Source organism: Dipteris shenzhenensis, chromosome 6 (genome assembly GCF_047967505.1).
Source record: "Dipteris shenzhenensis isolate YYH24624 ecotype China chromosome 6, Dip_SZ_1.0, whole genome shotgun sequence".
NCBI classification, from domain to species: Eukaryota; Viridiplantae; Streptophyta; class Polypodiopsida; order Gleicheniales; family Dipteridaceae; genus Dipteris; species Dipteris shenzhenensis.
In genome coordinates, this window is record NC_141601.1 from 7819202 (window position 1) to 7963380 (window position 144179).

A 144179-nucleotide genomic window follows, 5' to 3' on the forward strand; every position below is an offset into this window, starting at 1 on the left:
CCATCAAATGGCATTACCAACCAGTAGAGTGGCATATTGTTAATCAAATCGGTTAACACCATTGCCTCCATAAACACTACTAACTCTCTTAGATAAACATTCAAACTACACACACCCCAAGATAGCCATGTCCTTCTTTAGTAAGGGCCCTGTGTTTGAAGATGATTACAATACCTATTGGCTTCCCCTGCACCCTATTATCAAGATTATGTGTTCCGACATGTTTAGGGGTTGCGTAAGTCCAAAGATATGCTCATTCCTTAGCCAACCCTATCGGGCAAACAAGTTGCCTTAATACTTCGTATAGGCAAGAGTCAACATATTGTGAAGCACCTATTGCATCATAGGAATATCATAGCAGTACTGTGAGGAAACACTTTATTGGCATCGTGGTTGTATCATGTATTGTGAACTCTTTTTGTTAACTTATAGCCCCATTCATCCTACTCAGTCATGTAGAGGCCCTCTATCGTGTTATAGCTACTTAGTCAGGTAGAGGCCCTCTATCGTGTTAGAAATGTTCATCTTCGATTGTTTTGCTTGGGAAAGGTGAAAGGGGGTAAAATTAGGATGGGTGAAGGGGGATAAAACTAGGGCCTGTTTGCCTCAAAAAGGACAAAGGGGATAAAAGTAGGGATCGAATGCCGCCAATAGGGATAAACGTAGGGGCCAACATTGATGGCTTCAAGGTCCAACAATGCTAGACAGTCACCTCATTTGGCCCGTTGGATGAGAAAGTCCATCCAATGGCCACAAATGGGCGTAACGATGTCCGAAGATACCTGCCATGCCATGTGGGATATGCAAGGGTAGATGCGATGGCATGCGACGGGCGATAATTTGCAAGCATAGGATTATATCTGACCGTGTCAATTAGGGCCTATTTTGGACCGTTGATTGCATTGTGGCTACATCAATAGGCGATCATGCCATCATTGCCATGTGTTAAATATACAAGGCCCAGCCCTGGGGCACCAACTCAATATGTAATATGTTACTACCCTTGTCTAAAATCCAGGGTATGGTGGGACAAGGTCCATATATAGTATGCATGGATTTCCTTAAAAGATTTCAAATATGCAAGGGAAAAATATGAAAATTTCATGTCCCCCCTCCCACAAAATATAAGGTATATACCTTCAAAAATATGCAAGATTTTTAGATTTGTATATATTTTTCATAATATGTGAGGCCTAAGGGGGGGGTCTTTTGGATGGGGGGGTAAAACAAAAAATACACTAAAATATGAAAACCCATCTCCTTTAAAATTAATGTAACTTTTTCAAGTGTTACCCAAATTTGAAGCTCTTTTAGTGTAGAACACAACCATGTTAATTTGAGTAATTTCTACTCATGGCATATTATTAAATTCATCTCATACTCAAGATTTTGATAGGTCTTCTTGCTAAAGGGGGTTGGCGTCCTAGGGGCCCGCGACCACCCCACAGTCTGCCATAGCCACCATTAGATCTAGTTTTGATCTAATGTCCCCATGTGCCATGTATTTTTAACCATCGGATTTTCCAAGATCGATCCATTTTAGACCCTTGATGATCTCCTTTAATCTAATGGCCCCGATTGCTTGCTGAGATTTCAAATTTTCCTTTATGATGGTGAAAGGGGGAAAATATATGACAATCCTTTTGTCCACTAATGAGGAGGAAGATTTCCTATCAGGAAGTGGTGGGAGAGAACAGGTGCATCACGACAAGAGGTGAGAACACAAGAAGAAGCCAAAAGTGTGTTCCATTGATTGTGAGAGAGAAGCCTCTCATTTATAGAGTGGTAGAGAGGGTGTCCTAGATCATAGGCACCTCTCCTACATCAAAGGCAATCAGCCTTACATCATAGGGACTTCCTAAATCATTGGCAGCTCCTAGAGAGGGCACTTTCTACTGCATTATCACATGTGTCATGGTCCTAGATAGCACTAATTGTTCTTCACTACACACACACACAAACATGTGACTGCTACTAGATGCACACATGCACCTTAGAGCAAGCCCTTGATCACAAATATCCCAACATTACCCTCGGATACATCTAGTCACATAGTTTCACAAGCCATCTTATGGTGGTCAAGGATAAATCTATGGCTAGGATCTCATGCTAGCAAGGGTGACCAAGGGTCAAAGTTTACAAAAAATGGGATAGATCACCCTCAAATGGTTATCTCCCTTGCATGGACAAGGATTAATCTTAGGCCTTTATGGGGACCTAGTTTCTCACGTTTGGAGGCAAACACATATCACATCGCTTACATCATATGGTGACGAAAGGTTATTTACAAAGACTTTAAGAACTAAAACCACATAACATTTCCTTTGGAGTACTACTCCAAGCAGAGAACCTCAAATTTACTATATGACCAAGTGATGACAAAAGTTCAAAGATGTTGGACTTTAGAAGGTCCAATCTTTATCTTCCTCTACCACAAAATTTGTTTCTTCATTTTCTAATGCTACCACAAAATTGTTACTTCATTGGTTGATGGAGTTCTTTCTTCAACCATATTTGCCTTGACTTTCTTCTTCTCATTGCAAAACTTCTCAGAGTGATTGTTTTTGCCACAATAAGTGCAAGGATTGATCCTATAGCAATCCTTGTCAAGATGATTGGTCTTCCCACAATGCTTGCATGCTTTGTACTTGCCCTTTGATGAGAACTTTACTATAAGTGCTTGAGTTTGATCTTCTACCTTCCTTGAATTCTTATTTCTCTCTTCTTCTAGTAGAGCACTGATGATTCTCTCTAGTGTGGGTTGGGGGAGATTCTTCAAAGTAGTCATAACATAGTTAAAATCCTGAGCCATACTCTTCAAGAGTAGAGCCATTACATCTTCTTCAGAGATTGGAGAGTTGACTTAGGCCAATTGTGTCATAAGACTCCTCATAGTGTTTATATGAGCTACCAACAGAGTCTCCAACAAATGGTTATCTCTCTTGCATGTACAAGGATTAATCTTAGGACTTTGTGTAGACCTAGTTTCTCATATCTGCAAGAGGTACAATGGAGTCAAACACATATCACATGGCCTACATCATATGGTGACTAGAGGTGATTTACAAAGACTATAAGAACCAAAAACACATAACATCCTTTTTGGAGTACTACTCCAGGCAGAGAACCTCAAAATTGACTGCATGACCAAGTGATGACAAAAGTTCAAAGATGTTGGACTTTAGAAGGTCCAACTTTTATCTTCCTCTACCACAAAATTTGTTTCTTCATTTGCTGATGTTACCACAAAATTTTTTACTTCATCGATTGAGTTCTTTCTTCAACCATATCTGCCTTCACTTTTTTCTTCTCATTGCAAAACTTCTCAAAGTGACTGTTTTTGCCACAATAAGTGCAAGGATTGATCCTATAATAGCAATCTTTGTCAAGATGATTGGTCTTTCGACAATGCTTTCATGCTTTGTACTTTCCCTTTGATGAGAACATCACTGTAAGTGCGTGAGTTTGATATTCTACCTTCCTTGAATTCTTCTTTCTCTCTTCTTCTTGTAGAGCACTAATGATGCTCTCTAGTGTTGGTTGGGGGAGATTCTTCAAAGTAGTCTCACAACATTGTTAAAATCCTAAGCCATACTCTTTAAGAGCAGAGCCATTGCATCATCTTCAGCGACTGGAGAGTTGAGTTAGGCCAATTGTGTCATAAGACGACTCATAGTGTTTACATGAGCTGCAACAGAGGTTCAAAGATCTTCAAAGCCAATTTAGAGTTTTGAGAGCTAGCACCAAATAGTACATCCAAGGTATGCCAAGCCTCAGAAGGAGATTTCAAATCTAAAATATGATGCACATAATCATCTCCCAAACCTAATGCAATAATTGTATAGTCTTTCCCTAACCTTTTAGCATTTGCTGGTGTTTTTGAAGTAGAGTCACTTGCCTTCCCCTTTCCTTTGGTTGTAGTGGATTCACGCTCTTGTGGACGACTAATTCCCTGGCTTGACTAAATCCCACAAATTCTCCTTAATAAGAATAAATTTAATTTCATTTGCCAAGTATGGAAGCCTTGGCCATTGAATTTGTCTATCTTTAAGGTAGCCATGAGAAGGTCTTACCTATATGATTAGGTAATATCTGCTCTCTTACAAATGGCTATAAATCTCAACCATACAAGTGCATATTGCAAGCAATGAAATCATAGAATCCTAGTCTTTTTGAATCAAAATAATAATATGTCTTTTTCTTCACAAGCTTTGTCACTTTTCTATTGACATATCTAAGTGCTTCTTTCTTCTTCTACCCTTTTGCTTTCACATATGTAGCATTAGAAGAGCAACAAGAGCTAGGCATTGTGAACAATCATTACAACTAAAAATTTACGGTCAATAAATCATCTAAATTAACACTCTTCTAAGCTTGCATCATGCATCTAATGACCAACACTGCCCAAAACTGTAGTATAAAAATAGAGAAACATTGAGGCCTCAATTCAAATACTCTGAAGCATATCTGAGAGGGATTTCATTGCTCATTCAAACATCTTATACCAACTCATGTCCACCCAGGAGGATTGACGAAATTATGCACGAAGTTGCCTGGTGAGAGTTGTGCCTATCCCAAGTCATCTTTTGATTTGGACACAAGATAGGTTTTGATGTCACCCAAAAGTAGCTAGGAGCATTGCTTGAAATTTGGAGTCTGCAGGTTGAATTTGTCAAAAGGTCATTGGACACAGAAAGCATCAGCACGGGCTATGCCAGGACAATTTATAGAAAAGCTTGGACCTACAGGGTCATCTGTAGAAGAGGATTCTATGGCTAGAAGGATTGTGAAAATGGAGCACTAAGGGCGGAGAATAAGCCTAAGCAAAAAAATTGGGCAAAGTGGAGAAAAATGAGAGAGAAGGTGGAGAGTGAAGAAGAAGATGATGAGGTGGTAGCTAGGAGGCTAGAGAGTTCACTAGAGCCTAGAGCTCTCATACCACATGTTGGGAAGTGGTGGGAGAGAAGAGATGCATCATGACAAGAGGTGAGAACACAAGAAGAAGCCAAAATTGTGTTCCATTGATTGTGAGAGAGAAGCCTCTCATTTATAGAGTGGGAGAGAGGGTGTCCTAGATCATAGGCACCTCTCTTAAATCAAAGGCAATCATCCCTACATCATAGGGACTTCCTAAATCATTGGAACCTTCTAGAGAGGGTGCCTTCTACTACATCATCACCTATTTCATGGTCCTAGATAGCACTAGTGTGCTTCACTACACACACACACACACACACACACACATGTGACCACTACTAGATGCACACATGCGCCTTAGAGCAAGCCCTTGATCACAAATATCCCAAGATTTCCTCCATACCTTAAATGATTGAGCCTCCTCTTTGATAGTTGCTAAGTTTTTAATTAAATCTTGAAATAGGTCATTAATGAAATAAGTGTTAGTCATCAATAAAAGTGACAAAATAATGACACTTGTGCTACACTTGTGCTCCTCGCAAACTCTTTGTAGGTTAGCAACCACCCCAAAGAGCTCATCGTAGCTTCCTCAATTCAGGTATTTGTGTATCTAGATCCATCTTAATATGAAATTGAAAGAAGGAGAAATCATAAACCATAGAGAATGTGGAGGACAATGAAGCACAAAAGTATTGAAGTGGAAGTAGCAATTACGAAAAGAAGACAAGAGAAAGTGCTTTCTCGATGAGAGAAGGAGATATGAAATGCTTTTACAAAGACAAATAGGCAAGAACAAGAATGGAAAAAGTGTTTTAGTAGGGATGAGGCAAGAGTGTTGAACTAAATTGCAGTTGAAAGCACTTTGAAGTAAAGTTTGAGGAGAAATCTACCATTATTGGGTCATCATCATGGCACACAGAATACAATTATAAATTTGAGGTGAGACATGTAATGTATTTTTCTTCCCAAGCATCATTGCATGGTCATGTATGCCCTTTAATTTTGGTAAGCTTTTAGGGACCTCCCCAAATGTTTTTATTGAAAAGCTCACCAAAAATTTGGGGAGAACCCTAAAAGCTCACCGTAGAAAGCTCACAAAAAAATATTCCTCTAATGAGAATAGGGAGTTAGAGGCCTATGCCATCATAATGCCTATTCCATCATACATGGATACATGCTATTTGGGTGTACGATATCTATACCCAAGACATTTCGACATGTATTCATGAGTAAGTTACATGCATGTCCATATTCTAGACATATAGGCATTAGATGAACCATCAATAATATTGAGAAGTACTTCCAATGGCCCAAACATCACATGTTTAAGTTCAATCTTTGTTCAACGATGTGATGTATGTCAGTGGATTAAATCTGACACAAGCGACTATTGGTGTTTGCACCCTTTACCTATTACCTTTGAAAGGTGGGAACATATTAGAATGGATATATATCAAGATTTCCCAAGGTTGGTCAATTTTGAGCAGATTTTGATCATTATATATAGGCTTAATAAGCAAGACCATTTTATCCCTTGTAAAAAGGAGTTGTTTGCTCCTGAACCAACAAGGTTATTCATTAGGGAAATCTTTAGGTTACATGGGTTGAAAATTTTTATTATCTCCGATAATGATGGCCGTTTCATTAAAACTTTGGAAACCTTGGGACCAAATTAAAATTCACTACAGTCTTCCATCCTCAAGGAGATGGTCAAGGTGAAAATGCTAATCAAACCATAATCCAACCGTAATTACTTCAAGCTTACATCCATGACCAACCGATGACCCATATTAGAGTTTTCTTATAAGAATAATATACATGATTCCACCAACAAAATGCCATTTGAAATCATGTATGGCCAATCTTTACACACTCCAATAACACAACTGGGGGAGTGAATTTTTGTAGCTGACCAGTTTGCTGAGGATATGCCAAAAGATATTGAGGATGTAAAAAAGCATATCAAGAAGGCCCACATTTAATAATCCAAGGTATATGCTTCCAAAAAGAAAGGGCCATTCAAAATCATGTATGGAAAATATTTACTTACTCCAATAATACAATCGTTGGAGTGAATTTTTGCAGTTGACCACTTTTCTAACGATATGTCACATGTTATTGAGCAGGTAAGAGAACATATCAAGAAGGCCCATGCTCAACAATCCAGGAAACAAGTTTATAATGACAAGGATGATTGGGTCTTATGAAAGATTGATAAAATAAAAATCAAGTCATTGAAAGGAAGTACGAGACATGTAGCAGCGAAATTTGATGGTCCATTATAGATTTCAACAGCTTTGTATCCACCCTGGCATATGAGTTGAGACTACCAGGTCACTTGTCTTTGGTCCATTTTAGATTAAAATAGATTTGTATCCACCCTGGCATATGAGTTGAGACTACTAGGTCACTTGTCACTTGATGAGTGTCTTTCATGATGCAAACAATTTGAAGAGATGCTACGGTGATATTTCTACAATTTTGGGCATTTAGCATCAAGAGGAATCGAGATGGAATGAATCATAACTTGATGGGATTAAGTTCTTACCCTAGAATGGATTATGCACCTTGTGTCTAGGTCCTAGGGATTATAGGAAAGGGAAGGATGCATTAGAGGCACAAAATGGTAGGTGCATGAGTCATAGGTTAAGGGTAGTTCTAAATGGGAAGATGGACCTTGAGTGATATCAAGGGGCATTAATTAAGGAATATCCTCCTTCATTGTGATCACACATATCATTATCTCTTCCACCTTGCATGCATGTGTAACCTCTTTCTCACCCTACATATACATCAAACAAGAACAAGTACTCTCACAAGGATGCTCTTTCACAATTAGAAGGACCAATTAGCATCAAATTTATGCATGCATTGCATACATTTGCATATTCAAATTTATGTTCATCATATTGGAGTACTGGGAGAGGTATTGAGGTGCCCTTCTTTTTGTACATGACACACATGGTCATCATCTTTAGTTGGAGATAGCTGCCTTGACTCCTTTGAGAGAGTGGGATTTGATCCAGTAGCAATGACCCTGAGAGGTCATCTCCAATTTTGGCATGATTATGGACCAGCCTTCAGCCCCAGAAGATTACATACTTCTTATGGATGGTGGCCCATGGAGGATTGCCCATTAGCTGATGATTGGAACTATGCATTGATGGGAGTTTGGGACAGCCCACAGTCAGGGCAACAGAGGCTACAAACAATTTGCAAAACAAGTGTTGTTCAGGTCGGCAAAGAGGCTGTATATAGTCAGCACCAGATCAACAATTCAACACCTCTAGGTCGGCAACAGGTACAGACCAATCAGATTACAAACTGGTCGACCCTTTCTAGGCCTATATAAAGGCCTCCCTTGGAGACATTTGAATTAGTCATAGGAGCATTCTCTGGACCCTCCAATCTGTAGACCAACATCCTACTGGACATCATTGTGGAGAGCATAAGTGCAACAATGAAGCTATTGATCTACATCGACGGCCCCACATACACAGAGTGTCCTTGTAGGAGCAGAAGTCTAGACATCTATTATTCACCTAGGTACATATCTACTCACACTAGAAGAACAGAAGGGGTGCGGCAAAGGGAGCTGCGTCTACAATACACCATTGCTCAACCTCGAGCAACTACTAAATCATTTCATAGAGGCACATGGCAGAGACTATCTTCCTTTAAAAGGTGCAACAAAACGAGGCCTTGTTTTACCTCATAGATTGTTTCTAGAGGTATTGGTACATATGTTCGCATGTATTTTGTAGGTGAGATTTACCTATACCTTTTCTACTTTGGCTATACATTTGAGCTTTCTTTCAACCCTCTTTACATTAAGTAAGCACATGTATTTGAGTTGTGTTCCACCTTAAGCATCTTGTGATCTCGAGGCAAATCTTTTGCTGCATAGGAGAGTTGGCCTCAAGCAAGCAACCTCCCTCTACTTTTCCAAAGGATGGAGGGATGTGTTGTACCTATCCAAGTCCCGAAAAGCTAACTATGGTAGATAGAGATTGTTCTAGAGTACAAAGTATGCTCCCAAATGGTAATGATACGTGCACACTAAACACCAAACAAATGAATATCTTCACACTTCTTTTATACATACATACATACATACATACATTATATATATATATATATGTATTTACGTATATGTATGCATGTACGTACAAGTATTGTAAACCACATTCATCAAGCTAAAGAGTTGTTTACTAAATGCACCTAGGGGGCCTACCCAAAATTGCAAAAGAGCCTGTCCTGGTCACACTTCCTATCTCCCACGAGCAAATTGGTTGGAAGGCATGTTCTGCAACTGTCAAAAAGTTAAGTACAGCAGATGGAGGTTTGTCCTAAAGTACAAGTGTGCAAGTAGTGAGATTTTATCGATGCATGTCAAGCCTTAAAACTATACCTCTATCTCCATCAAATGTATAGCTGACAACAAGTGATAAAACCTTTTTGTTCAACAAACGAGAGGATAGAGAAACAAGGCAAAATTAAAATTACATCCAAGAGGCAATTCCATGATTTTAGGACTCCTAGTAATTCATGCTTATGACACATCATATATGATCCAATTTCAATCCATAAATTGGAAAGAAAAACTCTCTCCCTTCAACCACAAATACTGAACCCGTAGTTTGCAGTACGTTAACTTGTACATGTGTATTATATATACACATTTGGAAGACTAGAATATATCCAATCGTACTCTATGATTTCCAGAGATGTAGTAGCTACTATGTTTTGGTGTGTACTTTGTCTCATGGGCCCGTGAGGCCTTCCAAAGACGTTAATAGATCTCTCTCTCTTTCTCTCTCTCCCCGCCTCCCCCCACACACACGCACATGCATGTACATGCACAAAATGTTTCTTATAAAAACTTTGTTACAAGAAATAACGTGAAACAGTTCTGAATTTAAAAAATCTGAGACTTCCCAAAGAAACGACTTTAGGAGAGTTGAAACAATGAGAACTTGATGCAGTCTGGCCATGCCAAATGTGTACTTTCAGAAAAATAATTGGAGATATGCTACTACAGAACTGAAGCACCTGCTCTAACAGAGCGGCTTGCAGAAAAACAAAACCTGTCCATAGCCAGTTTTACAGAAATTATTGACTAGTGAAACAAGGGGTAAAAAAGAATTGGGAGATAAGCATTTAGAAAGGAAAGTTAAAAGTTAGGGGGAATTAAGAAAAGCAGCCAGTACTACAGAAACTCGTGACTGGTAGAACAAAGAACGTACTTGATAAAGGACATAACGAATTCACATTCATAATTGAGGCACTGCCTACACAGTACATTATAAGTCGACCTCGATTAAGAATTCACAATTTGCATCTCCAATTGACTTGCATACCAATAGAAGGAAATCCCTCGGAAAAAATGCATCCATTGTGGGAGAGTGTATACATATTCATAAACATCTGTATTCACATTTTACAGTTTCGGTATTGCAAGCTCAAAAAAAAAGTTAAATTTATGTCATTGCTAACCTCTCCTGTATTCACAGATACCACTTGCTATCCATATTCCCAGAACTCAATGAGCTGGAAAAATGCCCCTGTGCCTATTCAAAACAATGAGGTTTTCAAATATTCCAAAAATCAAGATGATTGTACATTATTCTCTAACTGCAAGGACATGAAACACTAATGCTAGTGCAAGAAAAAGTGGCAAGCATTCACAAGTGCCAAGGTTGCCTGCCTCAAAGATATTCAAGAATCCACTCCACCGTAATCCTTCCACCAAATCCTACAACCCCCCCCCACTTGCCACAAAAAGTGCCACAGTTGTTGAACGCCTGAACCTTGGAAACCTGCAGTCCATAATTCCCCAGCAATTTTCCATCACAGCCTAGCATTCACAAACGGAAGTTCTCTGTGTCCTTCCAGTCGAGAGGTCTATTGTATCAGGAAGATAACTGCAGCATCAAACAAAAAAACAGAGAGAAATTTTTTACTCTCTCACAGATCCCATAATTCATGATTTGCCTAGATCCCCAAAAGCGAGAATGGAATTAAGGGTATAGTACTTCATAGCTTACATTTCTTCGTCTGTCTCATTTTTTAAAGCATTCTTGGCGATACACTGAAATGCCGAATCTACATTAAGGTCTTCTTTAGCTGAGGTTTCAAAATAAGGGATGTTGCCTTTACTTGCACACCAGGCTTTGGCCTTCTTTTCTGACACCTGAAAACAAGGAAGCATTCAAACATATGACATGTTGTAAAATCTGACTTGTATTAAACCACAATTGACAACAAAAGAGAAGAAGAGCGTAAGTATGCCTACCACCCGGCTGTTTCCACCGTCAATGTCCACTTTGTTTCCAAGTAATATGAAAGGAAAGTTCTCTGGATCCGATGGATTTGCCTGCGAAGTTAACATTTCAAGAAAATCCGGAAAGCATTCACTACCGAGACACACCGCTACAATCTCAATATTGATTACCTGAATAAGAAATTCATCCCTCCAATTGTCCAAATTGTCAAAAGACTTCATGACATTGACATCATAGACCAGAACACAACAATCTGCGCCCCGGTAGAAAGCAACGCCAAGGCTCTGAAACCGCTCCTGCCCAGCTGTATCCCAAATCTGCGAGCCTGAAAGCGTCAGCATGTACGGTGTAGGTTTTCAAAAGTCAAAATCTGCCAGGAAAAATTGTACCTGCATAGTTACGAGTCTGTCTTCCACTTGAACTTCTTTAGTCAGGAAATCCGCTCCGATGGTTGCCTTGTATTGGTTGCTGAATTTCTTATTCACGTATCTAACGTAATAAGATCAAGGAAACAGAATCGGGTGCTAAGCAATGAGAGAAGCAAGGCGAGCACAGAATGCATCGCAGGGGAGCGAGGATACTGATTCATCAAAGAAGTTTTCCCAACTCTGCGAGGCAAACGAGTCAAAGAATGAAGGATCGAAGAGAAGGAGAAAGAAAAATGAGATGAGAAGGAGGAGGGAAAGGGGGGGAGCACAAACCCGCTGTCGCCAAGGATGATAACCTTCAATAAAGTTCGTTTGCGAGTAGCCATGGAAGAGCTCGGATCGATTTGAGCTATGAATTGAATTGCGATTGATGGATGGAGAGGCAAGACAGATCGAAATTGAAAGAAGAACACAGTTCCTTTGGATTTTGATTTCTTTTATTACGATGCAGCAGACAGAACGATATGAGCTGGCATTCAATCCCCCCTCTAGCCCCATTCCCATTAACACTTACACCATTTCTTGAGCCCTTTTAGCTGTAATTTACCCTTAATAGGGTGCACCTCTGGCTCATAGGAATTAGAGAAATATCCTCTCTGCTACCCGTGCCGACACGTATTCTTCTCGGCAACCTCACATCAAATTCTCTCCTTTGGAAACAAATTTCACCCAGCCCTCCTAGTTGCTATTGGTTGATTCTTTGAGAAAGATGCTGATGAATTTTGAGCACCAATGCTAAAGTGGATGAGGAGAAATCAATGAAAAACTAGTAGGGCTTACTTAACCTCTCTTGGGTGACAATGCGACATTTTGCATCTGTCCTTGGCTAGTGGCCTTGGGCTGGTATACAAGCTAGGACAGTTAGGTCAGGTAGTTAGTCTAGCCTAACCTAATCATGACTTAGCCTAACCCTAGTTAGGTTGACCTAATCTAACCCCAACTTATTAACTTGACCCAATGTTAACGAGACCTAACCAACCATCTAATCTAACCTAGCCAAAACAAACTAGCCCGGTTAATTAAGCTAGGAACTAATAATTATTTTGTGTGCAAAGGTTCTGTAGGGAAGAAAGGGCGGCAAAATAGGCACAGGCGGAGAATAGCCCCCAGGAATAGGTGACATTGAGAGGTCTGCCGAGAGCATCATGTGAGGGGGAACCAACCCATAAAACATGTGCTAGCTGTTGGTCGACGGTGATGAACGACAAGGCTGATTGACTAGCTACGAGCGACGCTTGAGCAATGAGCCTGAGGCATGAGGGCTAGAGTAACGAGTGACGAGGCCACCGAAGTGACGAGCGATGGAGCTAAGTGACGAGCGATGGAGCTAAGCGACGGGCAAGCAATTGAAGCTGAGCAATAGGGCAACCCAAGCGTGGAGCTGAGCAATGGGCAGATGAGCAGAGGCGGGCGCAATGGAGCTGAGCGACGGGCAGATGAGCAGTGAGACGGGCGATGCAGCTGAGCAAACGGACAGATGAGCAGTAACGAGCGGATGAGCAGTGATGGGGGGGGATGGAGAGAGAGAGAGAGAGAGAGAGAGAGAGAACACCTTGGAGATGGACGACAAGAGGATACGATGGAAGGCACAAAAATCACCGAAGTGTACAGAGAAGGAATGAAATGGATGGAATCGTGGAGTATAATAGCTACCAATATACCAAAGGATGGAATCATGGAGTATAATAGCTACCAATATACTAAAGGATGCATGTAAAATTCAGGGGATAGTGACACAAAAGAGTGATGGCTAGAATGTGGCTAACTTGTGGGTGGTGGAGTGGTAGTAGATCCGAGGAGTAGGCTGACTAGGCAAAGCATGGCACATTGACCCAAATACAGTTTTTTCAGGCTTGGAAGGAGAACTATGGTGCGTTTGGGTCTAGGAGGGCTGGCCTCTTCATGACTTGCTGTGGGACTTAGGGGAGTGGTTCTAGCCGACGCAGGTAGGAGAGTTAGACAGAGTGGAGGAGGTGCCTTCTTCTCTTCACGACTCGCATCAGTCATCATCAGATCCAGTTAGAGGCCACAGCTTGGACCCCATTAAGGGAGTGACACTGGGTAGAGCAGATGCTGCCAAGGAGGTCATCTCACAATTCTGGCCTCGTCCAACCTGAGACCATGGAAGATCTCCTACTTTTCTTGGTTGATGGCTCATGGAGGATTGGCCACAAGCCCCTGGCTAGAACAGATGGGAGTCGATGGCAGATGCCTTTCTTGTGCAGAGGGTGTGTTAGAGACAATCTCCCATTGCCTATGGGGCTACGTAGCTGCTCAGAGGATCTGGCTTGTGTCTTTTCAAATAGTGACCAATACATAGCGGATGTAGAGGGACTTGGGGGATGGTAGCATGGCTCACAGAGGGTGGGCATGCTTTTTCCATCGACCCAGTGGGGCCAGCTTATAGGATCCATGGTTAGGAGATCTCTCCGACCTGGACATTTGGTTGCTCATTGTAGTCAGGCGATGGGGGGACAGATGATGACTCCGGCGACCACCTTAGTGGCCATCTGGTAGGATATCATCATCATGTTGCACGCTACTTGGGAGTGTGGCACTCTAGGTCCAAGAGGGACTGCAAAAGACAGGATTGCTTTTGCGAGGCTTGGCCGATGAGGATTTTGTACACTTTCTCTGCGGGTGATATCCACTAGATGTATAGACCATCTTCATGTCTGTTAGCCCCCATCCATGAGGCAACCTAGGCACAGAGCCGATGCCCTAAGAACAGGCTATTTTTTCTGTCCTAACAACCGTTTCATTGTATTCGCTGTCTCCGGCACCTTTATGGAGGCTAGAAGCACGAGGTTTTTTCAAGCATTAATAGAAGTTTCTTTTCTCTGGGAAAAAAAAAGCACTTTTCCTTTTGCATCCCCAATACTGCTGATAAAGAAGAAAGACTGTTCATACCGCATGTGCATTGATTATAGACACTTGAATAAGGCCACTATCAAGAAGAGGTTTATGATCCCTAAGATAGATGACATGTTGGATGAACTCAAGAATGCTCAATTTTTCGCTAAGATTGATTTGAGGTCAGGCTACCATCATATCAGAACAAAACAAGGAGATGAGCATAAGACAACCTTTCACACAAAGAAAGGTTTCTATTAGTTCAACATGATGCCTTTTGGATTGACCAATGCATCGGCTACTTTCCAAGCCCTCATGAACAAGATTTTGCAGCCTCTTCTTTACAAATGTGTGATGGTATTTTTTGATGACATCCTCTTTTACAGTAAGAATAAGCAGGAACACATCAGACATGTTAAGCAGGTGCTAGAAATTTTGAGGTTGCATCCAGCTTATTGCACTTTGATTATAGCAAATAAAAAAAAGCGAGCAAGAAAAAGAGAGCGAGCCTAAAAAAACAATCAAAACAAAAAAATAATATAGATTGACCAATCCCCTATTTAGTAGAAAAATTGTCTAAGTTCTTCAAAAGTCCATGAGAGAGTTGGACCTATGTCATTGCCAAGGCATCATTAGTAAAGACACACCCTATCTTCGCTCACTTTTCCTCATTCAAATTTTGGTAATCCTCCATGATCAAGTTCTCTCTCTCCACCAACATAAGTGAGATCACCAATGAAATCTTATACACAAGTCAAAAGTTTCCTATGACTCCTTGAATGGAATAGTCCATATTACATGCATGTGCAAATGTTTGGTTTTTGAAACTCCATTCACTCTTTGAATAAAACCCATGTTTTTTAGTTTGCAAAAAATCCCTCCCTAATGAATACCTCTTACATCCCACTAATCCAACAAAATATAAAGAGTAAGTAAATCCCTTCCTTAAAATGAATTAAATTTCAAAACAAATTAATCTTTGCTTATAGAAATCAATAATAGAAGCCAAAATAGACAACATATTGACATGGTACAGATTAGGCAAACTTTCCTCTAGATCCGATGCAACAAATCGGCTAAATGTTTATTAAATTCATATTTTGATGCATGAAATTTTACTTATTGGTGCAGAAGGTCATGATAATAATATAAATCATGCCTTGCCATTCGTTTTGATATGTAACATGACCACATTTGGATTTGTAAGTCAAAAGATACAGGATGTCAAAAGTCTCATCTTTTGGGCCAGAAGAGGGAGCACATTAATGCGCTCCCTCTTTTGGCCCAAAAGATGAGAATTTAGGATGTTGAAATTCTCATCTTTTGGGCCAAAATAGGGAGCAACGTTGAGTCATAAAAAAAGACAACAAAATCATGCAAACAAGTCAACTCCATTTTGGGAAAAAAAACCCCAAAAATGTGCATTTTTTCAAAATTAGAGGGACAAAATATACACCATGTCGAATATTTTTAAAAACTAGTACTTTTATGAAAAAAGAATGCATAAAATATTACTTACATTTTATGCCAGAACCCAAAAATATCTAGTATTATCAATTGAAAAAAGTGTTCTCTTCTTTAATTTGAAAAACACAACAAATTACAAAGGAGAAGAAACTGCTTCATTCAAATAAGAGAGTCGTTCGAGCCTTTGCTTTAAAATACCAATTGTTTTTTGTGCAAGTGACCATATATTTTTAACTCAAATCCATATACAAGGATTTCTACATCCTACAAATCAAGCATATCCACACATCAATGAATTCCATTTCTTTTTCTTTTGTCCCAATTCTTATGAAACAAAGTAAAAGCATAATCTATGTTGTTTTATTCTTCTTTTCTTATCCTTGCTACTTATTGGTGTTTATGTGTGTGTGTGTGTGTGTATGTGTAGTAAAGCACACTTAATGCTATGGACCATGACATAGCCAATGATGTAATGCAAGGCCCTGTCTTAAGGAGGTGACTATGATATAGGAGTAATCTCCTTTGATGTAGGAGAGGTGACTTTGATTTAGGCTGACCTCCCACGCACTCTACAATAAATGGGACACACATTTTAGTCTTCTCTTGTGTTCTCAACTCTTATCATGATGCATCTCTTCTCTCCCACCACTCCCCAATAGATCACCTATATCATCATTATCTATTGTACGTATACCTAATACTTGATCCTCTAATTCAACTTCTTCGATAATATTGGGTGATACATGATCCCCATCTTCTTCCCCAATGTCATGATCTCTACCTTCCTCCATTACGATGTCGTTATATGCACTTCCTTCTTAGCCCATAACATGATCTTCAGATTCTTTCCTAGATGCATCAAGATCAACTGGATCCATTGGTGGCATCTTCGTATCCACATCCCTATCTTCAAAAGTATGTTTATTTCAAAGAGATACTTGGACAACATACCACCATCTTGGATCAAAATGATCCGGATGGAAGACCACCTATGAAAGATGCAAATTAAATGCCATCAATTGTATCAATTTATGCTTAATTATATACGAACATGTACCAATTCTTTAAAAACCAAGGCATTATCTTAGTTAATTTGTTACTATGTACTTGCTCACAATGATGGGGAAGAACAAAAGTATCACTTTCATCGGTCCAGAGTTTGGTGGAGTCTATGGCAAAGAAATCACTTCTGTCTTTCATGACTGTAGCATTGGTACCATCTAGATACTTCTAAACCATTTTACATCAAGAATGAAAATACTAAATTGTCTAAACTTAACTTCATAGATTTCATAGATGGTCCCACAATAATCTAATTTTGAGGAGAGAAGATTGGTATCAAAAGCACTTGCTCAGCTATCTTGTATGACGTTGGCCATGACTCCACAATCATATGTGGCTCCCTTTGAATCGATGCATTCCACATGAAAATGCCACCCATGTGACCATAATGCAGTGTACTTTTTGTATTACAAAAGAACATCGTTGAAACGATGAGGATGCATTTTATAGTGATTGTAAACATGAATAAATTATAGTCAGTCAAAAGGTAAGAAATTTACATGTACCGTAAATTCTTGCACAAACTCTCGCTCTCGCTCATTTACTATCTCTCGATTATCTTTGGCTTACGAGCAGCCTTTTGTAGCCAATCATGTGACATGTCTTTTGGGAGAAGAGCAAGATCCCATGGATATGATTGCATTCAGCTATGTAAAACTCTAAATCTCATCCTTGCATTTACTCTTTCTGCTTTGGGCTAATCATATCTCTTATTCCACTTTTGCATCTCCTTGCTATTAAGGATACAAAAATTGTTGAATTTCTCCCTTTCTTCTTCACTCATCTTTCTTTCAATCCCTTTTCCTTGGGGGACCTCGGCAATAATATGATCATTAGCATAGTTATGCCAAATGTGTGTCATATGGGGATCCATGGCTGCAAGAAACTCCATGATATATACTATTGACTTTTGCACAAGCCAACCTTTTTCCATGCTTGCTTTGGGTCTTGCCCTTTTCCTTATAAATCCCTTCAAAGTTTTCATAAACCATTCAAGGAAAAACATCCAATGACACTGAACGGTTCCTGTAATGGTGACATCATCAATTATGTTACAAGCAAGTGCACCTGAGTCATCATAATGCTTGAGGGAAATTTCTTCTCAAGAAAGCACACAGCTTTGATGGAGTCCACCCTAGCCTTCTTTATGCTCAATACAGAGATAATAAGCATACCTCACAATGCCACTGATCTTGTAGATGGCTTTTCTAACATCTTTTGATAAGTATCCTTTCACTATAATTAGGAGGATAAACTATTCAAGCAACAAAGGAATTATAACAATGCATCACAATCATAGTTATACTAAGCATGAGGAAAATCATAGCTCTAGTAAGCATTCAAGCATTTAGAATACCTATAAGAACTTGTGCCAATAATGGGACTTTAGGCCATTAAGCTTATTGTCCTTTATAATCTCTCCTTTCAAGAAACGCATGTGTCCAGTTGGTGTCAAAAAGAGTCAATGTCTACCTTGACCATTGCCTCCTCCCCCTTGGAAAGGATACATGGTGCTTTTGGTTGGGAGAACCACTTTGGACCACACACTCGGTGCCATGGCTTGCGATCCTTCTCTCGCTCCTCTTGTGTCTTTGTCACCAACCAAGTGTGCCCAAATAGAAGCCCCCACATTCTTGAAGATATGCATGGGATCCAAGAGATGATTGATTTACAACTGGCCCCAATATGGAAGCTGGTGAAATATCGATAGTCTCTTCATACCTCCAGGAGGCTCCTCTCTATTCTCCCTCCAAGAGGTAATTGCCTTCAAATAGGGTGGTGGTGGATTAGGCTGACCATGCGTAGGATGGTTAAGCGGAAGGTATCAAGCATGATGTTCACAAACAATTTTCCTCATATGTTTGGAGTGTTGTGCAAGGTCTTTCTAACCACCGCCACCACAAATAAGACAAGCATAGTACCCACTTATAGCAAGTTATACATGCATGCATAAAAAGGTAATAATAACGCATGCATAGTTCACATCACTAGGCATAAAAGTATCATTAGGCATGCCCAAATGTGCAAGTACATACCTGATTGCTCCCCATATCTTGGAAATTCATGCATGGTCCACATCAAAATTCCCGTTATGAAAATGTCATCGGTATGTCTCAAAAGTCTAGAAATATCAAACATGTATACCTCTCCATAAGGTCTAGAGCTCCTCTATCAAAGTTGCCATGTACACATCCATATTCTTAGCCTTATACTTACCTGGCACAAGTAGGGCATGTCTCTTCTTTATTGTTAGCCATGGTGGGATATTGTAATTCACCAAGACTATGGGCCATGTTGACCAAGACATCATCCATCGAGCATAACCCAAAAGGCATTAGGAAAAAAGGGAGCTCATTTTGGGGCCCTGTAAGAAATTCACTATTTTGTCTTTTATATTTTCTCTAAAATGTGGAGAAAGTAATAAAATAGGGATATATGTTAGTTCAGGACTACAAGTGTGTCAGTCCAAGGAGGAGTAAAGAAGTCCTTTTAAATAAGTGAGAAGATGCTGTATTAAACTCTCCATATAGATTTTGCATCTCTTTCGACAGTGTTTCGGCCGTCTTTCATAAAGAACCCATCACTAATATGTTTTTTCAAATATTTGAATGGTTACTGCGAAAGATTATTGATGAGTTTTATAAAAAGCACACAAGAGGAAGAACCAAACCTCACGAGATGGTTGCATGCAACCATACTACTGAAGAAAACCTCAAAAGAAGTGACTACACCATTTGCACATTGATTTGGAAGAACAATATGCACCACTACAGAAAACAAGAAAGGTTCTACTTGTAAATGCGATGCAAAAGGAAAACATGAGAAGAGCAGGCTCCCAGCATATCGACTTATGGTTCGATGGACAAATTTAGCCAAATGCCCATTGAGAAATTTGAGCCTTCCATTTTCTAATCTGACAATGCTATTGAGGTTTGTGGGTGATGGGAACAATGGATCATAAGGATTCATTTTGACTCAACATTGAACTGCAGAAATGTACAAGAGAATGGCAAAGGTGCAATAAATGTCGATAAATTCATACTTGAAAGTGCAAATGCAGAGGGAAATCAAAGAGAATTCAAAGACAAAGAATGAGCTATGAAGAGAACGGTTCTTGGAGACAGACAATGAAGCAAGAGAATTCGAAACATTGCGGAGTTAAAAGCTGGCATTGGAGGATGTAAGCACAAAGTATAGAAAGCAAGGTAAGAGCACATCTTGTTTGGCCATTGTATTTGTATGTGTGTCTTTCTTGCAAGCAAATTTGTGATATTGCAAAGTGTACTTGTTGCAGAGAAATTTTGAGACCTAAAAAAGAAAACGTTGATCCCAATTTAATTCCCGTCAAAGAAATGAAGGGTTTAGTCTCCACTGTTGTTGCAAAGAACGTGATCGAGGAAAAAAAGTTTAAGAAGGTAAAACGTGAAGTTCTTGAAGACTTTGTATCAGAAAGTAGAGCTGATTATGCAATGTTCACAGTTGTACACTGCATCCATTATGTAGGATCATTGAGAAACTAGTTTTCCTATATATTTGATTTGCATGGAAACTTCACCCCAAGAGCAAAAGAAAAGAGACACTACAATCATTAGAATCAGTGCTATCATAAATTGGTCACCATGGAGGAGATGTACATATTACAAAGGATCTTAAAAAATCTACAAATGGAAAAGATGTCCTTATCAAGTCATCTATTGGCGGAGTAAAGGCTAGAAGATTTTTGTCTCATCTAGAGAAAACAAAAATAAATGGCAGTAAAACAACATACGTATCGAGGATAAAGTTAACTTGTGGAGAAAAGTACACAATGCTGTCAAAGATCATCAAGCAGATAGATTGGCAAGAGATGTCAAGGAAGAAGTGTAGAAATGCTTAGATAAGCTTTTTTCTTTTTGTGACCAAGCTACCTGGAGCAAGAATGATCAACAAGAATTTGAAGAAGCGATAAAGAGTTTTGGAAAGGCAATGAAAGAGGCTTGGACAACATGTAACATCACTCACTACATGGTAAGAACAATATCTTGTTTTTGTGCATGTATTTTTTTAAAGCAAACAATATTATTTTTATGTATTTCTAATGCCCACTTGCCTATGTATCAAAACATCATATAATCTACAATCACCTTCCTTTCTTTGTAAAGAAAATATGGATGCCTTGCAATTGGGTCCACACAGGGATTGGAGAAATCACACTACATGGCATGGAATGCATTCTTTAGACATACACAACATTTTGGAGGAAAATAGAAAGCCAATAGTTTAAAAGAAGTCTTTCAGTGGTTCTATCGAGGAATACTACGAAGGCTTCAAGCCAAGAAGAAAGTCAATACATCACAGGTTAAGCTAGCTTTCAGATTGGCTCAAAAGGAAAAAAGGAGGCAGACTTTGGAGAACTCAAGTGCAGCACAAAGACATGCTCAGTGGAGGCACTCAAAGATATTTGTAAACCACAAATGGGTAGATAGAAGCTAAGTGCTAAATCATTTAATGTAACAAGAAAAAATTTGCTACTTGGATCTTTCATTCATAAGAAGATAGCACTTATTGTGTCATTGTATGCAATCATTGAAATATTTGAAATGTAATACATATATTTCTATTTCAAAATGTAGAGACTTTTTGTCACCAATATACATAAACATAATTAAGACATTCTAAAGTGACAGTGTTCTCACAATTCAACTCTACTTCCATCTTGTAAAATACAATGCCATATAGGCTATGTTTCCAATGGTTTACCAACTTTGCTTGGACTCCTTCTTGTGACTTTGATTGGAGACCTTTTTTCCTTGAGCTGAGGAGCAACCGAACTCTTCTCATCTTGTGCAAGAGTTGTTGTTATCACAGTTTGCTCTTCGTCTGTTTTGTCGGGAAGGGCCATTAAAGAAGGCTCTCAATTCCATATGAGCTTATGCTTTCCATAACCCTCCAAGGCAAGGGGATTCTTTACAACACAAGATAGTGCCCAAGCAGTATATGTCAAAAAGTAACCAGCTCTTGAGCCTTGCTTTCTAGCATAACACCCAAAAATAATTAAATCATACTGCTTCTCTATCAGAATGATCTTATCTATTTGCCAGGATATAGGATGACCACCCAAAACTTTCGACACACTTGAAAAAATAAGTAATATTAGCTCCATTGCTACTAAGCAATTTGTGAAAAAACAATATCTTTGCAGCCAGTAGACATGTCTTTAATATAATGCAAAAGGCTTCTACTTCCAACTGCCCTCAGGAGGAATGTGTCATCTTCAATGAACAATTGCCATATGCAAAACACACTCAGATTAGAAACAAACCATTACATTGCATATCTAAACTCCAAATTCAAGAAAGATAGGTGCTTTACCTCAATATTCTCATCTTTCTCGAGCACATCATCGTTAAACAAGGAGATACGCATCTCCTCCTTCCCCTCAGAGCTCTGACTGATATCCAAGCTTGCTATGAGGTTCATTTGTGCTTGTGTTTCCTGGAAGATTGTCTCATCCACATCTTCAGACATTTTGGCTTGCTCAAAACAGATGGACAATTCTTTTGAAGGATTGAACTTGTCCTCCATCTCTAACAAAGGATTGTCATCAATCTTTACTTCCTTGTCGACCCTGCAAGACTGAGCATTAAGGGCAATTGCATAATCCTCTCTCAAATTAAAGAGGCACTGTATGTCATACAATAGGATATGCTCTTTTCCCTCAACGTTGAAAGAGGTAAGAATGGGCACAGTGATGTCGGAGCTTTTAACCTCAATGTCATCCACTAGGACAGCATCTCTTAGTGTCTCATTTTTTAGAGCCACTAGATCCAATGCTACAATTGCAAGCTCCTCCTCTTTTGGTCGATCTTCTCTTTCACATATGGTATATCCAAATTTTCTTTTATTTCCTCTTCCTCATCACTATCCGTTGTGTCCTCAACTGGCCCATCAGCATAGTGTATGTACATGGAAAATGCAAGTGACTTCAAGTATCCTACAATTGCCCTTGTGTACGGTGTAGATTCCCTTGATGCAGTCTTCAAAAGTATCAAATAGCTTGTACATTTGATACCTGATCATGTCATTTCCAGCAATGTCCTCGATATGTACAAAGGTTTTATTATTGACAACTTGAGATCTTTCAACTATCAACTTGTTGCAAGACTCATACACCTCTCCAAGAAAATCCTTGTGCTTCAACCCATCAAGCTAACACCCATCAAGCTCATATTATCTACATACTAATAAGGTTAGTCTTTTTGGTAAAATGGTCTTTCTCTATGCATTTTAGATATAATTGCACAACAATTCAAGTATATTGCTCCAAATCGCATTTTCAAGCAAATCATGGCAAACATAGCATGTTTTAATCATAAACGCGTTATGGGGCCTTTTTTAGCTAAGAGAGTCTCAATTCGTATTTTTTGGAAAACAATCCTATCCTCTATGGAACAAGGATGAGGATCTAAGGAAAAGTGAGGTTTAGACAAACACAGATCAAGAAAACACTCCTGCCCATAAATATAGCAGATTCCAAAGTGGGATATATGAATACCTAGATTTTTCTTGCCATGGCTAGCCTTGGGGACTTTTCTATGGCTCTTGCACAGGTGCAGAAAGGCGGGGATGATGGCAGTGATGATGTTGTCCAGATGCAGATAAGGATGTGGTGTTGGAGAAAAGGAAAGAATATCAAAACTGTTTGAGGAATGGAGAGAAGTGAAGATAAGAGGAGATGGCACAATTATCTATGCAAGTCACATCAGTCCTGTCAGCCAGCTCTAAGTTTAGCTTGCTCATCAAGTTTTGTGATTTAAAATTGGATAGAGGAGAATCCATCTCTTCACATCTAAATTCAATGAAGAGCATATTGACACAGTTATTTGGCATCAAGTACGTGCGAAAAATGGTCTTCTAGGTACACGTCCATTTAAGTGCTAATCATTGCTTGCACATATTTCAAGACCAAGCCACCACTAAGTAGAGTTAACTTTCGCTTTTCATCTCTATCTCTAGTTTCAGTTGCCTCCTTACTATCTTGTGCTATCCAACCTCACTAGCTCCATCACACATACCCACTGCAGCTCTAGCTCCCCATCCTGAACCATCACCTGGACCTATATATCATCAGGAGACACAAGCCAAGGTAAGCAATCTGTCACCCATCAATCTCATATTACCTTCATAACAATAAGGGGTCATTGTGTCCTGCCTGTTGTTAAGATGAAATGGCCTTTCTCTAGCTTTTTCTCAAAGACACTATATGACTTATTTCTGTCAAGTACATCTCATCTGCATTCTAGAGTATGCTACATTAAATTTAGGAGGATGCTACATCAAAGTTATTTGTTAGAGTATGCTACATAGAAATTTTTTCTAAAACGCAATTTCATCAGTTTCTTCATATCTTTGCTCCAAATCATGTTTTCCAGCAAATGTTTGCCTAGATTATTTCTTTGTTATGTTTGGATTTATCTTAGCAGAAGAAAACGTCTGCATTATAGAGTATGTTACATCAAAATTAGGAGTATGTTGCTGGAGTATGTTGCTGAAGTATGCCGCTAGAGTATGCTACCGATAGATTTGCTCTAAAATGCGATTTCATTAGTTTCCTTAAATCTTTGCTCCAAATTGCTTTTTCAAGCAAATGTTTGGGTGGCTTATTTCTTAGTTATGTTTGGATTTATATTTAGGAGAAGACAACAAAGAGTATGGCAAGAACAAAAGCAACAACCAAGAAGAAAGGTAAGGGACCTGAGATTGTGGGGGATGACACAGCTCCATCAACCTCAAAATCCTCAAAGAAGGGGAAGTCTATGCATATGCTAGGAAGGAACACGAAGAAAAGAGTTAGCCAAGGTAGACCTATCTTGATGGAGATCAAGAAGTCCCAGAAATCCATTGGGTATGCAGTACCCATGGCACCATTCCAGAGGCTTGTGAGGGCAATATGCATCAATTGGAATGTGGACTTTAGATGGCGAAGGATTGCACTTCTTGCTCTTCAAGAAGTTGCTAAAGAGTGGCTCATAAAGTTTTTCGAAGACACAATGCTGGTAGCAACACATGCACACAAGGTGACTATAATGAAAAAAGATATCCAAATACTTGTAAGGGTCACGTATAGATATGACAAGATCGTTAATGTAGAGGATTGGGATGGTCTTAAAATGAGAGATATCCTGTTGATACCTCCAGTCAAGAAACCTAAAGCAGATGCAATAAAGATAATAGAGGTCACTTACCAACATGAGACCAGAGGCACAAGCTTGCATATGAAGAGTCCCTCAGGGAGCAAGTTAAAGAAATAGTGTATGTCTTGGAATCCCATACATTACTGAGGCAGTTGCAAATTCAATAGAAGCTATTGCAACTTGGACCAAGGATCAGAATATCTATAAAGATTGTGAATGATGATATGAGCTGGGATTTGGCATAGGATTGCATAAGTGCTTTAGCACAGAAAGAAAACCATGTCACTTGCACAATCATTCTTGCAGCTCTATAGTAAGTGTATCTTTCAAGGCCAATTGTGTTTATGTCTTTGTAGCAGGCACTTTTTCATAGGCTAAGTGAAGTGGTTTTTTGTAGTATTTTGAAGAGTTAATCCACCAGAACCTTCAGCACACTATATATATAGTCGATCCAGCTATTTCATTCAAGTTGAAGGATAACAAGACATCAACAAAAAGCATTTCCAAGTGGTTCCATTTTTGAAATCTCGATGTGGTTGATGTGCTTCTCCTCCCATATTGTTCAAAGTACGTTCCATGACCTTTTCCACTAATACCCTCTATTGACAAAATCTTGATATGTTCAAATTGTATTGACACCCTCTTGGTCTAATCCCCTCATGTTTGTTGTTTTTTGTGCAGCAATCACTGGAGTTTGGTGCATATGGACATACAACAAAAGTTATGCTATACCTTTAACTCTTTAAAAGTCACCCACCAAGATTTTGAATGTTAAGTCAGTCTTCCACATACTTTTGCTGCAAAACATGTTTTCTATGTTATCTCTTGGAAAAGTCAACCATATCGCTTTCACATGTAGAAGTATGAATATTATATTTTGTTGCCCAATTTAATTTAACACTATGCATTCCCTCAATCTTCATTCTGATTGTAGTTGTCTCAAAAGACTAATAGATACACTAGACCTCCGTAATCCAAATTTAAAGATGTTAAATTCATCTCAACCAATGTCATTGCAGTAGGTACAGTAATCATAGAAACTTATCTGTATCTCTCTCTTATTTTAGCACTCATCGTAGTCCAATATACATCTTAGCATTCTATTTTGATAAAACAAACACCACAACAGGAGGATCCTTTCTCTTGTGGATGGAGGACTCTAATAAATGCAAAATATATGATGGACACATACTTTTCAAAGACATAGCCTGAATTTGTAAGCACCTTTATTGCATACTATTTAAGAAGTTCTAAATTCAATGCATTGGTACAAAAAAGATTGAAAAAATACTTTGTTTATTATTGCAGATAAAAGAGGATAGTTTTGGCTCTGAATATGTAAATAGCTTCAGAGCAAAGACAATTTTAAAGCTGTTAGAGGTCTCTTCCCCTTCTCTAGCACTAGACTAGATATTCCACACAGTAGAGGCCTCAAAAGGCCTTGAAGATATTTGGGTTGAAAAGAGGTTGAGGAGGCCAACAAAAATGTCCCTATCGCTAGCAATCTAGAAGATATTCTAGAGGGTGTTGGTGTTGATGACCTGCTGGAACAATTCTCAAAGGATGGGGAAGGAGAAGCCGCAATTGATCCTCTCCAAGCAGAGCTACCAAAAAAGCCCAAGCCCATGCATGAGGAGGCAGGGACATCAAAGTAGCATGAGCTCGAGCCCATGCATGAGGAGGCAGAGACATCAAAGTAACACGAGCTTGAGTCGATGCACGAGGAGGAAGTACGATTGCAACACGCCGATCTCAAGCCCACGGAGGAGTCAAATCATCAAGAGGATGTATATCAGCAGCCAGCCGCCTGACTAGCATGTGGAAGAAGCTAAAGACAATCTTCTCAGAAGGAGTCTCCACTGCACAAAAGTCAAGAGAAAGATTCTGAGCAATAGTAGTAAAACACATGATACTTGTTCTCATTTTGTATTAATACATCACATCTTAACTTTTTCTTTTTTGGATTGCAAGTAATACCCGAAGTCAATAGCTTTAAATTATCTCAATTATTCTATTTACAATGTCCTTGCATTGAATTTTGCTTTCACTCCTTTGCAATATCTACAAAAATATTTTTTTAGCAATATCATAACTTTAGAAGTGATAGATGAATGTATCATGCAAATGTAAAGACAAAAGATTTAGGAGGAACATAGGGTGGAAACCAACTTACTTCATGTTCAAAATGAATGAAAATTCTTTGCAGATATTGTTCTCAGCCTCCATAATAATGTCATTGCGTAACTAAGAGAGAGTGCAGCATTGTCCCAGTGAGATGGATGTTAGAAGGATGTCATTCTCAATAACATCTATTTCAATTATTGGACTTGAAGAACAATCGTCTTGGTTCATTGCCACAAGTTTTGTTCCTATCATCCTATTGCATTTATAGTAAAAAGAAAAAATAAAGTTTTGCGAGGCAATCATGTACTTAATGTTGATGGAGTTATGAGCAACCTCACAATACACATTGTTGGCCACCATTCTATCCCAACCATTATCCAAAAATTGTGGAATTGGAATTTCACCATATCCTTTTTCTTTGAAATTCAACATTGACTTACAAACTTTAACTGGATAATCCTGAAAAAGTTCTACAAAAACTATAAGTGGCATGCAAAACATTGATTTTAACTATCCTGGTAACAATATTTGGTTTCAGGGAATGTTGTACTTCTGAAAATAGTTTGGCTCTGTATGATTCTATGATGCTTCCATCACGGACTAACCAATCACTATACTCCATGCCGGGAGATCTTGCTTTTTTAATAAACCGTGTGAGTGAGAATTGTCCATCAATTGATAAAAGTGAATTAAAAAATATACCCGATTCAGCTAGCTTCGTTGATTGTATACCTTTGTACTAAAGCTCCCCAATAGCACCATGTAAAGCATCAAAGAATCCCAATATGCACTTCATTGGTTGCCACTCTTTGTATGATGAGGGGTATATATTTGAACTAAAACAAAGATACTATCTATCATAGAAAGCAAAAGTTCTTTTGTTTCAACTATTTCATTATACAAATATGCTTACAATTGGGTCTATGGTGTGGAAGACAAGAAGGATAATCTCACAATACAAGTTCTTGATGCATGTAGATGTGTTGTATCCGAACCTCTCTAATGCATTTTGTGCCTTCTTTTTTTACTCTGAAATCTTTCACTTTGCCCTTCAAAGAAGCCAAAAAAGTGAGTTGATTGTTGCTTTCTTTGCCTGTTGGGTTGCATTGGCACCCAGGCTCTTTTCGCCACCACTGCTATCCTTTTCTAGCTACCATCCATGGTCACAGTATTGGAAACTTCTAGACATGAGATCAATGAGGCCAGTCTTTGTGGGTGGAAAATAGATACTTTGTACATCCACATCTTTGCCAAGTAGAGCGACAGACCGTTTCCTAGTGGCACGACCATAGTTTTTGGTTGCCATATGAAATTGAGAGTGCTCTCAATGGAAGCAAGAACGGAAGAAGGAGAGAGAGAGATAGAGAGCCACACAAGTTTGGTGGGTGCAGAACCACCCTAATCTTCTTTTTCATTCATTTATATATGTGTTTGAGTATTGTACATAACCAGAGTAAAGGCACAGTGACCTTTAACCCCCACAACCTCCCACTTAAAGGAAAATGTGCCTTTAAGGGAGAACAACCAGTGAGCATACTATCCAATGCCCATCAATACACGACAATACTCAAACCGCTGACTAGGTAGACTCTTCGTCAGCATATCTGTAGGGTTATCATCTGTATGAACCTTGACAAGCTCTATGCGCTTGTCCTCAAGTACCTCCCTGATGAAATGGTACCTGACCTCAATGTGTTTGGTCTTTGCATGAAAGACCGGATTCCGTGCTAGCTGAATAGCACTCATGGAATCACTATGCAATGTCGGTACACCTGTATGAGTCCCCAAATCTCCCACTAGCCGATCAAGCCATATAACCGCCTTGCAACCCTCTGTGGCTGCAACAAACATACTCAGCCTCTGTGGTAGACAAAGCCACGCACTTCTGTGCACGAGACATCCATGACACTACACCACCTGCAAAGGTGAACACATAACCAGAAGTGGATCTCCTACTATCCACATGCCCTGCATAGTCTGAATCTGTGTACCCAAGTACACGCATGTCTCCTTTACCAAAGCAGATGCACATCTCCTTGGTACCCTTCATGTACCTCATGATGCACTTAACTGCCTCCCAATGCCTCTTTCCTGGATTAGCCATATACCGGCTAACAACTCCCACTGCAAATGCAATGTCTGGTCTAGTAGCTATCATAGCATACATAAGACTCCCAACCGCTGATGCATAAGGAACCTTGGCCATCATGGCCCTCTCCTCATCTGATTTGGGACTATCTGTATGACTCAGTTTCACATATGGAGGCAATGGAGTACTCACTGCCTTCCCCCCCTCCATATTGAAACGCTGTAATACTTTTGTAACATACTCTTAATCCCACGAGTATCATAGAAATGTTGAAAGTCATGAGAGAGATACTCTCCACCATTGTCAGTCCGTAGGCATTTAAGCATTCTACCTGACTGATTCTCAACCAAGGCCAGCCATTTCTGAAATACCTGGAACACATCACTCTTCCGAGCTATAGCATAAGCCCACACTTTCCTAGTTGCATCATCAATGAATGTCACATAGTATTCAGCCCCGCCTAATGACCGTGTAGGCATGGGACCACATACGTCTGAATGCACCAAATCAAGCATTTCAAACTCTTTCTTTCCCCTTCTTTTATGGGCTGATTTAGTCTGCTTCCCATAGAGACAATGCTCACAAAATTCAAAATCAGAGAAACTCAAATGCGGTACATAACCCAAACGGCATAAGAGTTTCATTCCATTCTGGCTCATGTGCCCCAACCTGCAATGCCACAAAGAAGTGCTTGGCTGCTCGGTTATTGCAACAACATGATCAAATACCCCTGATACATGAAGGGATACAAAGTCCCACACTTGGCACCCCTGGCCAAAAGCATAGAGCCCTTCTGAATTTTCCAACTTTGAAAGCCAAAAGTGGTGTGAAAACCAGCATCATCTAGCTGACCCACTGAAATAAGACTCTTGGTCAGCTTAGGCACATGTCTCACATGTTTCAAAACAAATGCAGACCCATTTGCAAAAGAAAACTTTATGTCACCTGCTCCCACTATGTCACATGCATAGTCATTTCCAAGATGCACACAACCTGTCTTTCCACTGTCATAAGTGGAGAACTATTCCCTATGGGGAGTAACATGGAATGAAGCACCAGAATCCAAAATCCAATCCTGGGAATATGCATCATCTGAAGTGGTAAGAAACTCTGTAGATAAAGTAGACATGAAGAGAACATCATTGTTACTATCATGTGTGACTGCATTGATCTCCTCGATCTTCACTTTTTCTTTGTCCTTCCTTGGACTTTCTTCCTTTTGATTTGCACCCCAATTTGCATTCTTTTTCTTATCCTTTTGCTCTCTTTTCAGCTTGTAGCAATCCTTTTTCATATGGCCCTTCTTGCCACAGTGGTAACACTCAATGTTCCGTGCCCTGGATTTGCTACGAGACTTCCCTCTTTCTTGGGACTTCCCCCTGAACTGTGATCTGCCCCTTTGCACATTTAAGGCTGCATCCTGCTTGTTGCCATCCATAGACTTCCGTCTAATCTCCTCGGCCAACAAGCTACCCACAACATCATCAAATTTCAGTTTTCCACCAGGTGCAGAGTTATTGACAGCTGTACGAAAGGTATCCCATGAGGATGGCAATGAACATGAGAGAAATATTGCCTTAGTCTCTGCATCAAAATTCATTTTCTGAGCCGGAAGCTGGCTGAAAATAATATTGAATTCATTCAAGTGAGAAGCAATGGAGACCCCTTCCTTCATCTACAGCTCAAACAACCTCTTCATGAGGTAAACTTTATTAGAGGCAGTTTCCTTCTCATAAGTGGCACACAGTTTCTTCCACAAATCTTCCGTAGTCTGCTCATTTACTACTGTGAAATAAACTGACTCTGCAAGATGAAGTCTAATAGTAGACTTTACTAATGCATCCAACTCATTCCAATCATCCTCAGACATATCCGCAGGCTTAGCTTCAATCCCTACCAAGGGTTTAATCTGCTTCTTTTGAATAAGCACATCCCTTATCTGTTCTTTCCACAAAGAAAAGTTTGTCCCATCAAACTTTTTAATGCTGAAAAACTCCTTTTCAGGCATGGAAGAGGATGCCATGATGCAAATAAAGCAAAATCCCAAATGCTAGTGCCTGCAAGAGAGAATCACACCAAATACCAAGTGCACCCAAATGTGTATGCCACAATAGAGTGAAATATCACCAAAACTCAAAGCTCAAAGCATCAAAAGATGCATCTGACTCATGTGCATATACTATGCATCCATATGAGTGCCAAATGACTCAAGCATAAACACCATCCACTGGCATATGCATCAATTATATCTCATCCAAGAGAGCATAGCACTATCAGTGCATCACCAACAATGTGTCAAAGCTGTCCCTCAACATAAAATAGCATCCATGTGCAAAGCGTCCATAAAAATAGCATCCCACAAGGCAATTTGGGCCTATCAGCGCATCCAATAAGGACCGCAATGCATCCAAATGGCCTATAAATCATCCACTGCAACCCAATGCACACCACGAATGAGCGCACACTGCTCAAACTACAACCAGAGTGATCTGCATAAGGTATGCTCAAGAAATCATAGTCCCACGGTAATGAGCGCTACTGAAAATAGAACCTGAGATGCCTCAAAACATGGGCGCCATTGCATAATCGGAATCAGCAAGAAAATCTGCAAATATCTCTCTTCTGCCGGAACTCCAAAATCCCAACCGATGAGTGAGAAATGGGAGTCAACACTTATTCACTGCCATGTGGCATAAATCTAAGGTTTCAAAACCTTAGTATGAAAAAATGCATAACAGAGAGACGGAATCGAATACACAGAGATTTATAACTCTGAAAATCCTCCACCGAATCATGCAAGAACTGATAGGTAGGGGTTTTTGGGCGTCCGAAACGCAATGAGACAGACGGTTTTGGAAACTGTGGTCTCAATCACTGGGTCCAACACACGGACTGAAAAACGTTTTTGGAAATAGAGCTATCTGTAAACTCCACCGGAGTGCGAATGATGAGCAACATAGAAGTTTTAGGACCTCTTGAGTCCACCGGGACTGACAGATCTGCAAATGGTTGCTCCAAACTTGAGTTCCAACACCTGGGCAAAAAACGCAGGAACTGACACAGTGAGTCAGAAATCCAATGAAATGATCCCAGATTCAAGAATGAAGGTGTTTCCAAGCTCCTGAAGTAATGTGGACACCAAAAGCAAGCAATAGTTGCCTCTACAAGTCAATACGGAGTCTTTGTCATCGAACGGAACAAGAAAAAGCTCAAAAAACGACTTTTTCTTTGAAAGCTCTTAACAGGCTCTCAAAACCACTTCACAAAGCCAAAGTGACTTTTCCAAAGTTTCCTCCAAGGTCTCTGCACACTCGGATGCAAGTAAAGTCACCCACAAAGCTTCCCACAAAGCTTCTCCTTCCTCCCACAGAGCTACTGAGCTTCAAGCATTCATGCACGCTTAGCTAGATCACTCGGGCTCTGATACCAGTTGAGAGTGCTCTCAACGGAAGCAAGAACGGAAGAAGGAGAGAGAGAGATAGAGAGCCACACAAGTTTGGTGGGTGCAGAACCACCCTAATCTTCTTTTTCATTCATTTATATATGTGTTTGAGTATTGTACATAACCGGGGTAAAGGCACAGTGACCTTTAACCCCCACAGAAATCCTCACTCTAATACCATGGATTTTTTATGTAATCATTGCCACATTCTAGAGGGATTATTGCACTTGTTTCCTCCTTGGATTTCTTAGTTTAAGTCAAAGAAACACATAGCAAAATAGTCATACATTATACTTTATCACTCTGAAGTATTTTTCCCAAAGTAATCGACGTTTAAAAAAAATTTTGAACGAAACTGAGAACAAGCGAATGAAAGGTGAAAGGAGCTTATTGTCTTGAAAGTTTAAGAGCATCACAACAATAGTAATGCAAGGACGATGCTTGTCAAAGAGAGAATGGAATGGCTTATGAAGCGAAAGTAGAGGAATGCTTGTTGAAGAGAGAATGGCACCTGAAAACAAGAGAAAGCATATGGTTGTTTTGCGTCACCACATGGGAAGGTTTCAAAATGGAGCTCTGTTTCGATTTTGGGTCCACGTATCTTGATAGGGACATGCAAACTGTAAAAGAATCAAAACAAATCTTCTCATTAATGCCACACGCTTGTAGCAAATAAAGTACTATGTTTTTCACATTTTTGCCTCTTTTTTGTGGAATTTCTATGTTACGTTGGCCTTCTCCTCATTAGTTGAGAGACATTTTTCCCAAACCCTAAAAGGCCCCAAAATGAGCTCCCTTTTTCCCTAATGTTCATGTTGTCCATTGTAAGACCAAGATGTAGTTGTGTGGCTCCCTTGCAAGTATGGCCGCGTGTTATCTATATGCTTCCAAGCAACACAATCTAGAGGAATCATCAAAGTGTCATCAATGGACTGGTGTGTAGCATGCCATGTCATCAACGTTGTTGTGGACTTGCAAGTGAATATAGATTATATTCTGGTAATGATGGGAACGTTTCTCAAGACCTTTAATGGGATCTTCTCACCCTACAAGTCCTCTTTATAACGCTTTTCCCCACACTCTAGACAACTAATCAAATCCCTATGCTCATGACAAAAGAGAATACAATCACTAGGACAACAGTGGATGGTGTCATAATCCATCCCAACCATTGTCTCTTGAAGGAGGTATGGTATTTGGGGCAGGAAACATCTTCTAAAGCAACCTATTGCAATTGACATATGCAAGAAACTTTAAGAATGAGATACTTATAACTATTTAAAAAATTAAGATCCAGACATCAATTGAAATAAATTATGTGCTAACCTCATTAAAGCCGAGAAACTTGTGTCTGACCAACCATACTTTGCTTGCAGATTGAAGATCGAGAGGCAAGCCTGTAGTTTTGACATTCAAGAACCATCATACAAGCATGATGATTGCAACTCCCATACCACAATCTCATATTGAAGCATCACGTGTACATGTGATATCGTGCCTCTAAAAATAGTATCCATCATGTCCATCATACCCTCGTCATCATCTAGCACATCAGGGAGACTATCCTTAGGCTCCAAGTGTGCAAGTGCACTTGCTCCCTCACTACGCTTCTCATCTTGTATGATGGTTTTGTGCAATTACAAGGTTAGTGTGTGCAATATGCATGCAATATTAATCATGAACTCAAATACCATTGACTTACCAATTATCTATTAGCACCGCCAACAACCGGTACTTTTGACGACTCCCAATATGCTTGTACGTGGCGTATGATAATACGGTGCTGATGTCAGACTTCTCGCTTGCAATGTGTTAAAGGACAATGCAATCTTCCCCTAAGCCACTTTGCGCTCCTAGGCAATGGTCCTTCGTTTGATGAGCTTCCAACTATCCTCTCCATCTGAACAACTCAAAAACCACAACATAAAACCAATTCAAACCCAAAAAATTCAGAAATTACCTAAGCACCCATCAAATTTTGAAAAATTCCATGTTCCATCAATATATACCGACTGCATACCCTATTTTTGTTGATTTCCATTGGTATATACCAACACTACTTTTTAAACCGTCGGTATATACCGATGGCTCCCTAGGAAAGAAAGCTACAAAAAGCATCACACTTTCTCTCTCGTGATGCCTCACTCTATTTTCATCATTTCAACCTGCATTCAAATAGCTTGCCCTTCATTGTCCATCCCCCTTGCAATCCCTGCAAACAAAGATCCTTCCCCACCTCTACAAATCTCCCTTTCCACTTCCAGGTTTTGCAACAAACTTCTTCCTCCCTTTCCTTCAAGGTATGTGTTTCTCTCCTCTTTCTTTCATTTCTATGTTCAGGTTTTCTAAGTTATTGTTTTGCCTTCCTCTTTTTTCTTCTAGTTTCCCTCTCTTTTCCCTCTAAGAAGAACCATAATGAGAATAACAAGATGTGCTAAAGAACCATACCTCTTGCTTTGGTTGTTTGCTTTCTCTTTTGGTCTCTTACTTGTAGTAGGGCTTTCCCTTGCTTTGTTGCTCATTTCCCTTGCTTTGCAGCTCCCACTAGTTCTCACTTCACCCAGTGGGTTTTTTTTTAATGGTGTTTTTTTTGCTTTGTTTTTAGTGGGACTAGTCAAAACCACAATCTTGTGCTTTGAGGTTGTCTCTCATTCTTGAGCTCCAAGTAATGAGCTTCTATTTTCCTCTCTTCTTTTTTTATTTTTAAGTTACAATGGCCATTTGCTAGTGCCTTATACGCTAGCAAATGTGACGGGCACAGGAAACCTTTATCTCCCTTCCTCTCTCTTTTTCCCTCCCCCTTCCTCTTCCTCTTCCTCTCTTACTCTCTTTTCCCTTCTCTTCCCCCCCCCTCTCTCTCTCTCTCTCTCTCTCTCTCTCTCTCTTCCCTTCTTTCTCTCTCGTGCTCTTGCTCTCTTTCTCTCTTTTCCCTTCTTTGACCTTCCCTTCCTCTCTTTTTCCCTCTTTCTCTCTTCCCCTTCTTTCTCTCATCCTCTCTTTCCCTCTCTCTTCCCCTCTTTCCCCTTCTCTTCCATCTCTTTTCCCCTCACTTCCCCTCTCCCTTTCCCTTCCCTTCCTCTCTTTTTCCCTCTTTTCTCTTTCTTTCTCTCTTCCTCTCTTTGCCATTCTTCCCCTCTCTTTCCCCTTCTCTTCCCTCTTTTTCCCCCTCGTTTCCCCTTTCCCTTTCCCTTCTCTTCCCTTCCCTTCCTCTCTTTTTCCCTCTTTCTTTCTTTCCCCTCTTTCTTTCTCTCTTCCTCTTCTCTATTCCTCTCTCTTCCTCTCTTCCTCTCTTTCTCTCTTCCTTCTTCCTCTTTTCTCTCTTTCTCTCATCCTCTCTTTTCCCTCTTCCTCTTTCTCATTTCCTCTCTTTCTCTCTTTTTTGTATTCCTCTTTCTCTTTTCATGTCTTTCGCTCTTTCACTCTTTCTCTCTTGCTCTCTTTTCCCTTCTTCTCCCTCCCTTCCTCTTTTCCTTTGTCTCTCGTGTCCTCTCTTCCCCTCTCTTTCCCCCTTGTTTCCCCTCTCCCTTTCCCTCATTTCCCTCTCCCTTCCCCTCTCTTTCCCCTCATTCCCTCTCTTATCCTATCTCTTTTTCCCCTCCCTTCCTCTTCCTCTTTCTCTATTCTCTCTTTTCTGTCTCCCTTTGCTTTCTCTTTCTCTCTTTTTTTGCTCTCCTCTCCTTCTTCCTCTTTCTCTCTTTTCTTTCTCTCATCTTTCTCCATTTCTCTTTCTCTTTCTCTCTTCTCTTTCTCTACTCTCCTTCCCTTCCCTTCCCCTTTCTCACTTTTCTTCTACTCGTCTCCTTCCCTTCCCTTCCTCTTCCTCTTCCTCTTTTTCTCTTCATTAGGGGAGAATTGGGGTCTCAAAAGGGCCTCATAAGGGAATGCTTAGTGGGCTAATGCAAGGGGCTTGGAGGGTCCCAAAGAGGCCTAACCAGCCCAACCTAGATGGGTTAATCCCATAGTTGAGCCTAGCTCTACCCCCATGAAAGAGGGGAGGGAGGCACTTTTTGAAATTCAAAATTTCAAATTTTGAATCTCCCTTCCTCCCCCTTCCTCCTCTCTCTCCACCTCCTTCCCTCCTCCTCCCCCTCCCTCTCCCTTCCCCTCCCCATCCCCCTCTCCCTCCCTCCTCCTCTCCCCTCCTCCTTCTTGCTCCTCCTCTTCTCTCCTTCCTCTCCCCTTCTCCTCCATCCACCATGCTCCTTCTTGCTCCTCCTCCTCCCTCCTTCCTCTCCCCTCCTTATCCAGTTGCCCAATTCCCTCTCCCCTCGTCCATAGACACCCTACTCTCCTCCTCCTCTTCCTCTTTCTCTGACCTACTTCTCCTCCTCTCCCCCCTTCCTTGTTACTATCAAATTCTTCCATTTTCAAGAAGAAATGGAGAAAATTTGGATATGTAAAGCTCTTCCTTTTTCATGGATAAACAAATCAAAAACATATTCTTCCTTTTTTATGGATCAACAAGTGAAAAATGGATGTGTAAAGATTGCCAAGCTATGTGTCATGACCACCTCAATGATTTTTTGATAGAAATTGTGTGTTTGTATGGATTACTTATGGATCTAGAAAGTTTTAAGACAAAAAAAATCACAAATCGAACCAACCCAAAGAATAAATATATACACATGAAAAAATGATACAATAAGAAATAAATATTAAGTGTCCAACCAAGGACCTAGAGATAAATATTAATCTCCACATGTTCAAATGTCTCCCCACAACTCCCATACCATATTTTAGTTGAATATTAATCTCTACATGTTCAACTATGCCCCCAATGCTCCCATACCATATTTTAGATGACTAGCTATAGCACAAACATCCTTATAATTTGAATGGCCAAGATCTAGCTTGCTAGGCCATTTTAATAAATCGATGCATTATAAAAATGGGAACCTAACAAGTTCAAAAGTCACACTATGGCGATATATGATGGACTTAGAGATGGTATGAGTGGTTTGAGAATTAAAGTTGAAAATTGAGCTGTAACTCCATCTATGTAGAAACGTCCATGACTCGAACTGTATTTTCCATCCTCAACAAACCCATATATTTGGATGAGACATAGCCTTAGATTTTAGTAAGCAACTCAGTGCATGAAGCAAATTCTATCAAGAAGATGATGATTGAGAATGTTGTAAATAATGACAATTCCAAAAATCTTTCTTGCATGAACAAATAAGAGATAGCTCCTTGCTAGGAAAAAATCTAAGTCCCTGAGAAAGTGAGGGAAACATGGAAGCAATAGTAGTAAGTGAAGAAATAGGATGAGATGAGGCAGGAAGAGGAACTAGTATGAGAAGGAGGTGATGGATTCCAAGTCCTTGAGAATAGGAGGGAAACATGGAAGCAACAATATTAAGCGAATAAATACGATGAGGTGAGGCAAGAAGAGGGACTATTAGGAGAAGGAGGTGAGGGACGAAGCAATAGTATCAAGATGAGAAGGGAGGAGGAGGAGGCAAAAAGAGGGACTAGTAGGAGAAGGAGCTGAGGGAGGAAGCAATAGTATTAGGATGAGAATGGAGGAGGACGAGGTGATGGACAACAGCAAGGGGAAGTAGGAGGATGAGGTGAGGGATGAGGAAGAAACAATAGTAAGGGAAGTACAAGAAGGAGGAGGTGGGGGAGGAATAAAAGTTAGTATCAAGGGAAGTAGGAGGAGTGAGGGAGAGAAGAAGGTGAGGGAGAAAGCAATAGTAATAGAGGAGGAGAGGTAAGGGAGGAACCAATAGTAGCAAGTGAAGTAGGTGGAGTAGATGGAGGGGAGGGGGTAAGGGAGGAACCAATAGTAGCAAGGGGAGTAGGTGGAGAAGTTGAGAAAGGAAGGGGGAAGGAGGTTAAGGAACTAGAAATAGTAAAGCAAGAAATGGCGAAGGAGGAGGTGAGGGAGGAACTCAAGAGGAAGTAGAAACAATAGAGAGAAGCAAGAGGCCCTAATGCCTCTACTACATAATGCTTCCTCCCTCACATCCTCCGTCACCTCCTCATAACCCACCTTTTCTTGCTTCCCTTGGTGCCATCACTATTACTTCCTCCTCCATCACGACCTTCTCCCCCACATCCTCCTCTTTCTTACCTCTATTGTGGTTGGTTCTTCCTCACCCACCTCCTCCTACTTCTCTTACTACTACTACTACCTCACATCCTCTGCCTCTTCCTCCTGCTTTCCTCTACTATTTGTTCCTTACTCCCTTCTTTCAAAACTTTCAAGATGTTTGAATAAGATTCACTCTAACTTCTTCTTGCTCTATCTTGGGTGCTTTTCATTTAAATCTTGTCACTTCTTCTTTGATCTAAGATTCTATTGCAATCTCAAATCATTTGGTGGTACATTCTTTATCCCAAAGGTCATCACATTGTGTGCAAGACACTCCCCATTCTATTACATTTGCCATCTTGTCTTTGTCATATTCCGCCATCTAGATTTTATCATAGCCGCTAAAGCAATGTAGCAAACTATACATTTCATGACCCACAACAACATATAGCAAAGTGTCACAAAATAGGAGGAGAAATGGATTTGTGATTGTTGTAGCATTCAACTTACGATCATCTACACAAACCTGGAGCTTACCATTCTTTTCTAGGACAATGACAATGGGAGACCGCTGGGTTACCTTGTCCATTGGGTAGATGAACCCCAACCATAGAGCAGCTTATCAATCTCCATTTTACCTGCTAGGGAAAGTTTAAATTCATCCAATAATGCTACTATATTATTGGTTTCGCATCCTTCTTTAGGTTAACTTGATGCACGCAAAGACTCAGATCAACCCTCTTCATATCTGTGTACTCCCATGCAAAAATGTCATTGTACTCCTTCAATAGAGCATCCAAGTCCTTCCAAAATTATCCCATAAACATCAACACCGATTTTCATCAGCTTTGGATCATCCATAGTTCTGATATTCAATTCCTCAAGATCATCTTCCTTTACTCAAGACATTATGTGCTTCTATTCTTCATCGGCCAATTCTGCTTTGAGAATTCACTCTTCTCCATATTTTTTGGACAAGGATACTTCCCCCTCATCGGGTTCTGAATCCGATTCTATGACCTATAAATCTACTAGGCTATTCTATTCTACTAGTGTCGTATATATGACAGAGGCCGCATAGATTCAAATTAGGAAAGAAGGAAACTCATTTTGGGGCCCTCTAAGATATTCACTATTTACCTATTTTTGTTGCACTCAAAATATGGGAAATGTCATAAAATATGGACACTTACTGCAAAAATGTTAGTCTAGTACTAAGGCTTCACATTAAATGCATATATAATATCCTTGATTTTTTGTGCAGTATTTGATGATTCTAACATCGTCAATGTGTCCACCAAAACCCCCAATTCGACCCTAGGGACACCGAAAACCGATGCTCGGAGGCCAAGAAAAGGGCAAAAATGCTCGGAATGGAGGATTTGCACAAAACGCAATTTGGACAGCTAGCACACCGAAAACCGATGCTCGGAGGCCCGAAAAAGGGCAAAAATGCTCGGAATGGAGGATTTGCACAAAAATGCGATTTGGATAGCTGGCACTGTCTTTTTCGAGCCTGCAAGCGTCGGTTTTTTGTATCTCCAGGGTCGAATTGGGGGTTTTGGCTCGCTCCGGACACGCTAGAGATGTCAGAATCATAAATTTCTGCACATAAAATGAATTTTTGAAGATCATGTATGTTAGACATAATAAAGGGAAAAGATTTTGAATATGACCTATTTTATATTTTTACATGGTTTTTGGTATTTTTCCAACGTTACGTTGGACCTCTTCTGATTGGTCGAGAACCTATTTTTCTAAACCCTAAAAGGCCCCAAAATGAGCTCCCTTTTTTCCTAATACAGTTGGTGTATTTTGGCCATGCCACTCATACTACTTGACTATTTGTGAAACATCCACTTCAAAAAAAATCAAAGACAGATTGGCATCCAAGAACTTTTTTTTCTCATCATCATCTAATTTATTCCCCATATTAATTTCTTGCGTTATAACTAGTCATTCATTTTTCTTTAGGGTCACGGTAGGAATCATTTGCATCTTTAGTTTCTTCTTCCCAATTATTACATTTATGGTTGATGAGTCCAAATCCTGCATCTTTAGTTTCTTCTTCCCCATTCTCACAATTATGGTTGATGAGCCCCAATCTTGCTTTTACTCTTGTTGCCTTGAACTAGGGATGACCCAACAACATCGGGTACTGAACATCATACTCCTCCATTTGCAAGATGACCAAGTTAACCCTGAATACCATGCCTTGAATATGAATCAGATGGTTTTGGAGGGTTCGTACTGCTTGGATATGTGTTTGATAAGCCATCCTCACTTGAAATAGTGCGGGTTCCAAACCCAATAGTCCCATTCTTTCAAACGTGTACTATGGCAAAATGTTGACTCTTAAAAATAATTCCGTCAAAATTTTCTTTTTAAGCTACAAATAATTCCATCCAAAAATTCTTTTAAACAGAACTCACAATGTCAGGGTAGGTTTTTTTAAATCACCTCAGGCTGCTCTAGCCAGATCGGGTTACTCTCAGAAGGATATGGCATCCCTTCTAGTGGCTCCATCCGAATTGGTCACCATGCTTCCTTGGCTTCGATGTCTCCCTAGATATAGTGAATCTCTTTCAATACTCATGTGCGCATGTCCTCATGGTCTTTCCAATGTAAGTGCCTTCTTGGGCAATGCTTCCAATGTTGAATCACTGTGATGACTGGACCCTTGGATCTTTTCATGGCAAGGACATCAACATTTTCTTGTTCTTTGTATTGTGTCTCCTTCCCCTTATAGGATGAATGGTCATACTATTGTAGCTCATATAAGTTGGTAGTGGGATCCACATGACATATGGATGTTGCCCCCCCAATCCTTGATCAATACAGCATTGGCTTGTGAAAATTGTTGCTCCTAAATGGGTGGTCATGTCATGGATAATGTATAATTTCTAACCCTCGTTGTGTGCGATGTCAGCACCACAGTGCACAATTTAGTCTTGCCCAGTGTCCATTTTCCAAACAATAATTGAAATCTTTATCGATGCCACTATTCTATCCCCATGCATTGCATTGCTTATTTCAATTATCCATTTTGTTCCTTTGCTAGTTCCAATTATTGCATTGCTAAATTTGAGCTACATTCTATGCTGCATGCAGATCAATAGCCACCTAATTTGCTCTAGTTGTTGGGGCATGGGTACCCACTATGTTGGATTCATTCTGGCATTCAGGTATACCAAAAGGATTTCGTTAGATGATTCTTATGACAAATTTTGCATCCTAATCTAGTGGTTGACTTGAGGTCTTCAATTTTTATTCAACAGCTTCTCCATTTCACTTACTTTCTTCTTGGATTTCTTTTTGTCCTCCTTCAAGTTTTTGAGTCTTTCTTAGTCGACTTGTGCTTCCTTTGTATTTTCTTCGTTTTGTACTTATTGTCCTCCTCATCTAAATCACTTTTGGATGTAGCACTATTGAATTTTGCATCCTCATTGGATTGTTCTTCTAATTCCTCCATATCGAAGTCTCATTCACTATCTAAATTATAGCTCTCTTTTTTAGATGCTCTCCTCAACAACCCACATCTTCTTTTGGCTCTTTTGGTAGCATCAATCGATTCATTAAATCCATTTGCAACCGAAATTTCCAATCCACTTATGGCAATGTCAATTTCCCTTGTGAGTCCCTTACAGAAATATTTAGCAGGTGTTTTGATTATCAGTGTTTCTACCGGATCCAATCATGCATTTAGGTTACAAAATTTTTTTGTGTAATCCTTGATAAGAAAATTCTTTTTTCTTAACTCTTTTAAATTCTTTTGACTATCATTTGGTGTTTTTTCTTTATGAAAACAATGTAAGAATGGTGTTCTTAGAGTGTTATAGTCTTGGAAACGAGAAACACCGTACAGAGTAAACAGCTAATTGCCTTACTAGTCAATGTACTTGCAAATTGTCACAGCTTCTCTACGTCCCTGAACATTGTTTGAAAATCATTTGCTTGCCATCACGTTTCAATACATCAGTTATACGGGTGGAACTAGTGGAATAGGTTGAGGCAGATTCTAAGGCGGTGCCGAATTTTGTGGTGGAGCTAGATTTTGTGGTGGAGGCAGATTTTGTGGTGGAGGCACATTCTATTGTGGTGGCGGATTCTAGATTCTATAGTCGTGGACTCTGTGGTGGTGGATTATATGGTGGTGGGCTTCATGGTGGTGGATTCTATGGTGGTAGATTCATTTGAAAGCTATGTTGGCGCTATTGCGCATGCCTTTGTAGCAATTCCAATAATGTAGTAGGTGCTCCTACCCTTGTTTGTAGGATTGGAAGCATGAACCTAGGGCTACTATGTGTACTAATAGATTGCTCATCTTCGTCTGACTCTTTTGTTGTATCTTTGGGTATGGTGTCTAATCCTTCTACTACTATTGCATGATCTTGTTCCCAATCCTCAAATCGTGGGGCTTGATTCATTTGTCCATCCCTCCTTGTTGAAAGCACGTCATATTGTAGTTAATAATCAGTTTGCCATTGGGCCAAAGCCATAGTTCTGACTAGTGCCACAAATTTTGGGTCTCAATGTAATCAATCTCTAGGGCTGGCCATATCATTGTCATTTTGGGCTACCATTTAGACTCATTCCCCTACCATATGGTGCTTCCAATTTGACATTTGCTACATGTCAAAAAGTGTGTACTTTTAGTTTTGATTCTGTTGGAGCCAAAGTCATGATCTAGATATGGGAGGATATAAATCCTTGTGTAAACCCACTATGACACCAAAGGGATAATTTTGTGACAAGATAAAACCATTTATCTCCCAACTTTTGGCCAACCAAAGGTTCCCACCTCAACACTTTTGTGACATTGACAAAATGTGTCTGTCCAAATCATGCTTCAACAACACATTTAGAGGGAGTGAGTCTTTTTGTTTTAACGCCCATCCACTCTCTTATTGGCCCCTTTAACCTAGTCTTTCTATCGTGATTATGTGCCTCGTGTGCATAAAATCAAGGTCTTATTAATGAAAAGAGTTTAATGAGCTATGGCCTTCATCTTTACCTTTGATCAAATCACATTGCATTGCATTTTCATGCTCTTTTGCATTGTTCTTGTCCATAGATTGAATGATGCCCTTATTTGATCTTATAACAATTCGAGGTCAATCCCTAAAGTTCTCCAACATAGCGAGACCAAAGCTTAATATCATTGTTTTTAGACTTGCTTGTTCCATTTCCTAACATAAGACCTTGGAACCTTTTGTGCATCACAACTAGGTATACGAATTCTAGAAACTGTCTGTGTAATGCAATCGCTATAAGAATTTCAAGAAATAGAGTCATCCTAAATGTCACTATTGTCCCATATCCATTGTGACACCCCTAGCAACTAATATATACGTGGCATAGCAACTCACCACGAGATGAGCATGAGATAGAATTCTTTTTCAAAACATCACTATAAGAGGAGGAGGAGGAGGATAATGAGAAGGGCAAGGGGTAGGAGGAGAAGGAGAAAGAAAGAAAGAAAGAAAGAAAGGAGAAGGAGCAGCAACAATAGTAGGAGAAAGAGAAAGAGAAGCAAGAGTGAGAGCCAAAGGGGAACAAGAGCAAGAGTAATAGGAGCAAGAACAAGATCAATAAGTGTGGGAGAAAAGAAGAGTAGGAAGAAAAGGCGCAAGGTGAGGAGTAGAAGGAGACGGAGAAGAACATGAAGGAGAAGCAACAGCAGAAGGACAAGATGAGGACCAAAAGCAACAATAGAAGCAACAGCAAAAGTGGTATCAAAAGTAGTAGCAAAAGAAATAGAAGCAACAAAATAGAAACATATACGAGAGAAGAAGAAGTAAAAGCTAGAAGCAACAAGAAAAAGCAGTGGGGCAACAACAAAAGAAGTAAGAAGCATCATCAACTAGAAGAAGAAGTGGGAAAGGGGGAGCAAAATAAACAGCAAAAGAAAAAGGAAAAAGAAGCAAGAAGCAACAATAGAAAAGAAGAAGAAAAAGAAGAAACGGGTTATAAGAAGCAAAAGAAAGAAGAAGAAGAAGAAATAGCAAAGAAGAAAAAGAAGAAAGAAGCAAAAGAAGTAGCAAGACAAGGAGGAGGAGGAGGAGGAGGAGGAGGAGGAGGAGCAATGGGAGGAGAAAGAGAAATAGGAGGAGGAAGAGGTGGAGGAGCAGTAGTAAATAAAGAGGACGACAAGCAAGAGAAGGAGCTACAATGGAAGGAGAAGCTAGATGAGGAGGAGAAGGAGAAGCTAGAGAAGGAGTAGAAAATGAGGAAGAAGAAAGTGTTGTGTATTCAAATTATCAAGATCCATGGCATATAAGAGGTGGTGCACCATCATTTATGCAATCAGGTGTTGTGTATTCAAATTATCAAGATCCATGGCATATAAGTAGTGGTGCACCATCATTTATGCAATCACAATATTGGTTTGAGGAATTCATGGATAAGATAAAGTGTTTTTACAATAGATAACACTTCAAAGAGAAACAAGTCTAGAGGACATGCCAACAGGTATGAAATCATGCCCCTAATCTAAAGAATTGCCTATTATCAACTAATTAAATGATTAAATAATAAAAATAAAAAATTAATGTCTACTAACATGTATTAGTCAATGAAAGATTAAAGTTAAGGGTATTAATTGATTGCAAAGGAATCAAATAAGGAAACCTTTACAGTTTGATAGCAAGCTCGCATGCACACCAAACAAGCAAGATATGCTCAGCCTCTATTGTAGATAATGCCACGATTGCTTGCTTCTTTCTAGACCAACACACACAAAGAGTTAAGCATGAACATGTATCTTAAAATACGTGTATGCTTGGGGCCACCTACCCAATCTACATCATAGAACCTTGCAAACTATGGTTTTGTGTATTGGTTTTCTTTAAGATATGCCAACCTATGGTTGGTTGCCCCACTAAAGTATGTGAAAATCCAATTCACACCATTCCAAAAGTGAATACACAGCTTTGTTGGAAAACATTGCAACAACTGCCACGTATCACCTAGGGATGCATCGGGTGCGGGTGTCCCAATACCAACCCCATAGCCACACAATGCCTCCCCCACATCCCAAAAATAGCCGACGAGATGAACAGGAGGGGTTCCTTCTTTACATACAATGTCCACAACTATGCGCAATTGCCTATGAGATTTATCCCCAAGGCCCTCTGCCACATGTCGTTGCACTAGCCAACGAGGCTCACATAGTTCCAAGGTGCTACGAGGGGGGTTAGGACCACACAAAGGCCTCTCAAAGGCCCACATTCCAACACCCCCGAGTAGACAACTTCTTGACCAAACATAGCACCAACGATTATTGAACATCCACAATGGACCACATTAGCCAATCAACACTAGCCACAAACAAACCAATCAAATCAAGTGACACATCGAATAGATCATAGTCGATAGTCAAACATCATTTCAAGTGCCGCCAAATATCTCGAATAGACACTACAGACAGAGCATACACACGCAGGCAATCACCTCAAACGAAATGTACGCAGTCGTCTATTCAGTCACAAAGCATCCAACTGCTAGTACACAATAGACCGCAAATCAAAGCATGCACATGGATCATCGCATCCCACGCGCACATGCAATCTTCAATTTCTTTTAGTCGTAGTAGTAGCACACCATGAACAAGCAGTTCTCAACCATAGACATGCCACGCCAAGTACATGTGTCATCACCACATGAAGGGAAGGGGTTCCTCCCTCCTTTATATCTAAGGTCCACAATATGCACAATTGCGTATGGGATTAATCCCCAAGACCCCTCTGCCACATGTTACTACACACGAGCCAACGATGCTCCAAGCCCCCTTATTTTCCATATTTCTCACATAGTCCCAAGGTCCAAGGAGGGGGTTAGGACCACACACACAAAGTCCTATATTCCAATAGGCTTTTCCATGAACTAGCTCAAAAGCACCACAATAAAAAATGTAGCAATTTTCAATGTTTGCAGATTGTGCCTCATATCAATAGGAGTACTCAAAGGTGTGCCATCCAACATTTCGGACAACTCGAACATCGAGCCTACGCATAAAGTTGACTAAAAAGTATACCTTCCTCCATAAACTTAATCGCAACACCTAGAATATAATGCAAGAATGCCAAAACGAATTGTTTTCAAATTACAAGACAATGGAAAAGAAAATGCATCCAGAACACATGAGCAGCGACAGGCAGAAGAACAAGACAAAAGTTGAAAAGATAACCCAAGATAGAAGAGCACAAGATTGAACTATGAGAAAGCAGTAAGTTCATCCTCACAAGTTGAGGTTTATAATTTTGTGATGATAACCATTATGACATGAAAAACCCTCATAGTTTGAGCATGCACATGGAAAACCAGAATGAGATAAAACAATGGATGAGAGAGTGTCTCAATACAAAGCCTCCCATGAGTTACAAGAAGCAATTTGCTGAAGACAGTTACTTGATGTGATAGAATTTCACCATGCCTATAGCCAAACAGTGATTTGTGGTGATAATCAGTTGACAGAAGCAGTAGCAGAAAATCCAACATTGCATTCAGGAATGCATTGACACCAATGCATTTAATTAAAGAGGGAGAGAAATAGAAATTCAGCTTGACATTATGTCACAGATAGCTTTACCAAACCTTTGGAAAAAAGCTACTTCCAATACTCTTAATTTGATTATCCAAAAGGGCATTCACTAAAGGAAAGGTTTGTAAATAAGATCAAGTAATTCTGAAGCTTGCAGATAAACGTCAGCAATTACTGGAGGGAAGATGCTGGAGCAGCAAGTCCAGGGATCCCTATGATAGGCATATCACTTTTCGAAGAGTGACTACCTTCCATTCATAATGCTTAATCAAATATCATCCAATGGTGTACTAAAATTGATTATAGAGATTCATAGTGCATAGATGAGTCTGTTATTGTTTCATTTGCCGTGCTATTACCAATTGCATGATTTCATTGGTACCTTCTAGTATCGTATGGACTCGCAAATCTCGCACATATCTTTCAATCTGAAAGTGGGTATCCATAACAATTTAGAACAAGTCAAAACGATAATCAAGCAAAGTTGTTGCTTGATGTGGTTCACATTTTTCCAGAAATTGCTTGAGATGCTCATAAACAAGTTAGTTGACAAAAAATTGAGAGAGATCTAGTGACAAGTGTTTGACATACCGGATAATCGTTAAGATAACCATATCCACCATGAAGTTGCAATGCATCATTGCAGACATTGTAGCAAGTATCCGTAGCAAACCTTCAAAACAAAAGGCAATTACAACCATTGAAGACGACCACAAGCTCCATAAAAGGATAGCATTCAGCATTCAAATACACCTCTTTGCCATAGCAATAGTAGCTGTAGCTCCAGGAGCATTGGTGTCCAGCGCTGAAGCTGCATGAGCCACCATTAATCGGGATGCCTGTACTCTTGTAACCATGTCTGCTAGCTTGAATTGTGTATTCTGAAAGTCTACAATGGCTTGGCCAAACTGTTAAAAAGCCGAGCAGCATATTTGAGAAATTAAGAGTAATATGACGCGTTGTGAGATGTGGCAGTGACTTCAGAACTTGATGTTATAAGAGAGGTTTTCTCACTTGTTTGCGACCCTGGACATACTCTTCTGTGGCATCAAGGCAGAATTGAGCACCACCAACACTACCAAAGTAACAGGCAAGTTTAGGGTTGTCATTCTGAATCTACTACAAAATGCAAAAACAATATATAGAAGCAATTAGTACCTGCAAGTCGCAATGTTTATTCGACCACCATCAAGGGCTGAAAGAGCAATCTTAAACCCTTGGCCTTCCTTCCCAATCATATTTGTACAAGGAACCCTTACACTATCTATTGAAACCTGTTCTGCACACATGCCTCAAACTTCAATATCAGCCAAACAGGTTTTCCTTCATAGTCAGGAATACTAGAATAAAATTGTATTTCTTACAGATGTCGTTGGTTGAGAGTGCCAGCCAAGCTTGTGCTCTGGATGACCAAAAGATAATCCTGCCATATTCTAGGTCCAAATTTTGGAAATTTTAATTAACATATGCGCATGCAAATGCTTTAAAATGAAACAAAAATACAAATGAATGGAAAATTACAACTCATCCCAAACAGAATTTCTAAGCAAAGACAACGAAGCCAGGTGTATGCCAATGCTGCTGCTTTGGATAAAGAGGAAAAGGCACATGCATCAAACAATACGAACAAATGAATGCTTATCGATAGACACACATAAACACAGAAACTTACTTTTTCCAGTAGGAAGCATGAAATGCCTTTTGGACCACCAATGCTAGTTCGGGCCATGACCAAATAGACATCACTGACGCCACCCCCACTGATAAAAGCCTGTGAGGTTCAAGGTTGCTCAAATATTTTGTTAAAATACCCATCTCACCTATGAGTTCTAAACACTTATAGGCCACATTTTGTTGAAAGTTGGTTTTGCAATGACTAGTTTTAAAAAAAGTCGCACAAAATATTCCAGAGAGAATTGAAAGTGTACATGCCGAACCACACACCTTATGTTCTAAGTCACCTTTTAGCATTAGAAGAATTCTTGTCTATGAATTAGTGCTTTTAAAAGTTTTATCTTTTTGGCGAAAATATAACTACCCTTAATTATAACCAAAGATTACAATGAACAGGATAAACTCTTGTGAAACACTTCATACAATAACAATAAAACAATAAAATATAGGAGAAGGCCAAAACCAGACTGGAGTAAAGGCAGTCCTAAGGGAGTGTGTGAAAAAAATAATACATAATCCCACACTCTCATCTCCTGGCCTCAGCTGTGCAGAAAGAGCCCTGAATCCTGGCAGGGCATCATTCATACTCTTATGGTTAAAACTGCTAATAATTATCCAACACCAAAATATCTCATTATGTAGGGGTGGGTTTATAAATTCTGATTTCCCATTATCTTTTGGAAGTAGGATGCTCCCTCCAAAAGTACTTCACAAGTCCCATTTATTGCCTCCACATAATATAGAGAATATATTGATATATACACCAAATAAGAGGCACCACGTATCTGAAGGCACCAATACACATTGAATTTCATTTGCATGCATCCATCAAATAAGCCACCATGGTTATGTATTGAGAATATAGAATTTTGGAATCTGTTTAGAATCCTCCTAAAGCTGTTAAGCATTGAATACAATGCTATGTGCGGTGATGTGGAAGGCTATCTATGAGAAACCATGCCAAAAGCCTGAACCCTATGTGCTTAGGTACTACAAAGGTACCAAAGGGACCGAGATTTACATCATACTATTTATCTGTGTACCTGTAATTGGGGATGGAAGGCCATTTAGGTCAAGAGCATGCATAGAATACTCCAGAGGACAAAGAGTTCAAAATGATATAAAGCATAGAATACTCCATAGGGTAAAGAGTTCAAATAAGCCACCATGGCTATGTTGTTGAGAATATATACTTTTGGAGTCTGTTTGCCATCCACCTAAAGCTGTTAAGCATTGAATATAATGCTAAGTGCAGATGATGTGGAACGGTATGTACGGGAAACCATGCCCAAGCCTGAACCTTATGTGCTTAGATACTGCGAAGGTACCAAAGGGACTGAGATTTACAGAATGCTAGTGATCTGTGTACCTATCATGGGGGATGGAAGGGCCATGTATGCCAATAGCATGCATAGGATACTCCAAAGAATGAAGAGTTCAAAACGATATAAAATTTGCATGATAGTTAGCAGGAGGGGGGATGAGACCGCAAAGACTATCTGACCCACTTGAAAATGTCCCATTCAAAACTGTTACCAAGACCTGGAGGATCCTATGAGAACCCACAGAGCATTCTTTCTACAGAGACTATAAGATATAGGCAAGAGCAAGCATCAGTACCAGTGGACTGACAAAGGCTGAGTGCAAGAACCAACAATCACTCCACTCAGTCAAATCATGGTCAAACTGGCACAACCATTTACTCTTGTTCCTAGGAACTTTCAAACCAAACAAAGCTCAGTGACAAGAGACCATAATTACATTCCGACATTTTAGACGATCCAAACTTTTGGTGTTTGCCAAAGTTTGGGAGTGCCACTAGCATCTTATCCAAAAATTACCCTCCCCAAAGATCCGTAAACCCAAAAAAAGTCAAGCATCAACCATTAACTTTATCATGTGTTTGTGGCATGTGCATAATGAATTCACTTTGTGGTAGAATGCAAGTCTATCGTGCAAGAACCATCATGAATTACCTATATGAACTTCCTGATGCCTGTCAAGGCCCTTCCACAAGATTTTAGAACTACGCTTGTCACATGGGTTTGTTCTAAATCATAGTCACAAGAAACGTTTCATCTGTTTCGTCAATTCATCGATTTGACAAGTTTTGTTTCGTTTCATTTCAACTTATAGGACGAAATGAATAGGTTTCAAATTGATACTTAATATATATCCTTATAGGAGCGAAAAGACATGCTATATTTAAGTTAGACTGAACAAAGAGAAATACAAGTCAAGATAGTAAAAATGAAATTCAAAACGCAACACATTGGATTCTAGGAAAAACGGGACAAAAATGTGTGTTTTGATTCCGGCAAAACAAAGGTTTTGTTGAGAGTGCTTTGTCCTATTTCAAAACGTTTCGTCTGTTTTGCGTTTCGAGGTTTCGAACAGAACGAAACGGTTTTTCATTTGACTATGTTCTAAATGTTTGCAAGCTTTGCACAAATGCATTTTATTGTAGCTATGTTAGAGACCAAAGTGGACAACGGTGAACGCACTTTAATAATGGCCAGCAATGATGGAAGCCTAGATCTGCAAGCTGGTGAGGATAACAATGGTCATTTCATGCCCAACCAAGTGCTTCAAGAGGGCACAAAAATGATGGTATGCTGGCAGTATATTGTACTTGAATGATGGGACAATATGAAAACCATAAGCAAAGCTTGTTATAAATGAAACCCATGGGTTGACTCCACTTCTTCCATGATCCTTCTTCTCCATCATGGCAACAACCTCAAGTGTTGGGCCGTTAAACAAGGCTAAAAATAGGACAATTCTAGCCTAAAGATGATGTTTGCTCTTTGTAACAATTAAGTGATTTTCAATTTTTTTTAAGCCTTTAGTGTTGTTGTGAAGCTTCCTTACAGCTTCGCACCAAGCCCCTTTCTCAAGTACTATAAGTGCTTTTGTTCATTCTTTCTCCCACACTAGGTATGCTCGTTCCCTCCTCTTCATACGGTTCTATCCACGCTTGCAGCCAACTCCGGTAGTAGATGCTCAATTTCCTGCATCCTGAAGGACAAATTGATGTAATGGATGATACCAAGGTCTATGGTTGTGAGTGAGTGTGTGAACACGTGTGTGTGTGTGTAGGTGTGCCTGAGTTAGGTGTGATTGATGATGTGTCAGTTAGTAGGTGTGAATGAGTGAATCTAGGAGTGTGGTGTGTGATTGAGAGATTCATGGAGATGATTGTGGATCTAGATGCTCACTATTGAGCTACATATGATGTAATCTATGGATATACCTAGTGTCTATATAATGACACTCTCTCAATGAATAAACAAGCTTCATTGTTCATCTTATTGCCTCTATCTTGTCACCATGCTACTCCAACATGTGGTATTAGAGCCATACTTCCCTCCTTGACCCTCCTTGAGCCACGTCATCATCTTCCCCTTCACCCTCCACCTTCTTCCATTCTTCCCTCTTCTACCCATTTTTGCTTAAGCTCGTTCTCCCTCTTTGTTACACCATTTCACGAGCCCTTTCAGCTGGAGATTCCCTTTGATAGGGCGCACTTTGTGTTCAGAGGAATTGGGGAAATATGACCTACACAGCCCGTGCCGACAGGATTGCTTCCTGACAAACTTTTATTTCATACGACCTGTAGAAGTGAAATTTCGACCAGCCCTCCTAGGTATAGTTGGGTGACCTTATGAGCTAGCTGCTGTTCCAATTTGAGCTCATTTGGTCCACTGAGCGAGGAGAAAACGTGAAAAAACCAGTCGAGTTTGTAGCGGCTCCAACCGGCAACGTGATGTATTGCGCGATTTCTTGCTGGAGGATCTTCTCTACTATTCAGAACTGGTACCAAAAGCCCCTTCATAGCCTCTGTAATCAGGGCAAATTCCATCCTCCAGCCGATCTCTGTCTCTGTAGGCAGATTTGTTCATATTTTGGTCAAAGACAGTTGACTAGGCAATCAAAATTTCGGGCTTTATACTTGACTGGAAGTTTTGAATATGTTTACTATGTTTCACCACAACAACTCAGTCATGAAGCTTATATTCATCATTATACTCTTGCTTTTCTATGCGGATGATATGATGCTTGTGTGTTCTCAAGTTCCACTTGCTTGAGTCTATTTGTCAAACCTTGTAAGGCATTAGACACTGCCCATGTGGTAAGACCTTGCCTAGAATTGGATACTTTGCTTCACATTGACAAAAAGATTATGCTTTGGTATACCAAGAAGATACACAAAGAAGGAAAGCTTTGCTTCATCGACACCAAGTACAATGCAATGGACAAGCAAGTTTATGAGTCTGATACAATGGTGGCTTGGAAACGATGCCAGAAAAAGATTGCTATCAAGGGGGGGAATTTTCCCACATTTTCAACTTAGAATTTTTGTGTGTGGTCAATAAAGGTTCTCTGCCATGGGATGTCCCCCTTAAATGATTGTTAGTTTTATGTGTGAGTTCCTTGTCAGACCTATGGGGACTTCCCATGCATAGTCATTGTCCAGTCTTCCAATTGTAAACCAATAGCCAAATTCTCAGAGTGAGATCATGTTGGAGCAAGGGGGTCCAAATGAGTCTACTGCCAATGCAACCGGAGTGAGTCCAAGTTGTGGATCATGTGTGTTGCCACTAGAGGTGGGCAAGCCATGAGGTTCCCATGGACTACTACCAGGGGTGAGGTTATCAATTTGTGGGGAGGTATGAAGGACAAATTGATGTAATGGATCATACCAAGGTCTATGGTTGTGAGTGATCATGTGATTGAGTGTGTGAACACGTGTGTGTGTGTGTAGGTGTGCCTGAGTTAGGTGTGACTGATAATGTGTCAGTTAGTAGGTGTGAATGAGTGAATCTAGGAGTGTGGTGTGTGATTGAGAGATTCATGGAGATGATTGTGGATTTAGATGCTCACTATTGAGCTCACATATGATTGTAATCTATGGATATACCCAGTGTCTACATAATGACACTCTCTCAATGAATAAACAAGCTTCATTATTCATCTTGTTGCCTCTATCTTGTCACCATGCTACTCCAACACATCCAAGCACCACTAGGATGCTAGACAGTTAACAACCCAAGGAGTAAAAGAGAGAGCCTCTTTGCAAGGCGAGAACTACTACGAGCACTAGGCACAAACACTCGCTAAGTACCAAGCTCTCAGCCGTCAACCGAGGGGTGAGGAAAAAGACTGCCAATATTTGGCAATCACAGTGGGACTCTACTGCAAGAACAAGGTGGAAAATGGGATAAGCATTAGCATTTATAAGTCACGAGAGCACTTGTCACCAAGAGCATCAATTCCTGTTGTCGAGTAGCAAGCTATGATAGTTGCTTGGAGTAGCATATTACTACAAGTGAGTAATCCGAGTGCCAAAAGGTATGAGTGGAATGAGCATTTATTAGAGTCGTGCTTATGCAGAAACACAATTTTTAGATGAACATCCACACCCATATCATTCAAACTTCACACAAAGGAATGGGAAAAGAAGGAAAAGAGTCCGGCACCCAACGGGGTGTAAATGAGGTGCACCCCCTACCTAGGCTAATCAAGGTATATTTCTTTATTACAATTATGCTCAGCTTCAATTACAATAGTGCAGACCCCCAGATAGAGCCCGAGGTAACATAGAATTCCTAGGACATGAATAAGTAGTCCAAAACATGCACAACAATCTTCTCGACGGATGAAAAATAGGAGAACTCAATAAATAGCTGTAGCTATACTGTAGAAAAACGTAACCACAAGCAGCTCTTGGTGAAAACCAGGCAGAAAAAGACGGGTTTCGCATACCCCAGCATCTAGAGGATAGACGGGTTTCGCATTGAAACCAGCCTCAACAACGTAAAGGGTGGTAGGATCCACTTAATTACAGCATACACAGTAATTTGACAAATAAATATGCACCACAAACTAAATCACAGGGGAGCTAGAGCGCTCCTACTCAGAAACAAGGACACCAATTGGCCCCAAACGTTGGCGCCACTTGCGGTATTTATTTAACATTCATTTGAATCCAAGTGGCTGATTACAAAGGTCTCTAGGAAGCTGCACCACAAGCAAACCGACGCCCGCAGACTCCCCCGTCCAGCCCACCCTGTAATTCCCTACTCAACTCCAAACGGTGAATGGCATCCAATTACTAGACAATCCTGTATCCTCATCCAACCAAAGCATGCAACAGAGACCCCAAAAGCATCCACTGTATGTGCCACACCTACAATTGCACAACCAAGCACCCAACCAGCCAGACACGGCTGAACAGCTACAAGACAAGCCTTCAACAACCAAACTCTGGTGCAATCAATCGACAAAGCACTCCCAAACAAGCTGCCTAAATCTATAGCCTCTCTGGCCACTGCCCAACAACATAAATCAACCTTTCTTCGCGAGGAAAGAAACGCAAACGCAATAACTAGCCAGCAATCAATCAGGGAACAGCAAAAGCAGGCAAAAAGCAAGCCTTCTTCTACCCAGTATCCACAAAAGATAGGTCACGGAGGCTGGAAAACTCTAGATCCTGCAGAGAAAAACTGATTCTGCTTTGGCACAGCCCCAAAAGCAACCTATAAGAGAACACCCACGCCTAGAAAGTTAACAAAATCATCAGCAACACCCAGAAGCTCCCCAGAATCAAATTGCAAGTTCCCTGCACAGCCTGGATAGCCTGGAAAGTAAATCGCAATCTCCAACAGCAACCTAGACAGGTCGCAATCACTTGGAACAGCCCTGGAACAAGTCGCAGCCACCTGGAACAGGCCAGAACACCTAGAGATCAAATCGCAATCTGCAAAAGACACCCTGGCAGAAATAACAGGCTCCTGGATCAGGTGCGATTTCTTATGGCAGATTCTAGATGCACTGGAACTGGCCCTGGCCGATGGCGATTTCCCCTGGCAGGCTCTAGATGCTCCTGGCAATGGCGATTTGGCTTTGGCAACACCTGGCAGGCTCTCGCAACTGCTAAAATTACACCACTATTTTGGCACGTTGTTGCACAGTTTGGCCCTATGAATTAATTGCCTAGTAACTGGGTGCACATTCACTATTTCCAAGGGCCCACTAGGGAATTTTAATTCCCCAAGTCCCGCCCCATGGCCGGACCCTCGCACACCAGAGGCTCAAGGCAGTTACGCGCAAATTACGAGAGTCACAAATCAAAAGTCCCATAATTTCACGTCCTAGTGACACGCATGCATTGAGGATTTCCATCGGATAGATGCGGGTCTTGTCCCATCAGATGCGGGTATCATCCCATCAGTTGAGGATCGAGGCAGGGAGAGCTACAGACACACCTAGAGAGCAGCGAATCTACAAGCTATGCACCCTGGTAGAGGTAGAGATAGAGGAGCACGTTCTATGCAATTGCCTTGCCTACTACAAGATCCAAGGATGGTACCATCATCATCGACTCCTATGCATTCAAGTCAGCCCCGAGACATAGTGGATAGAGGAGAAGGAGATAGCCGACATGAGGGCAACATGGATCAGTAGGAAGAGATGGCAGCACGCAATGGATCCAAAGACACAGAGACAACACACGGTGTAGACGTTAACTAGAGCATGCACGGTAGAGGTCCATCCCATCATTGCTCTAGTCAGAGGAGACCGCCCGATCCAGGGTGTCACTCTCGATATGGCCCACCAGATACAAAGATCATAGAGACCAAGCCCACAATGAGAGATGACTCAACACAAGACATCTTCATATCCCATCGAAGAGCCACCATGGCACCTGGATATGTATTTGTAGCACTAGCTTTGAGTGTTTGAGTTTTTCAAAAGGGGATGTGTGTGTGTGTGTGTGTGTGTGTGTGTGTGTGTGTGTAAAACTCCTTCCATTATTAGTTTAGCACTCAGCAAAGGCCATACCGATCCCTTTGCTTCAGCCCACAGTGGCTTGTATGAGTTATTTTCTTGATTGTAGTCTCATAGGTCCGTGAGGCCTTCTCTCTCTCTCTCTACCTGTCACTTGTTTACTACACGGAATGTATAGGCTGCACTTCGCCGGCTCTACAATCGAAAATCACAAGATCATATGGGCCTACAGACTGAGCAATTCGCACATAGACAGGAGGTCTTAGCCCCGGTTCTTGCACGGATGTTCAACCATGATGTATGCCACGGCTTCTCTCACACTACTCTAGATCACATCTTCACTCTGAGGGCTATCATTGAGGAGGCGAGGTCTAGAAAGTCTACACATGCTTCATAGACTTTCGGAAGGCCTTCGACAATGTTACACGATCCCGCATGATCAAGAGACTATGGAAGATATAGATTCCAGAGACGTTGATCTGCTCTGTGATGAGCCTATATGAGTTAGTGAAAGGCAACTCCATGCCCCATGTGGTCTATCGGATTGGGTCGAGAGAACAATTGGGGTGAAGCAGGGCTGCCCCCTCTCACCGACTCTCTTCAGACTTTACATCGATGAGATCACAACCTTCATGGATCGCCTAAGGGGCGCGGTATCACTACTGGTGGGCGACCTCATGATACAAATATTGCTATACGCTGATGACATAGTCCTTATATCATCTTCAATGGAGGGGTTGCAAAGAAACCTGGAGGCCCTAGAGGTGTTCTGCAGAGAGAGAGACCTAACAGTCAACCTTGGGAAGACCAAGATTATGGTCTTCAACGCCTCACGAACAGTTCTCCGCCGACTTAGCTTTACTTACAATAGCAAGCTAGCAGAGATAGTGCAGTCCTACACATATTTGGAAGCAGCCTTCACATGACCCATTCTCACAAGGACCCATGCAGCCCAGGCACGACTCAGGGGGGCACAGTGCTTTGGCTCGACTAGAGCGACAGTGCTTCCAAGCATACTTCCAGGATCCACCGACAAAGGGCTGGCTTTTCGACACGCTACTGCAGCCGACTACAATGTATGCAGCACCCTTTTGGGGATGTGATCTTCCGAAGACAATCTAGAGGAAATTTGAGCAGCTACAAGTAATTATGGGATCCAGGATGATTCGATGGCCGACTACAATGTATGCAGCACCCTTTTGGGGATGTGATCTCCCGAAGACAATCTAGAGGAAATTTGAGCAGCTACAGGTAATTATGGGATCCAGGATGATTCGGTGCCCTCAGTCCCACATGAGATAGTACAGGCGGAGTTCACCATGACACCTCTTCAAGTTGATGCCATCTTTCAAATAGTGACATTCGTCGACAGAGTCTAGGACTTACCTCACTAGAGACTTCCGATGTTGGCTCCGAAGTCATCCAAACGACTAGCAAAGGGCGGGGCAGACACATGGTATGCACGTATATCCACATGGCTTGCAAGGCACGGTATCCAGATGGACAAGCTCCCCCCCTTTCAATATAACATGGACGTGCCTCCTAAGTCGATCCCACGAGATGAGATCAACTGTATCATACGGTTAGAGATCTCCTCAAGCTCCATACATCTCGGACTTGGGGAGGGGACCAAGAGCTCCCCACCAAGATCCAGTTCTATCATGACCACTTCCTGAGGGTATGGGAGGAGGGATTCATCATCAGACCCCGGTACCTCGAGGACACAGGTATCTCACATGCACTGAGGATTGCCATTGACACATGCAGGTTTCATCCCATCGGTTGAGGATCGAGGCAGGGAGAGCTACACGTATACCCAGAGAGCAAAAGATCTACATGCTATGTACGTTGGGGACGATTAAGACAGAGGAGCATTTTCTTTGTACTTGCCCAACCTACTATAAGATCCGGGGGCGCTACCACTGTCTCTACCTGGAGGAGAGTGGCTTCGGCTCACTATCATGACTAATCCATTTCCATGACCATGTTTGCATTGGGCTCTATTTGATGGAGATGCGCCGGCACAAGGAGACACTACTGCGACAGATCAGAGAGCAACAAGAGGCGGCTAGACCACAGGACATAGCGGCTGACCGGACATGTCGGCGCGTCATAGACTTCTACACATTTGAGTCAGCTCCAAGACACAACGGAGTAGAGGAGGAGGAGCTAGCTGATATGAGGACAGCTTGGATCAGTGGAGAGAGACCACACGGTGCCATCGACAGAGGGAGGCAGAGATCACGCGCTTGACAAAGAGTGCCTAGAGCACATTCTATTGAGGTCCAACCTATCACAACTTTCCTCAAGGGGGGATCAACAGAGACGAGGGGTCACTTTGGACATAGCCCAAAGAGTTCTAAGATCAAGGAGACCACGTCCATCGCCATATCGCGAGATAGCTCGACAGACGCAAATACGAGATATTTTTACAGCTCACCAAAGAGCCATCATTGTACCGGGCTTCGGTTTGTGAGTCCTAGCTCCATGACTGACTTGATTCAGTTTGTACTTGATTGATTATGATCATTATGAATTTGCTAGTATAGATTAGCACTCAGCAAGGGCCCTAGCACACCCTTTGCTCCAGCCCACTGAGGCTTGTATGAGTCTAGTTTTGTGTGCACTTTGTCCCATAGGCCCGCGAGGCCTCCCGTGAACGTTAATACATCTCTCTCTCTCTCTCTCTCTCTCTCTCTAAAAGAGATGATGCTGATGATGATGATGATATATCAACATACTCCGGAGGCCAGTGAAAAATGGCCTATGGGACCTAGCTAGAGCATTACACAGTCTCCTCTGAGTGATCAAACAATTCAATTCTTATGCATTTTGTCGTGATTTCTTGTCTATTCTCAAATAAGAGACATAAAAAGGTACCTAGAAGACCGGGAATTTTTATGGCTGATCTCAAGAAGCTGGAATAGATTGGTACATTGGGTAATCAATCCTCGAAAGTGCACTCTAATGTCAACATAGTCTTGGCATGTGAGTGTGAAGTGTTCCTCGTCTTCAATGTCATGACCTTTGCATAATGTGCATGCTCGATCTTCTCTTTCTAGACCACTCCATGCTCTGGTTTCAATGGCCAAATCATGGGAGCAAGTGCGAAGATGTGTGATAGCTCGCCTTGCCTTAGGTGGCATGGGAATGACAATATGAGAGAGAGAGAGAGAGAGAGAGAGAGAGAGAGAGAGAGATGCCCAAACTCATCCTCCAAATACACTACAACAATCTCATGACCGTCACTCACAAGATTGAAACCATAAACTCCATCACATAGCAGAGACTAGCATCCCCACTGATGTCAGTAGCACCCAACAATGCCTATAGACCATAGCAAAAACCTATGTTCTCAAACATACATATCACCACACACAACACATGAGCAACAATGCTAATTCTAGAACCAACAAGATTAGTCGTTATCACCCAGATTGCTCTTTCAGGATCATGTAGTAGATCATTTCAAACTCCTTATTACATGTATGATGGGCATATAACTATGCCTCTGTACTATTACACACATATCTTGCCTGGTTGACAAAAAATTGGAATCATGAGCTTAACGCCAGGTTTTAAACTGTTCACCTTGCTTCCATTCAGTATATAATCAGTGCTTCCACGATTCAGCCGTGCTGTAGTCTGACATCACTCCATGATCAACAATTCAATTTAGATGTGAAGTCTTCCAAATATTCAATTTAAGCTTGCACCATTATAACCATGTAATTGGTAACAAAAAGGAGCTTGCAGTTCAAGAACCTGCAAAGAGGCTGCATCACTCCCACTGCCAGGTTCAGTCAAACAATATGAAGATAGAAGCTCCTGTGCAGAAGAGACACAAATGCAAAGCACAAATATCCCTATGAGCACAAAAGAGGTATGATATTTTCTTTTGCACTTTGGAAACCATGAAGGTTAGTGTGGAGAGGAAAATAACAGATGTTTTAAAACAAGGACATAAAGAATGCGAATTGGAATACTACCATTCTGGTGAGCCTTGGCAACCAGTGAGTACGCTGTTCATCTGTTGCAAACCTGCCATTCATCACATATAGATTCTATGGAATCATTCATATCCTTATAGTCCTAATGCAGAAGCAAAGTTTGGATACACAAAAAGTCAACTACCAGCTTTTCTCCTAGAGGTTCTAGGTTTACAATTAGATACCTATGTCCTACATTTCCCTAAACCAGTTTACCATTTTGACCTCAAATGATTAAACCATCGTAGGTTTCACAAATTTGGATCTGACAACCACAAAGTAGCAGGAAAATAAAAGCAGGCATCAAGTCTTAACCTATCAATAAGCGAACAGCACATGTTATGTATGGTTAAATATGCAGTGGTACTGACATCACCATATGCCAGTGCTTCAAATATCACTGCTCCATCAACTCTGTTCAACCTGCACAGACATAAATAGTTTTGTGACGCAACTTTAAAATCAAGTCGAAGCTCAAAATAAAACGATAATTTCTAGTACATTACAAAGCACAAAACCAGCCCACATCTATCTGATTAAGATTAACAGGCTCAAAGCAAGGGATCCCTGATCTAATGGGCAAACTCTTGGGTCTCACCTAGCTCTATTGTTCTTGGAAGATACATAAGGAGACCATAGGACATCTGACTTCTGACCCACCATCCAACCATAGAGCTCACCCAATCTTACCCCCAAGCTGGAACTCAAGGTCTCAAAATGTCAAAGTTGTGCTTAAGAGGAAGCGCAATTTCCAGTTAAATAACTTAGTTCACTTAGATTTTTTTTTGCAAAAACTGCCTTCCATTAAATATGAACAAACCACCAGAGCAAGCTCAATGCAGTAATACATCATGATGTGCATGAAAAAACTCCTCAAGAAGAGGTACAAAACAACCAAGGTTGAGGCTGAAAATGCCATCTCAACCCTGTGGAAGACTCTGAGAAGAAGGGCCATTCCTTGAGGAAAGCAGCTCTCCTAGCTGAAGCTGCTGAAGAGGACCCCTGCATACCCGTCCATATGGCCATCAATGTATGTACAGTGTCTGTCCATACACTGGCCATAGTCTGAGAGGGGAGAACTTGGGATCCATCCAATGCCTCTGTGCACCTGGCTCTCCATATATGCCACGCTGAAATACTCGCTAGTATCTCCCAAGAAGATTCCACCGAGGTATGCACAGTCTTGAATGATGATAGAACATGGCTCAATCAAGTGTCGTCAAATAGCTATAGCCCATGATGAGTCATGCCTCTCAAAGAAGACCTGAGGCCCTGAAAGTGAACTGAGCCCCAAGTCATCAAGAAGGGGGAATGTGAAAATCTTGGCAACCCCCTTCCATATAACCCCTGCATGTCTACAATCCCATAAACAATGTTGAATAGTCTCCACAGCAACATGGCAACAGAGACAAGTAGGATCAGCCCCGAACCTAGATCTCCACAATCCCACCATGAATAGAAAGCCAGAAAAAGAGAGTGATTTTTCTATTCTTGTGGGATTTCTAGAGTCTCCTCCAAAAACTTTTCTGCAGATCAGTAGAAATATCAAAGGCATCCCAATGAAGAGCCCTGGAGGGCCTCCAATCTCTACAGAGAGATGAAATCTCCTGGCATTACGGACCGTGTAATGAAAGAAGGGGGCCTCCTCTCTCGGTGCCCTTCGTCAATCCACTCCCACTCTCCTGGATCCCATTGCAGGAACTTTATGGGTACACCTCCATAAAGCCATAGTCTCCAAGATCTCAGGGAAATGAGAAGAGGGTCAGGATCTATGTACCACTGAAGTCGGAACCAATCTCCACATAGCCTACAATCCAGACTGGCTGTCTGGACAGCCTGCCTCCTAAAAGCACATCAAAAACTAGGGCATCCTCATGTGCATCTCGAACTAAATGAAGCCCGTACTAGAGAATGCGGCCATCCAAGTGGAGCAAGTGATAGGCATGTCATGTCTCCATCCAATCCACTGGCAAGGCTGCATCGATCTACTGAATTATGCCTGCACTCCCTCTGAGATAACTAATCATCTAAGCTTTCCTATCATCTGGAAGCTTTTTGAAAGCTTTCCAGGCACCATAGTGGAGGCAGGTCCCCTCTCCCAAATGGACCACTGCATGTAATGAGAGGCACCCAGTGGTCTACCATGCTCATCCAAAATGTTGTCATTCCACATGAGTGGCTGCCTATCGATTTCTTCGCGGGAGGAAGGTGGAACCCTCCAAAGATTACTCTTGAAGCTGGCCCGTGCTTTCAGGATAGCAGCCATGAGGGGGGAGACAGGCTGAAGTGAAAATCCATTTGGTGTACTATCCATCCAATCTCCTCTCGAAGACGGTGTGCATGACTGTATGTTGCGAATAAAACAATCCTTCCATGGATTCCGTCCAGGCATAAGTCCCCTCACAACCATCTTGCTGAGCAAGGCCCTATAGTGTAAATCTGGATCAATTATATTGAGACCCTCTTCCAAAGTGGAGAGAATGAGAGTCTCCCAAGCAACTCTGGCTGTAACATCATCTGTGCCATCAAGTCCACATTCCTTATCGGTCTCTTAAGCTGAGTGATGCAATCCCTTGAATGGCTCTAGTAGAACACACAAACCATGCCATAGCCGAAACGACCTGGTTGACCATGACTACTCTGGAGGCAAGGTCAAGCTTTGCAAAGCGCCAAAAAAGGAGCTTTCTCCTTATACTCTCCAACACCGAAGCAAATTGTTGTGTTGGAGAGATGCCCAAGCCAACCTGGCATCCCAAGTATTTGACAGAAACACCCCTCTCAATCCGAGTGAAACCTATGTCACTTCCGCACACCGGAGTGTCCTCGTCACTGATCCAAAATCCATTGGTTGGATTTATGCCAATTAATATGCGCCCCCACAGCATTGTAAAATAAATCCAATGCTGTCCTGAAAGAAGTGAGCATCTGTGGCATGGCATCCAAAAAAACAGCAACGACATCTGCCAACTCGCTATCCAGAATCTCCACTTCCCATCTCAAAGGAAGTCCCAAAAGAATCGGCTCAATATCTTATATAGATACTCATAGCTTTAGCCACAAACAAAAAAAGAAAGGGAGCAAGGGAACATCCTGGCGGACTAATAAGCACCTAGCTGTGAACTGATCTGTATAAAGAGGAAACCCCTCTTATCCATGCATCTGTAAAGCCAAAACGAAGAAAGGTGCCCTCCAAAAAAGCCCCAAACTACTCTGTCATAAGCTTTCTTAAAGTCTAGGAGTAGAATGGCCAACCTCTGGCCACTGTGCATGGCCCATTGTGAAGCCTCCCAGAATGAGAAGATATTATCAAAGATGCTTCTGCCATGCACAAAACCAGTCTGCGTGTCATGACTAATATCGGGAGGTAAGGGCTATAATCGCAGGCTTATTGCTTTGGCTAGGATTTTGTAACGCGTGCCCAAGAGTGTGATGGGCCTCCACTAGGACAGAGGTAATGTGATCCCCAATCATATGCCAAAAACCAATAAAGAATGAGGGAGAAAGCCCATCAGAACCTGGGCACTTGCCCTTGTAAAGGGCCAAGAGGGCAGTCTCCTGCCTTGGTGAAAGGTGCATCCAGATAAACTCGCATATCCGGTTTCACCAGCACGGGAATAGTCTGCCAAATGATATTTCTAGCATCATCTCTAGTCTAAGTATCAGGATCTACTGTGAGAAGGGAGGCATAATAATCTGAAGCTATGCACAATACGGCATCTGGATCTGTCTGCAAAATCCCGTCTAAATCCATCAACTGTTAAACACTCTCTACTATGTCTAGGGCCAAGAGTAGAGAAGAATTGTTTATTGACTCTACCGCCCATTTGTGTCCAAAATGACTCCCGAACATGAAAGGCATACTCTGCTCTCTAATCAAGCAATATCTACGAATGATCCCTTGTCTGCAGCAAGGCGCTCCAGAAATCCAAGCATCGGTGGGCTTTTTCTGCTCTTCTCTCTACAAGACTACCAATTGCTAGCAAATACCAATATCTCGTCTAAGAATCTCCCGTCTCCTAGTACTGGCGACCTAAGGATAAAAGTCGCTAATACCAGTCAGGGCTATAGCCATAAGTGAAGGAGATGGCACTCCACCCTACATATGTGACATCCATATCTGCAACATCTGCGAGATCCGCCTCTGCATAAAAGGCATCTAGAATCCTAATGCTAGCAGAGTGTCCCCTTAAGTGAGGCTCACAAATCATGAGTACTACCAAAAAGTGGTCTGAAGTAGAAACACCAATGGCAATGCATACTGACCCAAGGGGGGCTAGGCATGGTTGGATAGATACGCATATCTAAAGGTTAGAAACGTTAGAAAGGTTTAGAAACGTTAGAAACCTGCCTTAAAATTTAGGGCTTTTGCCCAAAAATTGCACCTTGGGTAAGGTCAACGGCCGTATATGTCGTATGATACCATTTCCAACACCTCGAGCTGCTCGACGCATGAAACCTGCAATCCCTTGTGTCAATCTTGAAGCCCTGTGTGCTTTCAGCCTGCCCTTAGCAAAGTTTTGAGTACTTGCCTTGGATTTTGTATAGTGTATGATGTATCGTGTATGTTCTAGTAATAAGTGCAATGTGCATAGGCCATGGCACATGCAGCTTGATGCATCTCAATATCTACCATAAATTACTAATAAGTAATAAGATATCTTATATATATATTTATTTATTTATACATTTCTTAAGTTTAGGTACTTAGTACTCAACCCTAAAACGTACCTAACGTTTCTTACCTGACGTTTCTGACAACCATGGGGCTAGGGGCTAGCTCGAACGTAGCAGAGGATCTCGGGGAGGACCATGTGTGCTTTCAGCCTGCCCTCAGCAAAGTTTTGAGTACTTGCCTTGGATTTTGTATAGTGTATGATGTATCGTGTATGTTCTAGTAATAAGTGCAATGTGCATGGGCCATGGCACATGCAGCTTGATGCATCTCAATATCTACCATAAATTACTAATAAGTAATAAGATATCTTATTTTTTCTAATTTTTTTTAAAAATTTATTTATTTATACGTTTCTTAAGTTTAGGTACTTAGTACTCAACCCTAAAACGTACCTAATGTTTCTTACCTGACGTTTCTGACAACCATGGGGCTAGGGGCTAGCTGGAACGTAGCAGAGGATCTCGGGGAGGAGCAGCAACTCCAACCGCCCCAGCGATCCAGTACACTTGGATTTCAAATAGCCATTGCTTAGAAATTAATAGTTACACATGTCATTCAAAATTCCACACAAGGGATAGGGTACTCCGGCACCCGATGGGTGTGCATGAGGTACCCTACCTGGGCCCATCCCAAGTACATTTCTTTACTACAATGATACAAGGCTGTAATTAAAATAGCGATTCAGATCCTCGGACAGAACCCGAGGAAACATAGAAGTCCTAAAACAAAAACATATATTCTGATGTATTGCAGTGGTCTCCCAAGGAATGAAAATGCAAGATGAGAATCCAAAAGTAATAGAGCATAGCCACTAGCAGCCCCTAGAAATACCTAAGTGACAGAAGGCCCAATAGAGCCCAATCTCAGCAACATATCAGGGCTGAGATCTTTAGAATCACTGTACGGGCACCAACCTGTCTCTCAGGCTCTAAATCACAGAAATTCAGATTATAAACAGTTAGTGTTAGAAATCCTAGCTAGAAATCCCTAGAAGTCAATGTTCTCAAACATAACACGACTAGAATTCTCAAAACTCAGAGAAGTAGGTTAGAAGTAGAATCACTTTCAGAAGTGCCCACACATGAAAAACGAGATCCTGAATTGAGAAAAACAGCCTGAACGTGAATTGCAATTTCAGAAGTAGGCTGAGACTGTAAAATGCTGGAAGTATGAAAACCGTAGGAAGATTGCAATAAGTGAACCCACAGTGTCAAGACTGGGCAACAGGGTAAGCAAAACCAATCATAATTGATCTGGGAGAAACTTTGCTGCTGTGAACTGTTTTCCAGCCTCTTCCATGCTGTGGAAACTCTGTTGCAGGGCTTGGCCAGGTTCAAAACAGTCCTAGGCTGCTCCTAGATGAATTGCAAACTAGGTGAGAGCCTTTTGGATGTGAAAACAGAGCTTGGGAAGCAAGGGGACAGCACTGGAAGCAGGACAGTGCCAGAGAGCAGCAAGAGATTGAAGCAAAATTGCAAGAATCAAAAGCAGAAAGCCCAAAAACTGATCGCAGTTTTCATATACCCCCTAAATGAAAGCAGCAAACTTCTAAAAGCTAGGGAGAGTAATAAGGCAGGTTGGAAATTAGTTTAGTTTTAAATTAGGTCTTTAAATAATATTTGCCGCAATGACCCACAATTAATTAAACAAGTAGGACTAGAAAGCCTAAAAGTTGATCGCACTCTTCCTATACCCCCTGAGTGAAAGCAGCAAGCTTCTAAAAGCTACTACAGGGTTGAGATGGCATTTTCAGCCTCAACCTTGGTTGTTTTCTACCGCTTTCTGAGGACTGCTTTCTCATGCATTGTAGGCCTAGAACAAACACAATCATAGCATGCACACAACTTGAACTAGACAACTCAGAATTGATCCAAACTGAAGCCATTTGTAGATCTCGACGTGTCCAAACTAATGTGCATATGAGTGATTAAGGTGCTAATCCTACCACTCAAAGATTATGGGTTCTGAAGACCACATCCGCCTTACAATTGAACACTATGTGATCTTGGTCTGTCTTCTAGGTGTCAAAGCAAAAGTGATACAAATATTCCTCTGGTCACCTATTAACTCCCTCAGTTTGTCCATTAGTTTGAGGATGATAACAGTGCTTGGAGTCAGCTGAGTTCCTAATTAAGAGAGTTCTGTCCAAATACTGTTCATGCACATAGCATCCCCATCACTGACAATTTCTTGAGGGAGACTGTGTATTCTGAAAATATTTGCAATTAATTCTGCCTCAACTTCCCAATTGGTCTTTGTGGGGATAAAGCGAGCAACCTTACTCAACTTATCCAACACAAAGATGCTATACTGTCCTTTGTTTGTAGAGAACAATCCAGTGATGAAGTCCATACACAAGTGAGTCCACTTAGCCTTTGGAATAGGTAAAGGATGCAATAAACCTACTGGACTGAGGTCTTCGACTCTATTTTGTTGACAAGGTACACACTCCTTGACATATTGCAAAACCCTTACCACTATAAGCTCTTTCAGCTTTTCATAAATTTTGTCAAGACGAACATCCCCAACCAAAGGTGAACTGTGCATGTCCTCCAAAAATCAGCTTCTGGAATCGTGAATAAGGAGCAAAATCTACCTGGATACCACATCAGTCCATTCTTCAAAGCTTTCAGGTTGCTCTAAATATTCTTCCTGAATATCATGAATTATATTCTTGTAAATCTCTATTACAGCGTAACAATGGCAAGGCCACATCCTGGAGAGTGTGAAACTAGCCTCAACACGACGTAAAGGGTGGTAGGACCCACTTAATTACAGCATACACAGTAAATTGACAAGCAAATATGCACCATACAACAAATCACATGGGAGCTAGAGCGCTCCTACTTAGAAACAAAGACACCGATTGGCCCCACACGCTGGCGGCCTTGCGGTATTTATTTAACATTCATTTGAAGCCATGCGGTTGATTACAAAGGTCTTTGGGAAGCTGCACCACAGGCAAACCAGCGCCCGCAATCTCCCCATCCAGCCCACCCTGTAATTCCCTGCCCAACTTCAAACAATGAACGGCATCCAATCACTAGGCAATCCTGTATCCTCAGCCAAACAAAGCATACAACAAAGACCCCAATAGCATCCACTGTCTGAACCACTCCTGCAATCGCACAACCAAGTGCCGCAAAAGCAAGCAAAGACAAGCCTTCTTCTACCTGGAATCCACAGAAGAAAGGTCACCCTCGCTGGAAAACCCTAGATCCTGCGGAGATAAGCTGATTCTGCTCTGGCACAGCCCCAAAAGCAGCTTAGAAGCGAACACCCACGCCTGGAAAGTTACCAAAATCAGCTGGCACAGCCTAGAAGTGTTGGGATATCTCAAGGTGTATGCCTCAGGCACACCTTATGTTTCTATGTGTGAGTGCTAGAGGCACAGTTAGGTGCCCACAAGCACAGTTAGGTGGTGGAAAAGCCACATAGGATGATTGAGTGAATCTAGGAGCAGATTGAGGAGATGATTGTGGAGCTTTGAGGTCATCAGTGATGTCAGTGACCTTGTATGAGGTGCCTACTTAAGGACCTCTTTCTTCTTCATTCTATAAGCAAGTATTCTGATTTTGTGTCAACTCTACTCTTTCCTTTCAGTGTTCCAACATGGTATCAGAGCCATTTGATCCTCCTTGAGCCCTAGTTAGGTGCCACATCATCATCTTCTTCTTCACCTTCATCTTCCACCTTCCCTTCCAAAGTCGATTTTGGAAGTGCAAGTTCTCTTCAAACCTGCATTCTCAGCATCTCATCCTTCAGGAGAGTCTTCCCAAGGGCAGGGCGAATCTGCAGAACGAGCTACACGACTTATCTCGCCATCTTTTGGACGGCATTGTCTCAGGAAGCCGCGACGATCTTTTTCCTGGTTCTCACTGTGGAGAGCTACATTGTCGATTTCCTCTCAGAGGGAGCTGGGCGACATCACGACCTCCCTGCTCATCAAGTCTGAGCTCTTTTGGAGCAGTATTCGGGTAGTTTTCGATGAAAAACCAGTCCATATTTCCTCTACAATGCTGGGCGACGTGGCCGTTTTCTGCGCAATTCCTTTCTGAGGGAGAAGCTCTACCTATTTACCTTTCTCTTCAGTACAAAAGCCCTCTGAATTCCGACCTTTGCATAACGATTTGAAGCAGATTTCTGAGTTGCCTCTTTGGCCATGAAAGCTTGACTATGCAAGTCTAAGTTTGACCTTGGACAGTCAAAGTTTGACTGATAGTTTGACCAAGATTTATTTTCAGTCTACTATGCTCATTTTTCTAGCATCTACTTGGTCATTTCTTGCTTAGACATCTTGCATTTCAAGATTGTTACTCTTTGAAAAGATTACCTTTTATTGCTCATATATCACCTGTAAGAGAGAAGACACTACCCAATACTTGGGTTAGAGCCTCTCATGGCTTGCTTATGCCAAATATGTGAAAAGCCAAAACATAAAGCAATGTCTTGTTATGCTACAAAGGATGAAAATGCCAACCTGACTTCCTTATTGAAGATTGCCAAAACAATGGTTGCCAAAAAGGAAGCAAATACAGAGATCTACACTCTCATGGCACTTTTATTTGACTCCAAGTACAAGAAAAAGATGAAGGTCAGATACCTAAGATATGCTTCTCTACACAACTATGGAGATGACAAGATAATTGTTCTCTTGAAGGATATGACTTTTAGATCCACTTGTTCTATCATAGTACCATCTTATAAGGCACTAGACACTGCCCATGTGGTAAGACCTTGCCTTGACATGGATATTTTGCCTCCACAAGATGAGGCATCCCATGAAGATTATGCATTTTAAATCATCTCTATGTATGCTCCAGATCTCTCTTTTTATGTCAAGGTACTCAGCCTGGATAGTCCTCCAAAATGAATGAAAATAAACTATTGTGTTTTTGTGTGTTTTGTAAACACCTCTGGTCACCTTATGATGTAGGCCATGTGTATGTTTTGTTCCATGGTACCTCCTGCAGACATTGTGTGCATGTACATGTAGGGGAGATAACCATTGGAAGGTCTGTTTGTATCCCTTTCTGTTTACCTTACACCCAAGGGAACCCTTGCTAGCATGAGAACCTAGCCATTGATTTATCCTTGACCATCATGAGATGGCATGAGAAACTATGAGACTAGATGTATCCATGACATAGCCTGAGGCATTTCCTTGAGGGGGGGTTTGTTGGGATATCTCAAGGTGTATGCCTCAGGCACACCTTATGTTTCTATGTGTGAGTGCTAGAGGCACAGTTAGGTGCCCACAAGCACAGTTAGGTGGTGGAAAAGCCACATAGGATGATTGAGTGAATCTAGGAGCAGATTGAGGAGATGATTGTGGAGCTTTGAGGTCATCAGTGATGTCAGTGACCTTGTATGAGGTGCCTACTTAAGGACCTCTTTCTTCTTCATTCTATAAGCAAGTATTCTGATTTTGTGTCAACTCTACTCTTTCCTTTCAGTGTTCCAACAAGAAGCCCCCAAAGATCAAATCGCAATCTTCCTGCACAACTTGGACAGCCTAGAAACAAATCGCAATTTCCCCTGGGACAGCCTAGACAACCTGGAAACTCCTGAAAACATATCACAATCCTTGTAGCAGCCCGGAAATACCTGGAAACAGTACCAGAACAGGACGCAATCACCTGGCACAACCCGGAGGACCTAGAAACAGAATCGCGATTTGCAGAAGACCCCCCTGGCAGAAATCGCAATCTGCAACAGGCTCTAAATCTGGTGCATTTTCCTCTAGCAAGCCCTGGATGCACTGGTACATGCTCTAGCTGGTGACGATTTCTTCTGTCAAGCTCCGGAAGCTCCTGGTAATATGCGAATTTTCTCTAGCAGCACCTGGCAGGCTCTGGCAACTCATAGCTGATGATCTAGCTCCTTTTGGAAATGATTTGGCCAACTGAACCCAAAATAAGAGCTCTGGGCCCTTTTTGTAGTCCTGTGCTAAAAATAGCAATTTTTAATTGCACCACTCTTTTGGCCCCCCTGTTGCACACTTTGGCCCTAGGAATTAATTGCCTAGTAAAAACTAGGTGCACATTCACTATTTCCAAGGGCCCACTAGGAATTTTAATTCCCGAAGTCTCGCCCCATGGCCGGACCCTCGCGCCCCAGAGGCTCAAGGCAGTCCGCACAAATTACGGGAGTCGCAAATCAAAAGTCCCATAATTTCACGTCCTCGTGACAGACCCCCCTCTTGAAAGAAGGCAAACGTCCTCGATTGCTTGCAAACCAAACCAAAAAGAAAATAATAGCAATGGAAAAAATCTAAAGCAAATGAAATAACCAAAGCTGAAATAGAAAAATAACCAAATAACCAAATCTGAAAGATAGCCAACAATGCCATCAACAGATCAACCAAGTCTGAAATGGGAGCGACCCAACAGACCAACCAAACTTGAAAGGATAGCTTACCAATGCCGCCAAGAGACCAACCAACAATAAATATGTATCTGTAGAGCCTAGGTAAAAAATACAATACATTGCACATAAAATGCATCAAAACCAAGTGGCTAGCACACCAATTATAGAGGCCCTCACGGCAAAGATATTGTTAGCAACCAATACCTCGGGTGAAACAAAATGCAACACCAAGTGTCCTCTAGGATACATGAGCGGGTCTGTGCAACAAGAATAGAAGCGCTAACTCCCCCCTTGTGCATCAGGTAATGCTACAGACACCTGGCGCTCTGCTGAACCAGAATGAGTACCACACAAAGTGGGCTCCAACTGGAAAGCATCAAGATAAAGTTGTAACACCTGAAGAGCATTTGCCAACTCGTCCTCCATCCACTTCGCATGCAATGATGAATAATTACAAAATTTCACCAAATAACGTCGTACAACTTTACCTTTTACCTTCCTTTCCCTATGTGCTAGGATCTGCTCGGGTACAAGGATCTCATCCAAATCTTCCACCTCTGGTTGGATCTCCGAAGCCAAATCCGTAGGCACATCACCTTGAAAAGGCTTAAGGAGATTCACATGGAAAGCATTGTGAATCTTCCAATGATCAGGTAACTGTAAGCGAAATGCTACATCATTAATCTGCTGAGTTACCTTGAAAGGCCCATAGTACCTCATACTTAGTTTAGGGAATAACCGAGCACAACCCCGTGTACTTTTCAGCCTTGCTTTCTGAAAATGCAGCAAGACCTTCCTTGATGACAACGTCATGCCTGTGCTTGTCTGCTGCCTTTTTCTGCTTCTCCTCTGACTTCTGCAATGCTTGCTTCACCTTCTCATAAGCTATGTCCAAGCTCTCCACATACTTATCAGCCTCAAAAATTTTATCTTTTGTTTGCAAGATAGGTGGAATCTTACGTCGGCCTTCCACTATCTCAAATGGAGCTTTACCTGTGAAAGAATGTACCGTGTTATTGTAAGCATACTCCGCCAAGGGTAAAAACTTCTCCCACTTTGACTCGTGCTCTGAAACATAGCATTTCAGCAAATCTAGAGCTGTGGAATTAGCCTCCTCCGATTGCCCATCGGTCTGTGGATGAAAAGCAGAAGAAAATAGGAGGGTAGTGCCCACATTCTCAAATATTCCCCGCCAAAACAAGCTAGTCATGCACGGGTCTCTATCACTCACAATGGACTTTGGCATACCACGATACTTGAAGATATTCTGCATGAACAACTTCGTCATATGATCTGCCCCAATCTTCTTCCGTACAAGAATGAAGTGCGCCTGCTTGCTGAAGCGATCAATGATCGTCCATATTCCATCATTACCTGTAGATGTCCTCGGCAAATCAAAAAATAAAATCCATGGCTATGCTCTCCCATGGTCCATCAGGTATGGGCAAAGGACGTAATATCCAGGAGTCTTCCTATGATCATAGTTCGCCTTCTGACAGGTTAGGCATGTGCGAACATACTCATCGACATCTCGACGCAACGTATGCCAATAAAAGAAATGCTCCACTGCCTTAACTGTAGCATCAATACCTGCTGTTAGAATTATTATTATATTCTAGGCAGTAGCCAATGTAATGTAATAGGCAGGTTAGGGGCACTTTTCCCCCTTAGAGGTTTTTCCCCCTAACCACGGTCTAATCTCTAACTACAGTTAGAGATTAGATAGGGTTTTGTCACTTAGACAAAACCCTCATCTCTTTCATTGTACTTCACTTCAGTTCAATACACTTTGGGGAGTGAACTAGGTTCAGCTCACTCTCTCCATTTTTGCACACTCTTGCTCTTCCTGTTTTCTCACATTTGGTATCAGAGCAGCTCTCCCTTCCCAGACCTACTCCTTGCTTCCGCATTTGCTCTCCTCTTCCTGCTCTCAGCTCCCGTCTGTACAGATCCCACACGTAAGCTCCAAGGTCGTACGTACAACATACGGGCTGACAGTCCATAGAATTTCGACGTACAATGCACGTACCTATGTCCGTACCAACTCCACCGCCAAGCTCGCCGTACAAGCGATGTACGCCATACAGGCGCCATATCAAACCCGCCACACACAGTCGCCGTCATCTCGTCCGTACAATAGTACGGCTAATCGTACTGTTCAGTACAATGCTCCATACATCCGCTATCAACACACTGTCAGTTCAGCCGTACAGCCATCCATACACCGTACGGATTTTGTCGTACAGTCGTCCGTACACTGTACGGATTCCGTACATTAACCGTACACTGACAGTTCCGTACTGTCAGCTCGGTGCAAGCTAAAAGTGTCCGTACACTTCTGTTGCAGGGCCTTCTGTGCAGGTTTTATTCCTGCAGGTACTCTAGCAGTTGGTTTTTTGGCAGGCATTGTTTGCAATTAGCCATTGTTTGGCTTAGATCTTGCAGAGAACTTGGGGCATTTTGTATTTGTGGACAGACATTGCAATTGGTTTGCAAGTTGTCCAAAAATTTGGGGCTTTTGCAATTACACTGCAATTTTGCAGTGAAATTTGGGGCTTTTGCAAGCAGAGTGCAATTTGTGCAACATTTGGGGCTTTCCGATCATTTGCCTTCTTTTGTATGCAATTTCCCACAAGAATTGGGGCTTTTGCATTTGGGTTGCAATTTTGCAGGTAAAAGAGCGTGTTGGAAGTTTGCAAGAATTTCTAGACTCAGTACGAGTCAATTTGCAGACTTTTGCCACTTTTTGCAGATTCTATTTGCAGATTTTTTGGCATTCAGCAAAGCATTGTGGTGCATTTTAAGCCTTTGATAGGCTGTGACAGTATTTGTCACTCTGGGCAGATTTTTTTGGCAGATTTTACTTGTGCATTTTGCATCCTAGGACGGGATTTTATTTGGTCAGTTTGCTGTGTTTTTTTAGTTTATTTGGCAAAAATGACTCTAAACAACCCCAATGAGGTGTTCGGAGTTTTCACACAAGAGGATAAGTTGGATGGCACCAACTACTCCTTGTGGAGTTTAATGGTTCACAATATCTTGGTTGGCAGGCATCTTTGGGATTATGTCAATGGAGATGAAGCAAGACCAGATACAGTGGCCACACCTGTCACTCCTACAGCTGGAGGCAGGGGTAGAGGTCAAAATGCAGCACAAGTAGTTGGAGCTGCTGCTCCAGGAGCTCCCACAACAGAGCAGAAAAGATGGGACTCTAGAGATGCACAAGCTCTATCAGTGATTTCTCTCTCTGTCAAGAGGTTCATTATACCTCACATTCGGTCATGCAAAACATCAAAGGCAGCTTGGGAGATACTAGAGAGTATGTTTGCGCAGCAAGAAATGATGCCAGAGTTTCCTTTCTGAAGCGAGAGCTTTCTCATACGCACATGGATGAGGGAGATTCCATGAATTCTCACCTCACAAAGCTTCAGGATTTGAGAGAGCAACTGCTGAATATTGACGAAGTCATTCCGGATTCAAAGATGATTACCACCACTCTGAATTCTCTTCCTGAGTCCTATCTTGGTTTCCAAAACTCGCTGAATTTGTCATTGAGGGGGGGCAGCAATCCTCTCTCTTTTCACGAGTTGGTAGGACTTCTATTGCAGGAGGAGCAGACACGAAGAAATATGGCAACCCGGGCTGGCGAGCATGCCATGCTTTTCAAGTTCAAGCCCAAAGGAAAAGGGCAGCAAAATCAACATGCCAATCAATCGCACATCAGCATAAAGCTGATTCAGAACAGCCCTCTTATAAGGCTAAGGGTGATGCAGATAAGCAGAAAAAGAAGGACATTTGTTACTATTGCAAGAAGCTAAGTCATTATATTGGAGAATGCAAGAAGCGCATAGCTAAAGAGAAGAAAAGGGATTCAAGTATGGCTGTGTCAGATGCATCAGCTCCTCATGATGGGGGAGATGTTGCAGTCAACTTTGTGGAAGAGCACTATGCCTTTCTGTCTTGCACTTTAGATTTTTCAGTGGGTAGTTCAAATGCTACAACCACTAATGATGATGACCCCTATGCTTTTTTGACTTGCAGCTATGATCCTTCAAAGGATGCATGCTCTCTCACTGTCAATGAGATGTGTCAATGAGACACTGAATACTTGGTATTTTGATAGCGGTGCTTCAAAGCACATCACTTCCGAGAAGAGTCTTTTTGCATCTCTACATACACCACCTACCAAAAAGAAGGTGACTTGTGCAGATAATTCTTCTTATTCAGTGTGTGGAGTGGGAGACATTATTCTCACATCCACTGATGGCACAGATTTCAGAATTTCAAATGTACTCTATGTGCCAGGCATAGAGAAGAATTTGCTTTCAGTGTCCTGTCTTAATAGAGGAGGATTTCAGGTTGTATTGATGATGATAAGTGCGTAGTAAGAGAAAAAGAGAATGACTATGCTTTGATGTTGTCTGGCACTTTGTATCGGGGTCTTTTTCAGCTTGATTTATATAAAAAAAGATCCGATCTTGCATTACCAGTGAGCACTCCCATTGCTGCGATGCAGAATGCGGAGTTATGGCATGCCCGGTATGGGCACATGAGCTATGGAAGCTTAATGACACTACAGAAGCATGATATGGTTGATGCATTGCCTCCATTAGAGTCACCTCCTCCTCATGCATGTGAGGGTTGCATCCTTGGTAAGATGCATAGATTTCCTTTCAAGAAGGATGGTGCAATGAAAGCTACACGGAAATTACAGCTTATTCACACTGATGTCTGCGATCCCATGAGGACACTTGCTTTTGGGGGTTATCTTTATTATGTTACATTCATAGATGACTTCACAAACTACACTCGGGTCTATGGTCCCAAGGCAAAATCAAAAGTGTTTATGCATTTCAAACACTCTATGGCTATGGTTGAGAATGAGACAGGACTCAAGGTGCAGACACTTCGCACAGATCGAGGGGGGGAGTATATGTCTCATGAGTTTGAGGCATTTTTTAAGGAGAAAGGCATCACGCATCAGCTTACAGTGAGGCTAACACCTCAACAGAATGGCAAAACTGAGCGGAAGAATCACACTCTTATGGAGATGGATAGATGCATGCTTACCAGTAAAAAGTTGCCTCACAGGTTTTGGCTTGAAGGCTTCATGTGTGCCAAATTTTACTTTTTCGGACTCCCACAAAGGCTTTGAAGACAATCACTCCCTATGAGGCATGGCGTGGGAGAAAGCCTTCAGTGGACCATTTCAAAGTTTTTGGTTGTGTTGCATATGCCCACGTGCCTGTGGAGTTTCGACATAACTTGTCAGATAAAGCACTTAAATGCATTTTTGTGGGGTATAGTTCACAAAGCAAAGGCTATCGTCTCTACAATCCTGCTTCACGCAAGATTTTTGTTAGTAGAGATGTTATATTCTCTGAAAATTCAGCACATACACATCCTGAATTTCAGATTCCAGCTTCTTCAAATGATGTGTTTGAGGGGATGCTTCCTATAGCATTTGGTTTCCAAGCTGAGGTTCATGCTGAAAATGAGAATTTATAGCAACCTCCTCTTGATCCACATGTCCCAATTCAGCCACCGGTTGATTATGTACCTCCACAGGGTGTGGATAAAGTTGTCAGGCAAGAGATTCAAGAGATACACGCAGCCAAAACAGTCCCGAATTGGTTGCTACAGACTCTCAGGTAGAGTAGGCTTGAAACCCCATTGCTTGGCAGGACTCGTAGTGCAATAAGGCACGCAGGGGGGGCTCTTTCAGTTGAGACAGCTTATGCAAGGACTCTTCTTAATGAAGAGAAGCCTGACTCTTTTGGAGAAGCAAAGGATAATGTGCATTGGATGCATGCCATGCACAATGAGTTGCAGTCCATAGAGAAAAATCAAACTTGGGATGTTGTGGATTTGCCACCAGGTAAACATGCCATTGGTACCAAGTGGGTTTTCAAGGTGAAAAGGAAGCCAGATGGGTCTATTGACAGGTACAAGGCAAGGCTAGTTGCCAAAGGCTATGCACAGAAGAAGGGCATAGATTATGAGGAAACTTTTGCTCCTACATCCCAGATGACTACCATACGGTCAGTTATTGCAATGGCTGCAAATTTTGTTTGGAATGTCCATCAATTGGACATAAAAACAGCTTTCCTTAATGGGGACTTGCAGGAAGAGGTTTATGTCAAGCAACCTCCTGGATTTGAACTTTCTAGCAACGCACTTCAGGTTTGCAAGCTTAACAAAGCTTTATATGGGCTGAAACAAGCCCCACGTGCATGGTATGCCAAGATTAATGCCTTCCTGGCAAGTAAGGAGTTACACAATAGTCCCACGGAAAGCACCCTCTACATCAAGAAGGATGGGGGGAATATTTTAGTCATCATTCTTTATGTAGATGACTTGCTGCTCACAAGGTCAAATGAGGATATAATTGCAGATTTTAAGGTTGAGTTGAAAGCTGAATTTGACATGACAAATTTGGGCATGTTAAACTTTTATTTGGGGATCCAGTTTATACAAAACAAGTGTGGCATCGTTATGTCTCAATCCAAGTATGTGCAGAAGCTCTTGGATAGGTTCAACATGCATGATTGTAAGCCTATTGCCACTCCCATGGAGCAGGGGCTGAAGCTTACTATGTATGATGCAGGTGAATCAGTGGATGTCACACTTTACAGCCAGGCTGTTGGATGCCTCATCAACTTGTGCAATACACGGCCCGATATTCAGTATGCAGTATCTCAGGTGAGCAAATATATGCACAGCCCAAAGACAACACATTGGCAGGCTGTAAAACGCATCTTCAGATATTTGCAAGGCACAAAGTCTTTTGACTTGATGTTTCCCAGGGGGGGTGACTTGCAGATGCATGCTTACAGTGATTCAAATTGGGCTGAAGACTTGTTTCTTTTTTGGCAAAGCTTGCATTTCTTGGCTGAGCAAGAAACAATCTACAGTGGCTACTTCCTCATGTGAAGCTGAGTACAGGGCAGCTTTCATAGCGACAGTTGAGTGTGTTTGCCTGCGGCATTTGTTCGCTGATCTTCGTCTCTTATTGGAGGGTTCTTCTCCAATTCTCACTGATAGTCAGAGTGCTAGTCAATGTAATGTAATAAGCGGATTAGGGGCACTTCCCTCTTAGAGGTTTTTTCCCCTAACCACAGTCTAATCTCTAACTACGGTTAGTGATTAGATAGGGTTTTGTCACTTAGACAAAACCCTCATCTCTTTCATTGTACTTCTTCAATTCAATACACTTTGGGGAGTGAACTACGTTTAGCTCACTCTCTCCATTTTTGCGCACTCTTGCTCTTGCTTCCTGTTTTCTCACACCTGCATACGGAGGATCATGACATTAACTCATGACTTTCTGCCTTAGCTGCTTAGTTACACACAACCTGCCATGCATCATCATAAACCCATCCTTAAGCACATAATGCTCATGCCTTTGTCCATTTATAAGCTGGTCATAGATTTCTGCAAATTGCTCATCTTCCGCATAGTAATCCTTTATTACATCCAACTCATTGTGATAAGCAATTGTCACAGCTGAAACTTGTGGCTTCCTGGACAAATCATCAGCAACCACATTCTTCTTACCCTCGACATGTACAATCTGAAAATGAAACATTGACAAGAAGTTTGCCCACCTCATGTGCTTCTCGGAGAGCTTAGATTGCGTCAAGAGGTAGCGCAAAGACTGATGATCCGTCTGTACTGTAAAATCAGCTCCCAATAGATAATGCTTCCAAGTGGATAAAGCATGAAGTATAGCCAACATCTCCTTCTCATAAATCTGTAAATGCAACTCAGCTGGCTGTAAAATGTGACTCTCATAAGCTACAGGATGCCCATCTTGAGTGAGAGCAGCTCCAATATCACACAAGCATCTGCAAGCACATGAAAAGACTTCCTCAAGTCTGGTAAAATCAGCACCGGATTTGTTGTAAGCTTGTGCTTCAACTCCTTAAAAGAGTCATTCTCCACTTATGTCCACTAGAAAGGTCTCTCCTTCTTGGAAAGCGCATGCATAGGGGCTGCAATTTCTGCAAAGTGACAGATAAACGACGGTAGGAGGAACACAAATCCAAGAAACTACGAACCTCATGCAAATTCTTTGGTTGTAGCCAACTCCGTATTGCTTCCACTTTAGCTGGATTGATACGAACCCCATCCTTGGAAACAATATGCCTCAAAAAATGAATCTCAGCCATGAAAAACTCACTCTTCTTGGGGTTTATCCGAACCTTACCCCAAGCTCTGCATAACTCAGTTTCCTCACCCTAGGGATGCTCACTGGTCACATCAGGCATCAAACCAGCCATGGTCTTATGTTTCTTCCCCTTCTAATCGCCTTTGCTTGCCTCAGCCTTCTCCTCATTCCACTTTGAGAAATCCTGAGACACATGACCTAGTTCTTTGCATTTGAAACACTTCTTTTCCTCATAGAGAGTTCTCCGCTCCTCTGGACTCAAATACATGGATGCCTTTTTATTGTTTTGTCGCCTCCCTGCAACAAACGCAGCCTTCTGACCATTGGCCTTCTTCTCTATTTTAGAAAATCGAAACCCAGATTTCTCATCTGTGTCATCTTTCTTAGCTTCCTGCTTCTGTCCACCTTTGAACCCTGAAGTCCTCCCCTGCATTAGAGCATATGCCATGCTAGCATTCTTGATAAGCTGAGACATATTGGAGACTTGAGTCTTCGTGCAGTAGTCTCTCAACTCCTTGGGCAGCCCGCAACAATATTTCTCAACCTGCTTAGTGAAAGGAACAAGCCGGTAGGAGCTAACGGGCAACAAAGCCGCCCAAAACTTGCTGTTATACTCCTCTAAATTGCGGCAATTAATGGAATTCAGCTCATGCCAAGTAGTCATGATATCCAATTCAAAAGTCGTGGTAAGCTACGCAGGCAAAAACACCTGCTTGAAACATACCCATGTGTTTGGTGCGGTGTTTTGCATAAGCATAGTGGTCCACCACTGAAGTGCGTTCCCTTCAGAAACTTGCAGCCCGGCGTACTTTGGATGACTCTGTGAAGTTCCCTCCTGTGTAGGCTGCATCGAACTGCTGTAAAAAGGTCAAGGCCTTAAGTTTGTCCTGCACCCCACTGAATGTCTCAAATTTCACGGCTGCACCTGCCTCTTTAAAGTCCTTCAACTTCCCTTGAGGTGCCAAATTGTCATAAACAAGTGCCTGCGCAAAAGGAACAGCAGCACTCACTCTATCCCCCATACTACCAGCATTAGGAAAAGCTGTACCACTCAAACCAGCACCCGAATTTTGCATATTTCCCAAGGCAAGGTTACATGTTGCTGCATTAGGCATACCTGTTTGCATCCCTGGGGCTTCTCCAACATGGACATACATCATGTTTTGTCCCATGGGCTGTAAACATCATGTTTTGTCCCATGGGCTGTAAACTAGGCTGAAACCCAACAGTTTGACTAGCAGGCATACCCGAAAATTGGGCTTGTAGGCTGACCATAGCCTGAAACACTGAACCACCACCAAAATAACATGGCTGAACCGGGTTTGCCAAAGCTCCTTGCTGTCCGGAAATCATGGACTGAAAGTTATTACCTTGAGTCGGCCCCGGAATTGTATTAGACTGCTGCTGGCGATAGGGGATTTGAGAGGGCTGATCTTGAAAAGTGACATGTGGTCGCTTGTTAGCTTCAACATCCCTATCCCATCTTCAGGCTTTCTTTTCTTCGGCTGCACATCTGAGTTCATCATCTTCTGGAAGCACGGATCCTGTGTGAACTGTGTGAAAGCACTCATAAAACTCTGCATCTGTGCCTTGAATAGTTCCACATCCTCCTCATCCGTCCGATCATCCTCATGCTCTGCAACATGCCAAGTCTCCTCTCCTACACCCTTGTCACCACCAAGGGACTGAGACATCTACTCTTCCTCCTCAGTAAGGCTCACAGATTTCTCCCTGTGTGACATATTTACTAAATAGTATGCTGTCTTCTTCACCTAGTCTGCTGGTCTTGCACCAAGCCAACCACAGGCTCCCCTCTTGAAGAAGTTTAGTGGATCCCGGCAATGGAACCACTGAAACCAGCTTTAACGACGTAAAGACAGGTAGGATCCACTTAATTACAGCATACAAAATAAATTGACGAGCAAATATGCACCATACAACAAATCACAGGGGAGCTAGAGCGCTCCTACTCAGAAACAAAGACACCAATTGGCCCCAAACGCTGGCGCCCCTTGCGATATTTATTTAATATTCATTTGAAGCCAAGCGGCTGATTACAAAGGTCTCTGGGAAGCTACACCACAGGCAAACCAATGCCGGCAGACTCGCCGTCCAGCCCATCATGTAATTCCCTGCCCAACTTCAAACAGTGAACGGCATCCAATCACTAGGCAATCCTGTATCCTCAGCCAACCAAAGCATGCAACAAAGACCCCAATAGCATCCACTGTCTGAACCACTCCTGTAGTCGCACAACCAAGTGCCCAACCAGCCAAACACGGCTGAACAACTGCAAGACGAAGCCCTCAACAACTGAACTCTGGTGCAATCAAACAAACACTTCCCAGCGGGTTGCCTCAATCTATAGCCTCCTTGGCCACTGCCCAACAACATAAATCAACCCTTCTTCGCGAGGAAAGAAACCCAAACGCAATAACTAGCCAACAACCAATCAGGGAACGGCAAAAGCAGGCAAAGACAAGCCTTCTTCTACCTGGAATCCACAGAAGAAAGATCACCCTGGCTGGAAAACCCTAGATCCTACAGAGATAAGCTGATTTTGCTCTGGCACAGCCCCAAAAGCAGCTTAGAAGCAAACACCCACACCTGGAAAGTTACCAAAATCAGCTGGCGTAGGCCGGAAGCCTCCAAAGATCAAATCGCAATCTTCCTGCACAGCCTGGACAGCATAGAAACAAATGGCAATTTCCCCTGGGACAGCCTAGAAACTCCTGAAAACAAATCGCAATCCCTATAGCAGTCCGGAAATACCTGGAAACAGTACCAGAACTGGACGCAATCACCTAGCACAGCCCGGAGGAAACACAATCACAATTTGCAGAAGACCCCCTGGCAGAAATCGCAATCTGCAACAGGCTCTGGATCTGGTGCGTTTTCCTCTGGCAGGCCCTGGATGCACTGGTACAGGCCCTGGCTTGTGACGATTTCCTCTGGCAAGCTCCAGAAGCTCCTGGTAATATGCGATTTTGCTCTAACAGCACCTAGCAGGCTCTGGCAGCTCACAACTGATGATCTGGCTCCTTCTAGAACTAATTTGGCCAACTGAACCCAATTTTGTAGTCATGTGCTAAAAAAAGCAATTTTTAATTGCACCACTCTTTTGGCCCCCCTGTTGCACACTTTGGCCCTAGGAATTAATTGCCTAGTAACTGGGCGCACATTCAATATTTCCAAGGGCCCACTAGGAATTTTAATTCCCCAAGTCCCATCCCATGGCCGGACCCTCGCACCCCAGAGGCTCAAGGCAGTCACGCGCAAATCACAGGAGTGGCAAATCAAAAGTCCCACCTCGTGACAGAGTGCATCAGCCACAATGTTCTCTTTTTCTCCAACTCTAAGAATGAGAAATGTCATCTTCTTAAGCCCTTTGTAGTCTATGCAGAGCCTAAATGTGCCATCCATGTTCTTCACTAGTAGCATACATGAAGCAAAATAGGATTGGCTGTAAGAAACAAACCCCTTATCTAGACGCTCTTTACTTGCTTAGCAACTCCTATTTCTCAGCTTTTGAAGATCTATAAGGACCTTTCTTTGTTAGGTCCCCAAGGGATGCATGATCAACTTCCCTCTTGGAAGCTAGGCTTGGAGGTGGCTCTTTAAAATGTCTTCATAACAAAATTGCACTTGCTGCATATCCAAGGCGTCAACCTCTGATTTTGGGTAGCTGGGCATCCACTTTCAAGACATAAATGCCTATGCATACTTCTCTTCTAAGCATATGTATTAGTATAGGCTGTAGCACATGAATTTTGCACTTAATCAGCCACCTGTTATGAAAGACTTACATAGCCCTTGCAAAAATTATTTCATAAGACTAGAATATATCCAATCTTAAATTTTAACATTTTTATAGAACAAGTGAAAGAACTAAGGAAATAAGGGAGTTTGTAAGCGAGTTTAAACAAAATTAGGAATAAATAGAAAATGTTCACTTTTAAAAGAACTTAGTAAGGAAAACTACGCTTACATACATACGTATGTACGTACGTATATATATATATGTGTGTGTGTGTGTGTGTACGTATGGGTGTGTGTGTGTTATTGTGGGGTGTGTGTGTGCGCTGATCTGCGTTGCTGTCCGTACCACCGTACGGTCGTCGTACGATTTCCGTACGAGCTTCCGTAAGGAATCCGTTCCATCTTGCACGTCAGCTTGTACCGGCAGTTCCCCTTCTCAAATAACCGTACAGATCGTCCGTACTTTTCAGGGCAGTCCTCCGTCTCAAATTCCGTACATCTTCTCCGTACTTTCCCGTACAGCTCGTCCGTACTGTTCCCGTACTAGTTCCCTTACAGTTGATTGAATCTTCCGTGCACAGTCTGCTTTCCCGTACAGCCTGTCAGCAGTCCCGTACAGTTTGACATTTATTTCTTGCAATCTCTCCTTCTGTCCGTACAATTCTGTCTTTTCTTTGTGCCACCGTACAGTGCGTCAGGTCAACCTCCGTACAGTCTGCCAGCCCTTCTTTGTGCTCAGTCCGATCTTTGCTATTTCATATCTGTTGAATCCCTTAGCTGCCATGGCAGAATCAAACAAGTACTATGTCAAGAGAGCCCTTTCTCCTGAACCCAAAAGACAATTAAGGGAAACCTCTTCCCCCATAGCTCCTTCTGCTGAAGATGCTTCCTATGTGTTTGATATGCTGAATGATGATTTTCAACAAAGTAGAAGGGAATGGATTCCACCTGCTCCGGAACTCACTTACAAAATGAAGCTGCCATCTCTTGTGCAACCTTTGAAGAAGCTCTCTCAAACTGCAGTTATCATCTTTTTCCCAGGCAAAATTCCCTCTGCTAATGATGTGGGACAATGGGTGAATTCTCTCCTAGGTGGATGCTATGTAGAAGGAGTCTATTTTGCCTCCCGAGGATTTTATGAAGTTCATCTTTTGGATGCTTTGACAAAACAAAAGATGCTGGAAATGTCCCCTTTATTTTTTGGTCACCAGATGGTGCATATCATGCCCTGGTCCCCTAATAAGGATTATCAGAACCTCATCAAGCATCATTGCCCCGCATGGGTTGAAGTGGTTGATTTTCCAGATTATATGAGAACAGAGCTTCCAGGTTTAGCTATGACATTGGGACAAGTGATCTGTCCCCCTCGTCCAACAGGTAATAAAAATCGTTTTTGCATCTTATGGGATACTGATAGACCGACCCCTTCCTCTATTGCAGTTGAGATTGAGGGTGTTAATTTAGGCAAGAAATATTTCACCTTAAAATGGGGCATTTTTGCTGGAGCTTGTTTTTCTTGTCACAAATTTGGGCATCTTGCTTCAGAGTGTCCTTCTATCCTTCATCCACCTCCTCCAGCTGCTATTCCTCTGCCATCTAATAAAGGAGGTCTGAAGACATATGTGGAAAAGATTGAAGCTAAAGGAGCAAAGCCTTCAGTTCATACAGGGAGCCAGGCCAATTCAGCTCAAAATAAGGATAAAGGCAAAAGCAAGTTAGGAGAAAATATTTCATCATCTCATGAGGGATGGCAAACTGCAAAGAAGACGGTGCCTCTCAAACAAAGACCTCTCCAATCTCGTAATTGGGACGCCTCTGCTCCTTCTCCAAGACAATCTTCTACCTCTTCAAGCAGCCCCATCTCAAAGGCATGGGTCAATGCAGTCAAGAAGGGTCTTCCCCTTTGTGAAGAAGATGATATTATCAGGGAATTGGAAGCTGAGGGTCAGCAAGACCCTGTGGCAATGGCAGAGGCTTGAGGCCTCCCGCTCTTTTGGAGGACCGATCATTCTCTTGTATATATTTTCATGCGTTCTTCTCTTAAATGTTTTTCCTATAATATACAGGGCCTCTGCAACCAGAATAAATGGAGGCTTCTTTGGCATTATATAAATACAACTCATCCGGATGTTGTATGTCTGCAAGAGCATAATCAGCATTTTTTTGCTGGACAGCATGGGTTTTTTTCAGGATATGATATATTTTATTCAGGATCGGAACAATTCTCTGGGCTGTGCATTTTAGCCAGACATGATCTGCAACCCTGGATAGCATATAATGATCTAGGTGGACGATGGATGATTATCCAATGTATGATCAATGGAGAGATTTTTGAAATAGGATCTTTGTATGCCTCTCAAAATTCAGCTTCCAGAGCTCAAATGTGGAACTCCATAAAGCAATATCCTTGGTCCTCTAATGCTCTACTTTGTGGTGATTTCAACAATTCTCCTCACTGGAAGGACAATACCACTCATAAATCACATATGCTGCCCTCTGAAATCCAGCAATGGGAACACATGACATCATCACTTCGATTTGCAGATTTATGGACAGCAACTCATCCTTCAGTGATGGGATTTACATATCATCATAATGCTTTTACAGATTATTGGGCCAGGCTTGATAGATATTATCTCATTCATGCTCAGCAATATGATGAATATACATGTCAGATGTGGACTGATTATTCACAACAATTATCTGATCACACTCCACTTTGGCTCACCCTTTCTTTTGGTATGCCTCTGGATGACTTGCAGCTCTCTTCAGTCAGAAATTTACAGGTTAATCAATTCTATCTTTCTCACGAAAAATTTCAGCATATGATCAGACTGGCTTGCAGGCCATTGCTATCCCATGCTCAGGAGGATCTGGAATTTGCTTGGATCTCTTTCATACATCGTATTCAAAATGTCATCAAGGAATATGGAAGATGGTACATGGCAGAAACCAGACAGCATATCCAGTGGGCAAAATCATACAAGCAGTATCTTGTACAGATTAGTCATCAAAGATCTCTATCTGATTCTGAGCAGCATTTATCGTCTTGTGCTTCCTCTATAATTGATGCCAATGACAAACGCAAGCTGTCTAAATGGCAGATTAGGGCCAGAGTTAAACCTATGCTAGATAAGGGCTGTTCCTCTAAATCTTTTTTTCGGAACTTACATGCACACAGACAAAGCCAATCTATCATGAGGGTAAGGAAATCAGATGGTCTTTGGACCCAGTCTCTCTCTCAGCTCGAAAAACAATGTCTGGATCATTTTCAGCTCCTTTTTTCTCAGCCATCTTCTTCTGCACCTCAGGTCGCATTGGCTCGTAACAGATTTACTGAACTTGTTTCTCCCATTGTCTCCCCGCAAAAAGCCTCAATGCTGGAAATGTCTTTTTCAGATGATGAATTGGATGAAGCCCTTAAGCATTTGGGTAAACATAAATCCCCTGGCTGGGATGGTCTGACGGTTGAATTTTTTGAAGCCTTTTGGCCAGAAATGAAGGGTCCAATTCTGCAGTTTATTAATGCAGCATGGCAGCACCAACATCTTCCCTTAGCTTGGAAGCATGGTCTGGTTAAGCTTGTGCCCAAAAAGCTTCTTTGTGAGACTATGGATGACTGGAGGCCCATCACTTTGATGCCGGTGATATACAAACTGATTGCCAAAATGTTGGTACATTGGATAAAGGATATCCTTCATGATGGACTTCATCCCAGGCAATATGGTTTTGTTCCAAGACGGCACATACATGACAATATCACTAACACACTTATCGCAATGGAATATGCTAAATATTCAGATCAAGATGTGTTGGTCATGCAGGTGGATGTGGCGAAGGCATTTGATACAGTACAGTGGGATTATGTCTCTCAAATCATGCTAAAACTTGGTTTTGGGCCAAAGCTATCTAATGTCATATATTGGCTTTATTCAAATTCCACTGCACAATGCTTTATAGGGAAACATTTGTCTGAGTCTTGGACTCTCGAACGTTCGGTTTGACAAGGATGTCCTCTCAGTGCCTTGCTTTATGCCATCGCTTCACATCCTTTGCTTCTTTATATGGATCACATGGTTGATACTGGACAGCTAGAGGGGCTTCAGATTTCTGGTTCATGACCCTTCATAGCGCAAGCCTATGCAGATGATTCATTCTTCATGCTAAAGAACAGTCCATTGGAGATTCGCCTCTTGATGGATACCCTTTCAGATTTTGGGTTGGCAGCTGGTCTTAAAATTAATTTTCAGAAATCAAAACTCTTGCCTCTCAAGCATTGTGATTGGCATGCTATTCTGTGGCCAGGCCAGATTATTCAACCGGAAAATATAGTAAGACATTTGGGCTATCCTATTGGCTGGAAAATCAGCAATAAGCAACAAATGTCGTGGGTGTTCAACAAAATTCAGGACAAATTAGAATATTGGAAGATCTCCACTTGGCCTCTGCATGTACGGCTTCGAATTGTCCAGTCTATTGTTCTAGCTTATGTCCAGTTCTACCTTCCTCTATTACATTGGTCATCTCGAGATCTCACATCTTTTATGTCTCAAGCCATGGAGATTTTTTGGAAAACCAAGCTTCATAAAAAAGCTTTACGGTTGCTCAAAATGGACTTGCTTTGCTCACCCAGAATGCATGGTGGTTTGAATATAATAAACATCAAATATCATGTGTTGGCAAGAAAGATCACTATGCTCAAAACATTCTTTCAACAAGAGCAGCCTTGGTCTATTATGCTAGCATTTTTGTGTGGTCAGATGCGCACACATGCTTATGGACATTGGATAGTAGATCCATCGGAAGTAGTACTTGGAAAATTTCAAGGTAAAATCCCTGGTTGTCCATTTTCTAATTCCTTGATTCAGGATTGGAAGCAAGTACTCTCTCACATCAAATGGTCTCCTCATCCTGCTTCTCTAGCATCTTCACTCAGATTGGAGAGTATTCATTGGAGTGCTGTGTTTTCCTCTCCCCTTGCTGTTCAACAACCCATCAGAGCTTGCAATCTTATGAAAATGGGTATCCGGTTCATTGATGACGTTGTAGATATGCAAGGAAATATTCTCCCTTTTCCAGCAGCATGTAGACAATACAACCTGGCAATGCATCATAGACCTATTTGGAAAGCTATTGCTGATCTCCTACTTCCTCTGGTTCCGATTCCGACATTGAATGGTAGTGACAGGCTTCAAGATTGGCACCTTCAGCCTTCAAGTCCAAGCATTTCTTCTAAGCCTTTGCAGTTATTGACATCTATACAGGCTTATAGATTGATATTACCTCCTCCTTGGATTGCCCATCATGCTAATTCTTTATGGCATCTGAACAAATCATTAGCCTGGTGGAAAGGAAGATTGCAAATGATATGGAAGTTGAAAATGCCATTGAAGCAAAGACTATTCCTATGGAGATGTATTGTTGGTATTCTTCCAGTGGGAGTGAAATTGGCTAAACGACGAATAGCTTCACCTCTCTGTCCAAGATGTCACCTTGCATCGGAGAGTATTCCGCATTTATTGTGGTTTTGTTCATATTCCAGAGACCTTCTAGATAGAATCTCCTATTTTTTATCTCTCAGATTTCCAGCACACAGGTTCTACAGGTTTTTCTGGATGTATGGCAAACTATCAGCTTCTTTGTCACAGTATTCTCTCTTCTTCCACTGGATCAGACACTGGGCCTTATGGACCCTCTGGCTGCAGCGCATCCAAGCATATCTGAATTCTCCTCTTCAGCATCCTTATGAGTTTTTCAGAGCCTCATTAAGGCAGTCTTTATATGATGCCTTACATGAGGAAGATTTGGATGTTTCTTGTATTCAACTTTTCTTTTACTGTTTCTGATGGATAGGGCTGTAGCTCTATTTTGAGCACTGCCTGGATGTAAATGAATGTTTTATAATATAAGTATCTTGGTTTTACACAAAAAAAAGTGTGTGTGTACGTATGTCTCTATGTATGTATGTATAATTTTGTCAGCGAATTTAGACAAAATTAGGAATAAGTAGAAAATGTTTTCTATATTTAAAAAATTTAGTAAGGAAAGCTACGCTTATGTTCTCATCAATACCCAAGCATAAGCCTCACATCTGGGTTTCAAAAGATTTCAGATCATTTATCATTTCTATCTCCAAGAATATTTCATCAACAATGCTTAACACCTATAGTTATTTATATAGAGCTCTTCCTAAACTTATTGGAGGGCCAGAGCTAGAGCCTTCTCCACAATAACGCATACAGTAAACCCAGGTGCTCCATTCCAAACTGACCAAGTTTGTTGATTAGATGATTAAAACTTCAAAGTATAGAAGCTAAACTACTTTAGAAACACTAGGCAAATCAAATAAATTAATGGTCTACTAAACAACACAAAATTTTGAAATACATTAGAGAATGTTGAAAACCAGCCAAGAGGCTTTTGTTCACACTCTCCAAAAAAATGAAACACCTATGAGACATCCCAATCCAATTCAACAGGGACTCTCGTGAAAAGTAGCTTACTTGGAGCCACCAACATCTTCTGGACAATAAAGTCCTCCAAATCCTAAACCAGCTGCTTTCCGCAAAATATCCACCGGGAAATGTCCATTTCTATCCCAGTCTGCTGCAAAAGGTAAAAACTCTTGTTTCGCAAAGTCCTGCACACATTGAAACAATATTCAAGTGCATCAGCCACTTGAAAATTATTATTCAAAATACTTAAAGATTCGAATGAATCAACAATGTGAACATGGTTCAGGCTGTTTTTTCTTGGAAGGTTACTTGCCACTTGAATAAAATTAGAGATATTATGTGGAAGGTTTTCGAACTGAAACCCCTAGATCTACACGGAAATCTGGAGAAGCCTAAACAGAAAAAATCGTCTACAATATATCTAGATGAATCCAGGAACATGCCCAAAATCATCCTCTGAAAACACAACAGAGTGTGCAGTTTTGATCTCAAAGAGAAGCCAAAATTGAGGCATCTTATGCAAAAGACATATAAAAGAATCACCGACTTTAGATGACACAGAGCATGTGTCTTCATCATCAACAAACAAGTAAAGAAGATCGAGGAGTAATGCCTATGCAAACAACTATCCCATTGGTCGACAAACACCAACTGAGGTGGCACATCTGCAATAGCAGCTTCACATATAACAGCCACCAACAATATGCAACACCGTCAAAGAAGAGGCAAAAATGCAAAGCAGTAGCATATGGTGCCATCAGCAACAAATTGTAGCGTTGGTACACAACCTGCTTTGAGGAGAGAGCAAAAACTCAAAGAAAAAAGTTCTCCAAAAACGATTAGGTAGTGCATTTCACATCGGTGAATCAACAAAAGAGTCAAAGCAAAGCCCAAGCAGTGCAAGTTCCTCACCCAATCAGTGCAAAGCAAAGGCATAGGCTGTGCAAGTACAAACAGTACAAAAGACCTGCATCGTCAAAGAATCATTATCAACTTCACTAGCCAGGCCTGCAAATGCGACAAACAGCGTAATTAATCACATGAAAAGCAGCACAAGTAGCAATAGCTAGAGAAGTGGCACACCACCAACCAATATGACCATGATCTCTTTGATAAAGGCCAGCAAAATTTGATCTACAGACAGCGCCTACTTCAAACTGAAAACATGTTAAGGCACTCAGGTAAAGTAGCTATTCATAAGACTATATGTAGAAGCAAGATACTGAGGTGTTAATCTGAGAAAAAGATGGTGACCTGCAAGAGGCACTCCTATAGAAGCATGAAAATTAAGAAACTGTAGACTTCCATACTGAAGTGAGGAAAGAAAAAGTATTTTCCACGACAGCAGCCTTGCTTGCGGTCCATTCAGCCTATTAGTATACCTATTTCGAGACAAAACTTTGTCACCATACTCTCTCAAAAGCATGATCCCATATTTAATCAGCTTCATGGTTACGTCATTCCAAAAGGCAAAGTTGAAAGATCAACAATCAAGATGATTGTTCAAAACCAAACTCTTTGAGTGCTAGATTGTAGAGCTCTCCAAGAGCTAAAGAATGGTTTCAGTTTGAGGGAATTTCGGAATCGTCTATGGCCAGTTATGAGTCAATTAAGTTTTGGGATTAGTTAGGGTCCTAGACCTTAGATAAATCATTGTCGTGTATGGGTAGAGTGGTTTAGAATAAAGTTAAATTAATATATTATTAAAAGTTACTTTTATCTGCTTTTTCCAAAAAGTGCACCTAGCTTTCTGCTTTTAGCCTCTCCCTCAAGCTTTCTTACTTTTAGAAAAGCATTTCTATTTCTAGTCCTAGCTTTTTAAGTACTTTCTTTGCCTAGCTCTCCTAAGAGCTAATCCTCTTCTAGGATTCATTCTTGGCTTGAGCTTCTATGACTCCCTAACCTAGCTCTTGCCTCCCTTCCAGCCAGACTGTATATACCCAACTTTCCCTTCCAGTTCTACTACTTCCAAATCAATCTCCTATCCTTACTGCCCAACAAATTAGCCTCTGTCCAGCAAATCAGCTTTCCTATCGCCTACCTTGCCCCTTCATGTCACCTCCTTTAATCATGAATCTGCCCTGAGAACATCGCCTACTTGCTGCACTTCCATTCCTACTTTGTCATCCAGTGAATCAGCCACTAAACCAGTCCATAACACCCACCCGATGGTCACCATACTGCTGCAAATCTGATCATCAGTTTGCCCAAGGAAATTTGCTGCCTTGTACTACTAATTGACCTCCATCGTGGCCTTGTCAGTTACCTTCTTTTCTGCACCTAATCTCGACCAAATAGAGGTCTCGTCAAATTACTTCTCCTTTCTCCAGATTTCATTTTGCTTTTTAGGTACCTCAGAACGTTTCCAAATTTCAATCCTAAGTTCTCTCATGCGATCTGATTGAACACTATCTTAAGGGTTAACGACTGTTTATACTAATCCTAACATGTGAAAACTCTATTGTGCCTCTGTTTCAAGGTTCAAGCAAAAGATTGGAGCTACAACCATGGCAATCTTCACCTGGATTCAACTAGGAGCTGCCAACGGTTACTTTCTTGGAGAATCCAAAAATATATTTGAATATGAGTCTAACCTCTTGAAGAAATCATTATATTGATCTAGGACTGCGGGTCAAGAGTACCCAAGGTTTTATCCAAAGACCTGTATCAAATTTTTGACTGGACAAAGCATCATGAATATAACGTACAACTAGGCTTGCCTAGTTGGGGGGTGAACATTATTCACACCCAGTCGGGCATCGGTGTCTCTTCTTTCTTTTCATTTCTTTTTTCTTCGTCATATGAGTTAGATGTGTATGTGTATGAACAACATTTTTATTTGAAAGTTGTGAAAATTCTAGAATTCTACGTTTATTATGTTATTCAATTGGACCCTAGCTTTTTAAGGGCTTTCTCCTCCTAGCTCTCCTGTAAATTAAGGGCCGGTCCTTCATTCCTAGCTTGAGCTCTTGTGACTCCATAGCCTAGCTCTTGCTTCTCTTCCAACCAGCCTCTATCTATCCAACTTTTCCTTCCATTTCTACTACTTCCAAATCAATCTCCTATCCTTGTTGCCCGACATATCAGCCTCTGTCCAGCGAATCAGCTGCTGTCCAACGAATCAGCTTTCATGTCGCCTATCTTAGCCCATCACGTCGCCTTCTTTAATTGTGATCCTTCTATGAGAATGTCACCTAGTTGCTGCACTTCCATTCCTACTCTGTCATCGAGCAAATCAGTCACTAAACCAGTCCATAACAACCGCCTACGAGTCACCGTATTACTGCAAATTTGATAGCCAAGTTGGCCAAGTGAATTTGTTGCCTTGCTGTAATAACTGACCACCAGCCTGGCCTTGTCCGCTGAAGTAATTTGACGAACAAGCTTTGGTCGAGATTAGGTGCAGCAAAGAAGGCACATTTCGTTTTATGTTTTATCTTAGAAAGTTTTCAAATTTCAATCCTAAGTTCTCTCCTCCAATCCTTAGATAGCCAAGGTTTTATTTATAAATGATCTAATACTTTCTTTAGGATTTTCGTTTGTTTATATTAATCCTAATGGGTGAAAACTTTGTCGTGTCTAAGGTTCAAAAGAAAGATTGGAGCTACAATCGTGGCACTCTTCACCTGGATTCAGCTATGGATTGCTAGCGATTACTTTCTTGGGGAAATCTAAAAATATATTTGAATATGAGTGTAATCGCATGAAGAAATCATTATATTGGTCTAGGACTAAGGGTCAAGAGTCCCCAAGATTTTGTCCAAAGATTTGTATCAAATTTTGATTCGACTAAGCATCATGAATATAAAATACAATTGGGCCTGCCTAGTTGGGGGTTGATTCTTATTCACACCCAGTCGGGTGTCGATGTCTCTTTTTTTTTTCAACCCTTTATCATATGATTATCATATGAGTTATATGTATATGTGTGTGAACAACAATTTTATTTGAAAGTTATGGAAATTCTAGAATTCTTGGTTTATTAAGTTATTCAATTGGAAATTGCGCTTTCATATAAGCACAACTCTGACAAGTATCAGAGCCAAATTATTTTTTCTAGTTGAAGAACTTGGTATTACTTGGGATCTAGTCAAAGATCAGCCAAGGATTATCTATGTGTGAGATTGTGTCATACCTGTGTTCAGTCAATCTTCACCGTGGTGAATAGAATTTTGAGTTTATTAAGTTATTCAATTGGAAAGTGTGCTTTCACATAAGCATGACTCTGACAGGTTTTAGAGCCAAATTATTTTTTTAAGTTGAAGAACTTGGTCTTACTTGAGATGTAGTCCAAGGTCAGCCAAGGATTCTGTGTGTGTGAGATCGTATCATACCTGTGTCCAGTTAATCTTCACCATAGTGAATACCAGGAGGACCCAAAGAGAGACATCCAAGAAAGTAACCGTGGCGGCTCTAAGAAGTCTTTTGTTACAAAGCAGCAAAAGATCCTAAAGCAAGATATTCAAAGCTTTCAGAGCCTGAAGTGGAGAAAGTTCCTAACAACCCAAGACACATGAAAACACATGAACTTCAACAATTTCTTTATGTTTTCAAGACAGATATGGAAGCAGATTTTTAAGGAGACTTTCAGTAATGTCAAATATTTTACAAGATTCTTGAATTGGTTCAGATTGAGGGAGACTTGAAGCGCAGGAACGCAATGAGAATCAGATCTTCAAGAATTAGCTCCAGAAGAAGAGACGTAGACAAGTTTATTTTACTGTTACTGAAGTTGAAGATATGTTAAGAGGAATCACAAGATTTGAATATGCATGTCTCCTCAAAGGACATTAAAGGTGTACCACACTCGGGATCCACCAGAGATATCATATTCAGTGGAACAGAGATATCGTAATCGTCATGAGCCAAAGAAGAAGATCAAACTAGGAGAAAACCACTTACAAATGACAAAGTATAATGACGATTCAAAGGTCAAGACATTACTTGGTTGGATTCAAAGTCTGTATACTTATTTTGCTCGAGAAGAGACCACCGAGCTGGTCAAGCTATATTTTACCACCTTCAAAACTTGGAGCGATTCCCAAAGAAGAAGCTATCTCTAGTGTAATGATATTATGAGTGGAACCTAGATCAAACAAAAATAAGGCTGGTTTGTCACTAACATGATCCCATGCTTTGAGAAGCTGGTTCTCTGGTGTATCTTACATTTTTATCTCTTCCAGGACAACTCTGACTTTTGCTGCCCCTTTATCAACTATAGAATGACTATTCTTTTGCTCCTTCCTCTTTTTAAAGAGGACATTTCAAAAATTTGTAAGCTCCATCGCACCTGATATATAATTCTTCTTTGATGATGGTCTCACAGTCCAACTGCAACCTATGTGGTATCCCATTCTGTGGCTGATTCGGACCTGCCTTACGATTTCTATTATTGGGAATAAATCCCCCTGGTTTGTTCCTAAGAAACCTCCATCTTTTTCTTTTAGACTATGGTTGGTCTCTTTCTGAACCAAATCTACTATCATTTTTTCTCGTTTCTTCAATCCTTTTTGTTAAATCTCTTTTAGTGTTTCAGGATTGAAATACTTGATTTTGGTGCCATAAAGCAGCTGAACCACTGAGTAATAAAGGGAAAAAATTTAGCTTGGCCCGCTTCGTGGTCTCTTCTCGAGAAAAATAAGTATCTTGACTTTGAATCCAACCAAGTAACGTCTCGGCCTTCGAATCGCTATTATAGTTTGTCATTTGTACGTGCTTTTCCCCTAGTTTAATCTTCTTCTTCGGGCTCATGACGATTACAATATCTCTCTTCCTTTGAATCCGATATCTTTGTTGAATTCCAAGCATGATGCACCTTTGATGTCCTTTGAGGAGACATACCTTTTCAAACCTTGCGATCTTTTTATTCAAAGTCCTCTAACATATCTTCAACTCTACTAAAAGTAAAAGAATCTTGTCTACATACCTCCTTTTGGGGCTCTTGCGCTCCAAGTCTTTCTTGGTTTGAACCAATCCTAGAATCTTGTAAAATATTTCGCATTGCTATAACTCTTCTTTGAAAATCTGCTATCTATCTTGAAAGAGTCGAGTAATTATCGCAGTTCCTGTATCTTTTTGTCCTTCCCACTATCTTGAATTGTAGGAACTTTCTCCACTTCAGGCGCTGAAAGCTTTGAATATCTTGGTCCATCTTCTTTGGGATCTTTTGTTGCTTTGTGGGAATGGACTTCTTGGTTGGTAGGGTTACTTTCTTGGTTGTCCCTCTTGGGTCTTTCTGAAATTCATCATGGTGAAGATTGATTGGACACATGTATGACACAATCTCACACACAGAGAATCTTAGGTTGACGTAGGAGTAGATCTTAAGTAATACCAAGTTTTTCAACTGGAAAAGATGATTTGTCTCTTGTTCCTGTCAGAGTCGTGCTTATGCAGAAGCTAAATAGAAAGACTTTTCTAAAAATAACAAAGCTTGAGGGAGAAAGAAAGAAAGAAAGTTTATTAACGTCTTCGGAAGATTGATGGGTCTATGAGACTGTGAAACCCTGGTTCAATCAAGCTGTGAGGGTGGAGCTACTAAACGAGCATCCACACCAATGCATAATGTAAAAATAATGCAGAATGATAGTTCTAAGTATTAAGTACAACATAGTCATGTCGGTGATCGAACTACAAATCAGTCACATCATCATCATCCTCATCAGGACATCATAGGTGAATGAGGCACTGGAGGCAAGAAGTCAGCAATAGAGTGTTGTCGGCCACTCGAGGGTGCGGTCCTGTGACGTCTCCTAGTCAGAGCTCTACGCCTAACAAGGGGTACAGTAACCCCTGTCGGACGGGCTCCGATGGTGAACATGGAGGCGATATCCCCGAGTGTACTCTGGGTGTCTACCCTCTGTCTGAGCTATCGAGTCACTGGCTTTGCGTCCCGATCATGTTGAGGTCTCGTCTCGAGGGGGTCCAGGATATCTGGTTGAAAGAACTCCGTGATAGAGCTCTGGGAGGGGTCTGCCAAGGAAGAAGCCTGCTCATGTCTCCGTGATCGAAGTATCCTCTTGCGGTGCCTAACTACCTCATGAATGAAGCCTACTAAGCATCTCTGATCTCGATAGGAGAGGAATCAGGACAGGGCCCCATAACTATCTCTGAAGAGACAGTAGAAACACCCACGGATCTCATAATAGATGGGACACCTGAAGATGAAGTGCTCCTCTGTCTCAACCTCCTGCATATCGCATAATGTGCATAAGCGCCTCTCCCTAGGTAGACGCTCTACCATGCCGCTCTCTATATGAAGTCTACGTGAAGAGACCCGGAACTGCCCAATAGAGATCCTCAATTTAAGTGGATCCACGTGTACCCTGGTGGATCAATGAAACCCTCATCTATGATATGTAAGCAGTGATCTCTTCTCACGAATCACCTAGTTGACATCATGTGACATGAGGAGGGAGAAAGGAGCATCCAAACTGTACTGGAAGGGAGGGAGCCTGTCCATGTGAAGTCCCAACCTCTCAAACCATCTCTCTGTGCGTGCATACCAGCATCTTTGGTCACCTCCTGCTAAGAGTGTCATAGAGGAAGACAATGCCAACCATGGCAGCCTCCTGCGCCCGGAAGGGTATCCCCATACTCTCTGACTCGGTACAGATATGTGATAACCTAAAATGCGGCATCTAGCTGTAGTGGAGATGACCCAAACTCAGCCTGTATGATTTGGTAAGGAACTGATGGTGGCTTACTGCAAATCATCCGTGATAGCATGAGCACCTGTAGTCGCTCCACCCGTGCCCACTCTGTATCTGGCCCCCAACAAGGGCTGTCATACATGCCCGCTGGGCGGACCAAGGAGTCAAACAGCAGCCCCTTGGTCTGTGGATCTTGGAAGTGTGAGCGGAAGCACTGCCTCTCTAGTCTAGCCAATGATGTGTATCCTCTGCCCAAGCGTGCATGCATCGCAGGTCTCATAGTGAAGATGGGCCCGGAGAAGACAACCCCCAGATATGTCTATGATGAAACTATCTCAACAGGTGACTCATCAAACGTGAACTGCTCCTGGCGCATGACGGCTCGAGATGTATTGAAGATCATAACCTAGTTTTACCCAGGTTGACCTTCAAATCATGGGAGTCACAAAAATACTGAAGTGCGTCAAGGTGTCTCTGAAGTCCCTCTGCAGAGGAAGACAGAAGAGCCACATCGTTTACATAAAGCAATATCCGGATCAACGTGCCAGCGAGAGAGCAACCAACCCCTCCCTGTGCCTGCATCACTATCTCGAGCTCGTCTATGTAAAGGCCAAACAAAGTGGCTAATAAAGGACACCCCTGTTTGACCCCAATAGTGCTCATGATCTCATCTGTCCACCCAGCCCCTGCAACTCGCTCATAAATTGCCATGACAGTCCAAATGATCTCCTAGTCATACCCCAAATCTTGTAGGCAATGTATGAGGCGGGCTCTCAGGACTGTGTCAAATGCCTTGCGGAAATCCACAAAGCAACAATAGACCCCTGTTTTCGTGCCCTCGCCTCCTCGATGACACACCTGACCGTGAGAATATGATCCATAGTGCCATGATCACGTCGGAAACCAGCGTGTCCTGCTACTATAAATCCTCGACACTCCGCAAATTGGCTGACCTCGGAATCAAGCACGGATGCATAGATCTTGGACATCACATGTCCAATCATAATGGTCCTGTAATTCTCCGGGCTCATGGGATCCCCTGCCTTGTGGATAGGTGAAATAATGTTAACAGTCCAGGTGCGTGGAAACCGTAAACAGACAGCTTCATTAGAAAGCTTCGCTAGGATTGGGGCCAGGATGTTAATCCCATATGCAATGAACTCAGTGCATAGCCCCTCATGACCCTTCGCTCGGCCATTATGAAGTTTCATTACATGGAAACCGTAAACAGACAGCTTCATTAGAAAGCTTCGTTAGGATTGGGGCCAGGATGTTAATCCCATATGCAATGAACTCAGTGCATAGCCCCTCATGATCCTTCGCTCGGCCATTATGAAGTTTCATTACGGCACCCCTCACCCCTCCCACAGTGAAGAGGGTGCAGGAAGTGGGACGTGGCATATGTGAGAGGTCACGGGCTGGCTGGTTTTGGATGTTATATGATGTGCATGCATAATCAGCTAAAAGAAAAACAGCTGAACTTGCTTTTCAGATAAAAGAAAAAGTAGCTTTTAATAATTTAATAGTTTTAATTTTATTATAAACCACTCTACCCATACACAACACGAAGGCCAAGGACCCTAACTAATCCCAAAACTTAATTGACTCATAACTAGCCATAAACAACTCTGAATTTCCTCAAACTAAACCATTCTTTAGATCTTGGAGAGTTCTATGATCTAGCACTCAAGACTTTGGTTTTAAAAATCACTTCCACCTCAAAAAAGCTATGTGATCTTGATTTGTCCTTATAAAACTAAGCATCACAACTTAATACACCAAGGCTTATCCCCAAGACCATTGAAGGTGTTGGGTATGGAAAACCCTTGTTAGGCAAAGTCCACCCCATGCACTAGCTTCTGATATCTTGTTACTGGATGTGACTATCATGGATAGTATAGATGCACCACCATATTGAAGATGGTGCATAGTACCATATTGAAGATGGCAAGAATAAACCATGCCGAAGATAGTAGAAATAGGCCATGCTGAAGATAAAGTCACACTGAAGGAGACCGGTCACACTGAAGGTGATAAAAGCTCTAATATATCTGATAGAGTCGCACTAAAGGTGACTAGTCACACCGAAGGTGACATGAGCTACACTGTAGATAACATGCATGGTGGTCAGCCATGAAAGAGTACTCTCAACTACAGATCAGTATGTGCACATGGTCGCAGAAGATGCCTAGCCGGGATGTGGAGTCCTGTAACCAGGACTCACATACAATCATACACACGCGTGATCAGCAACTATGAGATTCCAAAGAAACAAATAGAAAATAGTAACAATGTTCCAAAAATATGCGGTATGACAGAGCCATGGTTACAGTATCTTTGGACAAAACCCTTAGGACTCTTGTTCTCTAAACCTAGACTGATATAAATGTCTTCTATACGGATTTCTTCAAGAAAATAGACTCATATTCAAATATACTTTTGGACTGCCCAAGAAGTAACCGCTGGCAGCCCTGGGTGAATCCAGGTAAAGAGTGCCACGGTTATACCTCTAATCTTTCTGTTGAATCTTGAAACAGAGACACAACAAAGTTTTCACCCGTTAGGATTAGTATAAACAAACGAAAATCCTCACTTTTCTGCCATCCCACTGATGTGGAGCTCGACATCCTACACTATTGATCCGTTATGAACCGGTGGCTGGGCACTCCCAAATGCACTGTGAAGCTGCAGCAACGTTGCCGATTGTGCTATTGGAAGATGGAACTTGGTGGCGAGGGTTAGTCTAACAAATCCTCCAAACTGCCACCATCCAAAAGGACAGTAACCCTGTTACCTGCTACCTATTGATAACACATGAGAATCACTCCAACCGGTTCTCTTGGAGGGGATCTTCTTTCTGCCGAGTTTGTGCCACCTAACATTCTGTTGAAATTGCTCTTGATGCTGTGGCAGATCCTGATGGAAGGGAATCTGTAATGGCTAGAGGATGCAAATGGGGGCAATGCCACTTATAGTGGTTGTGATAACAAAGGCGCTTCTTGTCGTGCCTCTGCTTCTCCTTGGTGTTGAGAAAACTCCCATATTTATTGTCCGTTGTAGGCTTGTTGCCTGAGGTGCTGTTGGTCTTCGAACCCACTTGCCCTAAGATCTACTGATACTTCTTGCTGAGAGGGCCTTTGGGTCCGTGACCCTTGCTCATGAGCTCAAAATTCTGAGCAAGCTCATAAGCGTTGTCATATGTAGGTTGACTTGAAGCTACAGACATACCATTGGATGTCTAAGTAGAGACCATGAAACTGAATGGCTACTTGCGTGAAGCGATTCGCGTAGTGGTTGACCGAATCGTACCAAATTCAAAGAACCAGGTGTGAAGATGGTCCATGTACTTTGGATGTCCTTTGATGAGCTCATCCCAATCATAGTGGGCTATCGCTAGTACTGCATTGTAGTACTCTGTGTGCCACCAATTGACGAAGGAAGCTAAACTTCAACATATTCGAGGAAAAGAAAGAAGCACCAATTCTATTATCATAGCTCAACCAATTCAAGAGTTATTGTTCTGCTATGTAGACCCAGGACAATGAGAATGCATCTTAGCTTCCATGCACTTGATCGGCAAAGCAGAAAAGAAGGCCTGACTGAAGGTGGAACTGGTCTGTCAGGCTTTGCTGCTTTGGCCTGAAGCAATAACAGCATCAAACCTTGATCACGTTCCTCCTTTGCTTCTTGAGCTTCCCAGTCTCATTCTCCCTTTGCTTCTTGTGCCGTTGGAGACGCCTCTTGGGCCACTTCCTTCGCTTCATGGGCACCTTAGAGATTTTCTTCTTAGGCCTCTTGGGCCCCCTAGTCGTGACTATCACTCAGCTAATGGAGTTGTAACATGCGAGTGAGGAGATTCTCTGACTGTTGAGCTTGCATCTGCATCATGGACTGCATTACAGCAACCATGATTAATGGGGAAACCTGTGTCTTCGGTGTGGCAGATGAAGTGGTGAAGGTACTGGTGGCTAGGCTTTCTCCGGGCTGTTTTCGAGTACTCCTACTCGCCTTGCCGGAGCGGGGTCATCATCATCCACTGGCTGTGCTACTTGGAACTTACGGATCCCCCACTAAGACTGAAAGATGGAGCCTGGAGGGAGTCATAGAAAGGCTACTGAGGTAGAAGACACCTTGGATGTCCTGCTTCCACTCCCTACTCCGCCTGTTGCTCCTCACAAACTCAGGGGCAAAAATTTTCAAGCTCTGATACCAACAGACAGGCAAGTTGCTTAGAATACTCTCTTACTAGCTGCACCCCTCCTAACTACTGAGTGCAGAAGTCTGGAATGTTGCCTTGTAGTTGCAATGAAACATGTTTTCTATTTTTTGAAATGTTTCCAAACGTTTGGGTTTTTGAAACACGTTTTTTTGGAGGGTGTTTTTAGAGCCAAAGGGGCTAAGTCAATTGTTTCCCCTATTATACTTCAAATCCCTTGGAGAAGCTGTCGCAATCATCCGCACTCAGAAAACAGGTCCCTTGCAGCCTTCCGTACGTCAATACACCAGCACCTACCCGGCCAGGCTGCCCCTCTTGTATCATGTATGCTGTAGGATAGTAACACAACCAGATTTATTGTGGTTGGTCTCTTTATCAGATGGATGTTAACACCCTTTTTTCATGGATCCCTTGTATTCAAATTTATCTTTACTGTCATCATATTGCCATTTGAAGTTGTTACTTTGTTTATGCTTGAACTACATCTGCAATTTTAATGCTGTTTTCTGCTTTTTTGAAATGCTCATTGATTTTTTGACAGTCTCTCATTGTAATCACGAGGATCTGCCTTTTTGAAAGTCAGTGGAGCTTTCTAGGCTTCATTTGGAGTTTTAAATTCTTCTGATCACAAGGAACGATGATTTATTGTACTCGAATTTCAGGAGCATGTTGGTGGCTCTCATCCTAACGTTTAGCATTGACATTTGGTCTCCTCTCTTTTGTATTCAACTCTTGCTCAGAGGTTTATAGCTGACAAAATATTCACAAACTTGAATTTTTGGATAAGATATTTAGTTTTATTGAATTTGGCTTTGGTACAGGACATTCATTGATGTGACTCATCGTGGCTATAATATATGTCACACGGTAACTCTTACGTGTTACCTCTCTATAAAGACAAAAAATATTGATGATGTTCTCCCTCGATCATGCAATTTTCTCGTAGCACAAACAGCTCTTCCCTATTTGATTTATGCAAGTTATTTTTCCGATGTGATAGGATATTCTGATTTTTGCGAGTTCACCTTTCGATGGGAGAGGATGGGCAAATTACATCACAGAGCTGTCGATGACGAGGCGTAGCATACAATATGTCCACAAAGCACTCTTCACAACCTCTCACTGGTGGCCGAAATTTTGCGATATGCTATACAACTAGTACTGAAATATATTTATCAAAGCCAAACATCTCGGGATATGTTGATGAATCACAATCTATTGACTCGTGAAGCTTCTAGCCATCAAATTTCCTTTTGAAATTTTCATGCAAAGGGAGACCATCACTATAATGAATTCTGATTTTTGGAAGTTCCAAGACCCAGCTTGAGCAACAGGTTGGGTAAAGACCCAACCTGTTGCTTAAAACATTTGGGGTCAACCTGAGAGCTGTTGTGGATATAACGATGGACCTTCCGAAGGATATGCTCGCGTGTATGGTCGTTTGTATGCATTGACCCCAGCCGAAAAAAACCTTGGGTGGATAGAGCACGAAAGATGCTGCGATCGGCAAAACGCATGGTCGTAGACCAGTTGAGTCTACACTTCTTTCAGGCTTTTACAACAAAAAACGAAGTACTCACCGAAGCAAGCTCCCTGAGTTGGATCTGGTCTGAGGACAAGCGATGAGCATCCCAAGCCAGAGTACGGCTGGAGCCAGATGTGAAGCTACGGGAAAAGGTAGGATGGGTTGAATTGTGCTGGATGAGGCACAAGGAGCTGAGAAAGGGGAGGATCTTGAGCTTGGAGGTCCGGAAAGAGACTACGACAGCCATGTGGAAATCAGTGATGAGAAAGTGTCAAAGACACTGTCTAAAACCTTCATTCAATATCATTGCACACTCGGGCACTATCTAACTCTTCTCGTCTTCCAAGTCTTCTACATCTACACTGTGTATTCTTTACAGCAGGCAGCCTAGGGGAGGTTTTATTGAGCCACTTGTCTTAATTATATGCCCTTCATTCGCCTGCCATTCGAGTGTTAGCCTTATTGACTATGGGTGAGCTTGGCAAAGCCAAAATAATTTCTTTTTTTTTTTTTATTTCCACTTTCCCTCTTTCTCTCTTTCTATTTCAAGGCAAGGCCCCCTCCCCCCCTTCTCTCTCTCTTCTCTCTTCTCCTTGTGCACATCGAAGTCCTCTCTCTCTCTCTCTCTCTCTCTCGCTCTATTCCAAGCTGCGCATATGAGGCAGGCCTTATGAATGCTTTATGAGCATTCATCTTGTTTAACTTTGATCTAACTAGATTTGTGGCAACAGGCATCCTTTTCCATCGTGGAGCACTTAAGTACTAACTCATAATTGAAGCTCAATCTTACTATTTTGTCAAACTTTTAAAGGAAAGAGAAAATGAGTAAAATAGTGGACATGAGACGCGACACAAGGTCCATTGGGACCCGATCCTCCTTGCAAATGTGAGGGGTGATCATTTATTCTCTCTCTCTCTCTCTCTCTCTCTCTCTCTCTCTCTCCCTCTCTGTCTCTCTCTCTCTCTGGTTGTCTACCTCATGCACACACATAAAGGAACTAAAACATCCATCTCTCTTTTATCTGATATGTAACCCCTCCCTCCCTCCCTCCCTCCCCCCCCTGCTCTCTCTCTCTCTCTCTTTCTCTCTCTCTCTCTCTCTAAGTGCACGTATAATATTTCTCTCTTCATCACATACTCACGTGTACTCTCTCTCTTATGAGTATCTTCTTGACATGCATACACACACGGCCCTCCCTTCTCTTTCTTGCGTACACCTGTAAGACCCATATATCTTTGTTTAGGGAACTTTGTTACCTTCGTTTCAAGGAATAAATTTCTCAAATTAAAGTTGGTCTATGCAACAAAGGTTTTTATCATAATAATACATCCATTCGTCATAGGTTATAGTAGCATCTTTGAAGAAAAGCATTTTTTTCTCAACCTAGGTGCCTTGCTCTACTTCTTATGTTCTGGCTCGCTTGATAGATCTCTCCACACAAACTCTCGAGCCTGCAATGCAAACATAGCTTGGATCCTGCCTATCTAAGACTCAAGCCTCATATGAGCAATTAGTAGAGCCACTCTAGATAAAGATCCTTTTCAATTAGTTCATGAACATCTCATGGCATTGATTTTTTATCTATTAGAAGGATTCCTTTAACCAAACGTCTACTATTATGTACCCGCTCCATTTCGTATGATAACATAGCAACTCGTAGATAATCTTGCGTTTGCAAGGATATGCTCCTAAAATTTGTTAATCATGACAATTTCTCCAATTTGTTTGGTACATACATAAAGCCTCTCATCCCTAAGTCTCACATGAGTTAGCAAAAGAAACAATCAATGCTTAGGATATGATACTTATCGGATCACAACAGCAGCACTCGTCTAAAATATAGATTTATATATATGTATATACACATATATACATACATACATATATATATATATATATATGTATGTATGTATGTATGTATGTATGTATGTATGTATGTATGTATGTATGTATGTATGTATATATATGTATATATACATACATATATACATATATATATGGATACATACATACATACATACATACATATATATATGTATACATACATACATACATACATACATATATATATGTACACATACATACATACATACATATATATATATATGTATACGTATATGTATACATATATATATGTATACATATATGTATACATACATATATATACATACATACATATATATATATATATATATGTATACATATATGCATACATATATATATGTACACACACACGCACACACACACACACAAACATATACATATACATATAATTATATATATATATACATATATATACATACATACATGCATGCATGCATGCATGCATACATCTATATATATATATATATATATATATATATGTTTTTATATTCATATAATGATTTGCGTATGTTTATTTTTATATTTCTCCGCCTCTCTCTCTCTCTCTCTCTCTCTCTCTCTCTCTCTCTCTCTCTCTCTCTCTCTCTGTGCTTTCCCCTCCAAGTTTTGTCGAACCGGTTGAGGCTCTGGTTCAGGTCGTAGGGAGTGTGTGTTTGATTCCTAGGAATCGCTTCGAATGAGTCCATTCAGCTCATTGCATTATTGCTACAAAGTTAAAAACTCTCTCTCTCTCTCTCTCTCTCTCTCTCTCTCTCTCTCTCTCTCTCTCTCTCTCTCTCTCTCTCTCTCTCTCTCTCTCTCTCTCTCTCTCTCGCTCTCGCTCTCGCTCTCTCTCTGTTTCTCTCTCTCTCTCTCTCTCTCTCTCTCTCTTTGTGTGTGTGTGTGTGTTTCTTTCTCTCGCCTTATCTCTCTCCTCTCTCTCTCTCTCTCTCTCTCTCTCGTTTATATATTTTTTGTATTTATATTTCTTTGTGTGTGTGTGTGTGTGTAGAAGACATTACAACACCCCTTTCCATAGTGAAGAGTAGACAATTAAAAGTAGGAATGAGAAATGCTTTAATGACAAACTTTAAAATAAATAGAAAATCCACTATGAATGAAGTAGCATCACAGGATACAAATAAAGGGAGCACACAAAAAAAGGGAGCATCACTTAAAGCACACAAAAAAGGGGAAACAAAAAATAGAACGAAAGATAAATAGAAAGGGGAATTACTAGAACAAAAAAAAGAAAAGGGATTAATTAAGTAAGGTAATTAAATAAGCCTAGTTATTAAGGGAACTTAGTAATTAATTAAAGCACTAATAACCAAGAAAATCATTAAGTCAATGACACTTTAAGTTACAATGACAAAGTGGTGGTGACAATAAAGGAACATTAAAGAAATTAAATACATTAAACTAGAAAGAGAGTGTGTTATGTTTATATATATATATATATATACATATAATTTGTATTATTTACAAAGGAGAGTAAAACACAAACAAAGAGAATTGACAAGGGTTAAATTGCAACCTTGAAACTTGGAAGCAATGCCATTAAAGAGAGAGTTAATAACTAAAGATAGTGTAAAAAATTAACTAGGAGAATTTAAAGACTATTCAATGAAAAATTAAACAAGTAGAAAGACTAAGCATAACTAAGTAGACAGAGGTTTATACTTAGAGGGGGTAAAAAGGCCATCATTATGTTTAAAAGCAATTAATTATTTCAATATTGAATAATCATGGGGCAAGTTTAAAAGGAGCACAAGAGTCTTAAATCTAAAGTCATCATTAAGGTTGACTCAGTGAAAAAGCAAGTGAAAGACAAGCAACCACGTAACATTACAACAAAGCAGGTTTCCTAAAAGGTTTCGCAGACACATAGAGGTCACCATAAACAAAAACAAGTGAAAGAAGAGAGTGCTCTTCTTGAGTGCAAGTGATCACGGGGTGTGGTCTTAACCAAGTAGAAAGACAGCCACCAATGAAAGGAAACCCCCTGACTTGGGAGCCTGATAAAACCATGGCAGCCGTAAGCAGCAAAGTGTCTCTCCATTGTGACTTATCAGAGCTAAGAAACAAAGAGCGCACCATTGAAAAATGAAACGGTTCAACTGGAGCTCAGCAAGAGAAATTACTGTGAATATCAGGAGCCATGCAACAAGGGAATGTGATTATTAAGAGCCAGGCAGCAAGACTATCAGAAGCAAGGGAACGTGAAGTACGGAAATCTAAATAAATAGAAGGTTAAGAGAGTAGGGTGGAAGACAACCAAGCATCCTAACCTTGTAAAGAAACCGATGCACAAGGGTACAACGGTCATGAGCACGCAATAGCTAGAGCTGCCAAAGTAGAAGAGTGAGACGTAGAAGAGGTGGCTCAAGAAAAGAAAAGGGACTAAGGCTAGTGGAGTGGTGACAAAACATGTGTGCCTCAGGATCTATGGAGCACTCTAAGGTGGATGGAACCTGTGTGGAAACATGATGAAGAGAGTGCTCATGACATGTACCTCAAGTCAATTAGGTTCCAAGATAGATTAGCCTGGACTCATAAAGAGAATCTTGAGATAGTGCATAGTGCTTGATTGATATTACTTCAAATGAACCTCCCTTTTATAGGTGAGTGTACTTACATCCATTTGCTTGCTCACATGTGGGATATGTCCTCCATGCCATGTGGCAGCTTGCCCTTTGCTCATACCTTTGCTCTACAAGTGCTCATGGCACCATAACTCTCAACACCTCCCCTTGGTGCCATAATCCTTTGGCTACTGCAAGTGGTCAGATGTGAGTTACAAATCCATCACCTCCCCTTAGTGCTTGCATTGCTACTTAAGGTGGTCAAGTGTGGTTTTTACATGTCCATACCTCCCCTGGGTGCTTTCATAGCTACTCTCAGGTGGTCAAGCTTGATTTACAAAACATATGGGCAAGGTTGGCAAGGTTTTTGTTTCTCAATACATTCCATTGATGTCACCTTTTGGCTCATGGCTTGATGATGATGGCGTTTACTTCTTTGCTTGGTGTAGCTTCATGTATGATGCTTTGTTCTTCCATGTGCCTTGATGCTTTATGTGTGGATGCCATGCTTCGTGCTATGGTCATCTCATGCACTTGTGCTTTTGGCATGCTTATGACAATGATGTGTGCATTCATGCGTTGCTTTTCCATTTGTTGCAAAGGTCTTACCAATTGATTTCTTTCAATATTGGCAGTGTCTAATTGCATACAATGATTTTGATCTGACATGCACGTAGAGCTCAAAAAGACAATCACTTTTTCTTTTTGGAGCGTGTCCAAATTCTTCCTGGATTGAAAGTTATGGCTTGTCGAATTTTTGTGAAGAAGAGGGGGCCTTGATGATGTGGCATAGGCATTCATATGCTGCTTGCACGACTGTGCTTGGCAAGGGGCCCTATGCCATGTGGTAGGAACTTAACCAAACTCTAATAACCTAACCATAGTAATTTTAATCTAGCCAGCAACTTAATCCAAGGCCATGCTTAACCAAGGTCCAAGTCAATTAACCATGGTTAGTTCCTATCTTTCCACGTGTCTTAAGGTTACTAAACCTTAGAGAAGAAGAAAATCGCTGCTTCTCTGCATCGACCTCGGAGGCGTGGGCATGGCGACGGAGCTGCCAATGAACCAGGAACCAGGTTGCTTGCAGATACCACAACTCATTATCGACTGTTCCTCGTCTCCCTCGAGCGCTCTCAATGCTCCAGATTCTTTGATGAGCTAGCTCGTTGACGTTGAAGCTTGTGGTTGAGGCTGATCACAGAGAGTTTCTAGAGGCTACACTGAAGGTTGCTTGGTGATGCGTTGCTGTGTGCTTTTGCTGTGTCACCTACAGTAGTCATCTGTGGTGGTAGTAAAAGGCTCCGTTGAAGGCTTTGGGAGGCGCTGCAGAGGGTCTTTTGAGCCGTTTGGCTGGCGTAGCAGAAGGTCGTAGGTGTTGCAAGAGACAGACAGCCGTGGGTGTAGCGGATTCAGTCGAAGTGATGCCTTGCTGTGTGGTCGGATGCTGAAGAGGCCGCCATTCGTGAGTTGTAGAGTCACTGATCAAGGTCGTTGTTAAAGGTGGCATAGAGTTGAGGCTAGAGAGGCTTGTTTGGAGCATCAAAGGCATTTGCTGGCTATCCGCTCATCGTTTGGAGACTTGGGAGCAGAGGAGGTTGTTTCTGTCGGTTGATGAAGGGAGCCGTGAGCACCTTGTCCTTAGCTGCAGTCTCGTATGGCAAGAGGCTGAAGCCGCCTTGCTTGAGTGGAAGGAGCGTTGGTTCGATGAAGGAGACACTTGGTCGGCCAAGCCTTTGGTCAAACAGTGTTGATTCTCTTTCAGAGACTCCTTGAGTTCTATCTCCCTCTCTATCTTGTTCCTAAGACATTTTCTTCTCTCAATCCCATCTCCTTGAGTTCAGGATCTATCTCAGAATGTTAGCTTCCTTTCAATCTCACAGATACATATCCTCTCTTTCAAAGAACCTCACTCATGAATTTCTCACAAGAAGAATCGAAAAGAGCCAAAGCCTATGGACGGAATTTTCTCTCACAAAGATCACTCAAGAAAAAACTCACTCTAAAACTGAAACTAACCTAGGAGAAAAACATGAGCTCCTAAGACATGCCTACAACTAATCTAGGAATGAAAGCAATCCTAGTGAACTACTAATGAGCTAAACTAGGAGAGCTAAACCTATGCTTTGATACCATGACAAAACATGTGTGCCTCAGGATCTCTGGAGCACTCTAAGGTGGATGGAACCTGTGTGGAAACATGATGAAGAGAGTGCTCATGACATGTACCTCAAGTCAATTAGGTTCCAAGATAGATTAGCTTGGACTCATAAAGAGAATCTTGAGATAGTGCATAGTGCTTGATTGATATTACTTCAAATGAACCTCCCTTTTATAGGTGAGTGTACTTACATCCATTTGCTTGCTCACATGTGGGATATGTCCTCCATGCCATGTGGCAGCTTGCCCTTTGCTCATACCTTTGCTCTACAAGTGCTCATGGCACCATAACTCTCAACAAGTGGAGCTCGTGCCAAGAGAGTTTGTAAAACTGAAGAATGGAGCGTTGGAGGGAAGAAAGAGGCGCCAGAGAGTGAAGGAAGGAGATGAACAAAACATTGTAGGAGCAAGGCAGAAGGTTGGTAGTCGTGAGCTCAAATAAGGAGCTAGAGGGTGAAACAGATAAGGAGAAGAAGCGTAGCATGAGGTGCCATGTGAGGATGACCTTAAAATAGAGATTGAGAAGTTCAGTGTGAAGGCTTGGTACAGGAGTGAGTGAGACACACCATGCATGTTGTCAAAGTAGCAGCACCAAAAGATGAAACAAATCTCCAAGAGGGTAAGAAGGAAACCTAAGAGAGAAGATCACCCATCTCTTTGACATGGCAAACATGCTTTGCCCAATTATGAGCATCTTTTAAAACTGTAGGCCACCATAGACCAGCTTGTAAAATCTTCTTACATGTAATGTCTTCAAAAAAGTGTCCTCCTACTGGTCCTCCATGGGCTTCAGCTAGAACAGCTTTCTGCTCATGATCTTGGACACATCTTCTGATTACCTGGTCAATTCCTCATCTATACAAAACAATAGCAATGACTAGGAAAGGTATGCTCTATAAAACATGTTTCTTTCTTTGGTCCCTAGTTAATGTTCTAGGGATCAAACCATCAATAAGAAATAACAACATTTTAACATACCAATTTGGTGGTTCTTCAATTCTTACCATGAAAATGCTTGCATCAGAAAGTTCATATGGTATTCCTATTATAGCTTCTCTTGATAGCAACCTGCTTAAGTAATCAGCAATGGCATGTTGCTTTCTAGGCCTATGCACAATGCTATAGACAAACTCCTACAATAAGAGCATCCATCTAGCCAATCTTCTTGTTCATTGCAGGTTATTCACTAAGTAAATGAGAGCTTGATGATCCACATGAAAATGCACTTTGTTTCCCCCCAATAAATAATGTCAAAATTTGTACAATGCATATATCATTCTAAGTGCTTTCCTTTCTGTGACTGCATAGTTCTTTTCATGCTTGATTAAGATTTTGCTGGCATAGTAAACTGGTTTGAACCACTTAGATGTTTTTTTTTGCATAAGCACTGCACCTACTGCTGCATCAGAAGCATCAACAAAAACCTCAAATGGGAGAGTCTAGTCAGGGGGTTGTAATATAGGTGCTATCATCAACATTTTCTTCAGGATATTAAAAGCATATTGCTGTGCATCACCCCAGATGTATGGCTCAGTTTCTCATGTGAGTTTTGTGAGAGGATAGCATATGTCATCAATGTACCAAAGAAATTTGCAGTGCCATTTAATCTGGCCTATAAATCTCTAAAGCTGCTTAATTTTTTTGGGTGGTTTGGCATGTTGAATGGCTGACACTTGGTAAAGCATAAAATCAAGTGTTGTAGATGTTCCACTTTTTTCCCAAATACTGAAAAATCATCAAGGAATACTTTCATGAAAGGTGTAAGATACTCAGCAAATACTCTTGGATCAAGGAAGCCTTTCACAAGATGTCCTTCTATGGTTTTGAAGAGCCATAATAATCTCGCTTGGAACTAATCACTAGGCCTTGTGACATTGTTGATTACCCTCATTCCTATCCACCAATGTAAATATGCCTATCATGGTACTATTATGGAGAGACCTCTTTGACTGGATGAATGGGAAAATAGTAGCTTCTAACCCCACTTATCATTAGATGGCCGAACCCCGAACTACCTCGTATACTTTCCCAAGATACCCATCAAAAAATTGGGCCAGTAGTTTTAGAGTGATGATACAAATGCAATACTACCTATATCATACCATGATATACATGTAACGGCAATCTTGGATGGAGGCGTGGGTGTAAGCATAGTCTAGTAAAGCAATAACAGGTTAAGTGGGGATGACCTAAGCTAGATAGCGTGAATCTTATAGTCAAATCGGATGAAGGTAGCTCTAAGAGACAGCAAGATTAAGACCTTTGTTCTAACCTATCGAGTGTGGCTTGTTGTAATGAAATTTCCCAACCAATTGGATGGCTATGACATCATATTGGCTAGACATTTCATGTATACTACAAGATTTGTCCAACCATTATTGAAGCTCAAATAGAATATATTTATGTAAGGATGAGCAAGTCATGAGGATGGATCTCCAAACTTGGAAGGCTCACCCTATGTCCAAAAATCTATTTGCTGTTGAATCTGGTACCACCAATAGTTCAACATCGATAAATGTTTTCAAAGGGTATAAGGAAGAGGACAACAAAAAGTGTATTAAAGATTTCTTGGTGTGCTCCTTTACCCAAGCTAGAAGGCTCAATAAATTGGATACATACACTAGCCACAATATATCTGCCAACTACTAAAGGAACTTAAAAGATGCACCTTGACATTGATCAACCTACTGCCATTACACCTTTTTCCACCATAGGAGTGGTACTACCTAATGAGATTAAACCTGCAATTGGTAACTCCATTGGTACTAATGAAAGTAAACGTGCAATTGGTAACACCATCCCACAACAAAGGTATAATATTGTCGGGCTCTCACAAGAATACTTGAGGCCCAGGGATAATACCTTGGAAATATTTATATTTGGGTACCCAAGGCACTATTTATAACAAGATCAACTCCATTATCTTCAAGTAGAAATGCCAATGTGCTCAATAAAGAGCAAAAGAAAGAGTGGAGACCCAAGCCTCTGAAATTGTCATCATCAACAAATGAGAGGCAACCATCAAATTCAGGCCTACCGACTATGAAAAATCAAGGCAAATGTTGGAGAGAAAAATCATGAGAACCTACCTTGAAAAAGGTAGAATCACAAGAATCTACTCATTCGCAAGGACAAGGGAAAAGCACCCATACAAGAGGATCACACACAAAGAACATCCTCTACCTCCTATCTTAGTGACATAAGAACCTCTCTCAAAATGAGAGATAGTAACACAAGAACTTTCTTGACCAAAAGTCTATCAAAATGCCATCGAATTCACTACATCATCTTCAAGGCAAATGGCAATAACACAAGAACCTACTAAGAAATAATGGAATCTACTTTGGGAGCTACACAAGAACCTGCCACACCAACCATGCTAGACACGGTGGAAGTCAAACAAGAACCTTCCAATGTGAATGAAAAATTATGTTCACTGGCAACTTTTTCAGAAGCAACATGGGCTTAACAGGAACAAGAAATCTCTGATACATTCAGGTCCTACTCACATTTCTTACAAAGAACATATATCACTTTATTACGGTGATATAATGGAGTTTGAACCTGCATTTCTAGGGCACAAGGAAGTTGGGATCAGGAAGGAACTACCAAGGATCTTACGATGGCAATACTCAAATGTGGATCCCTAAGTGGAATCAATGCAATAACCCAACTTCTCTTGCTTACCTCATGGGTAACTTACCCCCCCCCCCCCCAGCCACAATGGACACTCTAAAAGTTTGAGCCTACAACACCAACAACAACAAATCCACCAGCAATACCTACACAGGAACTTGATCTTAAAAAGAAAGGAGTGACACAAGGACCTACTACAAGCTCTACAAAGGTCAAGGCAATGATAGTTCAAGGCCTTAATGAATTCTCCCATGAGGAACTGCAAAACCACTCCTTCAATGTGACATTCAATCTAACTCCATGGCAATAGACCCACAAGGACCTACTCCTAAAAATGGAGTAGATCCACAACAACCTACTACAATGAGGATACTGGAGACCTTAACAAAAAGTTGCTAATATGAAAAGAAGATGGATTCACCAATGGAGGGTATGCAACCCTAATTACTTCATCAAGGTCTAGGGCTAGTATAAAACATATCAAGCCCTAGTGTCCCAAGGCACTCCTCTACATATGAAACAACAAGTGGTCCTACACCAACACCTCTACGAGGGATGAGTTTGATTGCAAGTGAATTTTATGACATCAAAATGGGTTTGTATGAGTTTCTTGTGATCCTCAAAGCTCTTTCCCTTTAATTTACTAACCCACCCTCTATAAGCTAACTCCAAATCTCCCTCCTTTTTTAAAATTTTTGTCTTATTCTTATTCTTTTTTATTTTCCTGCTTAACACTAGTACCCACTTAACCATTTGAGCCTCCCAATATAATTAAAATTTAACTTAGAAGCCTTTCCTAGAATCCATGATGCTATTGTTAAATTACATGGCACAACGGAATAGAAACTAAACAAAGAATAGAGAGTACACAGCAAACTGGAGAGGAACAAACTTTTCCTTCAATACTGATGTAGTACAGATGATGGCTCCGTCCACCCATGTGCTCCAGCACCCGCATCCCTACCCTCCAATGGTTCTCTCGGGGCTTATTGGAAAGCTTGCTTAGTACACCAGTCGTAAAACTGATGTCCGGCCATGTGTTGCACAAGTAAATTAAACTGCCCACAAGTCTTCTGTACTTTGCTTCGTCCACCAATGGTGATGAATCCTTATTTGAGAGCTTCACGTCAACCTCCATAGGGGTACCAACTGTCTTGCACTCAGCCATGCCAAATGCCTTCAGTATATCTCCAGCATACTTCAGCTATGAAATGAAGATCTGTTTCAGCTCTTGCCAAACTTCAATCCCCAAACAAAAATGCATTAGTCCGAGGTCTGTCATTTCAAACTCTCTTCCTAGCAAATGCTTTGTCTATGAGATCTTCTCTTCATGGTTCCCTGTTATGACAAGGTCGCCACATAAAGGACCACGATCATACACTTGCCTCCTTCTCTCAAGATATACAAATTTGCATCAGATGGGTTTCTCCTGAACCTTTTTTGTAGAAAGTAGGCATCAATCCACCGGTACCATGCTCGTGGGGCCTGTTTCAACCCGTAAAGTGCCTTCTTCAATTTACAGACTTTACCTTCTGAACTGGGGATCACAAAACCTGGTGGTTGTTCCACGTATACCTCCTCCTTGAGATCTCCATTCAGTCTGATCTTGCCACAAGGTACTTCTCCTATCTGCTGGCTATCTCTAGACTCGAGTCTGCATGCTCCACCTCGAGCAAAAGTAGACTTTCCGTCTAGATCACAACACCTTGCTGCCCTGAGAGATAGCCAAGGTTCAGCCCTTGAGAGCTCAGTCTGCAGCACACCTTCTACTCTCCTTCACCTCCAAGATGAGGCAGATTTTACATCCATCTGAAACATGGGTCAACTTCCCTAAGCTGCCAAAGCCAAAACACTACGAATTGTGGTTAGTCGAGCTATGGGAGCAAAAGTATCTTGATAATCAAAACCATGTACCTGTGCGAATCCTTTTGCCATGAGCCGAGCCTTGTACTTATCCAACGTGCCGTCAGACTTGTACTTGGTCTTGTACACCCACTCGGTGCCGATTACCTTGCGTTTTGGTGGACGATCCACAAGGTCCCAAGTGTTATTCTTGATTATGGAGCCATACTCCGACTGCATAGCCTCCATCCACCTATCATCACCCTGTACCTCTTCAAGACACTTGGGTTCATCAGCACGGATCCTCTGTCATCAAAGCATAGTTGACCACGTGTTCTTGTGCCCTTCTTTGCTCCTCTAATCTCTTGGACTGGTGGTGTTCGGATGGTTCCTCAGTGGCTAGAGGTCCTTTGCTATCCAAAAGCTACTTTACCCACTTCGGGAATGGCCGTTGCCATTGTGGTTCTGCAGGCTCTTCTTCATCTTCTTTATCTTGAATCCTCCCAAGCACCGTTGGGGGAGTTCGGTTTGCTGTTGGTGGTGGTATTGGATGGATATCCTGGTCCTGGTTGTCTGGGAAGGAAGCATCCTCCTCCAATTGATGCAGCTGTTCTGAGAAGACCACATCATGACTTACTATTACCTTTTTGGTAATAGGGTTAGAGAGATGGTAACCCTTCGCCTCTTCACTGTAGCCCAAGAAAATACACTTTCGACTCTTTGATTCCTATTTGGTCCTGTTAGCATCAGGGACATGCACAAAACAGTCACATCCAAGAACTCTGAAGTGTATAGCTGAAGGTTTCTTACCAAAAAAGGCCTGTAGTGGAGTCATCCCTACTGTTCACAGCCTTTGTGTAGCTACGATTTAGAATGTAAACTGCCGTATTACATGCTTCTCAGAAAGTCTTTGGCGAATCTTTCCCTTCATCATACTCCTGCCCATTTCGCAAATGACGTGCATCTTATGTTCTGCTACTCCATTTTGCTGTGATGTAAATGTGGCGTGGGTTTCTGCCTCTTAATCCCGTGACTTTTGGAGTAACTTTTGAATTTAGTTGATGTGAACTCTCCACCTCTGTCTAATCTCAATTTCTTCACCTTCCTCCCTGATTCTTTCTCGACCATTACATGCCATTCCTTGAACTTACTAAAAGCCTCATCTTTAGTCTTCAAGAAGTATATCCATATCCTTCTACTGTAGTCGTCGATCAGCATCATGAAGTAGTAGGAACCACCCAAAGCTTCCATCATCTTTCTGCAGAGGTCCATGTGAACGAGCTCTAGAGGAGCCTTTGCCCTGCTGGCCTCTTTAGGAAAGGGCTGCCGATGCTGTTTGCCCATCATGCAAGCTTCACATACATCGAGCAGATCTGTAATTTTTGGTAGGTCTGCAATCATTCCACTTTTATGCATCTCTTTCAAAGAACTAAGGTTTAGATGACCAAACCTCTCATGCCATAGCTTAGCGTTCTTCACATCGGCTCGAGCACTGAAAGCTGAGAGTTCGTAGATGTTGTTGCGCCGTGTACCTTTACCAATGACCTTTCCTTGAAGATCCAAGATCTGTGCACCATTCTTATTGAATTGAACTTTGAGGTCCCGCGTGATCACAGAAACGGACAACAAGTTCCTCTTGATATCTAGCATATAAAGAGCATCGGACAACTGTTTTATAACTCCATCTGACTTGAGAGCAATCGTACCTTTTCCTTTTGCTGGACATTTTGCATCATTGCCAACTGCTACCAGGATGTCATTCTCTACCGGCTATAGAGAGGTATACCAATCCTTCCGACTAGTCATGTGGCACGATGCACCATTGTCAATGATCCAAGGTTCATCCGTAGGTACATGAACTGCCTCCATGCAAATCTCCTCAATTGCTACAAACAGCTCTACTGGTACTGCCTGCGTGCTGTTGCTGGACTCTTTCTTTACTCCATTCTTCTCATCTGCAATCTTCTTTCGGCACTCATTCTGCTTGTGCCCTGCCTTGTTGCAATAGAAGCACTTGATCTTCTTCTTTCTCTTTTTATCATAAGAAGAAGATGGGTTACTAGAGTCCTTACCCTTACCTTTCTTTGATCCGGTCCAGAAAGCCGAATCTTCTCTAATCCTCATCTTTTGGCGCATCTCCTCCTCCAGAAGCATCATGCTAAAATCCTCAAAGTTGAGGGGCGGATTTCTATTCTATGTATTCAGCGCCATGACAAGACCGTCGTACTTTGGTGGGAGAATCCGTATGCACCTTCGTGCTAGATTCTCGCTGGTGATGGTGATGCCAATCGCAGTCATCTGATCCCAGAGATTCTTCACCCTAGTGATGAACTTCTCTGCCACCTTAGACTTAGACAATTTCTCGTTCGCGAGTTGAGTCTCCAGATTCTGAATCCACGTCTAATTCGTGGTCTTGTACTGATTTTTTAAGACCGTCCATGCCTCCTCTACTGTGGTGACATGTTGAATTAACCCATGATGGAATCACTTACATTGCAGACAATAGAAGAGAGTGCATCTGCATTCTTCTTGTCCACGCGAGAATCTCATCCACAGTTGGTACTATCTATTGTCCTGCATTGCTGGATCCGGTCTCGCAACCAGCCTCACGTCCATCCTAGTAGCAGTATCCCAAAGCTCGTATGTGCTTAGGATGGTCTTGATCTTGAACTTCCAGAGTGGATAGTTAGAGCCATCCAACTTTTCGCTTTCGCTGAACGGTGGGATTTGCAGTCTTATGGGCTGGGCCATCTCTCACAATCTGCTCGCAAATAGAAACACACTACCAAATCTTCTTGCTAGAGTCCAGGCTCTGATACCATGTAAGAAAACAATACAACGTCTGTGCTCAATAGATAACAAGGTCTCATACATAAGAGAGAAAGCCAGATAGTATGGATAATCAAAAATTTGATTACTGTAGATGTGATACAATAGATGGCACTGCCTCCCAGCCATGCGCTCGTGTGAAAGAAGCTTCGATGGCATGCTGGAAACAGTAGAAGACGGAGGCTAGATGCTAAGGAATTAGGGTTTCTGTAGCCAGTGATGAAATGGGCTCCACGGGCTTGCTCTTATATAGCCACTAGTCGTAGTCGGTTGGACCCAATTGGGTGACCGCCGACCCAGTCCACCCAAAATGGTCGACTGGGGGTCGGTCCCAAAATAAGCCACCGACCACACGATAAATCTGTGGCATAAAATAGAGCAACTTACCTACAGCCTCCGTTCGCCATTCGAGATCATCTGGGGCTCCAAATGGGCCCCGCAACCCGAGAGTGGGTTGCCCTGGGAAATGCTCCATCTACCCTCAATGCGGTCAATCATGGGATGCCTTCCCGCACTTGCATGTAGCCTAGTTGGCAGTGTGCCAACTCCATCTAGCCATCACGCCACACATGGCCCCCATCTGGTGTCCAAACCAGGACCTACCGGATAACTGAGCTACTCAAATGCCTTCTCCTCATATGGGGGGCTTACAAGTAGAGTTAGCTGGTTCCCGCATAGTTACACGAGAGTGGAGCATTGATATCTAACACTTTTATCCTCAACTTCCATAGGGACCAATGATTCATGGAAGGATATTGAGACATCAAAGGTAGAGGACAACATATCATCCAAAACGAGGACTATCAATGACATGATGAATACAGGAGGTATAGAAGAAAACATAACACAAAAAATGGAGACAATTGCAAGGAATATCATTAATCCTATACTTTTAGAAGAGAACATGGATGAACATACTGACTCAACATTGGGGACAAGACTAGATAATCATATTGTTATTGCAAACATGTATGAAAATGTAGCACAGGACAGTTTGGATGACTCAGAAGCCAGCAACTTCAAGGATATTTTGGATCTACATCCACATACAATTTCTTTGGATATGCCACGAATAACAATCATATTAGACATGAATGGCTTGCTATTGATTCACTACCTATTCAAGATCACCAATGCATCCATCTATTATGCATGGAAAAAATAGATATATGGTTGTTCGTCCTAGGAGCATAGAATTTCTTAAAATCTTGCTACAAAGATTTAATATAGGTATCTGGTCAATTGTGATGGAGCATAACGTGTACTTGATATGGTGGGAAAGTTGCAAAATTATGCAAATGAGAGCCTCCCTTTCTTTGTTATATGGTCTCAGCAAGGATGCTACACTTAAAGTAAGACGAGGATAAATAGGCCCGACAAGGTTGGCGTTGAGGCAATGTTCAAACCCTTAGCAAAAATCTCAAAGGCATTTGGATGTGATGCTAGAAGGACAATCCTTGTTGATGACTCCCCATACAAGGCTTTCGTCAGCTTTCCATCAAATTGCATATTTCCTTCTACGTTTGATGTACAAGACAAGGATGATAATATTCTACTAGGAGAGTTGATGCCTTACTTACTATAACTCAATGAAGCTAAAGATGTGTGCAGCATATCGAGACAAATTGGTATGGACAATTACCTTATGATGGAGGGGCATAAGGATTTCAACCTCGTCCAGAATGTAATTGATGAATGGAGGGAGGAAAATCATGCATGGTCAAGAATGGAATATAAAACAAGAAATCTTCCTCTTGCAGACCAACTAAGAGAGAGGGCTATAGGTGATAAATAAAGAACCAAAGGGTGTACACCCTAGGGCAACCCATGGTGGTGATGGCCAGGTTCCTGAACTCAATGCATCCAAAATAAGACTTTTAAGGAATGCTCCACAACTCTGTAGCATGAATGCTATGCAAGTTTCACAATTGGCTATAGACCTAGGGTACAAAGGTCACTATATCAAGAAACATATTGCTAAGGCCTACATAAACTGACTACAGAATGCGTATTTTCCATGAAGGTACAGATGTCAAAGTGTTTATGATTTTATCTCAAGTCAGTATAATTGTTGTTACAACTAATTGGAATTGCCTTTTGTGACGTAGAGAGATATATGTTCAAATCATGCTTGAGTAGGTACATACCAGAAGAAGATCCATTTGGACCACCAAAGTTACCTATCCCTATCAATGCAACGAAGTGTATTGGATAAAAAATATGGCTTTCGAGGTGCATGAGTCAACCATTACAGGTGCTAGCTTGGGCTTGTTTGTGCATGACTTCATCAAGAGAGGGACTACTATTCTCCATTATGGTGGTGACAAGTACTCCTACAAAGACTGGAAAGAAGTACGTAGAGTTCATCCAAGGCTAAAGAAGTACTCCATCCAAGAGGAACCTATTGTCCCTATGAAGGATATGGTGCATATTGTTGGTGATGTTCAATATGGCAATGTGGCAGGGTTTATCAACAGCAACAAAAATATCAATGCAAACCCAACCATTTGTTATGTATTTTCCCTTGACTATGAGTTTTGAATAACAACATTGTATTTCTTTATGCATTCATTAGTTATGGGAATTACTACTTTCTTGCCAGCTGTGTAAATTGGTGCGTAATTGTTGTGTGTGAATAATATGCAAACATGTTCATAACTAAATTCATAATGGGTTTTGAAGGAGTGTCACTGGTGCCATTCTTTCCCATGGCTTGTGGAGAGTTAGCACTGGTGCCATTCTCCCCACCGGGGCTAGAAATTGAGAGTTTCTTTGGAATCATGTTTTATTTCAAAGCTTTTAATGGTGCATCAACAAACTGTTATGTTTTCATCCTAAAACCTTATTTTTTTCTTTGCAATGAGTAATCAACATATGTAAAGTTATCCTTTTACAATAACGCTAGTTAGTCTAAACATTGAAAGTGCGCAATAAATTATTGTCATTGCCACCTAATTTTACATCAAATGCTTTTCATTGCCACTTGATTTTACATGAACTACATATCTTGCATTCATTCTCCTCTAAAAGCACTTGGTTAAGTTAAAGAGCTTGTACGTTGTCATTGCAATATTCATGGTTATCCAATTACACTCTTGCATTTATTAAACGGTGTTTTGGAGATTTTTGAATGAGAATGCTCATAACAAAGTGAGTCTCAATATAAATGGAAATTCCAGAGAGCTATTATGAAGGTGTTTTTCAACACCACTATGGCCCACAAGATGAATCTCACTCAAATGGGTTTGGAAGTATGTTATTTTGTTGATGATAACAAAGTTTAAGAGCTGATATTATATTTATTATTTGAGAATGTAGTTGATATTTCATAATTCATGAATGGAAATCTAGTCTATTTTCACATATTTCTCCTCTTTTTTCATGGAGAAAGGCTACAATTTCTTCCAAAACTACCATTCTAGGAATTGATTTTTTTGCAAAATATCTAATATGGTATTTACAACACTTTTTTTTGCAGTTAGTGCTCCTTGGAAATGTCCCCCTAAAGGACCTGAGTGAGCTTTTGGTAAAATAATTGCTCACTTGTGTAGCATAACCCAACAACAAAGAGAACCATCGGCACTTTCATGATAAAGCTGTCCACCAATTGAAGTGTATTTCAAATCCTTCAAGGCTAATTGTCTGCACTTATCACAAGGCATTGTATCAAGAAAAGCACCCTTATAAATAATCCATCAACTCAGCATATTCATGCTTAAAAAAAGTCAACTACAAAGCATTCAACATTTGGAAGTTTAATAATGACTCCCTAAGTATCTTTCAGGGTAGGAAATTGTAACAAACAATTAGCTCCCTGTTAGCTCCTACATGGGCTTTCTTGGGTTTATGAATAATTTTAAAATTGGTTTCTTGGAGAAGAAGCATCCAACGCACAAGGTGCCCTTAAAAGGAAACCTTATTGATTAAAGAAAGTAATGCATAATAATCCCCATAGAAACAAAAGGATTGCCGAGTAAATATTGTCTTAGTTTTTGCACACTAAATATCATACCCAAATCTTCTCACTCGATGGTACTATAGTTGGACTCAGTGGATGTCAATAATTGACTAGCATAATAATCTAATCAATCATTTGATTGAGCCAAAATAATGCCTAAGGCATACCCAAAAGCATCCACATGCACACAAAAAATAACATCCCATCTCGATTGCCTTAAAATGTGTGCACCCATTGCTCAGCATTTTAGATCATGGAAAACCACAAACAACTTGGTAGTCCATTCAAATTTGGCATTTCTCTTTGTTACGCATACAAGGGAGCTGTAATCTTGGCAAAATATTTAATAAAGCATCTATAGAAACTAATAAAGCCCACAAAAGAATGAAATCGAGCTACATTGTCAAGCTCTTGCATTTGTTGTATGCCCCAAACATTACCTAGCTTGGTACATATACCATCTTGAGAAATGGCATGACTGAGCAATATGCCCACTCAAACATAGAATATGCTTTTAGTTGGGTTAAGTGAAATACATGCTTGCTTTTATCTCAAAAATACATTTTCTAGATAATTGAGATGATCTTTAGCTAAGGAGTAAACATAGAAATCATCCAAGTAAATGGCAATGAAGTCAATGAAAGGTTTATACCATAAAGTTTTGGAACATTGATGTAGCATCTCTTAACCCAAAGCATATCACTCAGGGTTGCATAAGCACTAGATTATGTAATAAAGGTTGTTTTATACTGATCCTTTGGAGCTACAGTAATCTAATTATAACCAGTGTGACCATCCATAAATGAGTAAATCTCATGTCCTGCAACTTAATCCAAGATTCCGTTAGTGAAAGGTATTGGAAATGGGCCAGGGACTATTTGTGCATTTAACTTCCAGTAATCCATGCATACTGAGAATTTACCATTCTTTTAGGTACAACCACAATGGGAAACAACAAATCACTGTGATCAATAACATAGATAAATCCAGCATGCAAAAATTGGTCCAAACTCGGCCTTTACTTGTTTAGCATAGTTGGGATTCATCCTATACCTTTGTTGTTGAATTGGTTTGGAATCTGGAACTAAAGGTATCTAATGTTGACACAACTTGGGAGAAACCCTTCATAGATCAGTGTAATTGCAGGCAAAAACATCCTTGTACGTGACAAATAGATATTTGCTCATAAGAAAGATTGGAACTTACCACTTACCGTTATCTTTTGTTCTAAGATTGAGTTATTGTGTTGTCTCTGGTACTAATTTCTCAGTACCAAGTCATGAATGGCATCTATTGTATCAGTTCTACAGTAATCACATTTTTGATTCTCCATACTATCTTGTTTTCTCTCTTGCGTACGAGATCCTGTTATCTGTTGAGCACAGACGTTGTATTATTTTCTTACATGGTATCAAAGCCTAGACTCTAGCAAGAAGATTTGGTAGTGTGTTTTCTGTTTGTGAGCAGATTGTGAGAGACAGACTGCAAGACTGCGAATCCCACCATTCAGTGAAAGTGGAAAGTTGGACGGCTCTAACTATCCACTTTGGAAGTTCAAGATGAAGACCATCCTAAGCGCATACGAGCTTTGGGACACTGCTACTAGGGTGGACGTGAGGCCGGTTGCGAGGCCGGATCCAGCCAATGTAGGACAACAGATAGTACCAAATGTGGATGAGATTCTCGCATGGACAAGAAGAAATGCAGATGCACTGTGTTCTATTGTCTGCAGTGTTAGTGATTCTGTCATGGCATTAATTCAACATGTCACCACAGCGGAGGAGGCATGGATGGTCTTGAAAAATTAGTACAAGACCACGAATCAGATGCGGATTCAGAATCTGGAGACTCAACTTGCGAACGAGAAGTTGTCTGAGTCTGAAGCGGCAAAGAAGTTCATCACCAGGGTGAAGAATCTACACGATCAGATGACTGCGATTGGCATCACCATCACCAGTGAGAATCTAGCACGAAGGTGCATACAGATTCTCCCACCAAAGTATGATGGTCTTGTTATGGCACTGAATACGTAGAACAAAAATCTGCCCAACTTTGAGGATTTTAGCGCGATGCTTCTGGAGGAGGAGATGCGTCAAAAGACGAGGATTGGAGAAGATTCAGCTTTCTGGACCGGATCAAAGAAAGGTAAGGGTAAGGACTCTGGTAACCCATCTTCTTCTGATGATAAAAAGAGAAAGAAGAAGATCAAGTGCTTCTATTGCAACAAGGCAGGGCACAAGCAGAATGAGTTCTGAAAGAAGATTGTAGATGAGAAGAACGGTGTAAAGAAAGAGTCCAGCAACAGTGCACATGCAGTACCAGTAGAGCTGTTCATCGCAATTGAGGAGATTTGCATGAAGGAAGTTCATGTACCTGCAGATGAACTGTGGATCATTGATAGTGGTGCATCATGCCACATGACTAGTCGGAAGGATTGGTATACCTCTCTACAGCCGGTAGGGAATGACATCCTGGTAGCAGTCGGCAATGATGCAAAATGTCCAGCAAAAGGAAAAGGTACGATTGCTATCAAGTCAGATGGAGTTGTAAAATAGTTGTCCGATGTTCTTTATGTGCCAGATATCAAGAGGGACTTGTTGTCCATTTCCGCGATCACGGATCGGGACCTCAAAGTTCAATTCGATAAGAATGGTGCACAGATTCTGGATCTTCAAGGGAAGGTCATTAGTAAAGGTACACGGTGTAACAACATTTACGAACTCTCAGCTTTCAGTGCTCGAGTGGATGTGAAGAACACTAAGCTGTGGCATGAGAGATTTGGTCATCTAAACCTTAGTTCTTTGAAGGAGATGCATAAAAGTGGAATGATTGCAGACCTACCAAAAATTTCAGATCTGCCTGATGTATGTGAAGCTTGCATGATGGGCAAGTAGCATCAGCATCTCTTTCCTAAAGAGGCTACCAGGGCAAAGGCTCCTCTAGAGCTCGTTCACACGGACCTTTGCGAAAAGATGGAGACGGAAGCTTTGGGTGGTTCCTACTACTTCATGATGCTGATCGATGACTACAGTAGAAGAATATGGATATACTTCCTAAAGACTAAAGATGAGGCTTTTAGTAGGTTCAAGGAATGGCATGTAATGGTCGAGAAAGAAACGAGGAGGAAGGCGAAGAAGTTGAGATCAGATAGAGGTGGAGAGTTCACATCAACTGAATTCGAAAGTTACTACAAAAGTCATGAAATCAAGAGGCAAAAACCCCCGCCACATACATCATAGCAAAATGGAGTAGCAGAACACAAGATGCACGTCATCTGCGAAATGGGCTAGAGTATGATGAAAGGGAATGATTTGCCAAAGACTTTCTGGGCTGAAGCATGTAACACGATAGTTTACATCTTGAATCGTGTAGCTACACGAAGGCTATGAACGGGATGACTCCACTGCAAGCGTTTTTTGGTAAGAAACCTTCAGCTGCACATTTCAGAGTTTTTGGATGTGACTATTTTGTGCATGTCCCTGATGCTACCAGGACCAAATGGGAACCGAAGAGCTGGAAGTGTATTTTCTTGGGCTACAGTGAAGAGGCAAAGGGTTACCATGGGGGGTTTCTCCAAAGAAACTCAGTTGAAGGAAGCACTTTCATCGTGAAACACTCTCATCACCCCTCTTCATGGAGGGTTTCTCCAAAGAAAGCCGTTTGTAGGAAGCCTTCCAAGGTAGTTTCGTCGGTGAAACTATCTTGGACAACATTTTTTAAAAATGTCATAACTTTCACATCCAATGTCTAAATATAGTAATTTAGCCACTCAAATCGAACGAGAAAGGCAATTTGAGCACATGTATAAGGTTATAAGTTATAAATTATATAATTAAGAGTCTTAAATTCTGAGTTTAGAGTATAAAAATAGTCATAACATATAGTTAGTCTTAGTAGATTTTTCACTTTTTAGTGAAATAATCATTAATTCTCATTGATGAAGCCTCTGATGAGAGCCACAAAAGTGATAAGAAAACTCTATGGAGAGAAGGTATAATAAGGTATGGTTTGATGGAAGGGTATTTAATTATTGGGTCATTATTTTTGCCTTGGCTTTTCATGCTTTCTAATTATGCTTGCTTAATGGAATAGACATTCTGTAAAATTTGTTCTACTAAACACGCTAGAAATAGCTAACAAATTGCGTTCTACTAAACACTCCACATTGAAAACGAAGAGATAGAATGGATTTTTAAGTTAGTTTCTCTACTAAATACTCCTTGAGTGTATTGTTGATCGCTCATAACACCTCGCTCATATGATTTTGCTCAAAGGAAATGAAACTCCCATCAAGCAAATCATATGGAAAATATCTTTAAATTTAACCATTAAATCATTAAAAGAAGCTTTATGGTCTTCAACAACATGAAGTAAATGTTCACTTCTTTAAGATGCATAATAAATAAAATCATGTACAAAAGTGAGTTGATAAATATATACCTCTCATTCTTTTTAATGTAGAAGATGTTCCAATTACATCAAACAATAAGTAGAGAATGAGATACATCCTGTTTCCCCTAAATCTGGGAGACTCTACCATGTTCTTGAAAGATGATACTTATTTAAATAACTCTGTTGCAAGCTATGCCAAAGACTATAAAGCCGTTCTCGACCTAGAACATTTGTTCTGTAGAGATGCATAATTTGGCATCCTGATAGCCTTGAATATCCAGCTCTATAGCATGTATCATGGTGTCCCAAATTTTCTTGTCACTACCCTTTACAAAAGAGATCACATATATCTAGATAAATCTAGAAACATGCCCAAACTCATCCTCTAAAAACACAACATAGTGCAATTTCAATCTCATGATATTCACTCGTAACGTTGAAAACCATAAACTCCATCACACATAGCAAGGACTAGCTATTATGACATCCCCATTGATGTCATCAGCGCCCAATAGTGGGTGTAGACCCATAGTATAAACATATGCTCTCACACATACAAATCCACACACCCACACTGTTAGAAAGTACCCAACAGAGGGTACAAGCAACGGAAGACTTATAGTAATGCCCAGGAGCTCACACAGTGTGCGGTGTGGGTGTGGAATCACAGACTTCTTGACTTATGTGCATACAATAGGTGTGCAGACTCATCAATAGACAATGAACCAACCAGATAGAGAAACCACCAAAAAATATATATTTCCATCCACAAATATGGACACAATACAAAAGAGACAGATCCAAAGTCCCACCAATGGTACTTGAGAGACTGGAAGATTTGCAAAGAGGTAGTATGCTTTGCATGTCAAGACTTTGACCCGATGGAGGAAGGAGAACTTATAGAGGCCAAACAACATAATGGCAACCCGGCTTTCTAGTTGTTGGTATTAATCATTCGCATGGGGCAAGCAATAATTGTTTGGCATTTTGACAACCAATAAATTTCATACTGTTCACAAATATGCTAATGATTCAAGGCACCAAAATTTGTTTAGCGGGGTTGTGTTTCTTTTCAAGGTTGTTAAAGCACAACTGCAAACTCCAAGAAGCAAGATTGCAACAAGTTTCTGTCAAAAACTTGACAAAGTAATTGCTTCTTTTCCATGCATAATCAAGCATTCATCATCCTCGACCACTTTAGCACATCAACCAACTTACTGTATGATACCACTCCTATCCAACACCCAAGAGGGCAACCTATGGGAATTGGGATGTTTGACCTTGATCTTTTGGCAATCTATCAGTGGTCACGACCATAAAAACACTTGAATGGGCTAATACAAGTTGATTCGTGAATAGCCGTCTTATATGTAACCCACAACATAGGGTAAAGATATGTCCCGATTGGTATGATCTTGGTTGATGTACATTGCAAGCTTGATTGTCTAGTTCAATCACTCAGTCAAGATTGTAGAATCCATCAAATGCAGGTCTTCATTGTAGCAAAGGATTGGGGGGATTTTGATGCCTAGTGTCCGGGATACCTACATTCCCAACATGTGAAGGGTATCGTGGTTTAAGGTATCTTACCAAATATATTATAAAGTATACCTGTTGGACACATTTTTAGGCATTGGGCAATAAAATCAACTCTATCTCCAAAGTAATTGCTTCTTTTCCTTGCATAATCAAGCATTCATCATCCTCGACCACTTTAGCACATCAACCAACTTACTGTATGATACCACTCCTATCCAACACCCAAGAGGGCAACCTATGGGAATTGGGATGTTTGACCTTGATCTTTTGGCAATCTATCAGTGGTCACGACCATAAAAACACTTGAATGGGCTAATACAAGTTGATTCGTGAATAGCCGTCTTATATGTAACCCACAACATAGGGTAAAGATATGTCCCGATTGGTATGATCTTGGTTGATGTACATTGCAAGCTTGATTGTCTAGTTCAATCACTCAGTCAAGATTGTAGAATCCATCAAATGCAGGTCTTCATTGTAGCAAAGGATTGCGGGGATTTTGATGCCTAGTGTCCGGGATACCTACATTCCCAACATGTGAAGGGTATCGTGGTTTAAGGTATCTTACCAAATATATTATAAAGTATACCTGTTGGACACATTTTTAGGCATTGGGCAATAAAATCAACTCTATCTCATGTAGATTCATTGTCTTTGTCTCACATTCAAAATGCATGGATCGATGTACAATAGCAAGAGGAGGATTAGATATTGAGAGTAGCAAATGGACTTTGCAGGAACTCAGTGTACCCAAAGCTGATTTTGGTAGACTTGATGTTAAAACTATGATCAAGAGGATCTACAAATATGCCATGGAAGTGCCGGACCTGGTAAAATCAGTATATGAATCATTTTATTTTTTAATTTGATATGTAATCTTGAATTAGCATAAATAAGGATTACTGCCAAAAAAGCTATTTTGCAAGTTTATTTATGACTGAGAGAGATGTTCTACAAATTCGGGAAAGAAACTATTATGCAAATTCATATATTGCCAAAAAAACTATTTTGCAAGTTTATATACGATTGAAAAAGCTATTGTACAAACTTGGAAAAAAAAGGCTATTCTACAAATTCATATACTACCAAGAAAGCTATTTTGCAAGTTTATATATGATAAAAAAAGCCTATTCTACAAATTTGAAAAATAAAAGCTATATCTACTGAAAAAGCAAGCGACAATATCATTGACTTGGAACTAGACAAGTGGCAATGATACTACGGTCATCTCTTCCAACCCGAGGTTCCTACCATTCTGAGTATTAGCTATTGTTTGTTCTCATTCTTTGCATATATTTTGTCATTCTTTTTAGCAAGAAATCTTCTTCTTCTACCTCATCCAAAGAGCAGGTTTTTAACTTTTGTTTTGAATGTATATTTCCATGTTTGCAGAAAGTGAAAGAAACCTTTGTAGCTAGTGCATGCAAGATATTGATTTCTCAAATTGCAATACGAATACAACTATTGACATTTAGGAGGTAATATGTCATTGGATGAATTGCAATCCTTGTTGGATGTGCTGATAAGCCCAGATCGCCTTGTGGGATGCTTTATTGATGGACGTTTAGCACACAGATGCCATTTTATGCTGAGGGATAGCTTTGATACACTGCAGTGGATGCACTGATAGTGCTATGCTCTCTTGGATAAGAGATTATTGATGCTTATGCCCATAGATGGTGTGTATGCTTGAGGCATTTGGCTCTTATTGGCATTGGGTTTGCCATTGTTTTGTCATTTTGTCACTGTGGGTTGACATTTTTTTTGGGGCTAGATTTGCTCATATGGATGCATAGTATATGCACATGAGTCAGATGTATTTTGATGCTTTGAGCTCTAAGTTTTTGACGAAATTACCCTCCATTGTGGCAGACATACTTGGGTACACCTGGTATTTGATGTGTTTTCTCTCTTACAAGCACTGATGCACCCCTCTATTTAAAAGCCTTGTGGAACTTTACCTGTGAGAATCGGAACATTGTATTGGGGAGAGAGAAGAGAGAGAGAGAGAGATAGAGAGAAAAAAGAAATTATATTAATGTCTTCAGAAGCCCTGTCGGGACTATGAGACAAAGTACACACCAAAAAAAGTTGGGGTAAACATTGTGTGCCATGGAAGGGCTCGTTCTCTCGTGGGTTATTTTTAATTACTTTCCTTGCCCTAGATATACTTACTTCAATCTCAATTCTTAAAACATTTCTCTCTTTTGTTGCATGTTCTCATCGATGTAAGGCAATATTTGGAATCAGCAGAGCAAACATAGTTGAGTTGGATGTCGTCCATGTCGCAATATTTTATATGTTGCAACCAAGGATGAATTATGAGCTCTTGCAGTCGTAGTCTTATTCATGTATTTGTTGGGCTTCAAGTCCCGAAAGGCACAAATATTTGCACATCAGCAAGTCAGTATTAAAATACTACCCTTGATATTTGGAGGGAGAATTGGGTCCTTATGGACCTTGTGTCTTGTCTCATGTCCATATTTTTACTCTCTTATTTTTATCCTTAGGAAAATTTCATTAAGTGGTAGGATTCAAGCTCCATTTCAAGGCAGGATTCATCTGAAGTATAGGGTGCTAGAAATGAATGTATTAATAAATACATGCCAAGGACTCTGAAATATAGAGAGCAATCAATGAATGAATGGATGCCAAGGATGAACAAGGGATGTGATGATAAGTGGATTAGCCATTGGTTGGAGGAGACCTTCCAACCAGAACAACTTCTTGCCTTGTCTAGCTCCACAAGCAAGGTCATTTGCATGTACTTTGTAATGTTGAGGGAGAAGGGGATGGAAAATACTTAGCCATAGATGCCAACTAGATGGATGACATCTATTTCTTGAAACGTTCGTGCTAATAAAAGAAGGGGAGGGGGAGGGGGAATCAGTGCTAGATATTGAGTACACAGGCAACTGCTATTTCTTACAAGTGCATAAGGAAACCTATTATATTTTTTGCACGGAAATGGCATGTTTTGGGTCAACTACAAAAGGTTTCATCTTGTTGCATACATTGCTTGGTGGGATGGTGGGTATAGATTACTATGATTAGTCTAGCAACTTTGAATACATGTAGTGACTAGCCTAATGGTTCTCTTTATTTTCGTGACACATTCTAGGTCAATACAACCTTCCCATGACATTGATTTGCAAAGAAACAATACCCTCATTCCTTGCAAGCTAGTGTTGTTATGCACACACACACCTTTGTTCATGTTGTCTTTGTTATGTTGATCATGATTTTAGTGGCTTCATAAATTTGTAGATATGGTTAATCTCTATTCTCATAATAGTGGTATCAGAGAAGGTCAGCTCCTCGCAAGACTTTGCCGCTAGTGCACAATAACCTCATGCCTCATGAACTAGAGCCAATGCTTTTGTGCACGTGTGCTCCCTTGTTTTTTAATGGAGAAATTCAATTGATTTCTTGGGGTGAGGGATTATGAAGCCCTTGAGAATGGTTAGATGAGTTTGTTTTCTTTTTTCCCATTGACCCACCCATGCAAAACATACATGGTCACTATCAGGTAGATAGATGGAGCGGGATTCGAACGAGGGCAACGAGCGTAGATGGGGAGCAGGATTCAAACAAGGGCAATGAGTGTAGATGGGTGGATGTGATACCATGAGAGGTGCAGCATCTTGAGATAGCATCTAGCTATGCTTTGTCATAGAAGATCTTCGCTTGATGCCCTTACCTTGTTGCTTCTTTGTTCCTGGCTCTGTGAGATGGTGCTACATGGATTTTGTATTCCTTGCATGCTTGCAAACTATCCCTACACTTAAACTATACCCACTAACTAGATGCCACTAACTAGATGCTAACCTTTTTTTGTTATTGCTAACCTTACATTATTTACTAACTATATGCTTTATAAACCCCATGTATTTCTATCTATATTAAGCCCCTCACATCTTTTGGATCTTTATTTATATAAATGCTAGTATGCTTCTTAGTCCTTTAATACTTTACTGTAGGCTATTCTTGTAACAATGTTCGTAATTTCCTACGTGGAGATCTTATATATTCTAATAAAAAAGAGGTCTTATAACTGTGTTTCCTATAGTTTGATATAGATTATTTTCTTTTAAATAAAAAATTATTCTTGTAACCTTTGATGTATATGATGATTGACAGACAAAGTTGGGACCGAACATCCCTACATATAAAAGGACCACTAGAATGTTAGCTATCCTAGGCCCTATCAAAATATCCCTCATCAACCAAAAGATGGAGAATGCCCGAAAAGAGTCTGAGAAAATATGAGAAATTATTAAGACTAGAACTTACCTCCCTAGAAATGCCAAGACATATTTGAAATAATGGTAGATGTGCAGTTATAAGCTCTTCTCTAGGAAATTTGTTTTGGACAATTGTATACTTGTTTTTTAGTGACAGCAATAACAAGCATGGGGAAATGCTTGGTCACTTGTCACCCATTCAATGAAATTCTAACTTTGATTATTATCTTGTTTCTTACACACACATACACAATTATCTTGTTTGATTATTATCTTATTAACATCTAATGTCAATTCATTTTAGTGTTAATTCTTTTTGCCCCTAATACAAAAGGACTAGTTATCTATAACTTTCAAAATTTTATTATGGCTCCTTAATGGAAGGCTAGTAAATTAATTTCTCTAACTTTTTTCTAACATTTATTGTGCCTCCTCTATGGAAGGCTTAGTAATTGCATTATTTCTGTTAATCTATAATGCCTCCTTTATGGTAGGCTAGGAAATTATTTCACTAACCTATATTTTACTATGCCTCCTATATGGTAGGCTTTAAAATTTTGTTTCTCTTACTTTTATCATGCCTCCTTTATGGAAGTCTAGGAAATTAATGTATTTCTCTAAAGAAATTGACTTCTATCTTTTTACACCTTATATGTTCTAACACGTGCCTTTAGACCTTTTTCTAAACTTATTTCTTATGTATGACATTTATTAGCCTAGGTACTTGTAGTTTTGATGAGTATTATTTGTGACAGCAATAACAAGAGAGGGAAGAATGCTTGGATACCGGTCACCCATTCAATAATCAGTAAAGTTCTAAGTCGATTATTGTTTGGTTGGTTTGGCAAGTATAGTTCCTTCCTCCTCCAATAGTTGGCCTCAAAGATGTAACTACCCTAGCTACACTTGTGCTATCCCTTTGTTATTACCTAGATTATTCTAGGATCTTTTGTTTTTTGTAATCAAATATTGATATCCTTTTCTATAATCAAATATGAATGGTATCACTTTACTCTTCTCATTTCTTTATTAATAATATTGTCTCTAATTATACTACTTTGAATTAAATGTATGGTTCATTTGTGTGATAGGATATTGAATTGTGTACACACACATAATTTTCCCAAAGTAGCCTTTGGTCGGCGGGCTATTACCATACATTTCTTTCGAAGGTTTTTATTACTTTTAAAATTTTTTTCCCCCTCGCTTTACACTTGCTATGCTAACCTTCTCCTTGTGTGCAGATTCATTGGATCCCTTCTCTTGTTAAGCTGGGATATGTTGCAACTAATGTTAATCTACCCATTCCCCCTATCAGCACTCAATGCATTCTGTCTTGTTTTAAGGGGCCAAATTTCCACAAGAAACTTTTAGATTTTGAAAAAAGAGCTCTCTTGAAAAACTCCCTCTGCTTTTTCTATTGTATCTATTAAATGACTGGATTGCATTGTTGGTTGCCTCTAAATGTGATTAGTTAGAGTTTTTGGAGGCATTCAATAAACTACTCTCATCTCTTCCTATTATAGATTGCTAAGATTCTTGTGACCTTAACTTCTATTTCTCAACCCTCCCTTCTATCGTCAACAAACTCTTGTAAGAAAATAGTACAACGTATGTGCTCAACAGATAACAGGATCTCATACGCAAGAGAGAAAACAAGATAGTATGGAGAATCAAAAATTTGATTACTGTAGAACTGATACAATAGATGGCGCTGCTTCCCAACCGTGCACTCCTATGAAAGAAGCTTCGATGGTGTGCTGGAAATAGTAGAAGACGAAGGCTGGATGCTAAGGAATCAGGGTTGCTATAGCCAGTGATGAAATGGGCTTCACGGGCTTGCTCTTATATAGCCACCAGTCATAGTTGGTTAGGCTCAATTGGGTAACCGACCTAGTTCACCCAAAATGGTCGACTGGGGGTCGGCGGTTCCGAAATAGGCCACCGACCATACGATAGTACCGGTGCGCAAAATGGAGCAATTAACCTACGATCTCCGTTCGGCCCAGGGCCATCCGGGATCATCTGAGGCTCCAAACGGGCCCCGCAACCTGAGAGTGGGCTACCCTGGGAAATGCTCCGTCTACCCTCAGTGCGGTCAGGGGATGCCTTCCCACACTTACATGTAGCCTAGTTAGCAGTGTGCCAACTTTATCTAAAGCCTTCCAGCCATCAGGCCACACATGGCCTCCATCTGGTGTCCAAACCAGGACCTACTGGGGATAACCGAGCTACTCAAATGCCTTCTCCTCATATGGGGGGCTTACAAGTAGAGTTAGCTGGTTCCCGCGTAGTTACATGAGAGTGGAGCATTGATATCTAACACCACCCCTCAATGTCCACCCATAAGTGAACTTACTTTTTCGGCCCAATGCCAAGTCGATGAAGATGCCTCTCCAGCAAGTCTCTTCCAAGAGCCTTTGTGAAGATGTAAGTAGCATTCTCTGTAGTGGGACAGTACACCAAGTCAACCTCTCCATCCATGATGAGCTCGCGTACAAAGTGATATTGAATCTCAATGTGTTTTGTGCGAGCGTGGAACACTGGGTTCTTTGCAATCGCCATGCAACTCTGATTGTCACATGATAACTGCGTAGGCTTGTTCTACACTACACCCATGTCCCCCAAAATCCTCCTCAACCACACTGCCTCGCAAGAAGCAAAGCATGCAGATTTGTACTCTGCCTCGGTAGAAGAAAGAGCAATTGTGGGTTGCTTCTTGCTGACCCATGACAACTCTCCAGATCCAAGTGAGAAACAGTACCCTGTCACTGATCTCCTGCTGTCCACGTCTCTTGCCCGATTCGAGTCACAGAATCTGGTCAAGATGTTGCCCTTGGTATAGGTGATGCCATCATCAAGTGTGCCTTTGATGTATTTCAGCACCCACATCCCTGCCCTCCACCAATGGTTCTCCTGGGGCTTATTGGAAAACCTGCTTAGTACACCAGCTGCAAAACTGATGTCCGGCCGTGTGTTGCATAGGTAAATCAAGTTGCCCACAAGCCTTTTGTACTTCGCTTCGTCCACCAGTGGTGATGAATCCTCGTTTGAGAGCTTCGCGTCAACCTCCATAGGGGTACCAACTGTCTTGCACTCAGCCATGCCAAATGCCTTCAGTATCTCTCCAGCATACTTCAGCTATGAAATGAAGATCTGTTTCGGCTCCTGCCAAACTTCAATCCCCAAACAAAAATGCATCAGTCCGAGGTCTATCATTTCAAACTCTCTTTCTAGCAAATGCTTCGTCTAGGAGATCTTCTCTTCATGGTTCCCTGTTATGACAAGGTCGTCCACATAAAGGACCATGATCATACATTTGATGGGCTCCTCTTGAACCCGTTTTGCAGAAAGTAGGCATCAATTCGCTGGTACCACGCTCGTGGGGCCTGTTTCAGCCCGTAAAGTGCCTTCTTCAGTTTGCAGACTTTACCTTCTGAACCGGGGATCTCAAAACCTGGTGGTTGTTCCACGTATACCTCCTCCTTGAGATCTCCATTCAGAAAGGTGGATTTCACATCCATCTACAACACGAGCCAACTTCCCTGGGTAGCTAAAGCTAAAACACTGCGAATTGTGGTTAGTTGAGCGGTGGGAACAAAAGTATCTTGATAATCAAAACCATGTACCTATGCAAATCCTTTTGCCATGAGCCGAGACTTGTACTTATCCAACATGCCGTCAGACTTGTACTTGGTTTTGTACACCCACTTGGTTCCGATTACCTTGCATTTTGGTGGCCGATCCACAAGGTCCCAAGTGTTGTTTTTCATTATGGAGCCATACTCTAACTGCATAGCCTCCATCCACCTATCATCACCCTGTGCCTCTTCAAGACACTTGGGTTCATAAGCACGGATCACTTCTGTCATCAAAGCATAGTTGACCAAGTGTTCCTGCGCCCTTCTTTGCTCCTCTAATCTCTTGGACCGGCAGTGTTCGGATGGTTCCTCCTCAATGGCTAGAGGTTCTCTGCCGTCCAAAAGCTGCCTTACCCACTTCAGGAATGGCTGTTGCCGTTGTGGTTCTACAGGCTCTTCTTCATCTTCTTTGTCTTGAATCCTCCCAAGCACCGTTGGGGAAGTTTGGTCTACTTCTAGGCGGTACTAGATGGATATCCTGGTCCTGGTTGTCTGGGAAGGGAAGCATCCTCCTCCAATTGATCCGGCTATTCTGAGAAGACCACATCATGACTTACAATTACCTTCTTGGTAACACGGTTATAGAGATGGTAACCCTTCGCCTCTTCACTGTAGCCCAAGAAAATACACTTCCGGCTCTTCGGTTCCCATTTGGTCTTGGTAGCATCAGGGACATGCACAAAATAGTCACATCCAAAAACTTTGAAATGTGCAACTGAAGGTTTCTTACCAGAAAAGGCTTGCAGTGGAGTTATCCCGTTCACAGCCTTTGTGTAGCTATGATTCAAGATGCCCCTAGAAGGGAACCCCTCAAGGGCCATATCATCAATTGCATTTTGCTTGGTTGCACAACAGAATATATTTTCCTTGGTACACAAATATATAACTCAAGGAACCAGCACGGTGGCTTTCATAGATCTTCTGTTTGCCAGTGCGCTGGTCATCATAGACCTCCTCTTGTAATACGTAAAAATAGGTAACGAAGCTATAACTCCAAGAACCAGCACGGTGGTCTCTCCAAGACAACCTTGAATTCTGGGCGATAATAGGTCATCATGCGCTTAGGTGATGCTCAGAATGATAGATTGCACCTCATTATTATGCCAAAAGCTAGCGTGGTGGTCTCTCCAAGACAATCAATGATTTGCACGGGCTGTGGACAAAGATGGGGCAAAAGGCTGCATGATGACAGGTGGTCAGCTGCGCTATGGTAGTGTTCAGAATGATAGATTGCATTTAATAATTACGCCAAGAACCAGTGCAGTGGTCTCTCAAAGCCAACGTTCAATTTTAATGATATGCATGGGTATGTGCCTAATGATAGGTGGCAAAGCTATAGCAAAAGACTGCGCGATCATAAGTGATCAGACAGTGTAGGCTAGAGACTACACTGCGTGAAGCAGTGCAGAGATGTCGTGTCTCGAGCTATGCGGTGTTCTGAACAAATAGATTGCATCTCATCATTACGCTAGTGCGCCTTCATGATGTCGGGAAAATTTTCGACGAGAGCACGGGTCCACGCAAAATTCAAATATTCACCGACCAGGAGCACATCATGTTGCAGCCCCAAAATAGCCCCGAAAATAGTTTTGCAATTGGCTACACCCAAGCAAACGTTGACCCGTATTCCATGATGGAAGATCTTGTTTCTTTAACACACCATGTGAGTCTTTTCTTTGTTTTTTGACCTAATTGAGTTTCATATCTACATTGATATTGTAGTTCTCCTATTGCTCCATGAAACATATATAAGAACACAAAAATGCACTCCATTAATTGACATTCTTTATATAATGATGGATATAGATTCAAAAGCAAAACATATATTTCAGTGGTGGACACAGAGAATAGCAATGTTCCAAACTACCATTTTGGGATTGAAAGGAGGAAATCACGATTGGGTCTATGCCATGGAAGATGATCTAGATAATCCTATAGGCTACATCACAAGCTCTTTGTGTATATATACATGCTCAATTATTAACACCCTTCTTACCATCTATTGTTTTGAAATCCTTGACCCTACCCTTCCAAGAGTCTAGAAATATATTTGACTATGGTTTTTGATGCAACCAACTTTTGTGAGTAACCATCTCCATTCACCCCATTGGCAACTCACTAGAAACCTTTATAGATGGTATATTGGCTATAGGTCGATGACGAGAAACAACTCTCCACTTAGAATCTATTTCAAGGTGTTTTTGCATTATGAGTTACAAACTATTTTTGCATTAGGACTCCCTACGTTGCCTGTCGCCATGGATGATTTGTGAAAGAGAAGTGAACCTGCAAATGAGTCTTTCACTTGCAAATGGGTGAGACACAAGTAAGAGAACTACCTTAGGAGAAAAAGTATTTGATTCATGAAAGAGCTTTGAACATGCTACTAGGTGAAATGCAAGGGGAATGCAAGTTGGAAAACTAGTTTAGGAGAGAAAGTGGAAAACCAATGTAGGAGAAAAATAATGTTTGAATCCTTGATTCTTGAAAGAGAATTGTACTTGCCAATGGTTGAAAATTAAGAGGGACAATTAGTTTAGAAAGGAAACAACAATTGAGTCCTTATTCTCTTTCAAAGATGAGATTGTCAAGTTTAGAATCTTGTAAGGTCATTTTATGTATTATTTACAGTTGTGCATCCATCTCGCATCCATAAACTATTGTTTACTTGTGTAATTATGCTAGTTTTTCTTAATTTTCCTAATGTGACATTGGTCCTCTTATGCTTGGTGGAAGATAGATTTTTCATTTTGGCTAATTAGAGGACCTAAAATGAGTTCATTTTTTTCCTAATGGAAGCAAGGAATTGTAGAGGTTTAGAACAGGAGTAGCAAAGGTTAGAGAAAGAGTAGTAGCGATTTAGATTTGGAGTAGTAGAGGTTTAAGGATGGACTCAAGCAGGAGTAGCAAAGGTTTAGAGTAGGAGTAGTAGAGGTTTTGAGCAAGAGTAGTAGAGCTTAAGATCATGTAGCAAAGGTTCTAATTAGGAATACTAGATGTGTAGAGAGGTTTCAGAGTGGAAGTAGCAGAGATTTAGAGCAGAATAACAAGTTCAAAGTAGAAGCAACTGGGTAGGATAGTAGTTACAAAGGTTTAGAGTAGCACAAAAGCTCTAAAGGCTTAGAGTACTAGTGCAGACGTTCAGAGTACTAGTGCCAAGGTTTAGGGTAGGATAGCTGGTGTAGAGTTTCAAATTGGAAAAGGGTTTTGAAAGAGAGATGCTTTGTTATAGCGTATATAATAACTTTTCATCTGAGCTTTGATTTATTATGTTTGGTTTTTAGTTAAATGCTCATTTAAATACCTTCTAAGGATATAACATACTAGTTGCTACAAGGATTATGGTTAGAAGTATTGGATACAAGTTAAAATAACTTCTAAGCCTTATAAAATGTGTGGTAGAGTGGTGCTTTGGAGCTAGGCACCCATCAATACCAAAGTGTGGATACGTTAGAATATGGAACTTTAGAAGAGGATAGTATAAACTAATCTATCCAGCCTCGTTTCCAATGCTCATTCACAAATAACCCCACGGCAACTATCAAATTAAATTTGAAAAGAGCTGTCATCTATAGTTCGGCGAATGAATCACATTGAATCACATTAAATATGCCATGAGAATTACTTAATAACTCCATTGTAAAGAACGCATTAGTAAATACAGCATCCCCATAGGAAGAAGCGGTACATCAAAAGGTCATAAGCGAAGCATCGGCTGTAGCGAGTGCTCGTTACAAAAGTGGCTTCACAGCTGAAAGCTTTTTTCTGTACGAAGCTCAGGAGGGATAGAGAATAATGTAGGATGAGATACAAGAGAAGGCGTATCTCCAAGTACCAAGCGTCTGTGGCATCCTCCAACGCTTGGTAACGGCCTTGCAAGGTCAAGAGCAATAAGCGAGACTATCGCTGGGTCTTGCAAAGTTAAGTAAGGCTTAACACCTTTTGAGAGGTGCTTCTCATAAAGATGTAACCCAAACAATTGGATAACAAGGCTTTCGAAACTGAAGGACTCCTCAAGCTCAAGAAGGATAGCACCAACGAGTACCAACAGATACAACAAATCGAGCATAAAATCTTCCAAGATTTCTTTGATGTATCGGAGCGTAGCCGGCCTGGTACAGTAGATTGTCATTTGGTGGCAGCGAATCGGTGAAGTTTCGAAGCTTCCAAAACTCACCATGGCCAATGGTCTGATGGATTGCGATTAGAACTCGGCCTTTGCATGCACCTCGTCTCAGGGTCCAGGTCTCAGCTCAGTGACTGCAAGTTTCTCGGCATAATTGATCAGCAACGGAATGTTCTGGTCAGACACGAAACACTCCTCTAGAGGAAGTGGACACAACCGCATAAGTAGCAAGGGAACGCTCTGGTCCATGAAACATGCGTCTAGAAGCGATACAACGCTGCTTCACGATCATTATTGCTAGCATCCATCTCAATACCCACTAGGAATAAATCAACAGACTAGAACAAGGGCAGCAGTGTATAAGGAGGCGCTGATAGAGACAAGATGGTGAGGTTGTAAGAATGGTAAACGGGCAAGGACAAAGAAATGTCTGTTTGATGTACACAGATCGAGCTGCGGGCCGACAGTATCGATAGGAACCGCTGCGTACAGCACCGAAGTAGGCCACCGAAGATGTATGATGGCAGACGCAAGTGCATAAAAGTCTGCTCAATTATTCTGTACGAAAGATGCCAGATATAAATGACGACTCAAGAGTAAAAGAGCGTGGAGCTGGCCATTCGGTTGTTTTGTGAAGGGAGGTGTGTTCATACGTCTGCATGAGATGCCGAACAATTATGGGAGCATAGAAAAAGAGATGTTTGCCATTGACTGCGCCACCTCCACAGCCTCAATTTCCAAAGATCAGTGGTCACTACTGAGATCATAGATTCATAACTCGTGGAAGAGGTCTGTTGTAACGCCCATATGAATGGGGAAGGAGGTTCAAGTACTCCAGGCTGCATGGCCTTTGATTCCTTAAGGTCGTCCAGGCCCATGCCGTGATAGCGCCATCTCTTTGCTGTCCCCTTCACCTAAGAATCATGGTGGCTCCGAAACTCATTGAAGGCACGTTACTTTTTTAAATTTGTTGATGGGAATTCTCAAAAGCCAAGCACCTCTTGGACCCAAGAAAACAAACACCCGTGGCACAACTAGTGTCATTATTTTTAAAAGAAAAAGGGAAAGGGGGGTCGATGTTTGCGTGACAATCAAAACGGGATCAACGCTAGGGTAAAATTTAGTAGCCTAGGAGATATAAGTTCACGAACCAAGAGGTAGGCTACCTCTCCAAGGGAAGGGAAGCATCAACATGTGTTTGGACAGGCACCTTCCTCAAACATGAGTAGAGAGGCTACATCTTAGGAAGGTGTTGACTCAGGTAACATTCTTTGGAGAAAAAAACATCACAAATATCTCCCTAAAAATAAGTTTTTATATTAGAAACACGTCTTTGGAATCATTTGGTTAGGTGTAACAAATGCCACATTGTAACAAATCACTAGATGTTTTAAAGTCTCCATGTGGATATTTTAATTATACTTTGGGACTAATCACACTAGTGATTATCACCACACATACTTTCTCACCCATGCTTATAGGATCAAGAGTAAGTATTTGTCCCATATAACACTACATCTATACCCTCTTTGAGAGTGAATACCTGACAAAATATGAAGAGGGGAGAGGAGAAGAGTGGAGATGAGGAGAGAGGGCACAGCTAGAGAGCACACCACAAATGACTAACTGTACACTAGATTTAGTTGAAAAAATAGAATATATACAAACCCTTTTAGGGTTAGGGTTAGGGGAGCTAACCCTTTCCTTTATAGCACTCTATAAGGTTAGTGCTATGCACATATGATCACGTGATGGTGCTATGCACACATGATCACATGATGTTGAGCATGAACTCTCAACACCTTCCCTCAAGATCAACATCATGAAGTAGGCCTTCCCTCAAGATGATGATTCTGGGGAATCGAAGAAGGACTGAGCATTACATTCCATCACACCCCTTTAATGGGAATGTCCTTCCTCTGCATCAAACCAAGAGCTAGTCGGTGTTTCTCGAATAGCTCTTTACCGAGTGGTTTGGTAAAGATGTCTGCAACATTTTCTTTGCTATCACAATGCTGCAGTGTGATGTCACCAAATAACACTCTTTCTCTGATGAAGTGCTCTCTGACATCAATGTGCTTTGTCCTGGAGTGATATACTGGATTTTTGGCCAATGCTTGAGCCGATTGATTATCACAGTATATTGTTGTTGGCTTTGACTCATCAAAGTAATCTGTTTCTGACAATAGTCTTCTGAGCCATATAGCCTCACATGCACCTGTAGTGAGTGCTCTATATTCTGCTTCAGTCGAAGACAAAGAAACAGTTGGCTGTTTGTTTGACAACCATGATATAGCACCTTGACCAAGGAAGAATGCATATCCCTGTGTCGATCTCCTGGTCTCATGATCTCCAGCATAGTCACTGTCACAGTATCCATGCAACCGTGGATGACTTCCTCTGTATTCTATCCCAAATTGTCTTGTACCTCTGATGTATCTCAAGACTCTTTTGGTTGCATTCCAGTGAGACTGTTTTGGATTTGCCATAAATTGTGCTAGTGAGCTTACTGCATAACAAATATCTGGCCGTGTGATTGTCAGATATATAAGAGATCCAATGAGTTGCCTGTAGTATCTGTCATTGACTGTAGGCTTTTCTGAATCTTTAGTAAGTTTCAAACTCTGTTCCATGGGAGTGGCTGCAATCTTGCAATCTGCCATATGAAACTTCTTCAGGAGACTGTCAACATACTTGAGCTGACTCATGAATGTGCTATCGGAATCTCTCCAGAACTCAATTCCAAGACAATAGTGCATAAGTCCAAGATCTTTCATGTCGAACTCTGCAGATAAGTCTTGTTTTAGCTTTCTGATGAAGCTATCCTTGCTTCCTGTCACAATCAGATCATCTACGTACAAAAGTGCAATAGTAATATCCTCCCCTTGAACTTTGTAGTAGAGAGTATGATCTGCATTGGACTTCATGTATCCCAGATCAGCAAAATACTTGTCAATCCTGCTGTACCAACTTCTGGGGGCTTGCTTTAAGCCATAGAGACTTTTCTTGAGATGGCAAACCTTGGTCTCCTGTCCTGGTTCAACATAACCGGCTGGTTGTTGCATGTAGACTTCCTCGTCTAGATAACCATTGAGAAATGCATTCTTGACATCGAGCTGATACACATTCCATTTACTGAGTGTTGCGAGTGATATCAAGAACCGTATGGAATCCATCTTTGCTACTGGAGCATAAGTCTCATCATAATCTTGACCATATTGTTGTGCAAATCCTTTTGCAACTAATCTGGCTTTGTATCTCTGAATACTGCCATCTGGATTGTACTTCATTTTGTATACCCATTTGTTGGCTATGGCCTTCTTTCCTGGTGGAAGGTCGCATAATACCCAAGTGTTATTTTTATACAAAGCATCCATTTCTTCATTCATTGCAGTTTGCCATTCTGGCTTATCTACTGCGTCTTCGAAGTACACTGGCTCTTCTGTAGCCATGATGGTAGTCATAAGAGCATAGTTGGTGGTTTCCACCTGAATTGCTTTGCCTTTCTGAGCATATGTCAATCTGGCTGGTGGTCTGCTTTCCCTAGTAGACCGTCTGAGCTGCTGTGACGCTGATTGGGGTGTTGCTGGCAATTCTTGCTCTTCTTCATCAACCTGTTCTGTAGATGACTGTGAAGTCGATGCTTCTATCTCCTGTGTAGGTGAG

At 41.3% G+C, this 144179-nt stretch overlaps 2 protein-coding genes across 3 annotated transcripts; both read right to left on the reverse strand.

Annotated features, from left to right (window-relative positions):
* Positions 1-10241: 10241 nt before the first annotated feature.
* Positions 10242-12109, reverse strand: LOC147900725 (ras-related protein Rab7). 2 transcript variants are annotated; one of them, XM_087375478.1, is made up of 7 exons: positions 11903-12109; positions 11783-11809; positions 11591-11690; positions 11372-11518; positions 11213-11293; positions 10965-11110; positions 10246-10841 (listed from the first exon to the last, which is right to left on the reverse strand). In XM_087375478.1, the coding sequence occupies exons 1-7, from the start codon at positions 11953-11955 to the stop codon at positions 10775-10777; spliced, it is 621 nt and encodes a 206-aa protein (XP_087231604.1). In that variant the 5' UTR covers positions 11956-12109; the 3' UTR covers positions 10246-10774. The 2 variants fall into 2 exon arrangements, with proteins under 2 accessions (XP_087231603.1, XP_087231604.1); XM_087375477.1 differs by having other exon boundaries at positions 10242-10841; positions 11213-11518.
* Positions 12110-47356: 35247 nt separating this feature from the next.
* On the reverse strand, positions 47357-104094 carry LOC147900726 (uncharacterized). Its single transcript, XM_087375837.1, has 13 exons — positions 103753-104094; positions 90353-90489; positions 61192-61299; positions 60877-60928; positions 60653-60715; positions 60479-60532; positions 49095-49193; positions 48787-48855; positions 48581-48696; positions 48437-48497; positions 48176-48330; positions 48014-48095; positions 47357-47850 (listed from the first exon to the last, which is right to left on the reverse strand). Exons 1-13 carry the CDS (start codon positions 103942-103944, stop codon positions 47755-47757), a joined length of 1284 nt encoding a protein of 427 aa, XP_087231963.1. The 5' UTR covers positions 103945-104094; the 3' UTR covers positions 47357-47754.
* Between the last annotated feature and the right edge of the window lie 40085 nt (positions 104095-144179).

Coding starts and splice junctions, on each gene's coding strand:
- LOC147900726 (XM_087375837.1), bottom strand. CDS start 103,944: ATGGCTGTCGTAGTCTCTTTCCGGACCTCCAAGCTCAAGATCCTCCCC. Junction 60,716..60,876: donor TGCCAAGGCTCACCAGAATG/GTAGTATTCCAA, acceptor TCTTCTGCACAG/GAGCTTCTATCTTCATATTG. Junction 48,331..48,436: donor ATGTCCAGGGTCGCAAACAA/GTGAGAAAACCT, acceptor GCTTTTTAACAG/TTTGGCCAAGCCATTGTAGA.
- LOC147900725 (XM_087375477.1), bottom strand. CDS start 11,955: ATGGCTACTCGCAAACGAACTTTATTGAAGGTTATCATCCTTGGCGAC. Junction 11,691..11,782: donor AAAACTTCTTTGATGAATCA/GTATCCTCGCTC, acceptor TTATTACGTTAG/ATACGTGAATAAGAAATTCA. Junction 11,519..11,590: donor ACAGACTCGTAACTATGCAG/GTACAATTTTTC, acceptor TCAGGCTCGCAG/ATTTGGGATACAGCTGGGCA.